Consider the following 144,179-nt stretch of genomic DNA (forward strand, 5'->3'; position numbering starts at 1 on the left):
TTAACGACTCAAAGTAAAAAATGAAAATATTGCATACAAACATCAGTTTACCGACCTGTTCGGATCAAGTTGGAAATTTGGCCAAAAATGCGTCAGTAGTTAGTCTTCTTACACACCCACTACAAACTTCACATTTCCTTAAAGATTTGGCCCCCATTTAAATAACAGCTAAAGTTATTTTACCAATTACAATAAAAAATAACCACGTATTTCCACGTTCACGACAATTCAAATGACGTTTGACGTTTTACTACCAATCATACCAACCTAAAGAAAAGTAAGTATAATACGTCTATGTTAAAAGCAAGTATGGTATGTGCCACCAAAATGCAACAGCAGTCATTTTAATTCGATAAGATTATTTCTATGCCTCAATGTTGGTAACAAGGGCTTTCATAATTTATCAAAGTATGGGGTGTCGATGGGCTGGTTGCTCGTTCGATATGCCGTAAAACTTCAACTACCACTTTCATTGCCAAGTCCCTGTTCAAATAAAATTACCTGTGTTAAAATCCGCATATAAATAAAGATAAACCGGTGACTTAAATTTAAAGACCCATTGAGTGTACTACTGTTTGATCACGTCTATGTACATTTAACTGATAAGAGTGTTGGTTTACCGTACAAAAGCGGTGTATTAGTAGTTCTAGTGTTCAGTGAACATGTCTGATAATGAGTATGATGGTGACGCTACCTGGGTGCCTTATCGGGACCGCCCTGAGTGGAAAGACGTGACGCCGGTGCCTGAAAATGATGGGCCAAGGCCTGTTGTGGTCATTGCTCATTCCGAGAAATGTATGTATCATGATTACACTTCAATTGTAATTACATTCACTACAGAGCTATAAAAATAGTAATCGGTTATGATCTATTTTTATGTTAGTAGGTTACAAGGTGGTACAAAGTGTAACATTTTATTTTTTTATTGATTATGTTTAAATAAATTGCTTTTATAACTGTGTGCAAACTTGCACATTATCCTATTGTGCTTATACATTATTCTGGTACTGGGTTGCTGGGGGGGCTTATTTTATCATACAGTGTGAGTTCTCAAAGAGAACTGAGTGAACATACATACCCCATCATTGCAATTTAGCTCATTTGAATATTTATTGCAATACGTCCTGTTAAACCTTTAGTATAGTTTTATATAAATTATCAATTGATGTTGAATATAATATGTACCTACCTGTGGTATAGATCAGGGGTCTCCAAAACCTGGCCTGCAACACATTTGCCGTCCTGCCAACATCCAAAGCGCCTGACCGCGGGAGCCAGGCTCCAAGGGTTCAGTCCTAACAGCAGCAACCAACTTTGGAGACCCCTGGTATAGATAGTGAATACAAATATTCTACTTTATCTATGCCCTCGTAATGAAGGTCATTCAAATTTTTTATGATCAACCTAGTTACTTTTTTACTGATAACTTTCAGTTGAAGATGTATACGGGTACTTCAGGGCAGTACTGCAGAGCAACGAGAAGTCTGAACGGGCCTTGAAACTGACAAAAGATGCAGTTGAACTTAACCCGGCAAACTACACTGTGTGGCAATACCGGTATTGTATTTTGTTTATAGAAGTTTTATTATTATTATCATGAGACTAATTCTTGAATAAAAATTAACCATATGAATACAACAACCTGCCGGCCTAGCCAAGGTGTCCATCGCTATCGCTTTGACAGCGAAACACTTTGTGGCTCTCTATCACTCTTCCATATTAGTGCAACAGTGATAGGTTGCGTTACGATCGCTACGGAGCGTAAGCGATTGGCGTGTTTGCTTCGAGGCCTGAATCAAACTGCAGCAAAGCTTTTTTGTTGGCCTGTCAGGTAATCCTGGTATAGGTCCTTGCCATTTTGTACATCATCTTTAAGAAAATTCATGTCTACAAGGTAAAACTGTCTTTGTCGCTACAAGGTAAAACCCTAAAAAGGCTGGCCGAGAAGTTTAATAAGAAAAGCGAGCAAGAGACTTAGTTTTGCTTAAATGCATCTCTAGAAGCAATTTTTTATTTGAAGAAAAGGTCTTTAGGAAAGAAGTTGCCTCCATGTGTAAAAGTCTAGTACATATCTAAAGCCTCTGAATGCTTAGATTTTACATTTTAGAATTCATACAAATCACAAACCTATCTTTGTTTCTGCAGCCTACCTTTCTTTCAGTCTTCCTTGGATTTACATGATGTTTAAAAATCTGTTTTTTAATATTTCAGGAGGGACTTGCTGAAAGCTTTGGGGACAGATTTAAGACCCGAGCTAGATTATGTTGAATCAGTTATCACACATTCACCCAAGAATTATCAAGTGAGTATTTTTTAAATAAAATTAAACCCTTTAAGTATTTCTAAGCTTTAACCTTCATGTTATCAAATGATGAGTATTTTACTTCTTAATACTTCATTTAGAATAACAAGTATTTTATTAAGAATGTGAAAAATATCTTTTTTAAGCATTTATTTAAAATTAAAAAATAAACTAATTCAATTGGTAAAGGTATTACTTTTTAGGTACTTTTAGTTAATTAGTTTAATTCTTTTTTCTTTGTCTATACTATTTTGCTTATATTTAAGTTTAGTTTTTAATTAGTTTTATGTTTAGATTATGTAGTGTATTTTTAATTGTATTATTGTTTATGAATAAATATTGGTAAAGTCAACCACTACATCTTATATTACAAAGTCCCCCACCGCGTCTGTCTGTTTCTATGTTAGCGTTATTAAACTTAAAAACTACTAAACGGATTTTCATGCGGTTTTCACCTATCAATAGAGTGATTCTTGAGGGAGGGTTAGGTGTATAATTTGTTAAGCCCCATGCACCATGGACCCGTGCAAAGCTGGGGAGGGTCGCTAGTTTTAACTTTTAAATACCTAAGTCATGGTTTGTTATGTTTTGGAGGCATTCAAATGTATGTTTTGTCAATGTTCTATAAAATGACAACAACAAATATAACTTTCCAGGTGTGGCATCACCGGAAAGTTCTAGTGGAATGGCTGCAAGACCCGTCGCAGGAGCTGGCCCTGACGAGCGACGCCTTAATACAGGACCCCAAGAACTACCACGCCTGGCAACACAGGCAATGGGCTATTAAGACCTTTGGGTATGTTCTGACTAATCAGTCTAATCACCACATCTACCTGCATATATTTTATGCCACTTGCAGTATGTACATAGTACATAGTAAACCTTATTGGAATTAATGTGTAGAGTTTGTTCGGAAAGAGAAGAGTCATGGAACGAGAGTTCTCTTCTCTTTCTGCACATACTCTAGTTTAAGCTTTACCTACAGGTAAAAGTTATCTATCATCTGTGTTGGTGGGTGGTGGACAAAATGTAAAAAAGTTGGATGTTGTAGTTTCTGCACCTTAGTGCCACTTGCACCATTCCACTGGTTAAGCGGTTAAACCATTAACTTGTGTCAAATTGTACTGGTAACCATGGTAACTCCAGGTTAACCGATTAACCCCGGGTTGGTGGAATGGTGCAAGTGGGCCTTAGAGAATTTAGGGGACATGGTCCTGCGTGGTCTTAGAGTAGGATATAGCCAAACGGAGACGCCATGTCTGTAATTTTCGGTGCAAAATAGTCTGCCGATTTTTGCGAGGGAGGGGTACGTCAAATGTATATGTACAGTAAAGGGCCAAAAAGAATGCACATCGAGCTTTAGAAAGAGGCAATCGGCTAATTTCGACTTCGTATAGCGATATCTGTGTCGCACACACCATGACGTTTGTTTTGTCAGTCATGGTTCAAATGCGAGAGAGTGCAGTCGCCTATCTAAGTCAATATATATATAGAGCTGCTAAAACCCCTATAAAATTAAATTTGTACTATGGCATCTATAGGGAAAAAAGGTAAGCCGTTACTCTACCAGTCACGCGAAATTATCCACAATGTTTATAAATATTTTTTATCTGAAGCCAACCAATTTAAAAAACATGAGGATGTTAATGTAAGTAATTATTTAGGTTCAACAGAGATTTGTCATTACAATATTACACTTTTTGTCGATCTTATATATTTATAAAATATATATTTATGAAGATTATTTTTCCCTGACAAGAATATAGCAATAATTAAAAATAGTTACATCGTGTTTTACAGCTCTGTATATTTCATGTGAAATCAAAACAAAACAACAATAAAGTACTTAGTTCTAAATTCAAATTCTGATAAACGACTAACCTAATAATTGATGTACATGGAAATGAGCATTCGTTTGTGTTCGGAAATGCGATGATTGCCGATGTGCATTCTTTTTGGCCCTTTACTGTAACGTAAAAATAGCCATGTCAGATAAACGTCAGTGCATACAATGTGTGTGTATGACTATTGGCCGCCTATTTTCGACAGAGGGGAAAGCCTGTTAATGCCTACTCCGTTTGGTTATATCCTCTAAGTGGGTGGTTATTTATTTGTATCAATAAATTCAAAAAACATTTTTCATGACGTGTATGCAAAATTACTTACGTGTGCAAAATTACAAAGGTCGCCACAAGCAATGTACAAATATTTCACTCACACGCCAATAAAGATGGGTGCAATAAAGCCAAAATAAACTTTAAGTACAGTCAACGGTAAAAATATGGGTGTAGACAACTTACTCAAAAATATGTTCCATAGTTCTTAATTCACTGACATAAGAGTTATGGGACATATTTTTGAAATGATTTGTACACCCATATTTTTACCGTTGACTGTACTTACTTAAAAACAAAAAGGTTGCATTGAGAGTGAATAAGTGGTCTTGGTGCTTTTAGCATGAAAAGGCTTTCTTGGTGTCCAAACTAGTCCAACTAAGTAGTCTTTACTTACTAGTTTTTACTGTTGTAATAAGACACACACAAAATATCGCTTTTAGTCTTCGCTAATCCAGATTCTGACAATTTTCTTCTATAAACTGAAATAAATGTCATATACTAAGAAAAAGTGACCAAGGCCTCCAGTGCCCCAGACTGGAATCGAACCAGCGTCCTCTGCTATCGCGGCAGGTGCCTGAACCACTCTGCCACCGGGCCACAGCGGCATAGGTCAAATTTTTCCAAGTGCACTTCTTACTGAAGGCTTGTGGCGCCCCCTGCCCATCCCTAAGGTAGAACAGTATCTGGGGCACTGGAGGCCTAGGTCACTTTTTCTTAGTATATGACATTTATTTCAGTTTATAATTTATATAGTAGTGTTTCTACTTGATAAAAACAAATTAACCCTTTATAAGGCAGAGGCGATATATCGACCACATACGCTCAATCAGAAATTCAACCATACTGTTTTAATAATAGGGCTCAAAATCGTTTGCATTAATTGAATATTCAACTTGCTTTTAAAATAGATTTTTGAAATGTAGGCTTCTGATAGCTGCAACAAATTCTGCGATAGCACGTCCCTGTCAACGGGCCTTATAAAGGGTTAAAATATTTTCTGAAAATAATTTAATTTGTTCAAATACTTCATAGAATTTTCTTCTATGTTGAAAAAGTCTTATAAAAATGTTCTGCCATTCCAGAATGTACGACCGCGAAATGGACTTCGTAGACAATCTAATCACCCAAGACGTACGCAACAACTCGGCCTGGAACCAGCGATACTTTATCATGAACAACCACCTCGGCTGGTCTGACATGAACGTGCAAAAAGAAATATGCTACACTATGGAAAAAATAAAATTTGTCAAAAATAACGAGAGCGCTTGGAACTATTTAAGAGGTCTATTGCTACACGATAAAAGGGGACTTAATGGAAATTGCGTAGTGACTGGGTTCTGCGAGGAATTGTATAAAAATAAGTGCCGTTCGCCGTTCCTTCTCGCTTTTATTCTAGATATTTGTGACGAGGCTATTAAGAAGGACGAAATAGGTTGCTTACATAATCCTACTAGAGGTGTAGCACTGTGCGAAGATCTGGCGACGAAGTATGATAAAATTAGAAGCAAATATTGGAACTATATGTCTGAGAAATTTAGGAAAGCCAAGGATGAGTTAGCTGCCAAAAATGAAGATGGCGATAAAGTTGAGCGAACAATTTAATTTACTTTACAAAACATGATTTATGTGAAATATCCTTCAGAACCATATTGATATGATGGAGGTACAAAAATATTTACCAAGTTTCTCTAGCTGACAATTGTAGGAACTGAACCCTGTACCTCAGTTTACCAAACCTAACTCGCACCCTTTCAACCACCGGAAAGAAAGTGAAAATCGAATTTATTATTTGCTTAATTTAATTTGTTTTACAATGAAGTACTTATTATAATTTGATAGAGCATTCTAAATACCACGCTGTCCATTTCTACATTTATACCATCTGTAAAAAATACTTAAAATTGATAAAAGCAAAGTGCTAACTAAAAAGAATTTAATTTTAAATGTGTCACGGTATAATCGTTTTCTATATATCATCCGTGAGATATACATTTGTATTTTCCCTTTTTTGTCATCTTATTTTTCATATACTCTATCTATGTTCAATAAAATGAAATATAAATAAGCTTTTAATGTACATGGCATTTTAACATTTTGATTGCAGCAAAAACAATGTGTTAAAACTGCCGATCATGTAGTTAGTTTGAATTTTGATCTTACAAGCGGAACCAATAGTCATTTTAAGAATATAAAAACACACTTGTAGTTATTTATTAGTTTTATTACACGGTTGGTTTAGGATCTAAGCATCTCGGCAGCAGGTCTGTGTATCGTTCGAGCAAATATGTCGGTCCACATCCAGCAATCCGAGGTAACGGTGCACGTCGGCGCGAAGGGCGCGGGTAACCACCTAAAAAAATGAAAATTATATAGAGATCGACCTTATTAACACTATAGCTTGTCTGGCAAACAATTTCGCCAATAGAAAAAACAGCGAAATTAAACCGAGCTTTGCTCGGAAAACATAAAAAACTTAAATAAAGCACGTTTTCCCAGAGATAAGAGCTACATCAATTTTCGTCCCCGAAAACTCCCATAGGTATAGCAAATTTCATCGAAATCGTTGGAGCCGTTACCGAGATCCCCGAAATATATATATAAATAAATAAACAAGAATTGCTTGTTTAAAGTTATTAGATAGATATATAAGGGACCCTTTGCGCTTACATTTTCTGCCGCCTTTTTCTACTGACTATAGTTTCTCCGGCATTTTTTTCTCTCGTACTCTGCATACTAAACTAACTATTAGAGGCAAATAGGTTGTTAGACGAAAAAATACGACAATGGTTTTTGATCAGGAGGCATAGTCGGAAACTTAAGTATGATACTAAATAATTGACTTGGTGCTCCATAATTATGTTTGTTTCTATAAATTTACTAGTTTAATTTAGAAGATACTATATATGTAGGTAGTATTAGATACTATATTAGTACATTCTAGCCACCCTGTCTCTGTAAAAACTCTTCCATTTGTATTTTGAATAGTTATATTGACAAATCAAAATTGAATTATTATTTTTGATCTATGGGCGGATCGCGGACACTATCCCCTAGTCGAAAATATGTAATACCTTGCAAAAGCAGTCCTTATCACATTTTAGCAATTTCATTATGCTCTCTGTGCGCTCAGGGTCTGGTATTGGCTCGGGCTCCAAACAGCAGTCCGGTAATGGAATTGGCTCAGGCTTCAAACGGGAGTCCGATAATGGTATTGGCTGAGGCTTCAAACACCAGTCCGGTAATGGAATTGGCTCAGGCTTCAAACGGGAGTCCGGTAATGGAATTGGCTGAGGCTTCAAACAACAGTCCGGTAATGGAATTGGCTGAGGCTTTAAACGGGAGTCCGGTAATGGAATTGGCTGAGGCTTCAAACAGCAGTCCGGTAATGGAATTGGCTGAGGCTTTAAACGGCAGTCGGGATTGCTTTTAGCGGTTCGCACTCTCGGTGCAGTGCTACAGGTGCATTTAGGCCTCGTTCCGTGATCGCAGACATAGGAACTCGGACCGAATTCTTGTGTTGAAGTCAAAACGATTGGACAGTTTGGACATTCGCAGCCTCGGCAGTCGCAGGAAGGCTGAAATTACAATTAAAGATCAGCGAGTGCAAACGAAAGTGAATGGACGCGCGAAATCACCTCTTCACACAAACGTTTGACACAATTCAATGGAGTTAGAACAACCACAGCTGACCCCTTAGAGGATATAACCAACGGAGACGCCATGTCTATAATTTTCAGTACAAAATAGTCTGCCGTTTTTTGCGGGGGAGGGGCACATCAAATGTATAGGTACGTCATGTCAGATAAACGTCAGTCCATACATTTGGTTGACATGTAGTTGGCCATTGGCCGCCTATTTTCGACAGAGGGGAACGCCTGTTAATGACCACTCCGTTTGGTTATATTTTCTAAGGTTGACCCTATGCGGTTTTTTCGAGTTTGCAATTAAGATTCAGAATAATTTAAAAACTTGTACTTATGGATTTTTTTTCGCTCCAATTTCTGTAATATCTAATCATAATAATAAAAGTCCAACGACCATAGCTAAAAGTAAATAAACACCTAAAGGTTATTTTATTTCCATAAAATCATATATCAATATCCAGAGAGGAAAATGGAGACTACGGTTCTATGGAGAAACGGTCGCCGGTCGTCCCCTTTACTGTTAAGGCTCGTGTGCTCTTATAACCCGGCAACCTTCAAATCAAGAGTGAACAGGCACCTTCTGGGCGAGCTCGCTCCATCGTAGGCCACGTCTACGCCTCGGCTAGTCTGTGGCCATGAGTAAACCCATGCATAATAAAAAAAAAAAAAAAACGTGGGTATTTTTATAGGTATACCATACGATCGGCCGCCGACATATAGATAAATTCGAGTAAGAAGGTATTCGGCTACAATTAGACTATCATAGAAATAGGTATGTGGCCTTCAAAATTGCCATAGATAGGTACGCGAACCACCTTCCGTGTCGTCTTATGGCTCCTCTACACGATGGGCCAACGCCAGCCATTCCAAGCCAAGCAAGGCCAGCAGCCATGCGGTAGAATGAGATAGCAATATCACTTGTTCCGTCTAACGCAGTGGTCGGCAACCTTTTAGCAGCCAAGGGCGGCAAGGGCCACATAGCAGTTAACGAAGTGGACGCGGGCCGCACTTTGTAAATATTTATGACTTTATCAGACATTGTCATTTGTCAATATTACATACAAAATAGCCGGGGAGGCTCGCGGGCCGCAAGTGAGAGGTTGGCGGTCCGCATGCGGCCCGCGGGCCCCTGGTTGCCGACCGCTGCTCTAACGCATAAATGCGTCCCTTGGAGTGGCCGGCGTTGGCCCATCGTGTAGAGGAGCCGTTGGCTTAGGTACCTATTAGGTAGGTATTTTTCAAGTTTGCCGCTTTTTTTTTATTGGTGGTCTACCTAGACTTATTATAGTTATTACGTAATGTTTATTGGTGGCCTAGGTTCTGACAACGCTGACTTTTCCCAAACTTAGCAGCATGAATGCATGCATATTCCTAAGAGAAAAGCTTCGTAGGTAGCGTGGACCGATTTTACCATTAGCTATTTAAATCTTACCTGACATGGTGTGCTGTGTTTTGACATTATAGGTTTGTTGTGCTGTTTTTACATATGTAGTTAGTTTATTGCAATAGCTATATGCCTCTGCGTTAGTTGGTCACATCGTACCTGAACAAATTACCTTGATATATCTATAGGTACATGACGAGGATTTGAATTGATTGGTTTTTATTTACTGTTTACACGACTTGCTGAACGCTATATTAACATATGAATGTGACATTCAGTCAGAGAGAATAATTTAGTCTTGAGTGTTTTGGTCATGGAGTATATATAGAGATACCATAGTTTTGGTGTGCATCCAAAATGTATATTTTTTTCTATAGGTATTACTTATAGGTTTAGGTTATGGGGTCCAGGTACTATGTCAACCAAATTCTAACTGTTGTCAGGCTTTAAATACGCCTACGTGTTTGGGGCAGAGTACCTAAAGTATCTCAGTAACTCTATGGTAAAGTATGTGTGGACGTCCCATAAAATAATGACGTTTGTTAGACATTCCATCTTTATCTGACTAATTATGGACTAAATAAATTTAACAGAATAATTACAAAAAGTATTAAAATTACCTAGATCCCACAGTGAATTTCGTCTAAGTCAATTCGCTGCAGAAATGCAGAGCATAAGAAAATTGCAGAAACCTGTGCCCCATCAACCTCGGCAATGCTGTAAGACTGACTCAATTGGAGAGTCGACTGAACTTCGACTACTCAAGTACCAGCTGGCCCACTTGGATTGTAAATGCGGAACTTGTGCAATACGTGGTCAGGTATGCAATCAACTCAACAAACATCCAAGCAACGTCACGGCAGCTCAAACTGATCAAACACAGCAGTGTAATACCAGTAAACTTATTCAAGTCAGTCCTCGGAATGCTTCAACTCAAACACAAACTCAGTCGTCACAGAGCGGCGTGATTATACCGTTCGAAGACAATAAAGCATGTCCAACATGCCTATACGCATTCAGTCTTCTTTGCAATGGTGCTGCCAAAATTTATAAAGACGAGGAATCCGAAACCGTAAAAGTTTTTTTCGGTTGTGATAAAGCCACCTCTCGCAACGTTTCCAACGTTGATATATCCACCTCCATGACCAGTAGACTAATTGCGTTATCACAAGATTTAAGCGAATATTCACCATCCACTCGATCGAGTCAAACTTGCTACAGCAGCAGTCGTAGTCGTGTCAGATTTGATCTTGGAGGTGACCCGAAAGAATACTGGCGGCGTTTTCAAGTACATAATGTAGATGTCACGTACATAGAGAATTTTATTAATTCCATTAGGCCTTTGGTGAGTATTTAAATTTTATAGTTAAGGTGAACGTGTATCTCTACATCAGTCAAGGCAATTGGAACAATAGGGTAAATGCACTTATACGGATTACTGCGTTTTATTAACTGCGTACTTAGTAGGCTACACTTTCATCATGAAGATCCAGGTTTATACTCATAATAAAACTGCATGAATTGATCGAATCTTATAACCTCGTATTAGTCGTAACAAAACGTAGGTTACCTATACCTAGCTACAGTTTATAGGTGCATTTTATCCTATAGTTGTCATTTTCTCTACTGATTTTACTATATCAAGTGGTATTAAATAAATAAATCGTAAGTAGATTGTTGCTTGATAACCAGCCATAACTAAGAGCCATAGAATTTTCGGATAAACAATATCTGATTCATAGAATAAATTTTCTAAAGCAGGGTTTTTAGGGAAATACATAATTCAATAACAGCAATACTTTTATTTTTAATAAATAATATATACCTACCTAAATTAGGTATCTTATTATTTAGCAGCATAATGTTTTATGAACCGTGCAGAAGGATCTGACACTTCAACCCACTTGGGCATCCAGTAGTATGGCGTGAAATTATATTGGCCTGGGAATGATTTTTCAAATACATGACGATAATATTTTGACTCCGTTGTAGTAGGCTGGACGCCCTTGTACTGTGTAGGCTCTTCTTTGTACCTTTCTGCTATAATTTCACCTATAGTTGTGAATAGAGACTTCTTCACCGACGCCACACCGTCTGAAAATGCCTCTTTATGTCTCCACAATATTGAGTCTGGTAGCAAATCGCTTTTCGCCAAACTTTTCCGTAACATATACTTTTCTACTCCATCTTGTGGCTGACGCAATTTCGCCTCCGTGCCTAGGTAATGATGTGTAAATTCAATATCTAAGAACGGTACCCTTAGTTCTAAGCTGAACGCGCTTGTTGTGCGGTCTGCCCTCAATCCGTCGTATAAGTAGATATCTGATAGCAATCGCAAGCTTTCTTCATGCCCTGCCTCTGCAGAAGGTGCGTCTCTGAAATATATGTAGCCCTGAGCTACCTCGTCGGCGCCTTCCCCACTAAACACTACCGTAGTGTCAGTTTTCTCCTTTATATACTTTGACAAAAGATACATAGGAATACTCGCGCGGATCGTGGTAATGTCAAATGTTTCAAGATGATAGATCACGTTGTCTAAGGCTTCTCGTACGTCATTCTCATCAAATTGGACTTCATGGTGCTCTGTGCCTAAATGGTCAGCTACGATTCGAGCCGCAGCTAAATCTGGGGAATCTCCCATTCCTATCGCAAACGTTTGTATTTTGTATGGCAGTTTGACCTCCTTCGCGAGTTTAACCACCAAAGCGGTGACTAGCGAAGAATCCAGTCCACCACTCAGGAAGCACCCGATTCGACGATCCGACATTAATCTCTTGCGGCAGGCGGCTTCTAGTAAATGTGCCGTTTTCTCGTAAATATTCATTTTTCCCAGAACACTTTCTGGAACATACGGTTTATAATTTAGAGACATTCCCGGTTTGAAAAATTGCTCCGTATGATCCAATTTTACCTTACCGCCTTCAAGCATACTCCAAATTTGGAAATGGCCGGGCAGAAACGGTTCTAATGTCGCTGTCTCACTGGCAGATTCTTTGATTCCGACTAAGCCTTTAGCTTCTGAGCAGATGCCCATAGTGCCGCTCTCTGGGTCATGGAAGCGGAACATCGGGCGGACACCGTACGGGTCTCTGGCTAAGTAAATTTTCCTTTTCTCGCCATCAACGAGACAGAAGACGAATTCGGCGTCAAGCCTCCTTACGGCCTCAGCGATGCCGAAGTTGTGGTACAAGTGGATGATGGCCTCGACGTCGCAGTTGGTCTCGTAGGGGAAATCGTGTTCGGTTTGGAGGAGTTTGCAGTTAAAGATTTCGCCGTTGCAGATGAGGGTGGTTCGGGGGTAGCGATGGAGTTTCATGGGCTGCATGCCGTGTAGGCCGTCGACGATGGCGATGCGACTGAAGCCCAGCAGCGCGCCGGGCTCGCGCGCGTCTTGCTCGACGCGCCACGCGTCTGGCCCGCGGTGAGTTATCGCGGCGAAGCACTTAATGCATTTTAGGTTCACCCCGTCCTTTGCTCCGAATATCGCCCAAATTCCGCACATGTTTGTGACCTGAAATCAATAAACGATGTAGGTAAGTACTTACTTAATGTCATATAATTAAATACCTGCTAACCCCCTTATGCATAAAACTTGACGGGACCGATTTAGTTAAATTATATTTTATCCCTTTCTTACAAATACATAAGTCAAAGTGACACAGATAAAGACAAACGATTATTAATTACTTGGTTAATTGAGGTTTGAAGCGCGTTTATGAATATGGGGGTTAGAAGTTTCTTAGAATGCTCTTAGATAAAAATAGTTCTAAATAACGAAAGTGTAAACAAGTACTTAAGGGCTGCTGCCCTTAGCTCCTTTATCAGAGTTATTTGGGGGTTAAGAGGGTCGCAATAAGGTCGTCTACAAGTGAATGAATAAAAGGGCCGGGCTACCAAGTAATTTAGAAAGATGAAAGGCATTTTCATGAAAGTAAAAAAAATAATGTAATGTGCTCTTCGAAATTATAGATACCTTTACCCTATGATTTGCGATCATTATTTGGTTAGATAGTATTTAATAAATATATTTGAAGGAAAGTTAAAACCACTAATTAAACATCAATTAACAGAAAACTGTTAGCTTCAATACGGCACCAATATTTCAATACACATAAATGAGAATAATCACTTTGATTTAATAGATTTCAGTAGTATTGATTCTAGTTAGGTATATTACTTAATTTAAAACACTTACTTGTATAGTAAAATTCGAGGTTTTTACAGTAAAATTTTATGTTAAAACAGAGCGGCCACCGGCTTTGGCACGTCAACGAAGACTAGACGTGGACACTTGTTTTCCCGCTAGCAATTTTATTACACTGATGGAATGAAATCTTCTTATTGACTAATCGACTTTTAGTTTGATCCTTTTCATAACCCAGTGGAAGAAAAGAGACAATATTATAGTGACATAGTTGCGTTTTATCCGGGCGGAGTTGTTGCACCACGTGTTAATATTAAAAATAGACTGGTGTTCTGAACCGTAAATGCGTAGAAATAAAATAGGATTTTGTGTTTATGCAGAGTTCAGTTGACAGACACTGTGTCGGATCTGTTGTAAGAAATCAATCCTTCAGAAATACGAAGATTGTGGTTAGTTTTATTTCATGAGAGACAAACATAAGTCGCGCCGTGAAAGAAAGAGTTGGGTTATTATTTGAGGTGTATTTGATTTGGCTGGGTTATACTATTCTGCCATCCATGCGGCGTGTTGCATCATCGTGATGTGTTGTATTGACTGCGCATGTGTGTGATATAAATGGCGGGACCAATCTCCATGGTCGGTTTCAATTTAACACTATGGATTTATGGACAGAGATGTGACTTATTTGAAATACTTGTATTTAAAATTCAAATACAAAATGCAAAATACCTATTTTGTATTTAAATACCTTTTGAAGAAAACTATTTTGTATTTTATTTGAAATAGTTTTTGGGACCTATTTTCTATTTTCAAAATACAAAATACTTTATAGTAGGTAGGTAATTAATGTAGGTAGGAGTTACAATCTCTTTTGATGTTACAATCCTGGCAACTCTCATTCTTTTAACATGGAACTGTTGAATCTGTTTAGTAACGTCGCACATGACCACAAGCGTAGCGAGTGGTTAAAAAAGTGGAAACTTGAGTGTTGCGAGGGTTTCAAGGCACGAGAGGAGAACAAACTTTTCTGCCCTGGTGAAACACAAACGAGACGTTTTCATCACACTAACAAGAGGCATTATACATCTCTGTTTATGGAGTATATTTTATTTTTTACCGTCTATCTAACTAGGTATGTACATACGTACAGGTACATTATGTAGGTAGCCACCTATACCAATTTACATAAAATAATGTGTTTAGTTTTAGTGTCGTGGTACCTATTATTATATTCAATATAATATCTAATTCTAGTCCTAGTCTTGAAAACAAATTTACCTGCAGGGGGGTCAGTTATCTCGGCAGCTTACTGCTTACTGTATATATATTATATACCTATTTGAATGTATTAACCAAGGCAAATCCAGCAGAAAACACTGACGTTGGCAGGTATACCTACCTATTTATGGAGATTTAAGTTAATTGTAAATTAACGGACCGAATAGCGAACTTTAGATAGTTTATGTATAGGGACTGTAGGCCAATTCAGTTATAACAATTTGATAATGTTTTTGGTCTTATTTTGATACGATGGTCTTATCACGAGGCATCTCACGCGCACAAATAAGTGCGAGCGAGATGCTTTTGACACGACTCCTGTGGCCTATTTTATAAAGCTACAAGTCAGAAAGAGACTTCCGCTTGTAAATTGTAACTTGTAGCTTTATAGAATAGGCCACTGATAGTCTTTATTATTGTCCTGATATTAACGAATTCAATCAAAGCATCAAATATCTGGGAGACCGTGCTATGCTCGGAAAGTCGGAAAACATAATATCTTTTTTTTGGTTTGTTCAATAGTAAAAATATAGTTTAACCCATTTACACTTTTTTCTGGAAACTCCTACTTAATACTTATAGGGTACATCGCCAATTACTAGCCACCCCCCAATTACTGGCCACTTAATTTGATTTCTATTTATAGGTGAACAAAGTTCATTTTAGTATATAAGGTACGAAAATCCAATTATTAGCCAGTTTTCAATTACTGGCCACCTATTCCAAAAATGAATTCTATTTACAGATAAATAAAACTCATTTTCAGTATAAGGAAAATGGCCAGTAACTGAAATTTATCCACAACCCACTCGTTCAATAACTGGCCGCCTCTTACAAAAATGAGTTCTATTCACCTATACACAGAATTCATTTTAGTATAGGTGGCCAGTAATTGAAAACTGGCTAATAATTGGCGATGTACCCTACGACGAAAGCCATATCAAATTGTTCTAAACCGGTTCAGCGTGAAGATGTAACTGACAAACAGACAGCTTATGGCTCCTCTACACGATGGGCCAACGCCGGCCACTCCAAGGGACGCAGTCATGCGGTAGAATGAGATAGCAATATCACTTGCTCCCTCTAACGCATAAATGCGCGCCTTGGAGTGGTCGGCGTTGGCCCATCGTGTAGAGGAGCCATAAGAAATAAAAGTAGGTAGGTATATAATAGTACATTACTACAGAGGCCGGGACGAAAGGGGTTGCCGGTCGAAGACATATAGACGGCCGAGCGAAGCGAGGCCGAATAGGTTTGAGGCGGGCAACCCCATTTCCCGCCGAGGTATGTATAGTGCTTTTCTCAAACATGCAATGAAATAAATAAAATAAAAAATCCACGTAACCCAAGTTTTATTTATAGACAAAACTATAAGTAAACTACACCCAAAATATAATTAACACGTGCCTATATCTTTATCACGCGTATGTTTTACACGAGTCGTGTATTTTTATTTTCATGTATCTTTGAATTTTTCGCCTTGTATCCGTCTGACTGTCGTTTTCGTCACATAAGTTTAAATAGTCTTTCATGTTGATATCACGTTTCACATTCACATACATCGTTGCTTTATGCATGGAGTAAATAAGTATAATTTCCACAGTGTTGACGATTTTGTAGTTACTTTCATTTCTTTAAAATATGCCACAAAACTGTTATACTAATAAACTGTAAGCCATTTTTCCTAGTTTCTCAAATAATAAAATTGCCTGCTTGACGTCAGAGGCAGCAAGTTATTTAAAATCAATTCTGTTTACGCTGCCAATTCCAATTAACTCCTACGATTACAATTAATATTAATTTCATTATTTCATCGGAACTCATATTAAAGTAAAAACATCAACAACGCACCATAAATCCAATTAAACAGAAATACAGAATGAACATTTTTCAACTTTGCCCATAGACTTATAATATATACTTTGCCTACATAACAATTAAAAAAAATAACTACGCGTGTTTGAGTAGACCTTTTTCCGCTAACGTTTAGATGAAATATTTTAAATGTTTTTATTTGTATAATTAAATTTATAATTTAAAATTATAGAATTTGGTTAATAATGTATTATTTATTATGTTCATGTTGATTTTATACAAATAAAACTACAAATTATAGCAAACATTGTTTTTTGTTTTTTTTTTATAGGCGTAGTGGCAGTGTGTCATTACGAACCATAAAGCAAATACTGCCTCTAGTTTTTTTTAATGGCTGAATGCCACGATGCTGTGTCACAAATATCTTTGATATGGAAATTAAAAAAGAGGACTTTGCCGGCCTAGGCCTGCAAGATTTGTATGAAATTCCATTAACGACCTCTTGCCCTAGCCGCACATGAAACGTCATATTTCGTAGCCTATTATAAGGCACATAACATCAATATTTCATTGCATGTTTGAGAAATAGTACATTACTACAGAGGCCGGGACGAAAGGGGTTGCCGGCCGAAGATATATAGACGGCCGAGCGAAGCGAGGCCGAATAGGTCTGAGGCGGGCAACCCCATTTCCCGCCGAGGTATGTATAGTGCTTTTCTCAACCATGCAATGAAATAAATAAAACAAAAAATCCACGAAACAGGTTTTATTTATAGAAAAAACTAAAAGTAAACGACACCCAAAATATAACTAACACGTACCTATACCTTTTTACTACCCTATATTTTCATGTATCTTTGATTTTTTCGCCTTGTATCCGCCTGACGTCATTTTCGTCACATAAGTTTACAATAGTCTTTCATGTTGATATCATGTTTCACATACATCATTGCTTTATGCATCGAGTAAATAAGTATAATTTTCACAGTGTTCACAATTTTGTAGTTACTTTCATTTCTTTAAAATATGCCACAAAACTGTTCCCAATAAACAGCAAGCCATTTTTCTTAGTTTCTCAAATAATAAAATTGCCATAAGCAACCGTATACATACTTCGTCTTTGACTTGACGGCAGAGGCAGCAAGTTATTTAAAATCAATTCTGCTTACGCTGCCAATTCCAACTCCTACGATTACAATTAATATTAATTTCATTATTTCGTCGGAACACATATTAAAGTAAAAAAATCAACAACTCACCTCAACGCACCATAAATCCAATAAAACAGAAATACAGAATGAAAATTATTCAACTTTGCCTCCATAAAAATTTAAAAAAAAATAACTACGCGTGTTGGGGTAGACCGTTTTACCGCTGACATTTAGATGAAATATTTTAAATGTTTTTGTTTGTGTAGTTAAATTTATAATTTAAAATTATAGAATTTGGTTAATAATGTATTGTTTATTATGTTCATGTTAATTTTATACAAATAAAACAGCAAATAAAATTATAGCAAACATTGTTTTTTTTTTATAGGCGTAGTGGCAGAGTGTCATTACGAACCATAAAGCAAATACTGCCTCTAGTTTTTGTTTAATGGATGAATGCCACGATGCTGTGTCACAGATATCTGTGAAATGAAAATTAAAAAATAGGACTTTGCCGGCCTAGGCCTGCATGATTTGTTATGAAATTCCATTAACGACCTCTTGTCCTAGCCGAACCTGAAACGTCATACTTCGCAGCCTATTTTATTATAAGGAACATAACATCAATATTTCATTGCATGTTGAGAGAAATTTTTTAAATGTTAAGTGTATCCCTAGAGAAAAATGGGGACTATACTACTTACGTAGGTCTGTACGAGTGAAGCGATCGTCCTTTTAAGCTATAAATAAAGTGCGAGACCTTTCATACGGAAATAAGAGGAAGATTGAGTCAAAAATGCTGGCAGCATTTTCTCGCTATAGTTTAATACGAGAAGCGATTCAGCGCAGTGAAGTGATGGACTTATCAAGGATATTTATTGACAGTGACATCGTCTGTTCCCGCAGCAATGCTGCTGCAGTTGCAACCAGAATGTAACCTTAATTTCAATTAAAACGAAATTTAGTCGAGTTTTATTAAATTCGAATTAATTTTGTCGTTATGGAATGTAGCCTGTAGCGTTTGCAAATATATGAGCGGAAATGATATTTCCAAGAACCCTGAATTTACCTATTCGGTTTTATTAAATTTTTTAACCGCATATTTATTGGCCTCCCCATTATTAAGGGCTCTACTAATAAATAAACAACGGGTTGCACTCCGGGAGTGGCGGCAGAAGTGAAAACTCAATGACGCACTACGTTATTTCGTCGCATTACTTGAAACCCCTAAGCACATCACTGTTAGTACTCGAGTTATATTAGTACCAGTTAGAGGGAAACTCACTAGATGGCATTTAAATCAATAGGTAAAGAAAAATTAATTGTAACAGTTTTTCGATCAGGGGGCCGATTTTTGAAATTCGACCGGTCGATTTCGTGTATTTCGTTCAAAAATATCTCCACTACTAGGCATTTAAATTCTACTCATAGAATTGAAAACGAATGCTCAATACAACTAGATTCCCAATTTCTATCGCTCGTATTTCAAAAATTAGCATTTTGCCGTTTTCCACCGATTTTCGAGTGATGAATTCGAATGATCGAAATTCAAAAATTGGCCCCCTGGTCACGTGTCCGTCGTACGTCTTACGGTCACGCCTGTTACGAGTTTAACATTTTTACCCCATCACAAAAAGGGCACAGCGCCGCTAAAGAAGTTTTCACTTCAAAAATTAAAAATCCTTCCTTAGTAGGTACTTAGTACACTTTACGTCTTCGCCTTCTATCGGTCTGATTCTAATTTTAATAAAAGTCAAAAATTAAATCTCGATACGATATGGATCGAATCTGTCACTTTTGACACGACAGATCCGTCCAATCCATACTAATTATTGTGCCAAGATCAAATTTTTGACGTTTATTAAAAGCAGAACCTGAGCGGCTACCGCAAAAACCGAAATTCGCAATTTGCGGGGATCTTTCTCTTTTACTCCAACGAAGGCGTAATTAGAGTGACAGAGAAAAATCCCCGCAATTTGCGAACTTCGATTTTCGCGGTTATAGCCCAGCTTCACTTGATTGCACTAGAATTGCGTTTGGTGGTAAGCGCCTTGCCGCGGCTATCTTTACCCATCACCCAAATACTTTAACACGGATTACTCGAAAAATGGAATAGGCAATCAAAAAGGGCTATAATAAAGAATTTAAGTACAAAAATAAATTCAAAAATTCCGACGAAGTTCCTGCCCTTTTCCGATAAATCCAACAAAATGGAATGAAAAAATTTCAACTTTGCCTCCATAACGTTTAAAAAATACCTACGCGTGTTTGAGTAGACATTTTTTACCCCTAACATTTAGATTAAATATTTTAAATATTTAATTATTTGTGTAGTTAAACGTGTATAAAGGAAAAAAAAAGGAATAAAGGAATGTCTCCTTTAAATAAAATGAGCCAACTTAAGGATTTAGGGTAGTTTCCCTCCAGGGCCCGACTTATTTTTCCACACTTTATATTTAATAAATGTGCAAAATATAGCAAACGTTGTTTAATTGTAATGTCATTACGAACCATAATAGCCGATACTGCCTGTGCCTATAGTTTTTTTTTAAATGGCTGAATGCCATGATACTGTGTCACTTCGTAAATATCTGTGAAATGGAAATTAATAAAAAGCACTTTGCCGGCCTAGGTCAGCAACTTTGTATGAAATTTCATTAAATACCTACCTCTAGTCTAGCCGCGCCTGAAACGTGATTCTTTGAAACCTATTATAAGGAACATAAGATCAATAATTTTGATTGCATGTTGGAGAAAACTAACATAATATAGATATCCGCAAAGTAACGCCTGATTCTATTAATTATTTGAAATATTATCCAATTTGTCTTTCTGTTCTAACAATACATTTTATGGCAGTTGCACTAAATCTCGCAAATAGATTACACGTTTAGTTACAAGCTTAGAATTGATAGGAAAATCCAATCCAATTTCGATTACATAATTATTTATCGAAAGTCACTCTCGCTTGTACACAATTCTGAAAGCTGAACTCTATGACATTACTTTTTTAAGTTGATTTTACTATAAACTGGTTGGACAATGTACGAAGTTTGGAAAGAGCGCTGGCCAATGCGACGGAGGTCTTTGTTTTAGACCACAAAAGCGTGGACCAGTATGCAAATTGGTACATCCGTTAGGGAGATAATGTTCAGCGCATGGTTGTTATTAAGATTGCTTACCGAGCGAAAGTCAACAGTTGCAATATTTCAACTTTAGTAATCTATCAAATCACAATATTGACTATTACTCACAGTTACATTTCGCTCGTACTGTGCCAAGGGTGCTTAAGTAGATACTGGCCCGACCAAAATGCCCTGCATATAGTTTGTCGACAAAAAAACATAGTTTTGTTAAAAAAAATACTTATATTATATATTAGTTTTCGTAATAAATAGAAGTAGCTACTAATTCTTGCGATTAAGCAGCCAATCAGACGTTACGCTCATTAAAATTAAGTAAGAATACCTACCTACTGGGAATCTCGAAATATCATAAGGTCAAGGTGCATAGATAGCTTCGAATTGGGTAATTTTGGAAGTGACTATATTATAATATCATTAATATCTAATAAACCAGAAGAACTTCATACAATAGTACCTAGTCATTTGTTATTTTCAAAATTATCCCGTTTTCGAGGTTACCTCATTTCACCTTATTACTTGGACTGAGCGCACTATTGCCACACTAAAAAAATACTCGATTCATTGCTAACTAGAGCTAGACCAAAAACAGTCTGTAGCGATTTTGATAGCCCACGCAGTGCAGTGCAAGTGTTATTTATACGTCATAATTTCATAGACGTTTGACGTTTAAAATAACACTTGCATTGCGTGGGCTATCATAATCGCTGCAGACTTTTCTTGGTCTAACTCTACAGAATACATTGAATTCAGTCGATTGACCAAATACCGCAATATACATAGGTAGGTACTCGTAATTATGTACCTAACGAAAATCGCATGCAAGTTCTTGATCCATCAAAATGGGACTTAAGAATTCGACTTGCCAGTGCTATGTAAGCTATTGGAATACTCTGGCATGTAGTAAATCACGGTAAACGTGTCTGTTTTAATATCTAAACCAGGGTGCCTAATTGAATGTTAATTAAATTTAGAACAGCGCAGATTAGGAAACTGTGGAACATGTAATTCATAAGTTGAGCTAAAGTAAGTAGGTTAAGCGTAGTGCGCTTGCGCTTGAATGTAACAGCGCTTGGTGTTACGGACTTTTGTGACTATACAGGGTGTAATCGTTAAGTGTAGCCAGGCTATAATTCCGTAAATATAACAGGTATCAGAAAACTTCAAATTGATATCGAAAGTGCGTTACCCAATGAGTAAAATTACATTAATAACTTTTTTAAATAAAAGCAGAAATATCCCAAACATTAACTTCTAACCCTCCCATACATTTAGTACGACGACTCACCCCTCAAAGAACGTCGGTGTCGTAAGAGACAAAACTGCATGAGATTCATCATTATTTGCGATAGTAAACTGTAATAAAACAATAAAACTACCGTTTATGAAATAATAAATCGCCCTAGGCACGAGGTAAAAACCTGCGCGCTGCGCGACGACCATATCTTTTGTCGCAAGTTTCGCGCGACGATATATTTTATTTCCTTCTAATTTCCTGGCATTACGCCTCCTCTTAAGAGCTAAAGTCAGACCGAGAAAAGTCTGCAGCGATTTTGATAGTCCACGCAGTGCAAGTGTTTTTTTGACGACCGGTCTGACCTAGTGGGTAGTGACCCTGCCTGCGAAGCCGATGGTCCTGGGTTCGAATCCCAGTAAGGGCATTTATTTGTATGATGATACAGATATTTGTTCCTGAGTCATGGGTGTTTTCTATGTATTTGTATTTGTATATTATATATAGAGAGTACCCACAACACAAGCCTTCTTGAGCTTACTGTGGGACTTAGGGTTCCCCTAGATATGTCGACGCGGAATCGGCAAAATACGATAGGAAAAAGCTTTATGTCCGCGCAATAAGAGCGAAAAAGTCGTCGTTTGGCTCGGCTCGCGACGGCCGACGACGCCGGACGCGTCGACCGGTTTTTCGCTCTTATTGCGCGGACATAAAGCTTTTTCCTATCGGCTTTTGCCGAATGCGCGTCGATATATTTGGGGAGACCCTTAGTCAATCTGTGTAAGAATGTCCTATAATATTTATTTATTATTATTATCTAACTCTATTTTCATATCTTCGCTTCCTTTTACTTGCTGTTTGACTTTTTTATACGATATGACCCTCACTTTTTCTTCCGTTTATTACTACCTCTCTTGAGGATCCCCTCCAAAATACTTTTAAAAAAGTGGTCGTATCAAATGTCTGATCTACCTGTTGCTCTATACCTAGAATTAATTAAATAAACAATATTTAGGACGTTTAAAATAACTTACCTTTCAAAACACTAGGGGGTGCAGTCAAGAGGGGTCCCTTCATTAAGCATTTATTGGTTCTGGGAAAATAATTACCGTTTCTTCCATTATTAGATCAAACCAAATGATTCGTTCCAATGAATTATTGTTCGAATAAGCGCTGGTGGCCTAGGTTCAAACCCCGGCTCGTACAAATGAGTTTTTCGGAACTTATGTACGAAATATCATTTGATATTTACCAGTCGCTTTTCGGTGAAGGAAAACATCGTGAGGAAACCGGACTAATCCCAAAAAGGCCTAGTTTACCTTCTGGGTTGGAAGGTCAGATGGCAGTCGCTTTCGTAAAAACTAGTGCCTACGTCAAATCATGGGATTAGTTGTCAAGCGGACCCTCTCATGAGCCGTGGCGAAATGCCGGGATAACGCGAGGAAGAAAGAAGGAATTATTGTACGAACGAAGAGGGCTCTTAGAGAAGTTGGTCGCGCTTATTTTTGTATTGCGCTTCGAGCCCAGGCGTATCAAACCAAGATTGTTAAAGTTCTGATTGGCTCCCAATTAGAACTATAAGAGCGTTTTCACATTATCGGATGCAGGATCCTACATCCGCGTAGTCAGCCGGCCTAGCCAAGGTGACAATCGCTATCGCTTCGACAACGAAACGCTTTGTGTTTCTCTATCACTCTTTCATAGTGCGACAGTGACAGTTGTGTTTCGATCGCTACGAAGTGTAAGCGATTGGCATGTTGGCTACGCGGCCTGGTCGCGCTCGCGGGGGCGCTCTTTAGCGGTCACGCACTCTATAATAAACAGGTCCGACAACTGACGGGGGGCTCCGACATGCCAGAATTTATCAGAAGCACCTTTCCGATATCGGATGTCGGAAGGCGCCTATGACAAAAACAGCTGCAGGAGAGTGCCATCGGCATTAAGTCCGCAGATCGAAATTGATTATAATGTTGACCGTTTGTGAATTATTTGCTGAACAAGAGTTGTAGCTCGATTTTTATTTATTGCCAGCAAAGTTTTTGTATGCTGTCCAAATGATATAATAGCAATGTTTTTTGCAGATCACTTTTAAAAACGGCTTATCACTTAATTACTTTCCAATAATGAATACGTTTTGTGGGGCATAAACGGTCGTATCTGTTACTTTAACTTACATAGAAGTTTGATTGTTTCACAGCTTCATGGGACTGTAAACTGACTGTTTTCAACTCGATACCGCCACGCATTCCCGAGATAAAGAGTATTGACAGACAGACAGCTAAGACGGACGGACGGACAACAAAGTGATCCTATAAGGGTTCCGTTTTTTCCTTTTGAGATATATATACCTACCTCAAAAAATAATAATGGGAAAATACAAAAAGGGTACGTTAATAGGGTGTCATTTTTCCTTATAATAAAATTAATAAATATCTAATTATGAGGGCACAAATTAACCCTTTATCCCTAGACCCTATAAATGTTATTAAATGTTATTACTTATTATGACCATGTTATTAAATTACTTATATCATGTTGTGCCAATGATTTCGACATGCACCGATAGTTATCAATTATACCTACCAGATTGGGATTAATGCTCCACACATACATCATCATCATCATCATCTCCTCCTAGCCGTTTTCGGCTACAGCGACTGCTATGCTACAGCTGAGAGCGTCGCTGGTGCGCTCTCAGGTGACTGACGTAGCCAATCCTTGCAGCAAATGTGCGGCCACATTCGCTGCATGTCAGCACCCCTCCGACGTAATTGTACGTGATGGCCACAGGTGGTCTGGCCTTTAGCTCGTCACGCTTAACGTCGAGCTCTGTGCGTCGCCTGGCTTCAAACTCACGCACCTGCGCCTGCACAATATGCCTCCACTGTGGACGGTCACCAGCTAGTGTCTCCCATGTTGATGGGTCTATATGAGCTCTCTTCATATGCCGCTTCAACACATCTTTGAACCGCAGAAACTCTCCGCCTTGCTTTCGCTTACACATACATACCTACATATAATAGCGACTGTGAATTCGGAGAATACACTTTAGGTACATATATCTATTGGTTTCATAGATATTGGTTTCCTTTTAATACGCAAGCTTTGAGTGCTCACTCCATACATAAATAGAAACCCATTTATTATGAATTTCAAGCGAGCTTTGCGAAAAATAATTTCTAATAAGGCTTTAGCGTCATATTATGTTATGTAGGTATATTACATTTTAATTGAGTTTCAAACTTATTAATCATACCTCATACTTTCCATACTATCTTTATTTATTTTTCTTCTTAAGTTAGGTTAATTATAATATGGATATAAAAGTAAAATATAAAAACACTTACAAACAATAAAAAGAAAATTATAAACACATTATAAAAAACCTAACCTAGGGTGCCGCCGGCAGCGGGGCAGGGCCCAAGCTGCCGGTGGTCAGGGCCGCAGAGTGAGGAATCGACGTACTATACGCGCCGTGTCCAAAATTACCGCCTTCTGCATCTGACCCTTGATCCAACCACCTAGCGAGAGTCTCTCTAGGTGTTGGTCGAGACTCTTCGCTATGAGACCGTTTGCTGACACGACTATAGGAACAATGATCGTCGAGTCAACATCCCACATGGCGGTTATCTCGTGAGCTAAGTCTAGGTACTTGCTGGACTTGTCCTTCTCGGCCTTCACGAGATTCTCATCATGGGGGATGGTGACGTCGACGAGCACAGCCCGGCGCTGCGATCGATCTATCAGCACGATGTCAGGCTTATTGGCTACAATAGTCCTGTCAGTGATGATAGATCGATCCCAATAGAGCGTGGCACGACCATTTTCGAGAACTGGCGCAGGTGAGTACTTGTAGTACGGCACTTCACGGTCCACAAGGCCGTATAGGAGGGCAAGTTGCTGGTGAATAATTCTGGCTACGAGATTATGTCTGTGCAAGTACTCGCCGTTAGCAAGATGAGAACAACCGGAGATAATATGCCTGAGTGACTCTCCGGGACGGCGGCATGCCCGACAAATGTCGACCGTACCGTCCTTCAGGATATATCTCCGGTAGTTATTCGTCATGATAACTTCGTCCGCAATTGCACAGGCAAAACCCTCGGTTTCTCCGAAGAGGTCCCCGAATCGCCATACTATTATTATTATGACGTAAGGAATCTCATGAAATGCATGTAGAGATGCTTACTTATATCTTAACTATATATGCTCTCAGTTCAATGAGATTTGTTCAAAGCACAAAACGTTACGACACAAAATTTCATATGCCTTTTTTAAAAATATTGGCAACTTAAGCTCCAAAATCCAATGGTGCGAATTAAGGTAGGGACAAACTGAGCCCACGTACGCAACGTATGCAATACATTATGAAATCTGGATCTGAAATTTGTATGCTTAGAATACTTGTCCTGCGTGGCGTTGCGTGCCAAGTACGAGTAAGTTTTATGTTTCTAAAGCCGACCACAGTCCGCCGGACGATATTGGCCGGTCAGTTGTTCGGAACTGTCAAATTTTTGTTCTAACTGACAGGCCGATATCGTCCGGCGACCTGTTAGTCAGTGGTCGGCTTAAGCGTACAAATTTCAGGGCCTAGATTTCGTAATGAATTGCATACGTTATCCGTACGTGGGCTCAGTTTGTTCCTGCCTTTAAGATGAATGCCACTGAACCCCACCTTTATAATATATTATGATTAATATGTCATCAATTTGAGTGAAGCGTAATCGATCAAATTCAAATCTTATAACCGCGTCGTTGTCAGGCCGAGGGCCTACTTGGTTAAGTTGTTGCCAAGAGACATTCGCTTAGAGCTATAACATGATAAGTCTGCAACGATTTTGATCACGCAGTGCAAATGATATGTAAACATCATTATTTCATAAAAGTTTGACGGTTTTTAACATCGTTGCAGACTTACCTTGGTCTAAATAATTCTATCGACGAACGACAATCAAAAAGTTAAAAATCGGCCAAGTGCGAGTCGGACTCGCGCACGAAGGTTTCCGTACCATTACGCAAAAACGGCATAAACCTAATCACCTTTGTTGTATGGGAGCCTAAATGTCTATTATATGTTTTTTAGAAGGTACTTGTTGATATTTAACGGCAACAAAAATACATACTTAATCTGTAAAAAAATCCTCTGTGATAGCTATAGGGTTCATGATTCATGAGTTACAGCCTGGTGACAGACAGATAGACGGACGGACAGCGGAGTCATAGTAATAGGTTCCCATTTTTACCCTTTGTGTACGGAACCCTAAAAATGTATGACTGAAAAGCTCCCTGACAACACGTGGTCCTACCACAGACTCTACCTAAGAGTCTGTGCGGAAAGGGAAGGCCCCATACATTCCAAGACTACTCTTTCCGCACAGACTCTAGTACAGTCGCCATCAGATATATCGGAGCAGCCAAGGTGTTCACAAATATCTGAACACGCCTCTATTGTCAGGGCGTTAGAGTGCGCGTTCAGATATTGTGAACACCTTGCGCTCTCCGATATATCTGATGGCGACTATACCTACGGTTATGTAATACAGGGTGGCCGATTTAGATCGGTCAGTATCGGAAAATCTGAAACTATAAAACATACGACGATCTCTTCTTAGGAACCATGTCATCGATTTTAGTAACAAAAAAACTGCATTCTTATATCTTATAGTTTCAGATTTTTCCATACCGGCCGATCTAAATGGACCACCCTGTATATTCTGTATTTCTGTGGTAAGGGTACTAACAGTGAAATAAATAACTAGCTATGTACACTTGTTACGAACTACGGCCAAATTGCGGGGTTCTGGCATGCAGAGAACGGCCCAAAGTTTGCTTACTCGTTACAACTTTATATTAAAAAACTTATCACATTCACTAAATCAGTGCTTATCAACTTATGTAGGTACAGTCACCTGCAATAATATATTACACAACGAAAGCCGCAAAAATATCTGACACGATGTTATTAAATTTGTAGAGCCATAAGAGCGTGTCATATATTTTTGTGGCCTTCGAAGAGTAACATATTATTGCAGGTGACTGTACTTATATTATTTTCATGGCTAGCCTAGGTAGACCTGCGTTGCCAACTATAGGTACCTACTTAACAGGGTGTCCCTTATTTTGCTATTTCAAAAATTAACAACGCAACCTCGGTCTTACCCTCTTTTTATTTATACACCAAAGCACATTTTTTGCATCTGAAATTCTCATAAAAGAAAACCGGGCAAGTGCGAGTCGGACTCGCGCACGAAGGGTTCCGTACCATAATGCAAAAAACGGCAAAAAAAACGGTCACCCATCCAAGTACTGACTCCGCCCGACGTTGCTTAACTTTGGTCAAAAATCACGTTTGTTGTATGGGAGCCCCACTTAAATCTTTATTTTATTCTGTTTTTAGTATTTGTTGTTATAGCGGCAACAGAAATACATCATCTGTGAAAATTTCAACTGTCTAGCTATCACGGTTCGTGAGATACAGCCTGGTGACAGACGGACGGACGGACGGACGGACGGACAGCGAGGTCTTAGTAATAGGGTCCCGTTTTACCCTTTGGGTACGGAACCCTAAAAAAATACCACGACGAAACTCTTTCAGACAGTAAGTTGATACTTTTTTAATGGTTCTCTATTCGCATCGATATTTGTTTGTGAAATAATGTTTATACAGCATTACCATAGGGTAAGTCCACAATTACTGGCCACCGGCTAATAACTGGCAACCCTAAAATCCTATAAACAGAATTAATTTTAGTACAGTAGTAGTATTTTTGAAACCTTATATATACATAAATGAATTCTGTTTATAGGGGAAATGAATTCATTTTTAGTTTAGGGTGGCCACTTGGCGAGTTACTAACAGGTGACGTTATCTATTGACGAATTACCCTATGAGGTTAATAAGAAAAACAATTGGGGTATTTTAATACTTTGTAATGGGACAATCGCATGAAAGTCGGCACAGTTTTGTTACACGAATGACCTGTAATTATTTTCAGTGTTTTGGGTAATAGAAACCTACGGCCCAATTCGAACTTTAAGATACGTTCAGTTAATAGATCTAGAAAAGGTATTAATTAGATATATCAGTGTCAAATGTGACGTTTCTTCAAACAAAAACATCACTTTTGACACTGACACAGATGTGTCAATCCATAACGTTTCACAGTGTTTTATGAAAGCCAAAAAAGTGACATCCCCATTTTATTGCAAATTACTGTAGTTTAGATCATTATAAATGCGAGACTAAAACTCCCACGTTTCTAATTTGTGTAGTTTTTGAGAAATATTTTTTTTTAAATCGGGTTTAAAATACCCGGGTATTACGAAAAAAAATTATATGCTGCAAATTATTTAACAAACTGTTCTGTTGCCCTAAGTGTTTAATAAACCCTTCAAAGACGTACGTTTAGAGGTAATCACGGCCTCTATAAGTACATTTGATACAAAGATATTAATTATTTATTGATTTTAGTTTTTATTTTTTTTCTTCCATTTTCCGCCGTAGTCGCCAGCGATATTTGCATGGCAGCTTTATTATTATGTCTTCTATCTACCCTATTTTTTACAAGACATAATTCCGTGGAACATTCAAGTAATCGCCTAAACACTTTATATCCGGGTTACCCGGCCTCTAGGGTTGACACTTTGGTATTTTTAATTTTAAACATAGTTTTGTCGGGGATATCTATTGTTCTTGGTTTTTATGTGGTAATATGGAAAAAAAGTGTTGCCAGTGCTTCGAAGACTGATTTAGTAAGGTACATTACAAAAAAATCGAATGTAGGTCACCTTATTGAAGAGCGCAAAAAAAGGATACAAGATGAAATCCGACAAAAAATTGGTGTTTTAGTCGATGTCGTACGACCAAATAGTGGCACTACTAATGACGGCAATACTGCTAGGACAGTTTTGTCCGACAAACACCGCGGAACTTTTGCAAACATACTTGGAATAGAGAAGTGGCTTCTGGACGATCTCCACACAATTTTGGTTGCATTATCAAGTGGTCTTCCAATAGACTCAGAGAAGTTCGGTAATTTCTGAAAAGAACTGGCCGAAAAATATGTTCAGAGCTATAAATGGTGTCCTATGACAGTGACCATACATAAACTTCTGGCCCATGGAGCTGCAATTATACGAAACTCTTCTGTTCCAGTAGGAATGCTCTCCGAGCAAGCAGCAGAGTCTCGTAATAAATATTGGCGTCACGATAGAGAACATCATACTCGCAAATCGCATCGTATAAAAACAATGTTTGATTTGTTTCATAGAGCGTTAGTCTCATCAGACCCAATAATATCGGGGCATCGTATTTCGCAACGACAAAAAAATATTAAAAAGCGACCCCTACCATCTGCCGCAATAGAATTGTTAAAAGCACCACAGGATGCATCTATACCACCATCTGATGAAGACACAACACATGACGACAGCTTTTATGAGCTTCAAAATGGGGCAGAGAGCTTGGAAGTAGAAGAAGACATACAGTAACTTGTTTTAAACATTTTTTGCTGTTGATTTTTTTTTTTGTAATTCATGTTTTAAAACAATATATTTGCGAAAGTTTATTATAAACACTATCAAACAGCATTTTGTTGTATTTCGCATCATAATAGATACTTAGCGTAGCATAACAGACACTATTAGCAGTTTAAAAAAAATATTGTGTAACTGGTTTTAACCGATTATCGGTAAATTTTTACGATAACCAATCGAATATCCAGCGTTGAAAATTTACGTTAGTGCATTCCTGTATAGGTACTGAGTTAATTTTATATCCGAGGAAATCCGGATATTGGGTAGTGGCAGCCCTGAACGAAAATTTTAATTCACTGTAGATTAAATGTTCCACGGAATTATGTCTTGTAAAAAATAGGGTAGATAGAAGACATAATAATAAAGCTGCCATGCAAATATCGCTGGCGACTACGGCGGAAAATGGAAGAAAAAAAATAAAAACTAAAATCAATAAATAATTAATATCTTTGTATCAAATGTACTTATAGAGGCCGTGATTACCTCTAAACGTACGTCTTTGAAGGGTTTATTAAACACTTAGGGCAACAGAACAGTTTGTTAAATAATTTGCAGCATATAATTTTTTTTCGTAATATCCGGGTATTTTAAACCCGATTTTCAAAAAAATATTTCTCAAAAACTACACAAATTAGAAACGTGGGAGTTTTAGTCTCGCATTTATAATGATCTAAACTACAGTAATTTGCAATAAAATGGGGATGTCACTTTTTTGGCTTTCATAAAACACTGTGCGTTTCTAGATCTATTAACTGACGTATCTTAAAATTCGAATCGGGCCGCTATTCAGCCTATATTATGTACGTCCCACTGCTGTGTGCACAGGCCTCCTCTCATGCGCGAGAGGGCTTGGGCTGTAGTCCCCACGCTAGGTAGCCCAATTTAGAGGGTGATTAATTCCTGATAATCGTTAAACAAGGGACACCCTTATGTACGGACAAGAACAAACGAAATGTCCGCGCGAATGACATAGATAATTTATATAATAATCTTATTGTTGCGTCTAATAAAAGGCCTGAAACCTGTATTTTGTTTCATAGAAAATAGAATAGGTAGTTGGAGAGAGACACATCACACACAAAAGATTAAACGCCTTTACTAGATCTCAAAATTGATTTTTAACGGGGCAACAATAGACGTTTTCGATAAGAAACACATAGAAGCAATCGTATTCTGAAGATTAATGGTGTTTTTTTCAGAGTTGGGGAAATATGGCGTAAGATTTGGCACAATACAATGGAAGGGCTCAAATTTCTTCTTATTATATGATTGATGGAGTAGGTACAATGAGAAGTTTAGTAGCATCTTGTTGACTGGCTGTGTATTGTCAGTATTTGAGAGGGCGCGAGTTGAGTCTTGGCAGCATAAGTTGACATCGAAAAAATGAGTAAAAAAATATGATGAACAGTAAGTAAATGAAGAGTTCTCAGTCCAAGCCCACGATAGATATATAAATAGGAGTGTTAGGACACAGTTAATTATCACTTTGCTAATTTGGAGTACAAACTGCAACATTCCTAACTGTACATCGGTGGACCACCCCACGGTGGACCTTACAAAAGGCATAATAAACGGCGCGATTCGGGAAATGAATTAGAGATGCAATAGATATGAAATAGTAAAGATATGTGACGTTCCACAAAAGGTACCATTGGCCCAACTGAATATTGGATCGGCGTAGGCACTGGTCCCACCGCGAGCTAGTAAGCTATGAGCTATCGGCTATAAACACGAACAAAAGATAAGCACTCCCGTGTAAATAAAAGAGACACGGCGATATTTATAGTTACTCGCCCAGCGGTGAGCTGTTTCGTGTTTATAGCCGATAGCTCATAGCTTACTAGCTCGCGGTGGGACCAGTGCCTTAATAATAGCGTAAGCGCCAGCTGCCATAAGGTACCTTTTTCCGTGGAACGTCACATATCTTTACTATTCCATATCTAGTGAATCTCTAATTCATTTCCCGAATCGCGTCGTAAGGTCCACCGATGTACTGTTAACAGTGCGGGCGATAGTACCTAGCTTAATTGGGGAAATATCTTCCCCTTACAGGCTCGGCCACGACATCGAGCCACTTGCGACGGCGGGAGCGATAACCATAGGTTGGAGCGTGACACAGCGATCGGACCTTTTGCTCCAACCTATGGTTCTCGCCTTCGAGCAACACGGAAGGGAGGCGGCATTCGCACTATTTCCCCTCTGCCGAGGTACAAGATTAGCGCGTCAATCTAATCTAGCGCGGGTAATAAAACTAGTTGCACTTGGATTTTTCACTAGACCGAGTCCAGACGCGCGCGTGAACACTGCTGCACAAAAATGCCTATTTGCTCGGTTTTTTGTTATAAAAAGAGGTCGGGGACATCAAATTTACAAAAAGAAAGTGTTACATTTCACATGTAATATTTTTTTTTACATATCATACGTTAAATGACATTTAAATACAATTATTATATTATAGTCTCAAGTAATTGTTGGATTTATCGATTTTGCTCGCTCAGTACAAATTGCGGATCGGTCGAGCGACAAATCCGACTTCTCATCTCTCAGAATACAATGACATACTTCAACGAAAATGTGTTAGTGTGCGTGTTGTGACACTAGTCACTCGTCCGTACACAAAAAGAGATCGAGGTTTGCAAGATTTGTCTTTGACGTGTGTCATTTTCTATGTATTTGTGTCGTCATTACAGATTGGATTTTGTATGTAAGTGTGTGAGAAATGCGACTGTGTGCACCTTTCCCCCCGCGAAAAATGGCAGAAAGATTTGTACGGCGAGATATTGCTTGGGCCCCTCCCTTCCGACGTGTCGGAAGCCGGTGTTGCTCGAAGGTTCTCGCTCCCGCCGTCGCAAGTCGCTCGATGTCGTGGCCGAGCCGTACAGAAACCGTGTTATAGCCCCAAAATCCATCGGAAAACTCATCGGACATTTAATATTGGAAGGGGAGCTCAAGAGGGGATTTCTGTAGCTACTCGAACGTGTTTTGCGAGTTGTGTGTTCGTGATCTTTGAGTTAACAGCATATACCTAGTAGTTATTACATAGATGAGCTATACGCGTGCCTCCATGAGGGACAAAACATACGCAAAGCGACAATATTAAAAACACGTTTTAACATTCCTGACAACATACCAAAAACAATCTACGTAATTCAGTCGGGTTATTTGTTGCCCACCATAAACCATACTATTTTTTTTGTGGGGAACAAACAAAAAATGTGACTCTGACAAGGACAAGCAATAATACCGCTTTTTCTGCTACTCCTCCTAAATTTCCATAAGTGCATTTCGTTCGGTCGTTTGGCCCCTCCCCCGTGTCATCTCTATACCATTATACCTCTATGGTTAACAGCCCATCAACGTGCACACTAGCGCCACTGCTAAATAACCGTGATTATTTAAATTTAACGAAATATATTGACAAAATGAGGCCGCTACGTACTATTACGTTCATTTGTCACCATAAACTTATAAGTTATGACGGAGTTATGAGGGAACATACATACAAAATAAAAATAAACAAAGTTTTGTACGGAACACTAAAAATACGGTCGAATTGATAATTTTTGAAATCACAAATTTTTTTTAAACAGTTTACACGAGTGATCAACTTTTTCGGCAAGTAACTGGAATGCCAGTCCTGAGCCTTTCATATTCTGTTACCAAGATAGACTAGGAATCCTCTAGACGGAGTTTAGAGCAATTATTTCATGAAACCGATGCTGCCAAAAATACGGAAGTGTGGGGGACGAGGTGAGCGAGGTACCGTGCCGTGATTGGTGCGTTCGAAGACACGGACGTCACTCAAAGACACTTTCGACTCGAAAATGGAGTAAAACTACCGTATGCATGGCAGAGGGGGTAGGCTACTATGCTCAGTCTGGAGGATGTCTTGTCTGTGGTTACCAAGAAGTTTCCACATTATGCCAAGTCGACCTTAGTCAACAGTCATTTGAAAAAAAAAGATTTGAGCAAATGTTTTTCCGCCCCCGGAAAAATTTAATGAATCAAAGTAAACATTAGTACGTTATGGCACACGTAGTTGTTAAGGCTCCTCTTCAGGTTGGGCCTACGCCAACGCCAACGAGGGACGCAGCCATGCGGTAGAATGAGATAGCAATATCACTTGCTCCCTCTAACGCATAAATGCGTCCCCCGTTGGCGTTGGCGTTGGCCCAACGTGAAGAGGAGCCTTTAGAGTAATGAGTTCAAAAATAGACGAATACATTAATAATGATCGATTTATGTAGGTACCTACATCGTGGTAGCTTATCGTTTTAACAAATATTTTGCGTCATTTATTTAATCAAAAGTGTAATTTTTAGGGTACGGAACCCAGGATAAAAACGAGGCCCTATTACTAAGACTTCATTGTCCGTCCGTCTGTCTGTCCGTCTTATCTGTCACCAGACTGTATCTCATGAAGCGTGAAAGCTACACAGTTGAAATTTTCAGTTAATGTAGGTATTTCGGTTGCCGCTATATCTAATAACAAATACTAAAAAGTTTGGAGCCGTCGGTGAGCGAGTCTGACTCGCACTTGGCTAGTTTTTTTTGTTCTAAATACTTCTTATTGGTAAAGAAACAATAAGAAGTAGGTAGAGTTAGACCGTCTGCAACGATTTTGATAAAACGCACGCAGAGCAAGTGTTATTTATACATCTTAAATCGTGGCAGACTTATCTTGGTCTAACTCTAGTCCTTGCCGACAATCGACTAAGTGATATTTACTGAATACATCACACGAAAATTATTCCAGGAAATGATTTTTAATTTCCGCATTCATTTCATTTCATTTCATTTATTTATTGCATTCCATGGTATTTACAGATGGTATTTTAAATTGAATTGTACAACATGGACCCTGAATAGGGTATGGCAAGTTAACCTTAATAGCTAAATACTTAAAGTTACCTTACAAAACATATTACACGTATTGCTTAATTAGTTAGTTTCATCATAGTAAATAATAATTATGGAATCTATTTAACACTAATAATAATCAATACGAATTTAAATGCTATACTTGTTTATATAATGCAATGATGTCAAATATTAATAATCAAATTTAAGCTGTCGTGAATCATACTAACACTAAGCGATACAATAACTAATTATGTCAATTCATTTAGAATAATAATAGTGTCAATTTATTTATAATAATAATTATGTCAATTCATTTATAAAATAATAATTCATTTATAGTATAAACAACATTATTTGCGGTATTTGACACATTATGACTGACGTATATAGAGATGTAACTAACGCAAATCGATTGTCACAGCAAGCGATTACGATTGGATGGCACGTAGACTGAGGTATCGAATTGTAACGTATAATGAATTTTTATAGAGATTTAAATAAAGCTAGAATTAGGATTGTTCATTTTTTTTAGACCCCCATTTTTATTTTATTTTCTGAAAATATAGGTTAATTTAAGATACCAATTTGAATGATTTAGTAATTCGTGGCTCGGTTGAATATTTATAATTTATTAAAAATATGAGATACGACTTCTCGTAAATTACATGTCGTCGGCTGATTAGGATAATGCACAAGCAACAACAAGCATTAAAAAAATAGTTGTCATTGTCAATTGATTGTAATGTCACCTGTCGACAATGTCAGTGTCACGAGTTTCTATAAATAACAATCGTCTGGAATGGAAAACTCGTTTATTTTGAATCATTAATTTCAAAATACCTACGCTATAAATTTGAGAAAGCTGATTCCAGAAATCTGCCTAAGTTATATAATATAACTTAGTTTTATTGGAGTATGTATCCATATAGCATCCAACTCCAACCATAACTTGGCTGAAATCAAGGGAGCAAAAATACAAATGTAAGTTACCTACATCATATATATTTTAACTGATTCGATTTGTAAGAAGATTGGATTCATAAAATCGTTACAAGCGTCCATTGCTAAAGGTAGCTTAGCACCCAGTGGGTGCTTTCTGCCGGCTTGTCACCATTGTTAGGATATTGTACTACATACTTATACTACTATATTAGGAACATGCCAATTTTGCTAATTATATCCTATTATTTCAGGTCATCGTGATTCCTATTTAGATACAGCTGTGAGATATGTAACTGCACTTGGGCCCAGAACAAAGTTGAGCATTTTGTATTGAAACGAACGTCATATTAATTATTAATCGTCGTAATACTTTACGACCGTAAATAATGCCTGGGAACACAGTAAATAACAAACCATACACTTCTCTTCTGGATGGTCAACAAGAAGCCATCATTGTCAGATGCTCGTGCAGAACATGATAAACATACATTTAATGTAAAGTTACTATTTTTTTTGGAAACATATATAACATATTTCCCAAATTAATAAAAAAGTAGGTAAACAAAAACATGTTTTATTATTCACAACTCTTTATTAAGTCTTGTCCACCATGATATCAGCAGCTTGAACTGCAACATGTACCTGGAAATTAGAAATTATATCTTTTTAAAGCAGTTTCAGGCTGAATTTTGAGTATGGCTATGTATTCTTGTATATTCCTTCTTTCTAGTAGGCACCATCTCTGTTTAACGGTTTGCCTTTAGATACTCTGGCTACATTACCACAGAAAATAAATAGATACCACGACCCTACCAATAAAGTGAGCTTTTAAATACTTAATTGTAGTAAATTAATATTAATTTTATACTTACATCAACGTGATTCTCACAGCAATACTGTGTGTAACACGTGAAGTAGGTAGGTATTCCAAGTTTAATTCACGGCACCATCTTTCACGTCGTAGGTCTTCGTGGATTCGAACTATTATTTTTGTGAATCATTCCCACACATAGGAACAAGGTTTTTGATATATTATTAAGCAATGAAATCTACTGTTTAGGTATTAATTATAAATCAAATTGTAACAAACAAGCGCAGCGGTTTAACTGAAAAATTTTGTTATGACAATCGATGACAATGATAACTTTGACAATACGTGAGTGACGGATTTATTTACTATGGTTCGATAACTTTTATTATGCAATGACTTTACATTCAGCCCAGGAGAAGGTCAAACTAAGGTCATAAGGATATTTGTTGAAATATCTTCAATCCTCAATTATTATATCGCAGCAAATGTCGGAAACTGTTTAAAAACCTTATATCTCGAAATGGTTTTCGAAATAGAACATTTGAAAAAAAATGAACAATCCTAATTATATGGTTTTCCCGCAAGCTAAATGCATTTAATACACCGACCGAGTAGGTCGCACCCACTGTCAAAATTGAAATTAACTGGGGATCTATTTTAAAGTTTATTTATAGACGGTCAAGCAAATCTTGTCAGTAGAAAAAGGCGCGAAATTCAAATTTTCTATGAGACGATATCCCTTCGCGCCTACATTTTTCAAATTTGCCGCCTTTTTCTACTGACAAGATCTGCTTGACCAACTTTATGTTATTTCTGTGTCAAATTTGTTGTCTGTTAAGTGACGATAAATATATCCATATTTACAGTTAATTATCCACAATTTCCTTATTTTTATTAAAAGAATAATGAAAAATTCATATCGATTTATTTAGACGACCACCGATTCATGACGGTGGTGTCCGGCCAACCCTAAAATTAAAAAAAAAAGACGTAGAACGTCAACGTTCGCAGTGCAGTTGTTTTCCTTTGTGATTTCGATGTGCAAGACATTTTACGTAGTATTGCTGTTGTGAGTGACAGACGTCAAATACCGCAAATAATGTTGTTTACACTATAATCATTCCATTACATTGAGACAAAGTTATCGGTTTCAGTAAAATTAATTCTCAGTCATTATCACTATTGTCAGATGCCATAAATTCCTGATAAGAATAAAATGATTTATCAATTAACCACGTTTTCAGTTTATTTCGAAACATATTATAAGTTTCAACGTCTTTAATCTATAAGAATTAGGGATTTTATTATATATTTTTATCGACTGGTAATGGGGCCCGTTTTTATACATAGTTAATTTAGGTTCAGGGAGAACTAGTTGTCTATTTCGACGCGCGCTTTTAACATACTGGAATTCTCGGTTGAATATCCCGCAAACAGTCGTAGATAATTGCAATATTTGAACCTTAGCCAACTGCCAGTCGCAGTATTGCAGTTCTATTGTAGGTACTGTTTCTTCACAAAGCTCAGGAACCACTTGAGGAGAGACTCCTATTGCGCATAATTTGAACAGATTTCAAGCTCTAGTTATATTGGATATGGATTTCATAATGTTTTGCGAATGGAGGTAATAAATCTTAATATACACAGCATTGTTATTGTTAACTTTGCAAAACAGGGGTCTGAGTGTGACCGAAATTCTAGACTATTCCTACAGCGAAGGGGAATCCAAAGCTAAGGTGAACTATTGTAACTGTGACCTTGCGAACTGGCCTTGAGATTCGTAAGGTAAGGTGGGGTAGACTATCACTGGGGTAAGACAAATCAAGCCACCCAAAAAATTATAGGGAACTGGTTATAAATTAATGCGCAATTTAATAATAAAAGTATTTTCGATCTAAATTTCTACCAGAGTCGGACCAAGAAAAGTCTGCAGCGGATTTGATAGCCCACGCAGTGCAAGTGTTATTTATATGTCATAATTTCATAGAAGTTTGACGTTTAAAATAACACTTGCACTGCGGGAGCTATCAAATCCGCTGCAGACTTTTCTTTGTATGACTCTAACACCTTTTGGCTGTTTGATAATATTGTCAATGCCATTAAAACTTACTAAGACAATAGAGAATATAGAGATTAATTTATTGGTCAACCAACTAATAATCTGAAATACTTAGGTGTATAAAACTACTTTATAATAAAATTAATGCCTAAAATTGAAAACTAAACTAACCTAAAGTAAAATACGTCTAAATAAGGACCCCGCGGCATTGTGCCAAAGATGCTGGCAACATTCCTTCGCTGAATGGCAATGCTAATGCGCTGCGAGAGAAAGCTGCTAGCTCTCTGGTCGCCGGTAAAATCGACGAGCTTTTTGCATAGTTCTTTGCAGAGATTTGGTCCCTATTATTGCTTCGATTGCAAAGACTAACAGTCCCCAAACTGGACATTGATGTAGACAATTGGGTCAGAATTTAAATAATTATGGATCAATCTCATCTACTGGCCTCATGTACAAAATTAAATCACCAATTTTAGATTCATGATGACAATCGAGCTCTTGAAATAAACAACTTGCCCCCAAACCTGCATTATAACATCGAAATTGGTCAATTTCGCATCCGCACCTCCTGATTTGATCGTAACTTCCGGTTTCCGTATGGAATAACAGGTGTGAACGGGACGTCGCTCTACACTGGCATAGCGCTGTCTCGCTTGCAAATGTAATTCCTTACGGAAAATTCAGTGCATCTGCGGCCAGGCTTATGGCTCCTCTACACGATGGGCCAGGGCTCCAAGGGACACATCAGCCATGCGGTAGAATGAGATAGCAATATCACTTGCTCCCTCTAACGCCTACATGCGTCCCTTGGAGTGGCCGCGGTTGGCCCATCGTGTAGAGGAGCCCTTAAGGCTTGGCCACATACAGAGCGCGACGCAGCGCCGCGTCCGCGCCGCGTCCACGCCGCGCGACCGCGGCACATGCTAACAGGTTACCGACGTCAAACAGACTGCGTCCCGCCGGTATCACGCCCCGCTTCTGTCGCGCCCCGCGCCGCGCGGCCCCTTGCGTCCGCGCGGCGCGTGCGCAGCGCTGCGCCGAGCGAACGCGGCGGCCCGCCGCGTCGCGCAAGGTCACATCAGTAGGATCGGACGTTAGGCAGCGAGCGGTGCGCCGCGTTCCCGCGCGGCCGCGCCGCTTTCCCGCGCGGCCGCGCCGCGTTCACGCGCGCCTTGAGGGCGTGTTGAGAGCGTGAGGCCGGCGCGATCGGCGCGCGCCCTGTTTGACCAGGCTTCGCGTCGGCATCACGCGGCGCGGACGCGGCGCTGCGTCGCGCTCTGTGTGTGGCCAAGCCTTTACAATCCAGTTGACTCGCTTGTGCACGTCTCGGATTCATGAATAACAAACTCTAATGTATCTAATTACAAGAAGCTCGCAATAATATCCCAAAAATAAGCGGGAATGGGTCAAGTTCGTGAGATATTTATTACATTGTTACGGGATATACAGTAAAGCTATTGTTTATTGACGGCTAAAGCTTTCAGCTTTACTTACTTTTGTTGATAAGTAACTAATAATATGGTGCTTCTTTAAAAAGGATAAATGTATAATTACGTCGGTGAAAATCTACGCGACTGTAAATTCGGTAAAAGTTGTTCCCAGAAAAAGTTTTATGTATTATCAATCACAGCGAGCGCGCGAGTGTGTGCGCATTTACGGGCGATGTCACTGTCAATCTTCATAAAATAAAGATAGTATAAGTAAGTATAGTCTGTCAAGGCAATTCCGTCAGTAGAAAAAGCGGACCCCAGGCTCCCATGAGCCGTGGCAAAATGCCGGGATAACGCGAGGATGAAGAAGAAGAAAAAAGCGGCAAATTTATAAAATATAGGCGCGAAGGTTATCGACACAGAAAATTCGAATATCACGCCTTTTTCTACTGACAAAGTTGTTTGACAGACTATACTTACTTATGCGATGCTAATATTGCATCGCAATGTATCGAAGAAATTGAAAGTTACTGCAAAGATGCTGCAATCGCAATCTGAATGAATACCAGAGACAAAAGAGATCCTTTGTCTACTCGGTGAAATATGTCCTAAATGTGTTAGGAAGATATATATAATGAAACCATTTCCATTTGGCAGCTGCACAAGTTCGCTGCGATTCAGTTGCGGCTTGCGGGCGGATGCGGGACGTATCTTTAACGTTGGAAGTTTGCTGAACAATTGGTGCAAGGAAACCAATTTCTACTAGCTTTAGCTCGTAACAAGGCGAGTAGGTGGCAAACTAATCTTTTGAGAGTAAGCATGAAGGCAAATGCGATCTGCCTGACATTTTTCATTGTAATATAGGTATTTATGCCGGTTTAGGCCTCTCAAAGCAATTTTTACTGTTATTAATGATAGCCCGTTCGTTCTAGATTAGAGACCGCCCAGTTATTATTCAAACAGTGAAATATTTTATTGGTACCTAATTACATTCTGTTATCACAATATTTGTGAAGAAAAACGGCGTGTAACCATACCCAAATTACCTATGTAAAAAAAATAAAGAGCATAATTTTATTGTTTTGCATTACACCCAAAACAAGTTTCATTTGTTTGCAGTTAGCAAATACCCAATAAGTTCTTAATCCAATAATTGTTCCAATAAATTATCCATCGATTCCATCGACGGCAATTGGTGGTTGGGTCATAATCCGATATTGGTTCGAATTTGTCATTTTGTCGAAATAGTTAAGGATGCAACATTCAAAGGTATGGTTAAAGGATTAAGGGCCACTGCAGACAATCTGAATGTATGGACCATAGGTTCCATAATAGGGGTCATCCATTAATTACATCACACGTTTAGGGAGAGGGAGGGGGTCAAGAAAATGTGACATATTGTGACATGGGGGAGGGGGGAGACACAAACTTTGTGACGTCACTTTAACTTCATCAGTAACCGAAAATGTATTTAAATTATTTTATTCGCTGTACATTTAAATAACAAGTTTTTAAAACGATAATCGTTTAATTTTATTTCCTAAGCAGTTTTGGGTTATAAAATTACTAATATTTATATCGTCAAAAATATTTTGATAAAATATTAATAATACTTAGGTACTTACTTAATTCGATTTGGCGATTTCGTAGAAAAAATGTGACGTCACACTAGGGGGGAGGGGTTTGCCAAATGTGACCAAGTGTGACAAGGAGGGGGGAGGGGTCAAAAAACCTAGAAATTCGTGTGACGTAATTAATGGATGACCCCCATATAATTAATAAACTGACAAACCACAAAAAGGCGACAAATTAGAGGGTCTGTCAGAAATATATTCAAAACCATTTAGAGTCGGACCAAAAAAACTCTGCAGCGGATTTGATAGCCCATGCAGTGCAAGTGTCATTTATACGTCATAATTTCATAGAAGTTTGACGTTTAAAATAACACTTTCACTGCGTGGGCTATCAAATCCGCTGCAGACTATTCTTGGTCTGACTCTAGACATAAGTAACCGTGGTGTCCCCAAGGCCCCTACGCTTTCTGTTCTCTTTGACGGCGCAGCAACTAGTATAATTTCTCTCTCCTCGCTATTTTAAAAATGCCATTTGTCAAAAAAGGACAACCATACTGTTGACAAGGTGAACTTCAAATCAAGTGTTGCCTTTTTTGATGCATCCAGGCTGTGTATATGTGCTCTTTTAGGGATGTGAAAAGTCGATTTTAATCATGTTACATATCGATAAACGCTACACAGCGGAACGAAATAGCTATTAATTGAAGCTTCAATATCTTTGTTAAACATGTACATAATTGAAATGCGAATGAATAATAAATATATTAGAATATAATAAAATATTTCAATTATTGCGGAACACATATCTTAGTAAGTATTTATGTATTTTAATTAAATATCTGAACTTTCCCTTGGTTCCCTGCTGGGGCGTGACGATAAAATTGTGATCTGATAACCACAATAAATAATAAAAGCGTGTTTGTTCATTTTAGATATCGTCAAACCTTTGAAGTAAAATTAAAATTGTAAGAAATGTCGATAGTTTATCGATATGATTTTATCGACATGGCTACAGCAAGGTGGTGTTAAATTGTTAATCGTACACTAAATAATTTTTAAGAAAAAAAAAACCGACTTCTATGGGGCCCGGTGAAATATTATGGTAGATGGTGCACTATGTAGAAAAGGAGGTAAAACGAGTACTTTCTAGTAGCATTTCGTTTCCGTAAGGGTCGTAGTTCTAGCCTAACCTAACCCACTTCTCTGATAGCAGTTCGGTTCTGTGAGGATCGCAGTTCGAACCTAATCAAACCCACTTTTCTAGTAGCATTTCGTTTCTGTAAGACTCGCAGTTCTAACCAAACCTAACCCACTTTTGTTCGGTTCTGTGAGGATCGCAGTTCAAACCTAACCTAACCCACTTAACGGCGCATGCGGTGCGGTGTACGGGAGTTTGAGCGGGAGGGGTTTGGCATCATCATACCCACATTTTATGGTAGGTAATAATAGTGCAGGTTTATTTAGTTTAGGTATCATAGTGGTTTTCCGGGTCAAGGTCCGGGTCTCTGAGTCAGAGTCCGGGTCCAAGTCCCGGTCCGAGTCCGGGTCCGAGTCCGGGTCCGAGTCCGGGTCCGAGTCCGGGTCCGAGTCCGGGTCCGAGTCCGGATCCGAGTCCGGGTCCGAGTCCGGGTCCGAGTCCGAGTCCGGGTCCGAACCGGATCCGGGTATGAGTCCGGGTCCCAGTCCAAGTCAAAACCGAAATTCGAAATCACCAAACATGTACTATGCGTCGTTGAAGAGTTCTGTTCTGATCATCATCAGCAGTTCCACTTCATCAAATGCGACAGTTTTTAATGTAAATGCTTGATTTTATGATGAAAATACAAAAAATTCTATACGTATGCCTTTAAGATTTGAGGAGTTCCCTCGATTCCTTATGGATCCCAACATGTGGCTTAAAAACTAAACTTGCTTAACAAACATAACGAAGAGGACAAATCGCCAAACGTGAACTATGCGTCGTTGAAGAGTTCCGTTCTGATCATCATCAGCAGTTCCACTTCATCAAATGCGACAGTTTTTAATGAAAATGCTTGATTTTCTGATGAAAATACAAAAATCTCTATACGCATGCCTTTAAAATTTGAGGAGTTCCCTCGATTTCTCATGGATCCCATCATCAGAACTCGAGCTTGACAGAAATGTGGCTTAAAAACTAAACTTGCTTAACAAACATAACGAAGAGGACAAATCGCCAAACGTGAACTATGCGTCGTTGAAGAGTTCCGTTCTGATCATCATCAGCAGTTCCACTTCATCAAATGTGAGAGTTTTTAATGAAAATGCTTGATTTTCTGATGTAAATACAAAAATCTCTATACGCATGCCTTTAAGATTTGAAGAGTTCCCTCGATTCCTCATGGATCCCATCATCAGAACTCGAGCTCGACAAAAATGTGGCTTAAAAACTTAACTTGCTTAACAAACATAACGAAGAGGACAAATCGCCAAACGTGAACTATGCGTCATTGAAGAGTTCCGTTCTGATCATCATCAGCAGTTCCACTTCATCATATGTCACTTTTTTGGATGTATATGCTTGATTTGTTGATAAAAACCCAAAAATCACTATATGTATGCCTTTAAGATTTGAGGAGTTCCCTCGATTCCTCATGGATCCCATCATCAGAACTGGGTTTTGACAAAAACGGGACCAATCTGTATGCATATACATTCAATCAAAAAAAGAATTTTCAAAATCGGTCCAGTAATGACGGAGATATGGAGTAACAAACATAAAAAATAAAAAAAATAAAAAACATACAACCGAATTGATAACCTCCTCCTTTGGGATTTGGAAGTCGGTTAACAAAAGTGGCAACAGTGACAGCTCGCTGAGACACCGTCTCTATATATTATAAGTTGGGTGTCACTTAAGCATGACTCGCACTAGACCGGTCGGGCCCGTGCCGAAGCGTCCGACATGCGACATGTCATTGTCTATGACGACTGATCTGTGATCATGTGCTTCTTTGCCTAGATAGGTAACGAAGCACTGGAAGCTCCGGCCCGGCCCCGGCCCGGTCAAGCGTGAGGCAACCTTTACACGCAAGACTGATACAAAATCACCCAAATAAGATACCTACTCTGGGAAGCCAGCTCTGTCAGTGGTAAAAACCTTGGAGGATATAACCAACGGAGACGCCATGTCTAAAATTTTCGGTACAAAATAGTCTGCCGTTTTTTGCGGGGGAGGGGCGCATCAAATGTATAGGTACGTCATGTCAGATAAACGTCAGTCCATACATATGGTTGACATGAGGTTGACCATTGGCCGCCTATTTTCGACAGAGGGGAACGCCTGTTAATGGCGGCTCCATTGTTAATTACTCCGAGGTAAAAACAGCTAATTTTGAAAAATGTAGGCGCGAAGGATTTGAAAATTGCGCCTTTTCCACTGAAAACATTAGCTTGTCAGACTATAGTTACCTATTTCATTCACCGGGCCATCCTGTCCGTCCAAACCGGTTAACAGATCAGTAATAGGAATTTATTAAAATTGTTTCAACAGTTAAAAAGAGTTCCACGGAAGTTTGTATGGGGAACCAATAACCGATCTAGATTAAATTTGGTAGGTATGGAGATAGGTGGAGGTAGGAGGTAGGAGAATGATATAAAATATTTTTTTACCTTGAAATTAACCCGCAAAGGGTGTAAAAAGGGAGTTGGAAGTTTGTAAAATAATTTGTTTAAAAACCTTTATATATATAACCTATATGCCAAAAAATCCATTTTATGCCAAAAATGCCTCATATCATTTTGGAATAGAGCTCATACTCTTCAAACTGCTGGGTCGATTTCCATCAAACATAGCTAAAACCACCGCGCACCGCAAGGAAACTCGTTTTCACTCATTTGGCTGTATGGCTGTATGTAATTATCCTTTGCTTGAATCTTCGAGATATTAAAAATATAAATGACCATAAATATTAAGGTAAGAGCGAGATAAAGAGATGAACGACCTTAGTGTTCTCGCTCTACCTTAGAACTTGCAGGACTAATATGCAGGAGCGTGTGAATGTGACTTAAGAGATTAAAAAAATATATATATAAAAGTTGGCGGGAAACAAAAAAAAAAAAACATCAAAAAACATGGTACATTTTGTTTATAAAAGTGCATTCGTGTCCTTTTTTCATTAATTCAGTGATCCGTTTGTTCAGAGCACAGCAAATAAAACAATAGGTATTTTTAAAATGTTGTCACCCGAGGATCAGCAAGTACAAATATGCCTACTGAAATCCAATTTAGAGGAAATTGAAAGTAGCTTGGTTGTTCAGGTAAGGATAATGCGATTCTATTTAGTGTAGTTTCGTTCGAGCTTGTTACCTACATAACTATATTTGGGTGCATCATTGAACTGTTATTCTTAACGTCCTTTTTATAATGTGTTTATATATTATTTATACGAGTATGTGTTTTTATATTTTATTTTTACATGCATATTGTAAAAAACCTAAACTGTGAGCTTAAATGAATAAAGGAGAAAGAATAAAGCTCAAATTAATTAATTAATAACTTACACATGAGTGCATACAAATTAAGAAAATGCGTATTCTTTGTAAGCGCTTTGTAAACTTTTGATTACCAATAAAATTACCCTTATCATATATTAAAAAGGTGTTTTATACTAAAAAATACATTAAATACACATACATTTATAAAGGGACAAGGAAGGCAAGTAGGTATTCTATACTCTTCAGGCCAGCTAGCATAAGTTGCGTTCTCCCGCGCGACTCCATACATCAAGCGCGAACTAATCGTAACGTAACTCTAGTCTATAATGTTAGCGAAACTTGAAAGCTAGGTAACCCCGCATATTAATCACATAAACTGGGTCACTCAACACTCAACAGTGTTTAAAGAACCATTTGAATGTTTAAATTAAATTAGAGTGACGGCACCAATCATGGACATGTTAAGCGCACTAAATTAGAATTTCGTTTAAAAATGGGATGTTTTTTGACGATACAAAAATGGTGATTTTTTTTTCGGCACTTAAATACATGAGGAACATTTAAACAAAACCAAAAATTCTGTATGTTTAATATATAATTAATAAAAAATATATAAATTGAAATTTACGAAATCACCATTGATGGACATCAAAAATTCAGTAATGGACACCCAGTCATGGACATGGACCCAATTATGAACATCCATTAATGGACACTTTTATATTGAACACATAAATGAAACAAATGATGTCACAAATCAACTTTTATTAATACTATTTGAACTTTCATTTAGATTTCTAAGTTATACTATAAGAAATTTAGTCCGGTTGCCGGCTGCATGAAACAAACCTGATCAAAAAATAGAATATACCTACCCTGTAGAGGTACCTGACATTTAGTAGCTTCCAACGCACTTGTTCGGCCTAGGCTTAACCTGGCAGATTTTGTACAAATGGCAAAAACGTTGGACAAAAATTCATCAAAAAAAACCTCATCGAAAAATAGAATGAAACTTGTATCGTAGGATACCTGACTTTGGGGACAGTAAAAAAAAAGTGGTCGGCCTCACCTTAGCCTGGCAGTTTTTCCAGTCCGACCAGATTTATTGGACCACATGACAGCTACAATTTACTTCATCGAAAAATAGAATTGTTGACGTATGTCTTGGTCGGCCTCACCTCACCTTAACCTGGCAGCTTTTGCATTCCGACCAAATTTATAAAAAAAAACATGAAAAAAGACCTATCGAAAAATCGTATGAAACTTGTATGGTACGATAGCTGCCTTTGAGGACAGTAAAAAAAAATGGTCGGCCAAATCCTGTATTGGCCGGCCGATTGGCGATTGGGTCGATCAAATTTGTGGTACCACGTGAGAGCTACAATTTACCTCATCAAAAAATAGAATGAAACAAACTGATTATAATAGCTAAAATAAACCTGTTAACGTATGGCTTGGTCGGCCTCACCTTAGCCTGGCAATTTTTGCTGTCAGGCTACGAGTTTTTGCAGTTCAACCAAATTTGTGGTACCACGTGACAGCTACAATTTACCTTGTCGAAAAATAGGATGAAAAAAAACGGATTATAATAGCTAAAATAAACCTGTTGACGTGTGGCTTGGTCGGTCTCACCTTAGCCTGGCAGTTTTTGCAGTCTGACCAAAGTTGTGGTACCACGTGTCAGCTACTATGCCTACAATTTACCTCATCGAAAAATAGAATGAAACAAACAGATTATAATAGCTAAAATAAACCTATTGACGTGTCTTGGTCGGCCTCACCATAACCAGTCAGTTTTTGCAGTCCGACCACAGTTATAAAAAAATCATCAAAAAAATCTTATCGAAAAATCGTATGAAACTTGTATGGTACGATAGCTACCTTTGCGGACAGTAAAGTGGTCGGCCAAATCCTGTATTGGCAGGATCCTGTGTCCGACCAATTTTGTGGTACCACGTGAGAGCTACAATTTACTTCATCAAAAAATTTAATGAAACAAACTGATTATAATAGCTAAAATAAACTTGTTGACGTATGGCTTGGTCGGCCTCACCGTAACCTGGCAGTTTTTGCAGTCCAACCAAATTTGTGGTACCACGTGACAGCTATTATTTGCCTCATAGAAAAATAGGATGAATAAAAAACGGATTATAATAGCAAAATAAACCTGTTGACGTATGGCTTGGTCGGCCACGCCTTAGCCTGGCAGTTTTTGCAGTCCGACCACATTTATTCATCCATCTAAGACAAAACAAAGCGCCCAATTATGGACAACTAAAAATACCCAGTTATGGACATCGTACATTATTGGAAAATAAAGAGCAATCACAAAATCAACCCAACTAAAATGTTTAGTGCAATAAATTAAATAATTTAACACAATAAACTAAAAAAGTAATAAAAACCTTAAGCTTGGACACTTTTCCATTACTGAATTTCATAAAATATCGAATCCAGTAATGAACAAACCCCACAAAAAACTTATTGCTGTGATTGGACATATTCAACTTAGCTCAATTTACTTGCAATATAGTATTATTCTGTAAAACAACATCAAATCTCATTACAACATAACACAAGATAACACCATGCACAAATATGTACTCACCTCCTTAACGATTTCAACAACAATAACGGATTTTTATGACCACCGCCCGCAACGAGATTTCACTTCGCAGCCATCTTAGAACAAAACGGCTGATTTTGGTGACGTGTGTCAAAATGACAGCTCAAACGTCTATTGGTTATGCTTTAGTGTTGCCAGTTGAAAAATGTTAGGACAGTTGCTTAATAAATTCAATCAACGTAAGAAATGTCCATAATTGGTGCCGTGTCCATTACTGGTGCCGTCACCCTAGTGATGTGAAGTGGATCGCTGGAGACGTTAGTATCTACGAGGGGAAGAAGTAATTTAACGTTTTAGAAATATAGTTTATCAAAGGACTGTCTTATTTCAATCATAGACAGAGAATCATACTATCTTTGTCTTACACTAGTACTAGCACCTAAAAAAAAGGATGGGTATAGTTTTCCTGGTTCTTAATACTGACTGACAAATTGGTTTGACTAACTATAGGTTCTTCGGCAGTTAATGGCACCGGTTTCATGCCAAATGAATATAACACTTGAGACCAAGAGCAATGCGCCTTTTACAGTCATGAAACAGAACAGCGACGTCACGATAAAAAGGGTTCTAATAGTTGGTGTGGCACTTTACAGCACGTCCACGGATGATTTTATTATTTCTTTTGCGGTACATATTCATGAAAAGAAATGAACTTTTACGTACTTATGTTTTTAAAAAATGTACTCGCACGGTTTTGGCATAGCGACATCCAGGTCGTGGTCGTGCTGTGTAGATACTGCACACTATATTATGGTTAATTTAATGGTCAAATGAATACAAAACAATTGTACTCAAAATTAGGTATCATTATGGCATAAGGTTGGTAAGTTGACTGAGAATGCCATATACCTACCTACGTTTCTTTTTAGAGGGGATACTTATGCTTTACGCATTCCTCTCAGCGCGGGGACGGGCCGGGATGGTTATGTGGGATGTGGGAGTCCCTGTTGTGGGCTAATGAGGCCCCAGGTTTACTCACTAAAACCCCTCTGTTGCCGTTTCGCTGTGCTATACGGCGAGGTCCCAGGAACGCCGAAATACTCTTCCGCAACCTCGCCAGATATACCTACCTACCAGTGGCGGCGCGTCCATAAAAGCCGATTCCCACCGGCTTGCCTGTTATTGGACGTTTGAGCAGAGTTTTAAAGGAAATATGTAAGCCAAATTAGCCCCGGCTTGCCTATGGATATGTTTGACGCGCCGCCACTGCTACCTACCTAACGTAACCTATTGTAACGTCCTACATTCTATGTAGGTAGGTAAGGCAACGAATGCCCAAAAAAGTTATAGAGGGAAATGCTTGGAACAATTTTCTTAGTTCGTAACTTTGTTTGGACTAGTTAGGAGGTGAACATATCATTGATATGATATCAAAAGTCGCCGGCCGTAGCTCTTGAGCCGGGCTAAGACGCAAAGTTTCCAAGATATAAGTGAATAACCGAAACCCCTCTCTTCCCGCCGGTCAAGGGCTATGGCCGGGGACTTTTGATATCTTCACTTAGGTACTTATTAACTAATCTAAACAAAATTACGGAGTAAAACATTGCGTTTCCTTGGTCTTTGTCGGCATACGTTCTGCTTAATACAAAATTAATGTAGTGAAAAAACGAACTCTCATCGTCTTCTTTAATATCCTCACCGGAACTTACAAAAACACAGGAGTGTTCACATAATCGTAACATAGGTATACTTTGACATTCACATTTTATTTCGTAACAAAACAGCGCTTATCTGCTTTAGACTCTCCCCTGTTCGTGTTGCATCTTCATTAAATACATTTAATTACAAACACATACACAAAGGAACAGGATTAGTCATCTTCTCAGCGAATTAAATAACTAAACATAGAATTTAAAATACATGGAAGCTCTATCCTAACATCACTCGTACCTCCCTATATATGTATATGTAGGTACAAAAGGGAATACGGCTTTGAGCGATAGCTTGGTTTCTAGTAACTCGTGATTATTCATGCTTTTCTGAGAATTCTAGGAAGTCGATATTTCATATATTTTTAGGGTTCCGTACCCAAAGGGTAAAACCGGGACCCTATTACTAAGACTTCGCTGTCCGTCCGTCCGTCCGTCCGTCCGTCCGTCCGTCCGTCCGTCCGTCTGTCCGTCTGTCTGTCACCAGGCTGTATCTCACGAACCGTGATAGCTAGACAGTTGAAATTTTCACAGATGATGTATTTCTGTTGCCGCTATAACAACAAATACTAAAAACAGAATAAAATAAAGATTTAAGTGGGGCTCCCATACAGCAAACGTGATTTTTGACCAAAGTTAAGCAACGTCGGGCGTGGTCAGTACTTGGATGGGTGACCGTTTTCTTTTTGCATTTTTTTCCGTTTTTTTTTTTGCTTTATGCTACGGAACCCTTCGTGCGCGAGTCCGACTCGCACTTGCCCGGTTTTTTATACATATTAAGAGCTATTTTATCATAAACCGTAGCTATACATAAAATTTTACTGTAAAACTCTATGACGCCACTTTCCACGCCGGGAAACTTAGTCCTTAAATTTTAATAAATTAAATTCCCACCGGCTTGTCTGTTTTTGGACGTTTGAGCAGAGTTGTACCTACAGGAAATATGTAAGTACCTAAGCCAAATTAGCCCCGGCTTGCCTATGGATATGTTTGACGCACCGCCATTGGTCTATACAAAAGTTTGCACAATCGCGCAAGTTTTTCGGCAGAGGGGTAAGCTCTTAAAGGCGACTCCAGTTATAATTTTAAATGCGTTAGACCTTAGAGGTTTAAAGTAACGTGAGATTAAATCAATGTGTTATTCCCACAGCGCGCAGCTCTGCCCGAGCTGGACGAAGAAAATGAGAAGCAGTATAGAGAGACGATGGTGGCGCTGAGAGTGTCGCGCGCGCAGAACGAGCAGATAGAGCGGCTCAAACAGGAAAATGGTGAGTCATATTAAAATAAAATAAAAATAGCCTTTAATCCTGAAGTTTCGTAACATTAATACTCTATCTACTTAAAAAAATATATCTTATCACTATACAATTATATATTACTATTGACTATTTTCTAGTTTCCATCGACAACTTCAGCTTGTCCTCCGACATACTCTTGGTTTCCTGCCAGTCCACTCCGCCTATCCTTTTAATATCATCTGACCATCGAAGAGTAGGCCTTCCTCTCTTCCTTTTGTGCCCCCTTGGGTACCACTCTATAAGGTCTTTTGTCCACTTATCTATCCCTTCTCTGATGATGTGGCCAGTCCACCGCCACTTCTGTTGCTTGACCTTTTTGACCACTCTCCCACACTTTGATCTGGCTCTAATTATGGTGATAGGTGAGTCATATTACTCATACAATATTCGTGGCTCGAATGGTTCGTCGAGGTACTTCGCCTTCAGTCGTATTGCGAACGAGTACTATTCGGATGTAAATGTAAATGTATTCGGATTCAGGATACACCACCATTGCTGCCGACTGCATGACTGTCGCAAATGTCATGATGTTTCTGCCGGATTTTAGACATATGCGACAATACTACAATCGGCTCGAATGTCACTCTGCAGTACTGTCAGTCAAATGAAATATAAACGTCAAATGTAATACTGCCGCCCCTGCCCCAAATGTCAAAATATATATTACATATTGCTGCTCGAAATTTTGACACGTGCTGCAGTCAGCAGTAATGACAGGCTGCAATACTGCTGCAGTAATACTAGTGTAGTCTGAATCCGAACGGTACTTACCTATAATCCTACGAACTATTCCTAGATAAGTATCACAATTAAATAGAATCAAGCGGCCATTACCTACGCTTGTTTCTATGCGTAGGTATTACGCCGTATTATAGGGAAATAGGTTTAAACTCATGTATAAAGTTTTAGCGTGCTTAAAACTATAATTAATTAATAATAAGTTTGACCATACATCCCTAACGAAGTATAATTTAATTAGTAAGGGTAGCAATGAGTGGGTGTGGAGTAAGGACTCTATTCCATACCTACTTTTATTTATCTATATATGATCAATGGACATCATCATCATTGGCCACAACATCTTGACAGATGATTGTTGCAGCGACAGTTTATTCAGAAGAGGTCTGTGCGCCGTCGGAGATCGGAGGTGCGGCACACCTTTTCCTATGGCTGTAAAGTCCAATCGCAGCACGACGCATCCTGCCACAAGGATCGCAGGTGAAACGCGCATCAGTTGATGGTTCCTGTGAAGCCCGAAGCCTTTTCTGCTTTAAATCATCGAGCCAGAGCGAATAATTAAATCATTGACCATATATTATACAGAATGGGCTAGCTACCCATCACTGTTTCCTTTGCGCTATGCCATGGATGTTCGAAGATCAGCATAAAATGGCTGTAAGTGTTTATATTCATGCACTGAAACTCTTCTTCCTTGCGTTATCCCGGCATTTTGCCACGGCTCATGGGAGCCTGGGGTCCGCTTGGCAACTAATTCCATGATTTGACGTAGGCTCTAGTTTTTACGAAATCGACTGCCATCTGACCATCCAACCCAGAGGCCAGGGGAAACTAGGCCTATATGGGGCCGGTTTCCTCACGATGTTTTCCTTCATCGAAAAGCAACTGGTAAATATCAAATGATAATTGATAAGTTCTGAAAAACTCTTTGGTACGAGCCGGTTTGAACCCGCGACCTCTGGATTGAACATTTTTCTTAATACTCAATGTTCACTTCGCAGTGTGGGTGACAACCGCTTCCTAGCTGGCGCACATCTAAGTACTTAATTCAATTCAATTTGTAAAGGAAGGAAGGGAGGAAAAGTTTACGAAGCGATATTTCTCATATTTCTTCGTTGTAATTCTAAACCACTCGCCGGGACACGCGCGTGATAAATACCAAGTCTCCCTAGGGCAGCAATTATTTATAACACTTGTAAGAGGAATTTTGTAGAGATGAGACTTCTGCCATATTTTTAGATAATTGATTATTGAGTCCCACTGTAAACATTGAGTGCTTTAATAGATTTTTAAAAGCTTCATTACGAGTATAAATGATTCGATTAATCGACAGTGAACCGAAATCATAATTATTTAATTTTATAGATTAATTTTAAGACTGAGTCGATTAACAATACCAATAATTGCTTTTTATATAAAAACAATCGATTATTTTGCCTAAGTGAGAGCGCTGGTGGCCTAGCGGTAAGAGCGTGCGACTTGCAATCCGGAGGTCGCGGGTTCAAACCCCGGCTCGTACCAATGAGTTTTTCGGAACTTATGTACGAAATATCATTTGATATTTACCAGTCGCTTTTCGGTGAAGGAAAACATCGTAAGGAAACCTGCATACATCTGCGAAGAAATTCAAAGGTGTATGTGAAGTCCTCAATCCGCATTGGGCTAGCGTGGGGACTATAGCCCAAGCCCTCTCGCGCTCGAGAGGAGGCCTGTGCCCAGCAGTGGGACGTATAAGGCTGAGATGATGATGATGATGATTTTGCCTAAAATTTTACCGGACGCATCTCGGCATCTCACATATTATTCAGATGGCTTGTAATATAAACAATTAGGCCAATTCGAGTTTTAGTTATTCGATCTGTTTCGGATATATTATGATACAAATCTATCAGTGTCAAAAGTGAAAAGTTTAAGTTGTAGTTTTTGGTTGGAATACCTAGTGTGATTTTTGACCATTGACACTGACTGAGTGATCAGTATTATATTAGAACTAATCGAATAACTAAAACTAAACCTCGAATTGGCCTATTTTATCAGGTGTTGCCGCATTATCTCGAAATTAGCTCGTACCTAAACGTGATAGCATCGCGTGGTATCCTCATGATGTTGCCTCGTAATCTGCTAGCTAACTCAGTAAACAAGTTATGACCTTTTTTAACCGACTTCCAAATCCCAAAGGAGGAGGTTATCAATTCGGTTGTATGTTTTTTTTTTATTTTTTTTTATTTTTTTTATATTTTTTTTTTTATGTTTGTTACTCCATATCTCCGTCATTACTGGACCGATTTTGAAAATTATTTTTTTGATTGTATGTATATGCATACAGATTGGTCCCGTTTTTGTCAAAATCCAGTTTTGATGATGGGATCCATGAGGAATCGACGGAACTCCTCAAATCTTAAAGGCATACATATGGTGATTTTTGTGTTTTTATCAACAAATCAAGCATATACATTCAAAAACGTGACATTTGATGAAGTGGAACTGCTGATGATGATCAGAACGGAACTCTTCAACGACGCATAGTTCACCTTTGGCGATTTGTCCTCTTCGTTATGTTTGTTAAGCAAGTTAAGTTTTTAAGCCACAATTTTATCAAGCTTGAGTTCTGATGATGGGATCCATGAGAAATCGAGGGAACTCCTCAAATTTTAAAGGCATGCGTATAGAGATTTTTGTACTTTCATCAGAAAATCAAGCATTTTCATTAAAAACTGTCGCATTTGATGAAGTGGAACTGCTGATGATGATCAGAACGGAACTCTTCAACGACGCATAGTTCACGTTTGGCGATTTGTCCTCTTCGTTATGTTTGTTAAGCAAGTTTAGTTTTTAAGCCACATTTCTGTCAAGCTCGAGTTCTGATGATGGGATCCATAAGGAATCGAGGGAACTCCTCAAATCTTAAAGGCATACGTATAGAATTTTTTGTATTTTCATCATAAAATGAAGCATTTACATTAAAAACTGTCGCATTTGATGAAGTGGAACTGCTGATGATGATCAGAACAGAACTCTTCAACGACGCATAGTACATGTTTGGTGATTTCGAATTTCGATTTTGACTTGGACTGGGACCCGGACTCATACCCGGATCCGGTTCGAACCCGGACTCGGACTCGGACTCGGACCCGGACTCGGACCCGGACTCGGACCCGGACTCGGACCCGGACTCGGACTCGGACCCGGACTTGGACCGGGACTCGGACCCGGACTCTGATTCAAAGACCCGGACCTTGACCCGGAAAACCCCTATGATACCTAAACTAAATAAACCGCTATGATTACCTACCATAAAATGTAGGTATAAAGTATGATGATGCCAAACCCCTCCCGCTCAAACCGTACACCGCACCGCATGCGCCGTAAAGTGGGTTAGGTTAGGTTTGAACTGCGATCCTCACAGAACCGAACAAAAGTGGGTTAGGTTTGGTTAGAACTGCGAGCCTTACAGAAACGAAATGCTACTAGAAAAATGGGTTTGATTAGGCTCGAACTGCGATCCTCACAGAACCGAACTGCTATTAGAGAAGTGGGTTAGGTTAGGCTAGAACTACGACCCTTACGGACACGAAATGCTACTAGAAAGTACTGTTTTTACCTCCTTTTCTACATAGTGCACCATCTACCATAATCTTTCACCGGGCCCCATAGAAGTCGGTTTTTTTTTCTTAAAAATTATTATTATCGATAATATTTCTTATGATAAATTGTCGTGTAGAAATACTCCAAAATGAACTACCAAGTTACTCAAGACTTAGGTAATGGCACAGAATAAATAATAGTACCAGTTACAGAAGACTCACTCTCTAACAAAACGCGTCTGTTACGATCAGGACAGATATAGCCGCTAGGTGGCGGCAGCGCCACGCGCGGCTTATGGCTAGCCACCAAAATTGGTGTGGAACGGATGTACTTGTAGCTACCTGTTGCAAAGCGACGAAATCGCGGAGTGAGCCACGCCCGGTAATGGTTTAATTTGAGCATCGATACAGACTCGTAGATTCATCCTCCTACACTGAACTCTCTTTGTTTCCTTTCAGCTTCATTAGCAGCTTCATCGGCTTCAAACGATAGACAGTAAACTTTAAAGCAGCCCGCGGTAATTGAAATGTCAGTCCGGGTAACGTTTGAAATGAAAACTGGTTACTGACAGATCAGATGTTTTCAAAGTTACACAGTTAGCATGTCAGAACTTTTGTTGGTTTAAAAACCTTGTCTCTTGCATAATAACAAAAGTGTCCATTTTCTTGGCGCATTATATACTAAGTGCACAAGACCGCTGACATTCGAGTCTTGGTACAATTCACGGAGCTTGCTGGTCACAGTTGGACCAGTTTAAAATTCTTACTGAATCCGAATTAATTAGGTAGGGTAGGGTATATACTCGTATAGGGTTTGCATTTTTCATTAGATAATTATTGCTATAAACATGACATTTAATTTGACACTTTCACACTTTGTCACGTCGAAGTCAGCGCATAGAGGGCATAGTGGAACTCTAATGCTCGTGTCATCTGTAATAATGAAACAACGTTATTCAACGGTTCCTATGTAAAGAAGCCACTGAATTGCGAGCTTTGTTATATTGGTGAATAGCGAGGTATAGCACCAGACAGGGGCAGTTTCCCGCTGCCGTCTCTTATGTCAGCTGTAGGTATGTAACGTGACTGCAGACAATTCTTTTGTGTTCCATTTTACTTTAACTTGAACATAGAAAAGTATTTTCACCACACCAGCTCGGAAAGAATTACTTTGTACTTCAAAAACGAATAGCAAAGTTGCATTTTATCCACATGTGAGGCAAAGTAATCAAATGCAAATTTTGAGTTGTTTTCTTATGTTTGCTGGTAGAATTGACTTTTAAATGATGATTTTGGATGATAAATATTTAATAACATTCATTTGGATTTGATTTGGTTTGATTTTGTTTGATATTTTACATATAATATTTGCTTCGGGTTGGTGTGGTGAAAAATTTTGTGTTTCACTCGGGGGCAAATTTTGTTTAAACCTCGTGCTTTGAAACCCTCGCAACGCTCAAGATTCCATTTTTCGAACCACTCGCTACGCTCGTGGTTCAATTTTGGAATCTTTCGCTTGCTCGGGTATCAATATTAGCACGAGCGGTTAAACAACAACTTTGCCCCCTTGTAAAACAAATAACTGTTATAGTTTTCAGTCTGTTGAAAGCTGGATTACGATGTTTTTTTAACTAATAGGTAGATAGAGATACCTATACGACTCGTGTATATTCACGTATCTACTTTGCTTAGCTTATCTTTAAATTATACATTGCGATTACGAAAGCATTGCTGCGTATCATTGCCAGAACCACAATCTTAGGCTCCTTGTTGACAATAATTGTTGCCGCAATTATGACGTTCGTTTCGTTAGCTATCTAATGGCCTCTCTGTTACTCTTGCATATTCGACCAATAAAGGGGCAGAGAGCTGAGTTTCGATTTTCGCGTTTCCCGGTAGGGCTTTTGTAAACAAACCGCCTTGTTGTATCAATGTCATAATTTATTGTCTGTGAAAACTTGTCAAAGTACAATTTAAGGCACAGTATGTATGAGTTACTCCATGGTTTACGATGGGTGTTAATGCTGCTCTCTTGCGGCAGATCATTGCAGTAATTTTCCTATTCGCCTATTTTCCGATACTGCGGCGGGTCGTCGCTGTACCAATACCAATAACTGCCGAAGTCGCAATCGGAATGCAATCTGAAATATATGTGCCATTATCCCTATAAAAAGCTGACTACAACGCGTATAGCATGTACCAAATGAGACTCAGGGAACATTTATATTTTTATTGGCCCATAACACGTTCCAAGAGCGAAGTTTATAAGTCTCTTGGAAAATAATACTCTTCACTCAGATTACGAGTATTTACTTTATTTTTAATGAAATTATTCTTGATTCCCATTATCTCACTTCACGCTTAAATGGAGCGAGCGATTTTCTTTTATGGAGTGGTTTTAATTAAGTATGAAATTTATAGAGGCATGAAAAAGGAGACACGTTTTCAAGGATTTTCTTTTCCTGGGCAATATACACGTGCATATGTATACGTGTTTCGAAATAAAGGAAAACTTTACTGCCACGGGCGAGCTCACGGGGGGAAATATGAGCTTATACCGACCCGTCGGCTGCGAATATTTTGATATATTATGTTGGTTCATATTTTAATGAAATTAGTCTTATATTCAAAAATTTTACATGGTTACTTTTGTTCTGTGGTTTATTTGTCACTTCTAAGATTTTAATGTTAAAAGTCTAACTAAGGCTGTTAAAGGAAGGCTTTATAATGTTTTTCTCAAAAATGGACGGCAAAGTCGACTTTGCCGTCTAAAAAATAGATCGCGAAGCGCGTAGTTTATGGTCAGTCAAAAATTAAAAAGTTAAAAACATTGCAGTCTCGATTTTGGGACTGCAATGTTGCATACAAATTCCATTATTTGTCGAGTTCCAAACTTTTTAAAAGTTGAAATGACCATACCAAATGAAGGCACAACGTCCATTAAACAGCCAAACAGATGATTAGTACCGCGACTATTTAGATGTCTCAAATAGGTTGGCGTATTTTTGGCAGAAAAATACACTTCTATTTTTTTATTAAAAAAAGTAAAAAGGCGGGAAGGGCTTTTTTGTCAAAATGTATATGTACGAACGTTGTTTTTGTAAAATATTTCTATGATATTTATATTTCTTGCACCATTTTTGAGAAAAGCACTATATATGACTCGGCTGGAAGGCTACTTGCTGGCTTCGGATTCAATTAAACGGACTCCCAAGGTCGTCCGTTTAAAACGAATCCTCAGCCTGCAAGTAGCTACTTCCGAGCCTCGACAATAATGTACTATTTTACGATGTTCATGTTGTTTATAATGTATACATTTTAATTGTACCTATGCTTATGCTTTTAGAAAACAAATCGTTACCTACCAAGCACAGTCAGCAGCAGAAGTTGCTAAACGGGGGGCCAGGTGTTCACAATGATCTTGACGCGACTTTATTGTTAAGAGAATAAGAGCGTGACAAGGTAATTTTGAACACCATGCCCGCTTAGCAAGTTCTGCTGCTGACTGTACATAGTTACATTGAATGAATAATACCTAGGTAGGTATTACTGACAGGTTCATAAATAAATTTTTGGCATTTTTGGCTAACTATAATGCCCAAAAAATCTTTTACCCACTAACACTAAGTTTTAGAGAGTTGCAAAGAGTTTGCATTCATACATTATTCAAAGGAAACCGAACGTGACCGCTTAAGAAAACTTGGTATTAAAATTCACTTCTGAAGTCCCTTTTGTTGCAAATGAACATACCTACTTATTTATTCGTACAGCTGCGTTCGTGACCCACAAATGGTCTCGCCGGAAGATCAGCGCTGACTTTTGGGTTAGCATTTATGCTGAGGCGGGACCATTTCGTGGAACTATTTATTCATTTTTTGTTTAACTTTTTTTTGTTGTTCTTTACTTGTAGGTATATGATATAGTTTATCACGAATAAATGAGATGATTTATGATTTATAAGTAGGCTAGAGCATACTAAGGATGTACCAAATTAGTAAAACTTACACTTTTTTCTTCTACTACGATCGAAAGAGTTAGTGATTCTGAGTAAAAATCTCGAAATAGGTAACTTAAAATACACAAATTTAAAAAAAAGTGTACAGACATTTAATAAAATGGCCCACATACACTACATGACCACTATAGAACTCCAAAAAATCGAATTTGGAGAAACATAGTTATAATATTCACTTAGATGTTCTATCAAAGAGATTGCTATGTTAGAAATCCATTTGAACAATTTTCCCCTTTCGTAATATTCAAAGCTTCGATTTATCCCGCGCGCGTGACTTAGTTGCCAATATTTGACCTGATTTGAATATAAATTTGTGTTTTAAAGATATAATGAATTTCAAAGTTAAATTATTTACACTTTGAATTTTCTTCCTTAAAGCTCAATACGATACTTTCGTAGGAACTTCATCAGTCCACTTAGTTCACCAAAGTTACGAATGCAGTCTAAATTGCATTTCATCATCATTATTTTATGAAGGTTTATAGCCTGAGTCTGAGCATAGAGGATGAATTTTATATATTATAAACGGTTGGGGCTTAGTTTCCCTGAAGTTAGAGCTACCGCTACATGCATTGAATTATCGCCGATCAGTCGCAAAACCTGTAGGCAACCACTACTGATTTTCCTCCTCCTGATTTTCTAACCCTGATATCTACTTCCATATCCATATCAAACCTCATACGCATGAATAAGTTTGTTTAGGATAAAAAAATCTTTCAGAATATGCAACGTAGGTAAGACTTTTCGTTCTTGGAGGATATAACCAACGGAGACGCCATGTCTAAAATTTTCGGTACTAAATAGTCTGCCGTTTTTTGCGGGGGAGGGGCACATCAAATGTATAGGTACGTCATGTCAGATAAACGTCAGTCCATACATATGGTTGACATGAGGTTGACCATTGGCCGCCTATTTTTGACAGAGGGGAACGCCTGTTAATGGCGGCTCCATTGTTAATTACTCCGAGTTTTCGTTTGATATCCTATTTGACCTAGTAACTATTTTGAGCTTGTGTAGTACTTTTGCCGTTTGTAATTGCAAATCGATAACGTATTTAAGTTATTGTTTCCGGGATATTTAGCAGTCAGAATCGTAGGTACCATATTAATTGTACTTTTGTGGCACGGAACCCTAAAATATGAGTCCCCAAGTGTCTGATAACATCTTTGGCGGGAAAAATATATAAGAAATACCGAGCATTCTGTCAGCAATTGCGATATTCGCTTTTTACCTACTTACCACCAACTCACTGTTGAATAACAAAGCATAAACAGAATAGGTAACTACCTACGGTTTCATGTTATTTATTTTCTATCCTCAAAACGACGTCGTTTGGATCACCATTCTTTACCTTGTATATTCATTATTCCAATTAAATCAAAGTCGTCAAAGCCGTTTTCAAAAACCAATTTTCCCTTTTAGTTTAGGTAATAGTTTAACAGAAAGACTGATATTTAAAATGCGTCATTAGTAAGTTATTTAAAAAAATTTAATACATCTTTAATAATTTACCAAGTAGGTATTATTAAGTAAACTAAATTGACAGCAAGTATTAAATTTTACTGTAATTTTTTACAAATACAAATTATTTATTAGCCACAATACAGTGGCTATGTAGATGGTGACTTAAAATTAGAAGTACAGTGTACCTACCCTACTGACAATTGAGCATGCAAAACTAGGTTCATAATGTCATGCGATCAAATTAAAAAATTAAAATAGCAATTATTAAAACCACATTAAAATAAACTACAAATCATTTAAAGTCAATCAAGCTGGATAAATTGTAACTCTCCCTTTTATGAAATCATGTTGAAGTGGATTTGAAAGTCAAGTGGAATTGCAAGAGATTTTCTGTAGGTAATTATGGCGAAATGTATATTTTTATTTTGTTAAGCTTCTACATGAAAGCTCTGCTTGCTTGCCCAGATGCAGATTGTTTTAATTGGGCTCTTTTGCCCAGTAAAAACACAAATTCTCGTAGAAAATATAGATATAGATAAAATCCGTTGAGTGAAAAATAGGGCTATTTTTATGAATGTAACTCAAAACAAAAACGGCCGTTTTGACTTTGGACGCATAGATTGACGAATCCAGCAACATAAAAACTAGTTTGATGTATTCAAAAAATACTTAATACAAGATACAGTACCTAGCGGCCCCCTTTTTTAAATATCTTTCATTAAATTTAAATAATCACGATTATTTAGCAGTGGCGCTAATAGTGTGCACGTTGATGGGCTCTTAAATAACCTAAAACTTTCTTTCACAGTTCGACTAACAGCGAAACGTACGCAGCTGAAACACCAGTGCGAGGGGCTGGCAGAGGCCCTGCAGGCGGCACGAGAGAGCCGAGCCCGGCTGATCGACTTAATCAGCGAAGAAGAACGCGCCGATGAGAGTAACATGTAACGTAGCTCATGTTTTTACGCAGCTATGACACCGGTCTGAAGGATTTGGTGCGGGAGTGAGAGGAAGGCGGCGCAGGAGGAGAGTAGGTAACATGTAAACGTATCTCATGTTTAGACGTAGATCATGAGCAGACACCAATGCGTGGGGCTGGCAGAGGACCTCCAGGCGGCACCAGAGAGCCGATCCCGGTCTATTGACTTCATCAGCGACGAAGAACGCACCGATGAGAGTAACATGTAAAGTAGCTCATGTTTTAACGCAGCTATGACACCGGTCTGAAGGATTTGGTGCGGGAGTGGGAGGAAGGCGGCGCAGGAGGAGAGTAGGTAACATGTAAACGTATCTCATGTTTAGACGTAGATCAAGACCAGACACCAGTGCATGGGGCTGGCAGAGGACCTCCAGGCGGCACCAAGAGCCGAGCCCGGCTAATCGACTTAATCAGCGACGAAGAACGCGCCGATGAGAGTAACATGTAACGTAGCTCATGTTTTATGCATCTATGACACCGGTCTGGAGGATTTGGTGCGGCAGAGCGAGGAAGAAGGCGCAGAGGAGAGTGGGTAGCTTATAACGTATCTTATGTTTAGACGTAGATCAATATCACACGGCAGTGCGTGGGGCTGGAAGAAGCTCTTCAAGTGGCGCGTGATAGCAGGATCCGGCTAATTAGGGATGAACAAGGTGCCGACGAGAGTATTATGTAAGTAATGCATCCTATGTTCCATGTTAAACGCAATACTCTGTATAGAAATGTTCCTGTTTTACCATGCGATGCTGTACCTACTCGTACTCAGCACAGTAAACGGTATCAACTGGCGCCCAGTGCTTAACTAAAAACAACCTCTTAAATAATGAGTTAATGACACAAATGAAAGGTGACATAGAAATGGCAATATAATTTCAATTGCATTTTGGATTTGACGCGAGTAACGCCACTAATGGCGTCAACAAAAGTGGCGTTTTGTAAAAATAATACGACACGATCGAATAGTATGCCACGCGTTCATGTTTACAGCCAAAAATGAAAATTCCGGAATGGCGTCATCGCGTTGCTACTCAGAAATCGAGGTTTTGTTCACGACCTTTTCCTTCTCCAAAACTTAACCAATCGTAACGAAATTTTGGGACCGGAATGAGAAATAAATTATCTGTGTCTGACCGTTTTGATAAGCCTTTATTGTTGACGATTTTGTATGCTAGGCATCTGTTTACGGCCCATTTATTTGGCCGTTTTTAGCGCTGTTTGAACTTGAAAAACTAAAATATGCAAATAAGTAAAATGTAACAGACACAGGTAGTGGTAATAATATATTGAACTCATATAAAAAAAATAGACATCTAGGGCCAAAATCTAGTAAGGAAAATGTCAAGAACGTTTGTATGGAAACCGGGCAAGTGCGAGTTGGACTCGCGCACGAAGCGCGAACCATTAAGCAAAAAACGGCAAAAAAACACGTTTGTTGTATGGGAGCCCTATACTTACATATATATCATATCCTGTTTTTAGTATTTCATCTGTGAAAATTTTTACTGCCTAGCTATCACACTTCATGAAATACAGCCTGGTGACAGACAGATATACGGACGGACAGACGGACAGCGGAGTCTTAAGTAATGGGGTCCCGTTTTTACCCGGTGGGTACGGAACCCTAAAAAAATATCCACGAATGTATCATGTATCCTCTTAATAAAATAATTATGTATTAGAAATATTATCTACGTCGACATCAACAACATTATCGACTGTATACAAACATACATACATACATACATACGGGTCAAACTGAGAACCTCCTTTTTTTGAAGGCGGTTAAAAAAGGTACTTAGGCGGCGTAATAGAATAGCCGATGATGAGCGACATTCTGTGCCGGACTCACTATTGTAAACTTACGCGGCCCGTGCCCTGCTTATCAAATGCTTGTAATTTGTAATACAAATGGAAGTCCCTTTTTAACAGCTTTTGTTAGAAAGGAACTTCCACTTGTATTACAAGTAACAAGCTTTTGATAAACAGGGGCACTGATGTGACAGTACCTATGTATAGATGGTCAAGCAAATCTTGTCAGTAGAAAAAGGCACGAAATTAAAATTTTCTATGAGACGATATCCCTTCGCGCCTACATTTTTCAAGTCTGCCGCCTTTTTCTACTGACGAGATCTGTTTGACCAACTATATACGGGTTGATCCGAATTAAATCCAGGTACAATATTATGACCAGAATTACTCAGTACTAACTATGAACAATCGACCTGACGATGGGTACCTACGCACAGACTATCTAACTCCTACGTCAGTAGGTACTATATCCCCTCAACTGTGGGAGCGCCTTTCAGGCGGTCATAAAATTGGCGGTTTATCTGTGGCTCAACCTGCCAGGTTCGCATAATTCGCGCCTAGACTTAAGGTAAAATATCAGTGAAACATATGTTTAACTCGCTCTGACATATTTAATCGTGGAGTGAATGAAGCAAGACAGCTAGCAAGCGAACATTTGAATGTTCAACGGTTGAAAAAGTCGTTAACTTTCGTCAGTCAAAAACAGCCACTGTGACGAGTAGGATGTTACGTGTTTTTATAGTAAAATTGTGGATTTTTATGGTGAAACCGTTAAAAAGCTGAGGAAATATCAGTAAACTTTTGTTAATATTATGTTTGGGTGTGTTTTTAGAATAATATAAGTGCTAAAGGTGTGAAGAAATGACATGCCAAGTCATAGCCGAAATTTTCTTACTCGGTTTCTTATTATTTGTGTAAGTTTTACTATGTCTCAAAACAATCATAATATGTGGTAGTTAATATAGATTATATTAAATACAATGAAATTAGTTTAAAATCTGTTTAAAGTGAATAATAGCTATCAAACTAAATAACGGTCGGCACATAACCTCTCGGGCTGTCGCAACAGACTGGACGAGCACCTGACAGGCTGTCGCCACAGACGGCGCTGTCATGTTACTAACGCACGTTTGCATAGCATGGACATTCCACTTACTAACTAATTCTACGATACTTCTTTTTCCACATAGGCTATAATAACAGCTCAGCGCATCTGTAATGAGTGAGAGCAAGGGCTGGACATTTAATTTGTAAGATTATAGTTTGGTCCATGAAGTCTTTCTTTATACTGAGATTGACGAGTATAAAAAATTTAATATAAATTAATTATGCAAGGCTTTTAATATGGGTACTAGGCGACAGTGATGATGATAATGATGATGATGATAATAATAATGATGGTGGTGGGGTTTGCTACTAAGATTTTAGGTGTTACTCTTCACACATTCTGAAATATCCCTTTATTGCTCTTACGGTCTAGGTATGTCCATATTAATCAAACCATATAGATGTGATTTGGTCTATATTTGTCTTGTTTTCAGATCAAGTTTTTAGATGTTTTTTGTTTAATAAGAACAAGTGCGATTATTTATTATTAAATATTGTTTCATTAATACCCAGAGAAACGGAATTTCTTTGGATTAAGGCTGCTGGTTGCTGTGATTTTTCAACATTTTGTGGGCTATCAATGGTGCATGAATAAATAAAAGCATTTTTTAAACATTTCTTACCATATAACTACTGCACCTGCATTACTATTACTTTGGCCACAGATAGTTTACAACTTAAATTTCTTATTTATGTATAAAATTATTACATAGGGTGTGGTAGGACTCCACAATGCATGTAATTAGAAACTTATTTACGTGCGCCATTTTAGGGCAGACATAATTTCAATAAAGTTTTCAAATGGTAAATATCACGTATTTAATTGATAAGCCTGACATTTTATGTTTTTTTGATGTGTATGATTACATTATGTACATAATTAGAGTAACAGATACGCCTAAAAACTGTTTATTTTTTTATTACAATAGAAAATGAAAGATACATTTCGGTACCTATAATTTGAATTCGACTGTACAGTTATTTTATGTTAGTTTAATGGTCGTAATTTTAAGTAGCAGTTAGATAATTAAATAAAGGGCAGAAAAAATACAAACTATAGACTGTATCATTGTAAAAAACGGAATAAATCGCAATTTTCCACTTGCACGTGGACCTAGAAACCCTGTCTGTGGAGCAGACCCCTTAGGCTGCCACAGATGAGGGGGAGCGGCCATATTCATCTCCCACAGCTGAGGGGATATAGGTCTACCACTTATCACAGATTTTAGGCGTTTGGTAAAGAAGTAACGCGGTGGTTTTATAATGGTTGGTAGCTGACAGGGACTGAAACTAGGTTATAGAGTTAGTGCGTAAAGATAAGAGTCATAGAATGTGCTATACTTAATTGTTTGTATACTGTGCAGGTTGCACACGGCATGTCAACATTTTATAGCATCGCGTTTCGACCGTGTTTCTATTCCGGGTTCCACTGCATAAAGTATTTCCATAAATGTTTGTACTTTGTATAGGATTATTATCGTTATCATTATATACTCCAAGCGGCGTAGCACGGTCGCGTTTTTATCGCTTGTCACCATGCCTGTCACGTTCTAACAAGTATGTTAGTGCGAAAGGGACGCGCATAGTGATAGTCGATAAAAATGGAACCGTGCTGCGCCCGCAAGAGTATGCGTATGATTTCCATAAATGTATATCTTTTACAGACGCGCCTACGAAGACTCGTTGGGAAATAAGGCAGAGCGATTTAGGCAGACTCGGAGTTTCTACGTAAGTGCTTATGAAGTCCCAAGTACCCATACATTTACATAAGTCCCAAGTACTCATACATATGAGTACCTTGGTGATATCTATATCTATTTAACACGGTATAAATATACATAATAGGTAAGCCACATCCAAATCATTCGCAGTTTTCATGATGAACGTAAGAAAAAGAGATGCTTATGTCTTGATATACATATAGAATATCGGCCAATCAATTAGATCTAAAAATGTTTTTGTTTTGAGGAATGAGTATTTTCCCAGCAAGGTTGTTGTGGATCAGACACTGGTGAAAAGAAAAATTCGGATTCTAGCACAAAGTGGCGGCAATTATTTACAATCTTTGACTACGAACTCATATTAAGGTATCTTTCGGATCCTCAGATGCCAACTTTTATCACGATTAGAGCAAATTTTCCGTCGGACGTATCGTTTTTGAACTACTTACAAGCAAAAAACTAGAAAAGGCAACATTTTTTCCACAATTCCTGGAATGGAGCAAACTCGGTTTGAACTAATTTAGAACTAAATGAAAGTATTAAGATGATTTCTAGCTTTCTTAAAATTAATTCCTGGGAAAAATCTAATTAGATGGGCCTAAAACTGTTACTGTTGTTGCAGATATCTTTAATTAAGACAAAAGGGGACGATCTCCTAGAAACTAGTTTTTAATTTTCATACAAACGTATTCTACATGAAATTGTGTAAAAGTATTTTCAATAATGTCAATATCCAGGAAGGGAAATGAGGATTACGTTTGTATGGAGGATCGATACTCCCCTATCATCCTCTTAAAAGCAAATTGTCGAGATTTATATAAGTACCTACGTGTATTTGGATGGATTTGGCGCGTTGTTTCATACTCCACTAACTCTACTATTGAGCTGACTGTACAACTAGCAAATATTTTCCTAATCGATTTCGTGTCGCTTTCATTGTTTAACTGAACATTCGGCAATGATACATCGATATCGCGGCAACAATTATTTGACAGTCATCATCATTTCAGCCTATATACGTCCCACTGCTGAGCACAGGCCTCCTCTCATGCGCGAGAGGGCTTAGGCTATAGTGCCCACGCTAGCCCAATGCGGATTGGGGACTTCACATACACCTTTGAATTTCTTCGCAGATGTATGCAGGTTTCCTCACGATGTTTTCCTTCACCGAAAAGCTAGTGGTAAATATCAAATGATATTTCGTACATAAGTTCCGAAAAACTCATTGGTACGAGCCAGGATTTGAACCCGCGACCTCCGGATTGAAAGTCAGACGTCATATCCACTAGGCCACCACTGCTTCCTCTGCTCTGCTTGACAGTAGTGAAAGATAAATAACATGACAAATAAATAATAACAGAAGTGACATTCCTATCGAGTAACGTTTATCATTGGGTTCAAAATGTAAATATGTTTACATGATTCCCAATTTGATACACGTGTGGTGTGTTAATAACCTACATTAATAATAGCTACTTTGAACAAAGAATGTAATGATTATACGAGTATTAAATACATATTGAGAGGAAATTCTCTTTCCACTTTCCTTGTTCCTAAATAAATAGGTATTTATAATAAGGATGTTTGTCATGTTATTTTTATTTTTTTAAGTGCCAGACACATCTCATCCAATTTTAACTACCTACGTATTCCTGCCGGTAGTACCTAGGTACAAGTAAAAATTGTTACAAAATCGTAATTATGCACGTAGACGAGTTGGTATAATTACCTAGGTAGATACTAGAGATGCACCGGAGATCCGGTTACTATTTGGTATCCGGCCTATCCGGCCATTTTAAAGTTTTTAAACGTCAAACTTCTATGAAATTATGACGTATACATAACACTTACACTGCGTGGGCTATCAAATCCGCTGCAGACTTTTATTGGTGCGACTATATCACGTGTCACTAACGAGTTTTGTTTCTGTCCAACTGTTTGTATCTTTGGAACCGGATAATTTAATTGTTGTTGTTGTCCTAAGGCCGGCAGGGGTGCATAGGATAGAATCTGTATATTGCACTTCACGCCACGCACGTAGATAAGAATATCTTCAGCAATTCTATTGCTCGTAGCTAGCTGGCTTTCGAGGGTCGCCCGGAGTTACGGCTGCGCGCGTTTTTGCTCTTGCAATGAATTCAATCAAATTAATTTATTTAATGTCGTCGACTAGGACGAGGATCAGATGACGCGGGAATTCGAAGAGGTTAATAAAACGAACTTCGAGCTCGAGAGCGAAGCGACACGGCGTCAACAAATTGTTGGCGAGTTGCAGAAGAAACTTGAAACTATGAAACCGGAGGTTCCTGATAACTTGCCTGTCGTCATGTAAGTTTAAAGCCTAACTTGGGGCCCACAGATTAGAGATTTTGATAGCCCACGCAGTGCAAGTGTTATTTATACGTCATAATTTTGTACGTTTAAAATGACACTTGCACTGCGTGGGCTATTAGAGTCAGTCCATGAAAAGTCTGCAGCGGATTTGATAGCCCACGCAGTGCACGTGTTATTTTAAACGCCAAACTTCTATGAAATTATGACGCATAAATGACACTTGCACTTCGTGGGCTATCAAAATCGCTACAGACTTTTCTTGGTCCGACTCAAAAATCGCTGTAGACTTTTCTCGGTCTGACATTACCAGTTTGCTGGACGATATCAGCCTGTCAGTTAAACGCAAAAAGTGACAGCTCCGAACAACTGACAGGCTGATATCGTCTGGCGAACTGGTAATCTGTGCGTTCCTTTAAAATACAAAAAACTGGTAAATATTATTGAAAATTGGTCTATGAACTAAAACAAACTGTGAGTTACACATACATATGCTCGCTAATACTAACAAAACCTATTAAAGTGTGTTTGTCTCTTGAGGAAATCCTACAGACTCCGCTACCTCCCCCTCCATTATAAAGCGCTTATGAAAACACATAATGTGTATTCAAAATATAAAGACACTGATGTCCTTGTAGAATACCAAGCAGATAAACTGCTATACTTATTTATATTTCTTACTTATTTGATTATACCGAGGTTTACCTATAGGTACCGAAAGTGTTTTATAAGTCCTAAGTCTAAGTGTAAGGCCTGAGTGGACGCTCGAGTTGAGCGTGCAGCGGGGCGGGGCGTGCGGCGTGCATGTTAAGTAGCTAACACACTATCGCACCGCACCAAGGTCATTGTGGGACACACCCATAAGTAAGAGGGAGAAAGAGATATCGCTTTCTCCCTTTTACTTATGGGTGCGTCCCACAATGACCTTGGTGCGGTGCGGTAGTGTGTTAGCTACTTTAAACAAATGCAAACGTATAGGAGCGGCCTTATGCCGGCTACATACGTAACGATAAATCGTTGCGATAAAACCTGCGCAGTTTTTTCTGCCGTGTGTATGACAAACCGTTGTCGATTATCGTAACGATTTGTCATACACATGGCAGAAAAAACTGCTTAGTTCGGACTGCACAGTTTTATCGCTACGATTTATCGTTACGTGTGTAGCCGGGGTTAGTGCACGCTGCTTAAATCACTTGGCGCTAGTAGTATATGCAGCCGTAATGCTCAGCCAAGGTATGGTCGGACCGGATCGATACAGCGATTGTGAGCACGATGCTTGTTTTATGTATGTTTGCGTATGCGATGTATTAAATAATCTTAGTTGTAAATAGTCGTTATGTTGTAACTTCTTGCTGTGTAACTTTTTTCTTATTTAACTATTTGTTTACTGTATGTTATTTCTATGTCTTTTTTCTTCTTGTATGGTAGTTCTAGTTACCTCCCGTGATTCTTCTCACTTGATGGTCTCATCGGAAGATCAGCGCTGGAAATCGCCAGCAACATGCTGAGATGGGGCCATTTCGTGGCACTTTAAACTTATTTTGTGTTTTCTTGTATATAATGTATTGTATCGATTGTTTGTGCTTACGAATAAATCAATTCTATTCTATTCTATTCTACTTGTGAGCCCGACGCAACGCTGCATGCCCCGCCGAACGCTCCGCTTCGAGCGTCCACTCAGGCCTTACGCTACGTCTTACGTAGGCGAACAACGCGCGAAAGCGGCGCGGCGCGGCGCGGTGCGGCGCGGTGCAGCTAAATCAATCTTTTGATGCCCATAGAAGTGTCCTACGTAAGCGATCTCGTTGCGAACGCGGCGCGGCGCGATTTGCACGCGAATGTCGGGCGGCGCGGCGGCGGCGCGGCGAGACGCGGCACGGAAACAACAAACCGTTGTTGCGTATGGAAGTGTCCTAGGTGAGCGATTTTAACGCGATGGCGAAGCGGCGCGGCGGCGGCGCGGCGCGGCGCGGTTCTGGCGCGATCAATCCATTTGATTTTTAGACGCGAGTATGACGCGGCTAGAGGCGTGACGTATATAGAATTTACGGCTTTGATTTGATTAGTCAACTCCCGTTTGATTTCTTTATAGGTTTTTCCTGTATTCTATAGGCACAAAACTAAAAAATATTCAAATTCGCGGAAATTGGCATAAAAGACTTAACTCCAGTAGCGTCTATGGCACTTACGACTATTCTGAGTTCGCTGTAATTATTTTAATTTTTTTAAGCTAATTGCGAAGTCTACAGCTCACAGAAAAGAGCAACTACTTTTGTTTTTAACCGCCTTAAAAAAAGGAGGTACTCAGTTTGACCTGAATGTATGTATGTATGTTTGTTCGTGTTTTTGATGCGGGTTTCAGTGGGATTTAGAGTGGGAGAGGGAGTGGGAGTGCGAGTGCGAGTGGGTGGGAGTGGGAGTGCGTCCCTATATTACGTGCGTGCAGCAAGATCAACCGATCGTCATAATGAAACAAAAATAAATAAAACGAAATAAAAAAGTAAAAAAATAAATAAATCAATTTAAATAAACAAACATAAAAGCAAAATAACTTAATATATTTCTTTAAAAAAACCGGTTAGGGGTCATCCATTAATTACGTCACACGAATTTCTAGGTTTTTTGACCCCTCCCCCCCTCCTTGTCACACTTGGTCACATTTGGTCACATTTGGCAAACCCCTCCCCCCTAGTGTGACGTCACTTTTTTTCTACGAAATCGCCAAATCGAATTAAGTAAGTACCTAAGTATTATTAATATTTTATCAAAATATTTTTGACGATAAATATTAGTAATTTTATAACCCAAAATTGCTTAGGAAAGAAAAATAAACGAATAAAAACGACTTTCGTTTTAAAAACTTATTTAAATGTACAGCGAATAAAATAATTTAAATAAATTTTCGGTTACTCATGAAGTTAAAGTGACGTCACAAAGTTTGTGTCTCCCCCCTCCCCCATGTCACAACATGTCACATTTTCTTGAACCCCTCCCTCCCCCTAAACGTGTGATGTAATTAATGGATGACCCCTTAAGTGCGAGTCAGACTCGCGTTTCTAGGATTCCGTACATAATTCCGACTCACGCTTGACTTACATTTTTAATACGTTTTCCTGACATCTATAGGTAAAGAACTATTTTGTATATTTTTTTTCAAAATTTTAGACCTACATAGTAGTTTTGGAGATAAAGAGGGGGAATGGTCATTATTTGGCTATTTTCTTAAATAACTTCGAACCTATGTATTTTAAAATTATAAAAACCGGGCAAGTGCGAGTCGGACTCGCGCACGAAGGGTTCCGTACCATAATGCAAAAAAAAAGCAAAAAAAAGCGGTCACCCATCCAAGAACTGACCACTCCCGACGTTGCTTAACTTTGGTCAAAAATCACGTTTGTTGTATGGGAGCCCCATTTAAATCTTTATTTAATTCTGTTTTTAGTATTTGTTGTTATAGCGGCAACAGAAATACATCATCTGTGAAAATTTCAACTGTCTAGCTATCACGGTTCATGAGATACAGCCTGGTGACAGACAGACGGACAGACGGACGGACGGACGGACAGCGAAGTCTTAGTAATAGGGTCCCGTTTTACCCTTTGGGTACGGAACCCTAAAAACATGTCTATCTTTAGGTTACTAATGTACATATGTATACCAAATTTCAACTTAATTGGTCCAGTAGTTTCCGAAAAAATAGGCTGTGACAGACGGACAGACAGACAGACGCACGAGTGATCCTATAAGGGTTCCGTTTTTCCTTTTGAGGTACTTTCAAAAACCCAACCCGCTGAAAAGCACAAAATATTTTTTTCTCAAAAATGGACGGCAAAGTCGACTATGCCGTCTAAAAAATAGGTCGCGAAGCGCGGAGTTTATGGTCAGTCAAAATTTAAAAAGTTAAAAACATTGCAGTCTCGATTTTGGGACTGCAATGTTGCATACAAATTCCATTATTTGTCGAGTTCCAAACTTTTTAAAAGTTCAAATGGCCATATCAAATGAAGGCACAGGCCCATTAAACAGCCAAACAGATGATTAGTACCGCGACTATTTAGTTGTCTCAAATAGGTTGGCGTATTTTCGGCAGAAAAATACACTTCTATTTTTTTATTAAAAAAATAAAAAGGCGGCAAGGGCTTTTCTCTGTGAAAATATATACGTAAGAACGTTGCTTTTGTAAAATGTTTCTATGATATTTATGTTTCTTGCACCATTTTTGAGAAAAGCACTATATATGACTCGGCTGGAAGGCTACTTGCTGGCTTCGGATTCAATTAAACGGACTCCCAAGGTCGTCCGTTTAAAACGAATCCTCAGCCTGCAAGTAGCTACTTCCGAGCCTCGACAATAATGTACTATTTATATACCCAGATCCCACCCCTATCCTTTTCCAGTCCCTATCCCGTCGTAAAGCCAATTTCTGCCAAAACGTAATTAATACCTAATAATAAGCAAATTAATAACCACCGGGGTAGTTAATTGTGTACTTAGTTTTTGAAGGCGGTGCCAAATCAAAATGCCAGTAAACCAAAATTTCAGACAACGAAGAACGCTGCACTTACTTGCATTAAAAGACATAGTTTACTCATAATTTAAATACGAATTTTCTAATAAACCGTGTCTGTGTGCGGCCAAGGCGGTCGGGAGTGTCTCCCTAGCCGGACAAGGCCGCCGCGCCGCGCCGCTTCGCTGTGTGAGTAGGACACACCTATACGTATCAACGTTTTGTTTCTTCCTCACCGCGCCGCGCCGCGCCGCTTCGCTGTGTGAGTAGGACACACCTATACGTATCAACTTTTGTTTCTTCCTCGCCTCGCCGCGCCGCGCCGCGCCGCTTCGCTGTGTGAGTAGGACACACCTATACGTATCAACGTTTTGTTTCTTCCTCGCCGCGCCGCGCCGCACCGCGCCGCGTTCGCGCGTTGTTCGCCTACGTAAGACGCTGCGTTACACTAGTTAATTGATCTTTGTTATCACTTAATGTAACTTCAATTAGCTGTCACTAAAAGCTGGTTCTCTTGCGAAAAGAAGAAAATTGCGTTGTAGGACAAAGGACAGGACAGGGTCGTTCTCGCTTGTTTATTATCATTTAAAATAAGAATTGTAAGTAGCCTGTAAAAACATAATCAATTGCTCTTCAGAAGTTTTTATTGCTTTTATACGGTACATCGGTATATTTTTGTTTCTAAATGAAACAATTTACCTTTGTTATTTTGATCCAGTGGACCGTCAAGTAGAAGATAATAGGTTGGGTAAGTTGGTTGACAGTGGACAGGTAGTGCACAGTAATTTAATTCTGCAAAACACAAGCAAATTCTGAGAAAACACAAGATATTTCTATATTCGCACAAAAGATACCCTAGGCACAGAATAAGTAATAGTATTATCATACAGGACGGCCACGCACCGCCCCGCCGCGACTCGAATTTACAGGCATTGGAAAATGGAGTGATCCGGTGTCAACCATCTTACTCTATACATTTTTATTTTCACGTGTACGAGTGCCGAGTACCTATCTGTTATGTTCGTGAATATCATAATCACCTGGAAAATATTCGTTTAATTTTAACATTATTTTTTTATTCATATTAGGTAGTATGTGTTATAACTTATTACGTACCTACATAAAGGTAGTCACAATAATTGAAAAGAAATAGGTACTCTTTGAGACAAATTATAAAGTAAACGTGTTCTAACTACGCTTTGGTATTTGCCTATATTTATTTAGAGGAGGTATAAGTACTTTCTTACAACCAAATCAAATTTTATGGATCGTTAATTCGGTTATTGTGTTTCACTTCGGCAAACCAGACGGTCCAGCATAACGGCCTGGCCACGACATTGGTCTAAGGCGATCGGCGGGGCGGCGGGCGGGGCGAAAAACGCGAGCGACCGCCAGGCATGCCACGTACTTTCAGTAGCGGCGGCAGCGACTAGGAGCGGCTGGGACGTAGACGTATTTAAAATCATGGTTTTTTTTTTCACAAGTGCCTAGAATATATTTCATTGTTTGTCAATGGGTGCATGGGCTAAATACAGGACGACAAATTTATTTACATCTAGTTTAGTATTTTTTTAATTGTATATATAAAGCACCCAAAAAAACGAGTACTTACACAAGAATAAGTGTGGAGACGTCACAACATACTTAAATACGCGAAAGTACATTTAAAATTTCAATAATAAACCCTTCCGTCTCCATGTCGCTCGAAAAAAAAACAAAATGTTTTGTTCCGTATCGCCCCGCTCGATCCGTCGCGCCGCCTAGGCCGGTCGCGCCGCTCTAAAGTCGTGGCATCGCCTGCGCTGCCCGATAAGCCCGCTCCACACTCGTGCGCGAATCGCGGCGCGAAGCCGCGAACGCGAGTCTGGAGTCGATTTCGCATATCAGCGAACTAGACTCCACACTCGCGTTCGCGGCTTCGCCCGCGATTCACGCGCATAGTCTGGAGGGCGCTATACAAGTGTTCGAGTCGCGCCCCTCCCCGCTCGCCGCCGCCGCCGGTCGCCCGGTGCACGCCGCGCGCGTTGCCGCTCAGCGACAAGGCTCGTGGCATGCATTATGCGTCGCCGGGTTATTGTTTTTGCGACTTACCGCCGGTCGCCGCCGCCGATCGCCTTAGACCAATGTCGTGGCCAGGCCGTGAGTTGCGTTCTCGCGCGCGACTCCATACGTCAAGCGCGAAGTGCACGTATGGACTCGCGCGCGAGAACGCATCTTATGCTAGACCGCCAGGGTAGGTAATACAATAGGTACCTACCTAGTAATAAAAAGGAGTAGGTACAATTTTCCCGGAATTTCCATACTAAACTTTAGATGCGTAGAGGGTTTTTGAGATAATAAAATTTTGTCATATCCATTCTTACAGGGGAAAAATGGAGCTAGATGAGAAATTGAAATTGCTCATGAAAAGAAGTGAAGATCTTCGACTGAAAGTGAATGGTCTGAAGAAAAAGGAGTCTTGTCTTAATATTTAATCGTAATATTTTCAGCTCGGAGCCTGTGCAGGCTGTGCCTATTAATTGTTACAAAGCTTCTTTAATTATCTATAACCATTTCATAAATAATAAATTGAACATGCTAATAGACTTTTATTTTCATTAATAAGTGACCTAAATAATTGTCAAACGCTTCTTTATGTATAACCAAGTTCGTGAACACTGGATGACACTGGCATATCAATAACTCCAGACTGCGGCCAAACTCGGCTCCGCTCGGCTCAGCATTGCTCCTAGCAATTATTAGGGTTGACACAACTTGACGTCCCTTTGCGTGCATGACCACAGATAAGATAATGGCTTGAATTTTGACAACCCTAAATAGCCGAAAGGGATAGTACCATGTATTAGAAAGGGACAGCATGATTCGACCCTGAACCGCTGTCAAACCTCGGTGTAGTAGGTACTATTATTCATTTTGTGATAACACTTAGATTCCTTTCGATGTGAGGTGGATGTGAGCGATGGTGGTTTGATGGGACGAACAGCTTAAAAATGGTTTACCGATAAACAAACTACAAAATTAGTAATGGCTCCTCTACAAGATGGGCCAACACCGGCCACTCCAAGGGACGCATTTATGCGTTAGAGGGAGATAGTGATATTGCTATCTCCTTCTACCGCACGGCTGCGTGCCTTGGAGTGGCCGGCGTTGGCCCATCGTGTAGAGGAGCCATACAATAGCGCCTCTGTGGGAATTAACCTTTGCACACTCCTTTTGCACTCCCGATGCCTCAATAACGTCGGCTACATTTAAATTTTCAACTAGAATGCAGATATTATTCAAGCAAGCTGGCACGTGCTACTTCAATTTACTTGGGAATACTATTATTAAGCGTTCTAAGTAAAACACTGTTTTACATAATATTATTTTAGGACGTGGGAACTTTGTTCTTGTTGCTTCCAGTCTAAGTGATCAATTAAATCACTGATGTGTGCGTACTGCGTGCGTATTTATAATTTCACTTAAATCTTATCTAATCTAAAATGATTAAAACACAAGGGGAGTCTTGACCAGAAGAAAAATATGGTAAGCTAGGTCAGTGGTTCCCAAAGTTAACTGGGCTCCGATCCGACCCACCTGACAAAAACTGACAAAATCGAGACCCACCTCTTGGCCGTCCTAAATAGGGAGCATGAAATAGCAATCGGTCGGCATGTCGTCTTACGTTTCAGGGCCCACTTAAAATTTCGCTCGCGACCCACCAGTGGGTCGCACCCCATAGTTTGGGAAATGCTGAGCTGGGTATATGGCGGGGATGACAAATAGATTTACAGGAATTGTTTTGTTATGTATACAGGATGTTCCGAGACTGGGACATCAAGGGAAAGTACCTTAAATATCGTAGATAGGATATTTTGCTGAAAGAAGACATTATTTTAATTTAAAAAACAATTTAAACTGCATTCTTAAATTTTTAAATAATTACATGGTTGAACCGGGAATCGAACCCGGTACACGAGAAAAAAATTACCCTGTTAGCTTTATCATACCGATCGAAAGGCTTCATTATAAGGATTATGTTTTGCTAAATAATATAGTGTCAGAAATAAAAGGAAGACCACGAATTTTAGCATAGCATGAATTTTCCGTGGAACGTCACATATCTTCACTATTTTATATCTAGTGAATCTCTAATTCATTTCTCGAATCGTGGCGCCAGCCGCCTTAAGGTACCTTTTTCAGTGGAACGTCACATATCTTTACTATTTTATATCTAGTGAGTCTCTAATTCATTTCCCGAATCGAGCCGTCGGCCTCTCTTTACGTTGTGAGTATCCGTGCATATAACGTATGTATGTGTGGTATCCAAGATGATCGTGCTTATTTTACTGTATTTAAAAGCCCCTTTACTTATTAATTCGTTTCGTACGTGATTGTAATAAATACCGCCTTTATCTGCTGCCTGTCTAATGAACGTCATACTCGTACGAGTATCTTATTACTGCCGTTTCACGCGCAACTCATATAACTTTAAAACATGAGGACATGATTGTGTATAAAGTTTTAATGATTCAAATGCTGTTAACGTTGACATCATCGTAACTAATTTTTATTTTATTAATGTAAATGTAGGAAATATGGTCACAGAATAGGGGCTTTAATTTTTTTTGTATGCATAATTGAATAGTTTTAATTTCAACGCACTACCAAATTATTCTATACTATATTGGTCACACGACGGCATGTAAGCTACGTTACATGACATACGCGTGAGTTAAAGGAGTTGTGCTTGACGCCATCGGCAAGACAATGAAGGTAAATTAGTTTATTAAATTTGAAAAAAAATCTTTTAGTATGTATATTATATAATATGTAGTTTTAGACACGATTAAAACTGATTATCCGTAACTCATGAAAGTTAACGGAGTTGCGCGTGACACGGCAGATTAGGAAAATTGTAGGCATTCATCTCTAGCATTTCAAAAGAAATATTTTCACAAAACCACAGCAATTTACTGTTAATTTTCTTCATACAAGGATTAGGTGGGCAGACGAAAGTGCCGACGAACTTCTTAATTCCTTTCATCGTTCGTGTTACGCGTATTTTCACAAGATATCCAATATACCTAGGTAGTTGCTTAATATTTGTAGACAAAAAACTACTGAACAAAGGCGTAAGTAAGGAGGTATAGGTATTTGGTAACCTGAGATTAGTATTGTAGTAAAAAGTTCAAATAATTTCAGTGAAAACTAGTCTAGTTTAGTTAGGAATTGATTTTTCAATAATTTTTGGAAAAAATCAATTTAATTTAAACCAAATATATTTTCCGAATCCCGAATATACTTATTTCCCGAATCGCGCCGATGTTTGATTCGCTGAATCGATACATTTTACTTAGCTACAATAACATTGTCAATAAGGTACCGACTTCTGCCTGAAGGGTGTCGTGTTTCGGAGTTTTCGGGGCAAACTGCCGAATCTGACTCAAGACCAGACGATTCACACAGCCACGCCATTTTGTCGCCAAAATAGTGTTTAGTTTAAATTTTATAAAAATGTATACATATAGGTACATTTTTACATACCTATGTTAGTTTGTAAGGTATATATCTGTGGGCCTTTGTTGCCTCGTAGTTAATATAATAACTCAACGATTTTTGATTTTGATCTGATTTACCTAAGAGTGTATGCCTTTCTCACTTTAAAGAGATACTTTTGAGACTTTGAATGAGAGAAAATATAGTTTGTGAATTTCTCAGGTGCGAATGGTGAGAATTTTGATTGTTGGGCAGACCGCAGAGGTAGTATTGGTAGATTCTAAAGCAAACTGCACCGATTGGGTAAGTGACGTGGTCAACAATCATTATCGTAGAAAATAAATAAATAGATTCATTATGACATGGTCTTAAGAACAAAATTGGTTGACTGTAGGTACGCTATAAAATTGTGCTTCTAAATAAACGTTTTCCGTAATATATGGACCAGTTTCATTAATTGTCAGCGGAATTAATGAACTCTTAACAATATAATACCTATAAGTCTCCGAGAAACCTTCATTGTCACAATTTGTGGAGAGAATGTGATTAAAAACAATTGAACGACTCGACGCAGCTCCGCCAATGAAGTTTTACGAGTAGACGCTTTGGTTCCAAAAACAACGACTTGTATAAGTTAAACTAATACCTTTGTTACCCTCTATCAATAATACATTTAATGGTTTGTTATTGCATAAAAAACATATGTAAATAACCACCAGGAAAACGAGGATTCTCTATCTATCTATCTATTTTCAAAGTCGCTAATAAAACGGTAAATCATTTATTTGGTACAATTCCACTAGGTAGGAATATACAAATGTACCTAGATTTTGTGTTTTTTGCTATAGAAATTTGCAGTTTATTTAGCATTAATAAGAACTTCGCTGAATGCCTGTAGTTCCAATAATTGACCATGCTCATTATGTAATTCCATTATCATGAACAATTACGAGTAAGGATCCTGATAAAAACTGCAGGCTTACTTCTGTGGAGTTCTTACTAATTCTAAAGTAACGAAGTGTACATATACCTATAACAAAAACTGGATATATGTGTTGTACATAGTTTTAGTTCAATAATCAAGTTGACATCGGATTTAAGTATGATTTGCTAGTACGTAGGTATCATACTTAAATCAAACAAAATTTGAACATATTATATTTATCCAAATAAACTTTGTCTAAGTTTTTTATTTTATCTGAACTATTTAATATTCAAATTCTTCTGAACAATTTAATATTCAAATTTAAAACCCGAATAGACTTTATTTACAAACTTGATAAATACAAGATTATGTGTTACAAAAAGAGGCTTTATTGCATAGATATAAACTATGGATGAGCGCATGCATACGAATTGCCTGTTGCGAGCTTCATGTCAGCAAAAAAGCGCCATCTGTTACACACTGCGTACAACTACGTGAGCTCGACTCTCGCGATAACTTTGTACGGGCGTACAAGGCTTGTTAAGTTTATTCGCGGTTTATATCAGAGGAGCGTCGAATAAGTTTATGGTTAATCAAAACGATATTTATTGTATTAAAATGGGCGAACTTATCCTTCTAAGTTTCCGTTCTTCTACGTTATTTCGTGATGTCATTATCGTCTCAGGCGGCAATGCAATATTTTAAACATTCGCGCCGTGCGGTGTGCCGCCCTGTGTAAAGGCTCCTCTTCACGTTGGGCCAACGCCAACGCCAACGAGAGACGCATTTATGCGTTAGAAGGAGCAAGTGATATTGCTATCTCATTCTACCGCATGGCTGCGTCCCTCTTTGGCGTTGGCGTTGGCCCAACGTGAAGAGGAGCCTTAAGCCGGCTCTGTCAAGGTCGACAAGTTGGCCGAGCTACAGCAGTACAGTTCGATAAGTACCTCCCGAGCTTTCGCGGGTAAAATGCGGCGAACAACTATTTCTGTCAGTTTCTTGTTTGCAAAACAGGTAGAGTAAAAAAGAAGGAATCTATACAGCAATACAAACTAACTAACTATTTTGGCTCAGTGATCCAAAGAGAATCTTGGCCTCCGAAACGAGAGCGTGCCACCTGTCCACAAACATGATGCAAAAATATAAGTAGGTAATGGAAAGTAATAAATACAGCGATGTGAATTAATCGGTGTTTGAAAATGCGCGCTTTGTTCCTAGCGCTCACCTGTTAAATTTTTTTGAGTTTTACCTACAGTTAATTAAAAACTTATACCTGACAAGAATTAATATACTAGGTACCTAAGTCAACGAATAAAACAATAACAAATACTTGATCTTGTTATTTTGAATGTTTTTAATAATTATGTAAAAGAAACGGGAACAAACTCTGTAAGTCAGACAATAGGTACTTTAATTTCGGTAATTATATCCGGTAGGTAATCAACTAATCATATTTAAGTAAATTTACCTATACAAATCACGCATTATGCATTTCTACTTCATAATAACTTCCAAAGAGAAATGACGTCCTTACAAGGTTAATGCATTAGCGCTATGACGTACGAGCGAACATCAGTTGCGCGTGAGAATGAAATAAAATTATCGTTTAAAATTGGTTTTAAGCAATAAATAAACCTAATTGGAAATTACTTACCGATGATATGAGGTCCCATTTTTTTTCTTATACTTCCTATAATGGTTTTTGCACCCTTTTACAACGCAATAAGGCATTTTTGTGTTATGCTGCGTGACAACTTTCTACTGCGCAATTCGCCACACGACTGAGCGCCGGGGTGTGATAAATGCAAATATCACACCCATGTAGCGGCCCCCTTTTTAGTGCTCGTTAGCCGCGTCCTTACGAAGTAATATATATGTCCATGCTTTATTGAATTTACACCATTTGTCGCTAAAAATAAAAGGTAGGTAGAATAATTTATGAATGGTGATTAATCGGCTTCCACCTTCATTTGTTACTTTGTCGACAAAATTAATATTTGGAGACATTCATTTAAATAAAATTGTAGACGTGACCATCTTCAATCAAAAGATATGGTATAAGAGGTCCAGCGTGGGACTGGATCGCTAGCTACCTTAGAAGTCGTCACCAGTGTGTTGAAATCACCGGCATCGACGGTAATGACAAAATAGCTTATAAATCGCACTACAAACCTAACACAACTGGCGTGCCGCAGGGCAGTATCCTGGGCCCTTTGCTATTTTTACTCTATATTAATGATCTCCCAAATGTAGTAAGCCATGATACTATCCTCTTTGCGGATGACACAACGCTGCTCATTAAAAATGATGACGATACGCCATTTGATGATAAAATCAATCAAGCTTTAGTAAATGTAATAGACTGGCTAGAAAACAATAATTTAAAAATTAACATAAATAAAACAAAAATGATACAATTTCAGACTTACCGAAGTAAACATATTGATTTAGAAATTAACTACAATGATTCAAAAATTGAAGAAGTACATTCTCCATCTTTCCTTGGAATAAACATTGACCACTTCTGTAATTGGAAGAGCCACATTGATAGCCTACGCACTAAATTGGATCGATTTGTTTATGTACTCTATCGTATTCGCAATGTGGTTTCGGAAGCAGCCGCTCTTTCAGCATATCACGGGTATGTGTCATCCCTATTGAGATATGGATTGATAATATGGGGAAACTCAGTCGATGCTGACATCATATTTAAGACACAAAAAAAATGTGTGAGGTCTCTATCTGGGGCTTGGCAATTAGATCACTGCAGACCGTTATTTAGGCACAATAAAATCTTGACATTACCTGCGATGTACATCTTTGAAATATGTACATTTGTCAAAAAGTACCCCACATGTTTTAAAACTATCACCATGAGGTCTCAAAGAGGTACACATCGATGTAATCTGTGCATACCTAGGACAAACCTTTCACTAAGCAGAAAAAACGTGCATTACATGGCAATACAATTATTTAACACTTTTACTGACGATTTTAAGGCCCTTCCAATTAAATTATTCAAAAAGCACTTGTTTGATCATTTGATGGAGAGTTGTTATTATTCAATTGATGAGTTTTTGACATTATGTAAATTATAAGCTATATTGTTGATGTGTCCATTGATTATGTTTTATAATGATTGTATATTTTTATATAAGACAAATTGTAATCTTAAATGATATTGGCAATCTATGATTTTATTATTAATTATTATTAATTGTATTTTTATTATTTTTCAATGTGTCATTTTAATGGGAGTCTAATATTAGATAGTAATTTAAGAATATTTGTACGCCATGTATTATGGTAAATTAAGGATTGGAAACAATTATTATGTAACATCGATTTATACCCTTTTTTACACAAATAAACTATTCTATTCTATTCTATTCTATTCTATTCTATTCTATTCTATTCTAAAATAAGTTATATCTTCTTATAAATAGACTTTCAATAAATCACGTTCCTTAGCAAATATTTCTTATACAATGCTTTAAATTATAATTTTGCTCAGAAATTGTGCTTGTGTTTCGCTTTCTGTGCAAGTATTTCTAGTTGATTGGTACCTTAAAACAGACGTTTCGCTAAAATTCATAAATTCTGATTAATGATTTTCAAGCAAGTTGGTAATTATTAATATTAAGTACCTACTTTAATCATTGAAACTTCCAATCACTGTTTTGTATTGTTTAAGATGAAGGAATTTTTAAGGTTCGGATCATTTAAGTATTTTTATTATTATTTTATTTTAAGGTTTTTTATAATGTGTTTGTATGTAATTTTTATTGTTTTTTATGCGCTTTTGTATTTTACTTTTACATTCATGTTATAATCAACCTAACTTAAGAAGAAAAATAAATAAGTATTATTACTATTATTCCCTTCATATTACCAAGCGTTGCTGAAAAAAGTTACAGCACATAAATAGTTCTATAGTCGCACCAAACAAAGTCTGCAGCGGACTTGATAGCCCACGCAGCGTAAGTGTTATGTAAATGTCATAATTTCATAGAAGTTTGACGTTTAAAATGACTCTTGCACTGCGTGGGCTATCAAAATCGCTGCAGACTTTTTACGGTCTGACTATACCTCAGCAGCTCAAACGAGCACAGTATGTTGCTGTAAAACAGTGAGTAGAGTCTGACCAGTGAGTCGTGTCACAAGCTATTTTAACAAGCTTTTATTAGGTCGACCTGTATGTAACTAACTATGTAATGGAATCTAAGGTAACTAATTTACCCATCTTCCAAGGATCGTAGCGTCATGAAAATTGGCAGCTGTACCTATGTAGTTCTGATGACAATACAATAAAATGGTACTGTCGAACAGATCTGATGATGGAGACAGGAGGTGGCCATAGGAACTCTCGACCTGTATGTAACTAAGTAATGGAATCTAAGGTAACTAATTTGACCATCTTCCAAGGATCGTAGCGTCATGAAAATTGGCAGCTATATGTAGTTCTGATGACAATATAATAATATGGTACTATCGAACTGATCTGATGATGGAGACAGGAGGTGGTCATAAGAACTTTATGATGAAACAACGCAACCTAATTGTGTTAGGGGTTTTTAAAATTGTTTCGATGAGTATTAGTTGTCTGTCGTAAGAAAAGTACAGTCAGCGATAAAAGCTTGTAGGTACCAAAAATGATTTTTTGCCAAAAACTTATTTTAATTATTTATATGGCAACTTTTTTTTCTATCAAATAAGCTGTCATATAATTTCATAATAATTTAATTGCCAGGTGCGGGTTATATTGAAATTCCCGCGTTTTTTTGTGCCACTTTTCGCTGGTCAGACTCTAAAACCATATTTTGCCGCATGCATTTAGGTCGTTACATTATTAAGAACAGTTATTTACCCTTAAACTAATAACGCATAGACAGATAGTCCCCATACGGTGAACCTGCCAAAAGTGAAGCCGAAACACGATGGATGTGTGCGTGCGACGCTCGTGTTTTACGCTCAGCAAACACACACATATATACAAAATATGTTGCCAGTATTCATTTACATCTCTCAAAGTAGAGGATTTTTAACAACATCCACACTTGGTTATTAATAATTAGGAAGTGTGTAGATTCGATTTTGTAGCAAAGCTTTTTGTTTATTTTGGGATTTATTGCATTTCTGTACTTTGTGAAATAAGGTTTAAATAAATAGCTGATAAGTTTTTACTATTTTATTTTTATTCAACAAAATAAAAGTGCATAAAATAATAAGAATACATTTAAATATGACAGAGCATATTCGACTGTGTTTAGTCGGTTTCCAATGATTCCATATTGCGTCATTCCGATTTAGTCTAATTTTTTTCCTTCCATCTCGCAGACAGCAGATCAGTCAGAAAACTGAAACGAATATTACACATAATAAAAATAAGAAAAAAACTAAGTACCTAAATAATTAACTTAATTATAATTTTCTACAATTATACAATGAAATTCAATTGAGCGTATTTATTTTAGAATGTAGACGTCATGTCCCATTTGGAGGAAAAAATATTCACTACACTGGCAACATTTAGAAGAAATGGCAGCTGACGAAAATTTGGATTTTTGTATTTACGATTATGTAAAAATATCACTTTAAACTCGGTACTTACGCGTGAAATGTAATATCGGTCGGTTTGTTTTTATTATATGATGTGTTGTGACACCCATTCACTGTACAAACAACCATCTTTCCTGTAGTTTTTGATTTTTAAACGGGAGGTGTACACACACCGATTTGACTTTGAGTACTGCGACGGCCGTTCGAAACTTCGAATACGACGATACGAGTGTGACGAGACGTCGCACTTGAAATGGCTTCACTGGGGGTGTACGGACTAGGGATCTATGCCTTATAAATCTATGTATTTACCTTATTTCACGCGTCGTCCATAGTGCGGGGTCTAACACAAAATCGAAATAGAATTACCTTTCACTGCGTTCAAAAACAACCGGAGTTTTATAAGTTTATAACCAACTGCATCAATATTTAACGATGTGATTAACGTTACGGCGTAGACAGCTGTTATCTCATCCAAAATGGCCAAACTTCGAATAGGTTTAATATTGCAGACAGTTGGGAATAACTGGTACTAACCCTAAGAGAATTTATACTTACTCAGGATTTAGTAGTAAATGTAGTATATATATATATAATATAGCCTAAAAGCCGATTTAATTGTAATTGTCTGCTCTAATGTGATATGAACGAGAATTTTCATTGCCTACCTACGTACTAGTTTCATTTTGCCTGGGCGTTGTAAGACTTGTAAGTGCCTGGAATCAAAAATATAAGTATCAAGCTTCATGGATGGAGTGTACTCTTTATGCTTTAATAGCAGCTTAGTAGCGAAGAAACGCTTAATTAGGTACCAAAGTGGTAGGCAAACGTTTCTTCGCTATTAAGGTCTTGATTTCTTTTATACATGAACATTTCTAGAAGATGGCCGATGGGGTCGAAAAGTGCTCGAGTGGAGACCACGGACTAGCAAACGCAGCGTAGGACGTCCACCCACAAGATGGACGGACGACCTTGTTAAAGCCGCCGGAAGACGCTGGATGCGGGTGGCTTCCAACCGGTACGAATGGAGGTCCAAGGGGGAGGCCTATGTTCAGCAGTGGACGTCTTATGGCTGAGATGATGATGATGATTTCTAGAGACTAAGCTGAAAGTATAGTGTTATCTAAGTGTTCTGCAATCGAATTATTATAACTGTAAAGCTGGATTAAAAAGTAAAACAATATTATTAAAATGAAATATTTGTCATATCAGTGAAAACTCTGCAAAGTAAAGCCGACCACTGACTAACAGGCCGCCGGACGATATCGGCCTGTCAGTTAGAACAAAAATTTGACAGTTTCGAACAACTCACAGGCCGATATCGTCCGGCGGACTGTTAGTCAGTGGTCGGCTTTATTAATATTTTTTCTCCAATATGCTCGGAAATGTTCACCTTAAGCCCCCTCCAGACTATGTGCGTGAATCGCGGCGCGACGTCGCGGAGCGAACATATCGCGAAGTTGACGTATGACTCCACACTCGCACACTTCACGGCGATTTCGCAGTTTGGTTTGCGGCAATATGGCGGAAAAGCATCAGCTGATCGAGTTTAACTGTTAGTTATCTATGGCATCATACGTGATTTAGCTGTTTTTCCATTTTGTTTTATTGTAAAACCGTAAAATATAGCTGCTTAATATAATATAATCATGATAGAATTAGTATTTATCTTGCCACAGAGGAGCCAAAATATCGTGTAATGTGGAGTCTTGCAAGTTCGCGCTTCGCGTCTCCTTTGACGCGGGCCGAAATACCGACAAAAAACGGAGAACAAGGCGCGAAGGCGTGAACAATCTGCGAAATCGACGCCACACTTGCGTTCGCGGCTTCGCGCGCATAGTCTGGAGGGGGCTTTACTGTAGCAAAAATAGTACGGGAAGTTCTTCGTTAATGTCAAACTCTAACTAAAAAACATCAAACTATCGCTGTCCTGTTCTAGCGGACGGGAAGTAAAAAAACACTACAGTAATAACTTATTACTGTAGTGTTTTTTACTTTTTAATAATAAAAAACGCAAACAGCCAATTATTATTGCCGCGAGCCGCTTCTACACGACCCGACCAGCTATCATTTCACGTGTATGATCGTGCGAATACTGCTTAATAAAATCAAAGATTATTTTTATATTTTTTTTAAATCTCATCCGTGTTCATAAAGCTTACATAGTTTGTCAAAGGACTTTCTCATTTCAAACATAGGCAAAGAGAATCATACTATCTTTGTCTTACACTAGTACTAGCACCCAAAAGAAAAGGATGGATGTAGTTTTCCTGGTTCTTACTGACTGAAAAGTTGGTTTGACAAACTATATTGCGCAATTATATTGAATGAACGAATATTGAATGGTACTGAATGGCAGAATAAGTTTGTGCCTTTAACTTTTTAAAATTAATTAAAGAGGGAAATTGTTTTTGACATTTTGGATGTGAAGGTTTGATTTGAGTGATGCTTGATGCTTAAATAATAATTATTTTAGCTTATTTCCTCGCATGTTTGGAGAAAAGCACTATATATGCCTCGGCAGGAATAGCAATTCGTGGATTCGTCTTCTTTGTCGGACTCCGCTTCGCGTCGTCCGACAAAATCGAAACTCATCCACGAATTGCCCTTTCCCGGCCTCTGCAATAATGTACTATAAATTGACACATGTCATGTCATTTAATAGGATCTACTTGCTAGGGTTGAAACATACAGTTTTTGAATATTATGAATAAGTATTGGAATATTATGAAGGAATAACTGACTATCAGCTAAATGGATACTTGCCTTTAAGGTTCATTTAGACGGCGTGCGAAATCGATCAATCTGTCAATCAATTTAATTCAAGAACATTTTCAAGCGAATCGTCCCACTTTCCCATAGTACTTAGGAAAACTTGCAAAACTATTATGATTTCGAAACGCTTTACATTTCAACTGTGTTATTTTATTAGAATGACTGAGTCTAAATTTTCCGGACTGCAATAGAAAAGGCTATAAAAATAATTTATAGGCTACGTAGCAATTTTTTCAACCGTTTTTGAGATACATTGGTTTTTGTTAAACATTAGTAAATGTTTAACAAAAACCAATATTAACCAAGTATTAACGTAATTAATAAGTGAAAAATAAATTACCTACGTAGCCTAATAAATTCCGTATTTGCATCCATCGTTCTGTTCCACCCGATCTATTACAACCTGATCCTACCTTATATATTTTAAAATTGTTGTTGTTTGAATAAACTGAAAACATACGTAATTAGTAACGAGATTAGAATAAAATCTTGTTGTTGATTACACGGTGATAAAAAAAAAACTACACTACAGACCAAGACGAAGATTACACTTGAGACTACACTTCAACCTAACTGGTAGAGCGTGTAATCCTATTAACTGCGCGAAGGGCGCGAAGTAGAATTTTTGACAATCCATTACAGTTTGACGTGATATTAGAGTCCGTTAACTAACTTTGCACCGAAAAAAAAATTCAACAGAAGAAAGTGAGCAAATGTCATTATAAACATCGACACGCCATATTTGGGCGTTTTATTTTAATAAATATTGAAAACCGGATTGTCACAGATCCATGTGTTTTTGGGTTCTTTCAAAGAATCACTATCTTAATTCAATCCTGATGATAAAAAAATGTCCCTTAAATATGTATGAAAATTGGACATTCCACTACGTCACGCGCACAAGTGAATAAAATTTCCCACCAACACGTGACTCAGCTTTTCAATATTTACCTACTTTAGAAAACGCCCATTTTCCTTGCCGCACTTATTACATAATTGCAAATCGTTGCTTATCATGAACAGTGGTATAACTAAAAATGAAATGCTATTGCATTTAATATTCTATCTTTTATGGTAAGATTTAAAGTCGAATGGCATTTAATTTTGTTTTGTGTCACTATTCATGATTAGCGTCGAAATGCCATGCAGCGATAGCTTGGTCCGACTCTATACGTATGACCGTCGTATCACTTAGCTATAGGTAAGGGCAGTCGCCATCAGATATATGGGCGCGCCCAAGATGTTCACAAATATCCGAACAAAGCCTCCACTAACTAACAAGACACCAAAGTGTATTTTCAGATATATTTGAGCACCTTGGCCACTCTGATATATCTGATGGAGACTGTATAAACCTACTTGGTGAGGAGTCATTAATAGGTACATATTCACACTAAACAGGTAATATGTATTTTATTTGAAGTTTGTTAATTAAATAATAATATTTTCGGTTTAAATAAATAAACCTAATACTTATAGATTATACAATATTTATAGATAAAAACACCAAAATTAAATTGCACATGCAAATATTGCACATGTGTAATAGGTACATATTAAGAAGTACCTATAGAGTATAGATGTACGAGTATGATGGTTTTGCGCTTTTTATACCCAATAAGCTCCATTTAAAGGACAATCCCATTACAAGTATATATATAAATAAACTGGGTGGGCTTTCATAAAATTAAATTCCATGTTATAAGTCGCCTTCTAAAGTACACCAAAAGACTTACGTGCTAAATATACAAAATGAAAAGACGGAAAAAATATCACAATATAAATTGGTTTTTCTCCTCGAGTTTTTGAAGAAAATGTTTTCACGCCAATGAGTTGGAAAGGTGTCCTGAAATTTAAAACAGTCCATTCATCTGCCAGATATAAAACAGTCTGATGCTGTTACGATGCGAAATGAACATCTCCTATCGAATTCTTTTGTGACAGTCACGCGTGCCTTACTTTATGAGTGATCGTGATCGCTGGAAAAATTGCTCCGTAGCCTATAAATTATTTTTATAGCCTTTTCTATTGCAGTCGGGAAATCTCGACGCAGTCATTCTAATAAAATAACGCAGTTGAAATGTAAAGCGTTAAGATATCATAATAGTTTTGCAAGTTATCCTATAAGTACTATGGATTGACAGATTGATCGATTTCGCACGCCGTCGAAATGAACCTTAAGGCTCCTCTTCACGTTGGGCCAACGCCAACGCCAACGAGGGACGCAGCCATGCGGTAGAATGAGATAGCAATACCACTTGCTCCCTCTAACGCATAAATGCGTCCCTCGTTGGCGTTGGCGTTGGCCCAACGTGGAGAGGAGCCTTTAAAGGTAAGTAAGTATCCATTTAGGTGATAATAAGTTAATCCTCTAAATTAGGTGCTGCACAAAAAACGGACCCTAAGGCCGTGCTTCGTAATATTCCAATACTTATTGCAAAACTTCTTATTTTTTTGTACCTACTTTATACACTTTCCATTTAACTTGAAATTAAAATTACATGTAATCGATTTTACGGGCTCAATTTATCAGAGTACCTACCCTGCCTCTCCTAACTCAGTAGTTCCGGCCGCGTAGCCAAGATGCCAATCGCTTACGCTCCGTAGCGATCGAAACGCAACTGTCACTGTCTCACTAATATGGAAGAGTAATAGAGAGACGTAAAGCTTTTCGTTGTCGAAGCGATAGCGATTGTAACCTTGGCTAGACCGGCAGTACCTGCACTCAGAAGTCTTATTACACTGTCCTTCGTTGGATTAGTGGTCCCTTGAAATATGGCAGTGTACAGTCGCCATCAGATATATCGGAGCGGCCAAGGTGTTCACAATATCTGAACACACACTCTAACCCCTTGACAATAGAGGCGTGTTCAGATATTAGTGAGCACCTTGACCGCTCCGATATATCTGATGACGACTGTACAATTGTACATTCTCTTTTAACGATCGTTGCTGGTTCAGCATCGCAACTTTCCACTTATAATTTTACCAATTGGACAGAACCATTTCAACTTTAAATGATTGTCTAAAGTATCTGTGTAATTTGGACCCTCGTTTAATAAGTTGAAACCCGGTTCGAGTATTTACAGTTAATTTAGGAATATTCGGAACCTTGGGAAAGTACCGGTAATTGTACAGGCTGCATCAAATTTGTCTGTAATAGTTAACTGAAAATTAAAAGAGAAATTAACACTCTTTTCACCACACCAGCTCGGAAAGAATTACTTTGCACTTCAAAAACGAATAGCAAAGTTGCATTTTATCCACATGTGAGGCAAAGTAATCAAATGCAAATTTTGAGTTGTTTTCTTATGTTTGATGGTAGAATTGACTTTTAAATGATGATTTTGGATGATAAATATTTAATAACATTCATTTGGAATTGATTTTGTTTGATATTTTACATTTAATATTTGCTTCGGGTTGGTGTGGTGAAAAATGTTGTGTTTCACTCGGGGGCAAAGATAGGTAAAATAGTATGGACTACGGAGATAAGAATTCCATATTTAGAATGACGCTGACGGTTTTATGTTAAGTTATTGTAATACATTTGACGTTATAGTGTGTGTAGCATGTAATACCTACTTCTGTAAATTAAGCAACAACCGTGTAATACCTACTTATGTAAATTAAGTACACGACATTTTCTTTAAAAGGAGATGTTAGATATAAATATTTTGTTCTTATTACTTGCTATGAAACTTTCATCGTTAAAACATTTCAAAGGGCGTCCTAAGGACCTCGTTATTTAAGGATTTAAAGGCAAAGCTCACACACCAACTCAGAACTTCCTCATTGCCGAAATGTCGAAGGAAAATTCTTGAACTACACTCATATTATTTACGGACACAACGCGTAGCGTCTCCGTTTCATCTTAGGTAAAAATGCTTTTGTATAGTTGGGCTGTTTTCTATAATATTGCGTTTATAAAAAAAGGCTTCCAGATGTCCATTTAACAACTTTGCCACTTGGCACTTAGTTCAGCATTATTATTGATTAGGCTGTAGGTACTTTTCGTAAGTCTTGACTCTTGTTTACCTACATTGATTTTGACCTTTTCTATAATTAAGCTCTCACTGAAAGCTCACTGCCACAAGAAACGCACTAGAAAATGTGTACAGAGTTGACCCGGGTGGTTGTGCTACAGACTGCCAAAGGAGTCCTATAATACGAGTATTTATAGTAAGTATCATACTTATTATATATAGTAAAATTGTCCTATAATATTTATAGTAAGTATTTATTTATTTATGATTTCCCGTCAACGGTAAGCTATGATGATGGAATAGATAACGTTGTTGTAAAACTTACTTACGTCTTTGCCTTCTAAACGTTTATGAATTATGGACGATCGTTCGTAAAGACAGGTCCACTACTATGGCAATATTCAACCTACTCAGCATTGTGACAGAAAACATGGACAAAAGAGCACCAGTCTGTAGTATTTTCATGGATATGACCCAGGCCTTTGACTTTGTCGACCATAGCCTCCTTCTGAGGAAATTACATAACTATGGAATAAGAGGCAATATTCTTCAATTGGGTAGGTAAAGTTTTTTGAAGATAGGAAAATTATATTTTTTTCCGATAGTATTTATTATAGCGATCACGGAAATGCAGCTCTTTTATTTTTATTTCATTTTATTGATTAAATATAATTTTTTAAATGATCGATATGACGTTTGTGAGATGGAATGGCAGATCCAAGTAATTCCTTTGCACGTAGTAAATGGGACGAGATAGAAAAAAAAACGATGTCAACTGTCAGTGTCACTTAGATCTCATTCCCGAAAAATAACGGACAAGCCTCATGTTACCTTGCGAATTGCTATTAATGTTATCATTGAGATTTTCGACGACCTCAGCACGACCCACGGACTTCTGATTCCCCACGACATCTGCGCGTATTTGGACAAAGATTGAATTTACTTTCGATAACTTGGCACTGCATAATAAAATTATTGGACAACGTTTTCTTCCCCACCCCTACACGACGGCCCCTACGCTGACCCTTGGACAGAGTTTTGCAAGAAAAATAAGCGAGTTCATACGAGATTGCGAGCAGATTCTACAAATTTGAAATTATTATCATAACAGTGATAAGCACAATGCCGTTGAATTAGAGGAGCAATGGCCGTACAGGAGTACGTATCCGTGAAATACATAGGTACATAAAACTTTCTTCACTTGTGTTTTGATTTTTATTATTAAATTGCCATGAGCTGTTAAGTTCGTAAACAAGAAATCGGTCTAATTTTTTCTAACAATTTCAACCATCTGTTAGTTTTGTGTGGTTATCCTCATTTTATGAATGTTGTTCTTATTTTCAGGTGGATGTAAACATTCATTGGCGGTATTATACTGATGGCTAATTGAGCCATGACATACTTCCTTGCAGTGTTATTCGGCTAAGCCTCGAGCATCCTGTGAATCTGAAGGATATAATTATTTCCATAAAAAAGAGCAATCGAATTAGGACCAAGATATCCCGAGAATCTAAAGACATTTTATAAAAAATGCAATAAAATGAAAATGGGAGACTCTCTTATTTTAACAATGTTACAAGATCATGACAATGTTATGGTCTATACTTATTAAAATTTTAAAACTCTGAAGGATATAATTATTTCCATAAAAAAGAGCAATCGAATTAGGACCAAGATATCCCGAGAATCTAAAGACATTTTATAAAAAATGCAATAAAATTAAAATGGGAGACTCTCTTATTTTAACAATGTTACAAGATCATGACAATGTTATGGTCTATACTTATTAAAATTTTAAAACCAACATGTCTTTATCTTTGACTTGAACATTTACAAATGATTTGGGTTAAGTTTTATGAAATGCAACTTATGCTAAAAATCTATTATTATTATATGTCAAATTATCGTGAACTCGATGTTGCTTAAGGCGTATCCAGATTATTCAATTTTTCGCCAATCTGATTAAATTGCCCGATCGAATCGGGACGTACGGACGCAAACGCCAATTTGGCTCGCCGAATTTAACCGCCGATAATGACCGATAAAATGAGGTGCGGACACAAGAACACCAATTTGTGAGGCTAGTATTTTCGTTATGGGGCATTTTTTCAATTTAAATGGCTCTAATATCACCATAAATCTAAAATTGGAGATTGACGCCAATTTCATTTCTGATCAAATCGACCGATTTGATCAGTCCCGTCTGGATACCGCTTTAGCACCGCGAAAGGGCGCTGCGCGGTGCGCGCGGATTGACGCATGCGCGTACCGTATGCTTAGTATCTATGGTAATATAATTTTAAAAAATATGCAGATAAAAGGCGGCAAAGTTTATTCGTTGTGCAATACTCAATAAGTTACCGCTTGTTATTTTAATACTCGTAATAAACAAAATGAGTTCAAGTGACGAAAACGACCTGGAATAGACGGCACACCGCCTCATTTGAAAGCAGAAGCAAACTTAATCATGAATAACTAGCTTCCTGCTAAGTCCAGGGACAAATACAACAGGACTTACGACATGCTCATGCTGTGGAAGGACACAACAAGGACAGCCAAAACGCAAGAAACACCTACTCTGAAAGTGGTTTTTAGCGTATTTCTGTGACCAAGTGAAAACTGGCTTTTTGCCATCTACATTTAATATAAACTAAGAATATGCGTTGTTTTTTTAATTGTATTCGCGTCACTTTACCCCTATTAAATACGCTTTACTACATTGAATTTGTTTTATTTCCTCACATAATTTGAGAATAGTGCTTACTATGTATACCTCAATGGAAGCAAAAATATAGTATTTTTGCGAGTTGATACACTTGCTACTTGTGTATAGTGGCAAATGTATTAAACCCGCAATCAACACTAATCAATATGTAAACAGGCCCCAACGTGAAGCACATTTACCCTACAGACATACTTATCCATATTGACCATATTTGAACCTCTCAACTCTCTTCAAGGGCACGCCACACAGCGTGATTCTATATACTGTTGTAATGTTAATGCTTAAGGATAATAATTTGTGGATTTATAAAATAAAACGAAACGAAATTTACTGGATTTATATTATAATATTTTGGATTTATATTATAAGTTTTCTAAAGTACAGTCGCCATCAGATATATTGGTGCAGCTAGGATGCTCATAAATATCTGAACACGCCTCTATTATCAGGGCGTGCGTGTTCAGATATTGTGAACACCTTGCCGAGCCCATATATAATAGCCAATAACGACCTAGTTATAAGACTATTACAATCTTAATCATTATGTATGTATAATACAACAATCACGTTTATATAGTCCTCACAAACGTATAAGTTACCATTTTGGCCAATATATCTTCAAAGCTTGGCACCGAATCGCTGTTAAAGACTTTGGTGTGCTCAAATACGCTGAATTTGGAAAGTAACGTCTGTACTGTCTTGTAGACGGTACGACGCACTTTGAGTTCATCTCTGTAATATTCTATTTCCATTCGAACGTTTCCGGGATCGTCTCCATCTATTGTGTTGATACTGAGATCCAAAATGACTCGAGTAGCAGTCCAAGAGTCGTGGTGAAGGCGTTAATGAAAATGTTCTCCAAGAAGCAGTGCCAAGTAGTCGAAAGCAATCGTTATCATTATCAAAATATCCGTGTTGAGCGTGCTAGGGACGTTAAAAATACTTATTCTAGAAATCACACCGACATCCAATTACAAGAAAACACAAATGTTACGTCCGACCATTATTTTCAAATTATTTGCAAGTTATTTTCCAAGAATGACACTGACAGTTGACATCGATTTTTTTTCTATCTCGTCCCATTTACTACGGCAAAGGAATTAATTACTCGAATCTGCCATTTCACCTCACAAACGTCATATCGATCATTTAAAAAATTATATTTAATCAATAAAATAATATAAAAATAAAAGAGCTGCATTTCCGTGATCGCTATAATGAATACTATCGGGAAAAAATATAATTTGCCTATCTTCAAAAAACTTTACCTACCCAATTGTTACAATCTTATTTGACCAATAGAAATCAATATGTAGAAATAACTAGGTTGGATCCAAAAACAAGAAAAGAGACTGTATTCCTTTCGGAGAGCCGTATTATTAAATATGGAGTACCACAAGGGTCTGTGCTCGGCCCTTTGTTATTTATTATATATATCAACGATCTACCGAGAATAGTAGATAATCCAATGACTCTGTTTGCCGATGACAGTACAGTAATAATAGAATGCAAAGACAGAATGACATATGAAGCCGACATCAATTTAGCAGTAAGTAATATTATCGACTGGTTAAAAAGTAACAATCTTAAAGTAAACCTGACTAAAACAAAGGTAATACATTTTAGTCAACGTAAAGCCAATATACAAGACATTAGTATTTCATATGAAGGTTGTAAATTAGATGAAGCAGAAACTGTAAATTTCTTGGGCGTGCATATTGACAAATGTCTAAACTGGAAAAATCATGTTGAAGCCACTTGCTCAAAACTAGCAAAATCAGCATATGCACTTAGCCAGTTGAGACATATAGTAAATATAGAAATAGTATTATCATCATGCGTTGGTAGCGTCAGTTTTGAGATATGGGGTAATCTTTTGGGGTAATAGTACCGACCGAGAACACGTTTTAAAATCTCAAAAAAGATGTATTAGAGCAATGTTTGGTCTGAAACCACTAGACAGTAGTAGGCCATACTTTACAAAATATAAAATATTGACATTTCCTTCTATTTACATATATGAAGTAGCTTTATTTGTTAGGAATAACCCTGACCTATTTCAGAGGCAAAATTCAGTGTGTGCCTCACTAAGAGCACGGGATAATAATAGAATTCATAATCAAATTGCTAATACTGCCCTGCTGAGAAAAAGTATACTTGGTATAGCACCTAAAATCTTTAATAAGATACCCATGGAAATAAGGAACAGTAATATTAATTTGTTTAAGCGTCATTTAACGAAATTATTATTGGAAAAATGTTATTATAATGTTAATGATTTTATTCATGATGTTAGTTTTTAAGTCAATGTAGTAGTAGTAATTATTGTTATATTTGTATTTTATTTTTAAGGAATGTCCACAGGTTAGACTGTGATATTAATTATTGTACATATATTATAGATAGGTATACTATATTTTGTACGCCGCGAGGCAAAGCATGAAGGACAACTTTGTACAGTAACATCTCTATTTTACTTTACTCATGTTTGACAAATAAATTATCTTTATCTTTATCTTTATCTTTGGACATTCTCCTTATTAAACTCTTGTTTTGACGTATTTGGGTAAAAATAAGCCGTCACTCCAGTTAATAACTCGTTTCAATTTTGCTGAGGTTACGCTGCCGATTGAGCTGGCAGGCCAAATGTTTGACTGGCGGAAAGGTTTCATCTTTTAATATCGCTCTTATTATGTTGACTAAAAGCAACGGACTTAAAACAAGTTTCTGTCTAAAGCTGTGGAAATAGGGATGACAACATGTGTTCTACGTATTTTATAACATTATCTTTGTTTTTATATGGATGTTATTGTTTGGCAGCTTTTATGCAAAAATTGATACGAATTTCGTTAGGTGGGGTTTAGATTGAAATAAAATGACCACTAATTCCTCTTAAGACACACTGCAACTCTCTTTATTTTATATTTGACTCTGCGGCTACTCGTAAAGCCTGTTAAGCAATGTTTTAACATTTTCAACGCCCAAGAGTTTAGCCATAAGAAACATTCGTATCGCTTACTCAAATATTATCTTTCCATTCATACCGAAGTAATCCTATTTACAAACTTTTTCATTTTAACTTAACTTTTATTTAATGTGAATGGATCAAACTTTATGATGATTTCATTCAAAGCTTATTTAAGTAAGTATGTGTTTATTACTTTATGTAGGTACCGTTAAATGTTAGAAAAGGAGCGTGTAAAGGCCCCAGTACACAATGGGCCATTGCCGGCCACTACAAGAGAAGCAGCCATGCGGTAGAATGAGATAGCAATATCACTTGCTCCCTCTAACGCATAAATGCGTCCCTTGGAATGGCCGGCGATGGCCCATTGTGTACTGGGGCCTTAAGACTCAGGGGGTATGGGGTCGAAAAGTGCTCGAGTGGAGACCACGGACTAGCAAGCGCAGCGTAGGACGTCCACCCACAAGGCGGACAGACGACCTTGTTAAGGTCGCCGGAAGACGCTGGATGCGGGTCACTACCAACCGGCACGTATGAAGGTCCAAGGGGGAGGCCTATGTTCAGCAGTGGACGTCTTATGGCTGAGATGATGATGATGATGATGAAGACTCAGGGTGTATGAGCTGAGCGATGTTGGATAAAGCTGATGAAAAGAATGTATTTCATCCAGAACACAGACACAGGATACAATCTTGAAATACACGGCTCGATTCGGGAAATGAATTAGAGACTCACTAGATATGAAATAGTAAAGATATGTGACGTTCCACTGCAAAAGGTACCTTATGGCGGCTGACGCCGCGATTTGGGAAATGAATTTGATATTCACTAGATATAAAATAGTGAAGATATGTGACGTTCCACAGAAAAAGGTACCTTATGGCGGCCGGCGGTTACGTCGCATAGCGCCGCAATAATATTGGAGCGGCGTTAATGATAGCGTAAGCGCCATCCGCCATAAGGTACCTTTACCCGTCGGATGTCACATATCTTTACTATATCGTTTCTAGTTAACCTCTAATTCATTTCCCGAATCGCGCCGATTGCCTGTGCTTGATGCAGTATAGCAGTATGCAGTATATAGGTACAGAGATATAGTATTGGTCTTATACGTATCAGCACGTACGTATGATGTATGAAATGGGTATGAAAGACACCGTGCGTGTGCTACGGTAGTCGAAAACAGAAGGAAGTCAAGAATGATACAAAAGCCATCTAGTCTAGGCGTCTGCGTTGGTACTGTTAGGTTGGTAGAGATTATACGCGCGGCCAATACGGCGGGGTGGCTTCTTAAGGCTCCTCTTCACGTTGGGCCAACGCCAACGCCAACGAGGGACGTACCCATGCGGTAGAATGAGATAGCAATATCACTTGCTCCCTCTAACGCATAAATGCGTCCCTCGTTGGCGTTGGGGTTGGCCCAACGTGAAGAGGAGCCTTTATCTGTAGGAAGCTAGGCCCAGAGGGGCTACCGCGAAAACCGAAATTCGCAAATTGCGGGGATTTTTCTCTGTCACTCTAATTACGCCGTCATTGGAGTAAAAGAGAAAGATCCCCGCAATTTGCGAACTTCGATTTTCGCGGTTATAGCCCTGGTTCGTCGTGCGAATCAAAATTGGCACAGATAAAGCAACAAATAGGGAAACTAACAGACATGAATATAATCAGAAATGAGATAAATAACGAAATGAGATAAAAATGCGGCGCTGGCAGTGGCACAGTGGCGCCACAATGTTACTGCCCCCTTTTTATTACTGTACGTACAGTACCTATACTTAATTATGTAGTAAAGTGGCCTTTTTGAAAATAACTGGGGCTATTCAGATTTTAATAATTTAGTTCAAACAGCTACACTCCTAACTGTACATCGGCCGTACAAAGCCATGTGGCCGGACGTTTCCGCTTCCTTAGCCCCTGACCCCTGACCGACGATCGTCATGCGCGAACTGTTACTTGTATAGTTTAGTTTTAGGCATGTGTCGTTCACAAGTGAGTGATTTAAATGAACTGTATCATTTGACTGAACTCACTCTTCAACTCATTGCAAATTCAACTCGCTCATTTCGCTTAGTAACTCATCTATCTTAGTGTTGTTCCTTGCTCACTCTTTCCCACTCATGATTCGAATGAGCCGGCTAGCGAGACGAGCGAGAGAGCGAGTGAGACGATGCGAATAGGTTTTGGAGCGGTTCGGAAGAATTCGGAGAGTGTCGGGAAAACATGGCAGGATCGTAACACGTAATTCGCCATCTTGGTCACTCTTATGTCATCTGAGTGATTGACATCTCTCTCTACTCACTCGTGAACAATATTATATATATAAGTATGTATATCGTCGCCTAGCACCCATAGTACAAGCTTTGCTTAGTTTGGGGCTAGGTTGATCTGTGTAAGATGTCCACCAATATTTATTTATTTATTTATATAGCTTACAGATTCACTGAGCGAAATGAGTGATACATATCACCGCGAGCGAAAGATATGAATCAATCTTTTCAACTCAGTGGAGCGTTTTACGCATCTCTATTTAGTTTATCAGAAAGTTCTCTATGTATATTGGTACCTACCCATAAACGTCGCGTAGTGGCTGTAGTTTAACTTAGGGCTTACTGCCCGATTCGAACTTTAAGATAAATATCTAGAAACGATATGTATTAGATGTGTCAGTGTCATAAGTGACGTTTTTGTTTGAAGAAACGTCCATCCATATCGTTTCTAGATCTATTAATTGACGTATCTTAAAGTTCGAATTGAGCCGTTAGGTTGGGACAAATTGTATCGGGGTAAGATTGCCATTACAATATTAACATAATAATGTCTTTTTTAGGGTTCCGTACCCAAAGGGTAAAACGGGACCCTATTACTAAGACTTCGCTGTCCGTCCGTCCGTCCGTCTGTCACCAGGCTGTATCTCACGAACCGTGATAGCTAGACAGTTGAAATTTTCACAGATGATGTATTTCTGTTGCCGCTATAACAACAAATACTAAAAACAGAATAAAATAAAGATTTAAATGGGGCTCCCATACAACAAACGTGATTTTTGACCAAAGTTAAGCAACGTCGGGAGGGGTCAGTACTTGGATGGGTGACCGTTTTTTTTTTGCTATTTTTTTGTTTTTTTTTTTGCATTATGGTACGGAACCCTTCGTGCGCGAGTCCGACTCGCACTTGCCCGGTTTTTTTATATTTGCGGCAGCAGTACAGTCAGCGGCAATCAGCGGCGCTTTACCCTTTGGGTACGGAACCCTAAAAAAGACATTATTATGTTAATATTGTAATGGCAATCTTACCCCGATACAATTTGTCCCAACCTAACGGCTCAATTCGAACTTTAAGATACGTCAATTAATAGATCTAGAAACGATATGGATGGACGTTTCTTCAAACAAAGACGTCACTTATGACACTGACACATCTAATACATATCGTTTCTAGATATTTATCTTAAAGTTCGAATCGGGCAGTAAGCCCTAAGTTAAACTACAGCCACTACGCGACGTTTATGGGTAGGTACCAATATACATAGAGAACTTTCTGATAAACTAAATAGAGATGCGTAAAACGCTCCACTGAGTTGAAAAGATTGATTCATATCTTTCGCTCGCGGTGATATGTATCACTCATTTCGCTCAGTGAATCTGTAAGCTATATAAATAAATAAATAAATAAATATTGGTGGACATCTTACACAGATCAACCTAGCCCCAAACTAAGCAAAGCTTGTACTATGGGTGCTAGGCGACGATATACATACTTATATATATAATATTGTTCACGAGTGAGTAGAGAGAGATGTCAATCACTCAGATGACATAAGAGTGACCAAGATGGCGAATTACGTGTTACGATCCTGCCATGTTTTCCCGACACTCTCCGAATTCTTCCGAACCGCTCCAAAACCTATTCGCATCGTCTCACTCGCTCTCTTGCTCGTCTCGCTAGCCGGCTCATTCGAATCATGAGTGGGAAAGAGCGAGCAAGGAACAACACTAAGATAGATGAGTTACTAAGCGAAATGAGCGAGTTGAATTTGCAATGAGTCGAAGAGTGAGTTCAGTCAAATGATACAGTTCATTTAAATCACTCACTTGTGAACGACACATGCCTAAAACTAAACTATACAAGTAACAGTTCGCGCATGACGATCGTCGGTCAGGGGTCAGGGGCTAAGGAAGCGGAAACGTCCGGCCACATGGCTTTGGGCAAATAGGGGCATGCAAGCGTGGTTTTAAGTATGTATTTATATATTCGATAAAAGTTATTGACTGATGACCGGACACGTGGAACGTGGCAGATACTTCCGCATGCCTAGCCGATCACTTTGGATTGGACACGCTGCCAATAATCAGTCATCAGTTTAAATAGTACGCACTCAGATATCCCTGGCTGTTACGGATAATTATCCGGTTCATTGGAGCGAGCACCAACCCTAATGTACTGCAGTAATGCCGTATTGCAGTCGACAGCATTTCTGCATTAGTATTGCCCCTCGACATTTTTGCCGACTGCATTGCTATCACCAGGCGTGGCTCACTCCGCGATTTCATCGCTTTGCTACATGTAGCTAAAAGGACATCAGTTCGACCCCAATTTTGGGGTTTGCCATAAGCCTCGCGTGGCGCTGTCGCCACCTAGCGGCCATATCTGTGCTGATCGTGACAGACGCGTTTTGTTAGAGAGTGAGTCTTCTGTACCTAATACTATTATTTATTCTGTGCTATCACACCACAAATGTCAAATTCGTAGTTGCCCGAACTAATGACCCTTGCGTCAGCAATACAGTCGGCAGCGGTTGTCTTGCTTAATGCAGCAGTAATTCTGGTGTAGTTTGAATCCGAACCTTTAGAAGGTAGGTATCTAATATAATTTAAGTAATAAGGTACAAGTTAGGGTAGGTAGTCTAATGATTTCTGATCCATTTTTAGCTCTTCCCAACCAACAGTAATATATATTATGTAGTTGTTAATATGAGCCGCACTCAGTTTTATTACCTAGTTAGACCAAGAAAAGACTGCAACGATTTGATAGGATAAGCAGTGCAAGTGTTATTTATACGCATTATGTCATAGAAGTTTGACGTTTAAAATAACACCTTTACTTTACCTGCTGCGTGTGCTTTCGAAATCGTTGCAGACTCATCTTGGTCTAACTCTACTCTATACGACAAATAAAAAAAAACCTTAAATTTCTCTAACACAATGACAATCTTCTTGTATGTCTTTGCAGATTTACAATTTCTCGTCATGCCTGTATTAAAAAAAAATACGAATTTGTTTTTTTTCCTACAATTGTCACAAGTATTTCGTAGGTACTCAATACTTATTTAGCCTTTTCTTTAATTAATTATTAATCCTGACCTTTCCATGAGTGTGTACTCTTCTTGCTATCTAATACTTACTACTTATTATCAATCTATGATGTATACATATATACCTATACCTACCTACTCAGCACAAAAACGATAACTAAAAAAATTCGTCGTAATTTTGTTTGCTTAGTTTACTCAAACTTTTTAAGCCGAAATTAAATAGCATATAAACGTAAGTACGCAAAAGTATTCAAATATACACCATATTGGACCATATTTTGCGTGAAACCGTTAATGCTTTCGTTTTATCGACTGTAACCGTATTTTATTACTTTACCAGTATCACGTTTTAAATAATTCTAATATTTATACATCACATATCAAAACAACGGAGTATCCTACTCAGAAGGGCAGACAGTTTAATCTAGGGCTCCTGATATCCGTGATACACGCCGATCCGTAGCTACGGGTTCTTAAGCCCGGCGGTACTAAGATCACGAATTTCACGAACACGGCAAGGTACGTACCTCGTACCTGCGTTCGCGTCCGGATTCACGTGACACGCCGTGACACGCCATGATACGTAGCCCGTACCTGCGTGAGCTTCGGGCTCGGTTCCGTTGAATACTTATCGCACGTCTCGTAGGTTCGACACGCCCGGGAGAAAAATAAATAAGGACTAAGTATGTATTATTGAATTGAGTTACCACTTAGTATATTGAATACGGGACGTTCGTCGGACAAACATTTACGTGTGAATTAAACTTAAATTGTATTTTTTACATCGATTTGAATATAATGGTTATATCTAAATAATTTATGGGGTTATTCTGTTTTCTGTATAATCAGCTATTGATTTTAGTCAAAACTAGCGACCTGCCCGTTGCATTGCACTATATTTATATTAAATATAAGGTGTAAAACTCCCTAGTAAGTATCATTATAATTATGAACTTAAGCAACGCTTGTTATTATTAAATCAAGAGAAAACATTTTTTCTGTTAAGTATTAATTAAATGAATGAAACATACTTGTAAAAGCTTGCTACTATCAAAGAATATAACGTAGCCTAAATATAAACAAGGCAATCCTAATTCAAAGAAACAAAAGGGTAAATTTCTGCAAATTTTCGGTAGGTATGATAAAGGTAATACAGGTAAACAAATTCAACAAAAACACGTGTACGGGGCCACGGAAAAAAAAGTACGCAGCTGCAGTTCTTATCAGTTTCGAACTTTCGGCACATTAAAGAGTACTGTGTTTATTTCTAGACTGAAGGTAATAATGACATATTATTGTTAGAGTGTTTTATTGTATGACTAACAAGCTAAGCCAACCTACCGGGTTTTTTTTGTAGATAAGAAGTGCAGTTGTACGTGCAGACAAAGATAATAAGATTTGCGAGCGACTTATTAAAATGAAACAAACAATACACATAAGTAGCTGTGGGCTTTACCTTTTGTTTGTGAAGTTGAAAGAAGTGACAGCGATATTTTGTTTTACAAATTCGTGGTATTTTTTTATTTAATCTGGAGGGGGCAGTTTAGAATTTTGAACTCACATTCATTGTCATTAGTTACTCCTGACATCACAGTTGGTCTTCAAGTTATAATTTAGCCGTGAATTTAAAGTTGTTTTTGTTGATGTTTCGTTATTTTTTGTTTGTTATTGTTAGTGTTACTCTAATAGTGTGTTTAAACTATTAACAATGAAGAGAAGTTGGGTGTGGAGATATGCCACCAGAGTCGGAGATACAGCTTTTTGTACCTTGTGCAATGATCGCACAAATAATGAGTTTTCCTGTCGTGGTGGTACTACAGGATCTATCGGAAGACATTTGACGGCAGTTCACTTGAAAGCTCCTGTCACGACATCCAACGAGTAAGTACAATTTTTCACTATATTAAATAAGATGTAAATGAAAGTATAGAATATTATGAAGAGTAAAGTTTTGGGGACCTTACCGCGGGGGCCTTTTTTAGATTTAATTTAATTTAGTTTAGTATATATTTATTTTTGTACACATTGTTGTTATTTGAAATAAAGAAATTTGAAAAAAAGACCGTACATCATGCAGCATTGAAAGAACAGAGAACATTCACCAAGCTGTAGCAAAATTAATTGCTGTGAATCAGCTACCTTTATCATTCACAGCAAGCGAAGGCTTCCAGCAGTTTATGGCGGTTATCGAACCCGGCTATAAAATAATAAAAGAAGATGCTTTGAAACGAAGACTTAATCTTTTAGCAGATAAACTAACCGACAAAATACGCGAAAAATTGTTAAAAGCCAAGAGCATAGCATGCACTGCAGACCTTTGGTCATCTCGCACCCAGGAGTCGTACTTAACGTGTACAACAAACATTATAGATGATGAGTGGAATTGTGAATCAATGACATTAAGTACACAGGAGATGGAAGAAAGGCATACGGCAGTAAATATTGCCAAAGAAATAAACGAAATCACCGATAAATGGGGAATATCGTCGAGCCTCTCAGCAGTAGTGACAGATAACGCCACAAATATAGTCAACGCTGTTTCATCATCAAGTGTGTTAGAAAAAAACAATTTGACCTGCGCTGCTCACAGTATTCAACTAGCTGTTAACAAATCTTTTCTCATGGAAAACGTGGCAAATGTATGCAGCAAGGCAAGTAAAATTGTTGGACATTTTCGTCATTCCAATGTAGCAACCAAAGAATTAGAAACGATGCAAGAACAACTAGAGATGAAGCAGCTTAATCTAATTCAAAGCTGCAAAACGAGATGGAATTCAACATATGAGATGCTTGACCGTCTACTGGTAAATAGGATACCTGTAATGAACGTGTTAAATGATCGCACAAAAACACTACCAAGTACCGCACATCGTCTAGAAATGTTCGAAGCAGAATGGTTTTTAATTGACAAATTGGTGAAAATCCTAAAACCGCTTCAACCCAGCAAACATTTTAAGTATTTTTTCCTAGGCTCGAAGAAGATTTTACCAATTTAAGTAAAAATTACGTCCTAAGTCACCAATTATTTTACGTATTGTACACTTTTACTTCCAAGTCAAAATATAGGGACAATAAAAAGTAAATTTCACTTCATAAATACACCATGAAGTCAGGGCCTTAGGGGTTGAAAATAAGGCGAAATATTAGGTAAAATTAACCTTAAACCCTGACCAATAGGTCAAATGTACTAATAAGGTATTTTAGGTGTATTTGCGACGTAATTATTACTTATACGGGGACTATGAAGTCACGCACTTAATGGTTGAAAATAAGTCGATTTACTAGGTAAAATTAACTTCGTACCCTGACCAATAGGTCAAATTTACTAATAAGGCCTTTTAGGTGTATATGCGACGTAATTACTTCTTATACGGAGACCATGAAGTCAGGGACTTAATGGTTGAAAATCAGTCGAAATATTAGGTAAAATTAACTTCTAACCCTGACCAATAGGTCAAATGTACTAATAAGACATTTTAGGTGTATATGCGACGTAATTATTTCTTATACGGGGACCATGAAGTCAGGGACTTAATGGTTGAAAATAAGTCAAAAAATTAGGTAAAACTAACTGCAAAGTCTGACCAATAGGTCAAATGTACTAATAAGACATTTTAGGTATATTTGCGACGTAATTATTTCTTATACGGAGACCTTTAGGTCGTCGATTTTATGTCGATTTAACTACTAGTTTTAGGTAAATGTTACTTAAAATAAATACCAAATTGCGACCATATAGTTAAAATCACTTGTAAAGTACTATCAATACCATAAGGTTGTGCCGCCATTTTCTTTCATTATAACGGGATGCTAAATATGAAATTGCGTAAGTTTTAAGTTGTTATATCTTGAATGGTGCCATCGCACGGTACTTCATTGTGCTAATATTCAAAATAAAACAATATTTTTGATCGAGTCAATGCACTCACACACACAAATATTCAATTACAACACTCAATTACAAGCAAATATATGCATTTTGATTGTATAAAATGTTGAAAACTTAAATATTTCAAAAGCCCATCGATAGTTTTGTATGTAAACCTAACATACTGCACGAAAAAATTTTCTGTGCACTAGATTTCATCGTTCTTCATCTGCGTAATCGGCCTAAATTATTTTACATGACTTAGTGGCCGCCATTATCATTGCACAACTTGAAGTTCTTTCTTGTTAGACATTTTGTTTCTGAGTGAAAAGAATATATAAGCGTAATGTTTGTCTCTTTTTCTCTTCATCGCGTCTCATCTAAATATTGCCTCGCAGAGTAATTATATGGATTAAAATATGTCACCATCACGTCTAAAGGTGGTAAAGATTACCAAATTAGTACATTTCAACTACGCGGCACGTCGTGGCGACGTCGAATCCACGTCGGAAACATGACCTATAGTTGACCTAATGGTTGTAATCACTAATTTACCGTCAATAAATACGTCGCCGGCACGTGCGTTTTTTCCCCATTTATGTCGACTCGACGTGCCGACGACGTCGATTCGACGTGCCTCATTTTGGCCCCCTAAATTGTGCGACCTAAAATAGGTGCCTTTTTCGGAATATTGACCAAAAATGTTTGCTGGGAAGTGGCTACAAATTTACTTTGCTCAGATGCACACTCACCGGTATCAATGGTGCGACCACTGCTTCAAACCATAATAAAAAATCATTTAAATGACGACGACACTGATTCCGAAACCGCTAAAGGTGTCAAATTAATAATTAAAACAGAACTAGAAGAGCGGTTTAAATTAATCTGGAATCAAGACTGCGAAGTTAATGCTCGGCAAATTGCATCTCTGCTCGACCCACGATACAAAGATTTGTGTGATGAACATATTGACGCTAGGCAGCTTATAAGAAATAAAGTCATGGCCAAATTACAGAACAGTGTACCTATTGAAGACAGAGAACAGTCTACGGAAGCTGATGAAAATTCCACTAAAAGTGCATTAGAGTACATTTATAACACAAAAAGTTACTCTAATATGCATCCTTTAGAGCAATTTAATACATATTTAGCAGAACCACAGATTCGATTTGACATGGACCCATTTCAGTGGTGGAAATTGCGAGCAGCAAGATACCCAGCGGTTGCAGACATTGCAAAAAACTATTTATGTATACCAGCTACCTCCGCAAGTTCGGAAAGAACTTTTTCAACAGCGGGTAACATCGTTACAGCAAAACGTAGCTGTCTTCTTCCCAAAAACGTTTCTTTATTGGTATTTTTGTATCAAAACAAAAAAATGCTAGATTAATAATATACCTAGATATTTATTGTTTTTATTATTGTTGTGTAATTATTTTAATAGCGATAAGAGGGTGTTTAATTTAGAAACATATTAATATGTAATTATTTATTTGTATCTTGTTCTAAATTTTCACCGATCTGATTTTAATTTTTTTTTATTTAAATTTACCGAACTTTGTGAAGTTTCACAGAGTAGGTATTGAAAGCTGATTTGTAACCAAGAAATCGAAGTTTTAATTAGACATGTAAAATAATTATATTTAGCTTAAGTTAACGTTATTAATTAGGTTTTAAATTCATCTATTAAAATTGTCCTGTCAATCAATCAATATTTCATCAATGCACCAAATTTTTCAAAAAGTTTTAGTTAAGTATTTAAGAAAATTTACCTGTCTGGTTATACGTTTTATTTTATTAGTCTTAGATGTCTATATTTATTTAGACATTAATGTGATATTATCCAGTTTATTTTTTAAATATTAATGTGTTATTTTTTACTGACATTTTTATAACTGTAATTATTTCTAAATTAAGAAATTGTATACTTACTTCATGTTGATTTATGGATAAATAAGTGTTCAGAACGTTGTTGTGTGGTTTTGTTGATTTATAAATTATAATATATCTATTTTAAAGTTGAGCAAATTATTTTAATAAACCTTTTGTACCCCATACAGTGTTGTTGTATTATTTTAGTAACCCTTTTATTAAAGTAGCTATTCATTGTAATTAATGCTTGGTTCTTTTAATTTATTACTGATTAATATTTAAAAGGCCGTACTATTGGAAATAAATTTTATTTCAAAAGTAATGAAACGGAATTAGAGCTATGAATAAAAAACTCACGATACATTTTTATTCGTAGCTCTTGGAGACCGCATCGTATCTATCTTCACTCAACGTCGCGGGCGGACCGAACCGGCGTGTTCTTAAGATACGTGAAGCCGTGATCACGCCTACACGGATCTACACGGATTCACGTACCCTAATTTCACGTAACTGAATGTCACGTGCGGAACGGACCAGAAAACCGTTGCCGTGATTCACGAAACCGGGCGCACGGCTACGGGTTCACGAATCACGGACACGACCGCGAGCCCTAGTTTAATCACTTAAACCCGCTCAAACGAAATGACAGGCAACGAGTCAGCGATAGCGATTGTCACTACGCAACCTCACTATACAACGGTAACATATGTGCTATACATACAATCATAACTATATGACATTACATATTTAGATATAATTTTGATGTCACAATTATTAACGTCGCGCGTCGCTCCAATATTATTGCGTCGCTATGCGACGTAAGCGCCAGCCGCCATAAGGTACCTTTACCCACAAACGAGACCAATTATATTATAACAAAAACAGAGAGAATAAAGTGCCACGAAATGGCCACAACTCAGCAAGTTTCTATAAATCTATACATACATAATATATTTAAACATGTCGAAAAATGACAAGTATATGAGTAGGGCATGCAATATCAGTCTCGGGAAAGGTTTCAAATTTCCCGGGATTGGGTCAGGAACAGTTCCGAGAAATCCCGGGAATTCGGGAAATTTCGGGAAAATTAAAAAAGTTAACATTTTGATTGAATTGATTATAACAAAATGATTAATTAATATTTCTATTAGTTTTTAAACTAAATCATACTTAACGGTTTTTATTTCGACTAAAATATACCTATCTATAATGTCATTAGTCAAATTCAGACGTTTTCTAAGATTCAACTAACTAACTAACTAATACGGCTCAGCAACCCAAAAAGGGTTTTGGCCTCCGAAACGAAAGCACGCCACTTTTCCCGATCCTGCGCCGTTTCCTGCCAATTATCGGCTTAAAGCTGACACAGATCTGCTTCCACACTGTCTCCCCAGTGGTACTTGGGCCGACCTACCGGGCGGCCACCAGTCGGTCTTCCCAGGTATGCCCACTTGGTAGCCCGATCCTCTCCCAATCTTAATAGGTGACCGAACCAGCGAAGTCTGTGGGATTTCGTTTCGCCGATGATATTGGGTCCGGCCACCAACTCCTCGATTTCGCCGTTCTCCCGTATCCTCCACGTGCCGTTGTCTCTTTTGATAGGTCCCAGGATCTTACGAAAGGTCTTTCTTTCCGCTACCAGGAGCTGACTTTCCTCTTTTTGTGTTAGTGTTCAGGCCTCGCACCCATACATAAGGATTGGTCGGATAACGGTCTTATATATCCTTAACTTAGTATTTCTGCTGAGAATCCTGGACATCAACACTTTATGGAGGGCTGCGCTGCATCGCATGGCGTTTTAGATGCGAATATTGATCTCCTCCTACCCCCAACATGGAGACTTCCGCGCTGAACTCGTGTATTTTTGTAGAGCTTCATGTATTCAGTTTTTGACCGGTTAATCCTGTGACCTATCCTAGGGGCCTCTCGCTCCAAGACACTGGCTGCCTGTACTACTTCATCGCGGCTTTCCCCTAATAAAGCCAGGTCGTCCGCGTACCCTATCACTTTGTGCTTGCCGCTCAATTCCAGCCTTATGTCCAACGTTAACACTTTTCGGACAACATTTTCAAGGGTTAAGTTGAAGAGCACGAGTGATAAGGTATCTTCCTGCTTTAGACCGGTCATCACCTTGAATTCCTTGGTCAGCTTACCGCCTACCCTGACACGCATCCTACTCTCTTTTGTTGCTGTACTACTAGTTTTCTAGGGAGGTACTCTCCCACTTCTTCTTCGTAATCTCTTTGAGCAAGAAAATCTGGTCCGTCGTGCTGCGGTTTCTGCGGAAACCACATTGGTAATCCCCAAGGATTCTTTCAGAATATGGTTCCAGCCTCTTGAGCAGTACGTTGGACAAAACTTTGTACGCTGTATTGAGTAAAGCGATTCCTCGATAGTTTGAGCATCTCTTTTTCAAGCCTTTTTTGTGGACTGGACAGATGACACTAACGTTCCATTCGTGTGGCTGTTCCTCTAGCTCTCATTTGCTGGTAATATGAGGGTAAATAACTGATCGCATCTAAACTCTGTCACTTAAACTCTTCTTCACTTAAGATCTTAATCGGTTACAAATGTAACCAGTCGAAGAAAACGTACTCATATACCATTGCTCTGTTGAACAAAGTATTGTTTTAGAAAATATATATATATATATGTATATACATACATATATATATATATATATATATATATATATATATTTTTCTATATATATGTATGTACAACATAATTTCGGCTTGTAGCCAATTCTCAATTAGACATAAATCGATATAACATATCAATTATAAATTTCCCGAAATTTCGATATTTTCCCGGGAATTTTGTTTCCAGTTCCGATACTGGCTGAAAGTGCCCGTTCCCGGGAATTCTCGAGAAAAATCAGTCTCGGGAATTCCCGGGAGCATGCCCTATATATGAGTCAACATTACTTCGGGGACAGCCGTGGCGGTAAATACGGTTACGATTTCTGAGAGGGTATATTCTTTGCCTGTCAAAAACATTTTTACGCAAAAAATATTCACTGGATTTTATTTAAAGTGATTTCTTTACTCAAACATGCTTGAATTAAATCCAGGCAATTTAGTCTAAAATAATAAACCAAGTGCGAAATTGTAATTGGTTTAGGTAATTAACGAAACATGAAATTTTGTAATATTTTTCAAGCTTCCAATGTTTGTAATAAAAACATCATAAACACAGAAATATTGGGTAAAGAAGTAATCACGTCATTTAACGTGATTACTTCTTTACCTAATATTTCTGTGTTTTTTGTTCGCATCTCGTTTTACTTTCATTTTTAGGGTTCCGTACCCAAAGGGTAAAACGGGACCCTATTACTAAGACTTCGTTGTCCGTCCGTCCGTCCGTCCGTCCGTCCGTCTGTCACCAGGCTGTATCTCACGAACCGTGATAGCTAGACAGTTGAAATTTTCACAGATGATGTATTTCTGTTGCCGCTATAACAACAAATACTAAAAACAGAATAAAATAAAGATTTAAATGGGGCTCCCATACAACAAACGTGATTTTTGACCAAAGTTAAGCAACGTCGGGAGGGGTCAGTACTTGGATGGGTGACAGTTTTCTTTTTGCTTTTTTTTGTTTTTTTTTTGCATTATGGTACGGAACCCTTCGTGCGCGAGTCCGACTCGCACTTGCCCGGTTTTTAGATCATTTAATAACCGTTGTCGCCTTTAAGAGCTTACCTCTCTGCCGGAAACGTTGCACAATGCAAACTTTTGTATGGACTAACGTTTATCTGACGTGGATATATTTGTACGTTACATAAAAATCATGTACCTACAAATAGCCATACCGGATGTGGCCTGTGATACGAGCAAAAATTTAACTGTACTAGGCTGTACTCCTCATACTGACTAACATTTGTTCAGCAACTTTTAAAAATAACTTGTGGGTTAATTTTTAATACCCTTTACAGTTTATTCTAAGACGCAACGTATTGCGAATTTTGGTTATGTTTAAGGCATAACAAAGCAACGTCAATCACAAATGATATGGCATGACGATGGCGTCCATTGAAGATAATATTTATTTTGTATGAAAAATAGGAAGTCTAAATACTTCATAATTTTTAAAAGTTGTTGAACAAAAGTGTCGTCGTTTGAGGAGTACAATCTATGTTTTAATTATTTGCTCGTGTTACAGGCCACACCCGGTATAATTGGCGTGCTCTTCCCCCGCAAAAATCGGCAGACTATTTTGTAGGTACAGTAAAATATCAGCCAAGGTGTCTCCTGTTACTAAATGCTCTAAGCTTTTTGGAATTCATTATTAATAATCGTTAGCTTTAGCATTAGCACAAGAAGCCGCCATCTGGTATTCGGTATGGAAGAAAAACGGTAGATAAAAATCAAGGAATATGCAGCTTGATTTCATCACAGATTCATATTAGATGCGTCAGTAGGTGTCATATGCAAGGTTTAAGATGATGTTAAACCTTAATTCACAAATTGTTCACAAAATAGTTTCTCTAATCTGTAAACATAACTAGTAAACGTAACTAAGAAGAATAAGAAGTAAGAATAAGAATTAGGGATGAGTCACGTTAGATTGGGCCGTGTCCGGGCCGGAGCTTCTGAAGCTTACTTTTTATGACATGACAGGCGATCACGCGATGTTTTCCACAGAAAACGATGCGCCGGAAGCTCCGTCTCGGCCACGGCCCGGTCTAACGTTTGTCATCCTTAATTCGTAAAAGAAGGTAACATTTAGTATTTCCTAGCATTCGTTCCAGAGGAACTAGCGTCAGCACTGTCAGCAGTCTTCGCCAGTAAACGTGGCTATTACAGAAATTCCATATTTCCATAAAATTATCTCTACTTTCAGGTGATTTTTGAATGGAATATCGGATTCATTCCTAGTCACTTTCAATTCAAAGGATGAATAAATTTAAAATTTTATAGTACCTACCTACCGCCGAAATGTACTTAGAAATCATTGGTTTATTCGAAACTCTGGTTTTTTAATATTTCATATTGGACTTACATGGAAAAAATGTTTTGTGCGGTTGCGCTATAAGTATCATGTTTCCTAGAAAGCAAGTTAAGCATGACTCACATTAGACCGGGCCGTGTCCGGGCCGGAGCTTCCGGAGCTTACTTTTCTATGACATGACAGGCGATCACGTGATGCTTTCCATAGAAAACGATGCTCCGGAAGCTCCGGTCCGGACACGGCCCGGTCTAACGTGAGTCATCCTTTAATGTTTAGGTACTAGTATCACCAGCACCACCCACACCGTTAACTGTACATCGGTGGACCTTATGCCTTTTGTAATAAGGTCCACCGATGTACAGTTAGGAGTGTAGCTGTTTGAACTAAATTATTAAAATCTGAATAACCCCAGTTATTTTCAAAAAGGCCACTTTACTACATAATTAAGTATAGGTACTGTACGTACAGTAATAAAAAGGGGCAGTAACATTGTGGCGCCACTGTGCCACTGCCAGCGCCGCATTTTTATCTCATTTCGTTATTTATCTCATTTCTGATTATATTCATGTCTGTTAGTTTCCCTATTTGCTTTATCTGTGCCAATTTTGATTCGCACGACGAACCAGGGCTATAACCGCGAAAATCGAAGTTCGCAAATTGCGGGGATCTTTCTCTTTTACTCCAATGACGGCGTAATTAGAGTGACAGAGAAAAATCCCCGCAATTTGCGAATTTCGGTTTTCGCGGTAGCCCCTCTGGGCCTAGCTTCCTACAGATAAAGGCTCCTCTTCACGTTGGGCCAACCCCAACGCCAACGAGGGACGCATTTATGTGTTAGAGGGAGCAAGTGATATTGCTATCTCATTCTACCGCATGGGTGCGTCCCTCGTTGGCGTTGGCGTTGGCCCAACGTGAAGAGGAGCCTTAAGAAGCCACCCCGCCGTATTGGCCGCGCGTATTAATCTCTACCAACCTAACAGTACCAACGCAGACGCCTAGACTAGATGGCTTTTGTATCATTCTTGACTTCCTTCTGTTTTCGACTACCGAAGCACACGCACGGTGTCTTTCATACCCATTTCATACCTCATACGTGTTGATACGTATAAGACCAATACTATATCTCTGTACCTATATACTGCATACTGCTATACTGCATCAAGCACAGGCAATCGGCGCGATTCGGGAAATGAATTAGAGATTAACTAGAAACGATATAGTAAATATATGTGACATCCCACGGGTAAAGGTACCTTATGGCGGATGGCGCTTACGCTATCATTAACGCCGCTCCAATATTATTGCGGCGCTATGCGACGTAACCGCCGGCCGCCATAAGGTACCTTTTTCTGTGGAACGTCACATATCTTCACTATTTCATATCTAGTGAATATCAAATTCATTTCCCAAATCGCGGCGCCAGCCCCCATAAGGTACCTTTTGCAGTGGAACGTCACATATCTTTACTATTTCATATCTAGTGAGTCTCTAATTCATTTCCCGAATCGAGCCGTGTATTTCGAGATTGTATCCTGTGTCTGTGTTCTGGATGAAATACATTCTTTTCATCAGCTTTATCCAACATCGCTCAGCTCATACACCCTGAGTCATCATCATCATCATCTCAGCCATAAGACGTCCACTGCTGAACATAGGCCTCCCCCTTGGACCTTCATACGTGCCGGTTGGAAGTGAGCATCCAGCGTCTTCCGGCGACCTTAACAAGCTCGTCTGTCCGCCTTGTGGGTGGACGTCCTACGCTGCGCTTGCTAGTCCGTGGTCTCCACTCGAGCACTTTTCGACCCCATACCCCCTGAGTCTTAAGGCCCCAGTACACAATGGGCCATCGCCGGCCATTCCAAGGGACGCATTTATGCGTTAGAGGGAGCAAGTGATATTGCTATCTCATTCTACCGCATGGCTGCTTCTCTTGTAGTGGCCGGCAATGGCCCAATGCTGTTGTATTTTGGATCCGAAGGGTTCCTTAAGAAAACTATCAATATCCAAGGTAAACTGATTAAGGTAAACTTCTTAATCAGTTTACCTTAGATAAGAAGCTAAGATTGTTTTTCTTACAGACTTTTCGTGCCTTATTTCTGTAAGAATTTAAGAAAAAGGAAGTCATATTTTCCGCGCTCATCTATAACGAAGTTGACAGTTTAAGGGGAGTGAAATATTAAAGCATTATTTTTAGATTTTGGCGTAGAGCCATCTTCGTACTTCGTACATAATATTCTGTTTAATAAATTATTATGTTTTGTGTTCGTGAAAGATAAGAAATGTGTATGTGTAATCTAAGTTTTCTTGATAAGGAGTTGATATTAAAAGTGAAGTGGAATTCCGGTGGAGACAGTTTGTATGCCAATTCCAGCAAAAATGGAAGAAGTTGCGGACAGGTCGTAATATGTGACGTTCCATTGCAAAAGGTACCTTATGGCGGCTGGCGCTTACGTCGCATAGCGCCGCAATAATATTGGAGCGACGTTAATAATAGCGTAAGCGCCAACCGCCATAAGGTACCTTTACCCGTGGGACGTCACATAAATAGGTTCATAGATAATTAATCCGCTTGTTAATCGATTTATTGTATACCGACCGATTTATAGGCAAAGTTTGAGATTTCGCCAGACTTGTGTGACGTAGGTACTTAAATATTTATTTACCGTTACCATTTTATTTCCAGTCTACTTCGGTATTACTCCGCCTACTCCGGTTAGTTAAGGGACAAGGGTACCTATAGGTACATTTTTATAACCATTTCCAAGATGTATTCCGATATAAAAGGCATATGGCGGATGGCGCTGGAGCTAATATAAGGCGTTGCATGAACAAGAGATTTCCTTTGGCAGGATTGGTCCTTAGGACCCAGGGATGGATTCAAGAAGTGGAGCCACCGAGATTTTTGATGTAAATTTTTAGGGGGGGGGGGGGCTCTCAACTTGATCTTGATATCTGTATCATTTAAGCTACTAGGTCAAGTTTGGTATCATTTCCGTATAAATCGGGGGTGCCGAATTCATTTCTGATATCATAATGACACCATTCCGAAGTAAAAACACATAAAATATGAAAAAAAAAACTATTTTTTTAATTCCTCTTCACGCTTAAACTGCTGAACCAATTTAGTTAAAATTTGGTACAGAGATAGTTTAAGTCCCAGGGAATAACATAGCATACTTTTAATCTCAATAATCATCCCTTAAGGGTGTGAAAAGGGAGGAGGAAATTTGTATGGGGATTCAATAACCGCTGAACCGATTTATTTAAACTTTATTGCACAAGCACAGGAAAAATGTACAAATGGCGGACTTAATGCCTAAAGGCATTCTCTACCAGTCAACCATTGGGTCAAACAGAGACAAATGTTGGTGCAGGAGATACATAATTTAAATAAAATAATTTAGATAAAATTTGGTATGGAGATAGTTTGAGTGCCGGGGAAGAACATAGGATAGTTTTTATTCCAAAAAAAAAACCTTAAAAATGAAAGGTAAGGTGTAGGATTGTATGGGAAATCAATAAACGCTGAACCGATTTCGATGAAATCTCTGTCTACATCTTTGATTTAGTTGAAAATGATACTAAACTTAGAACCTAAACTTAAAAAAATATTAACCTCAAACGTCGCAGACGCTTAAAACCCCCACCCCCCACCTGCATCAAAAATCTGGGTGGCTCCACTTCTTAAATCCATCCTTGGGTCCTAAGGACCAATCCTGGTAAAGGAAATCTCTTGTTCATGCAACGCCGTGGTTGACCTGTTTTTGCTCTGAGCAAACACAACTAATAGGTAAGTACCAATAATCCGAATAGGTACTCAACCAATTATTTTTCCTAAATTAGCGCAGTACTTTCTGAACACACTATAGATATAATAATATACTTAGGTGACACCTCAGCGAGCTGTCACTGTTGCCACTTTTGTTTAGTGTACGATTAACAATGTGCAAACACCTTGCTGTAGCCATGTCGATAAAGTCATATCGATAAACTATCGACATTTCATGCAATTTTAATTTTACTTCAAAGGTTTAACGATATATAACATGATTAAAATCGACTTTTCACATCCCTAAAAGAGCACACATATACGCTTTTACGCACACATACACAACCTGGTTCTACCAAAAAAGGCAACACTTTGATTTGAAGTCCATCTTGTCAACAGTTTGGTTGTCCTTTTTTGACAAACGGCATTTTTAAAAGAGCGAGGAGAGAGAAATGATACTAGTTGCTGCGCCGTCAAAGAGAACAGAAAACGTTGGGGCCTTGGAACACACTGATTTTCCAATGTTACTTTCAGTTATTACAGGTGGTGGGACTGAATAAACATTATCATAACTATTATACGTTACCCACGCCACTTAGTCTTTGTTCCACATATAAATTATAGTTCCAATTAGACGAAATAATAATTATGGTGAAAAGGGCTTTGTCGAAAAGCAGCTAGCTTTTCAACAAAGACCGGATTCACGAGGACCTTTCGGAAAACTAGTTTCAAATTGCCAAAACGCGGTTTTCATGAAAGCATTTCGGAAAACAAGTTTAATTAGGAAAACCGTGTTTTCACAGTAACACTGCGGTCACATACTTAATTCAGTACACCGTACGCCATAGTAGGTACCTAGTACGTACTTTCTTAGGCTTCAGGCTTTTAGATAAATTGACCGTAGGTAGTAAAGTACAAAGAAGTTAATTAGCTTAAAGAACTCAATAAATTTCTTTTACAGTACATATGGTCCTATTTTTCCGCACTAGTGCGTAAAATAGCACTTTTCGTGCGATGTCAAAAGTTTAAAGGGCCATATGTACTGTAAAACGTTGTACGATACACGTGCGAATAGGTAATTCGCAACTCGTGTCGATTTAAAACACTCCCTTCGGTCGTGTTTTAATTTATCGCCACTCGTTTCGAATTTCCTCTTTTTCGCACAAGTAAATTTACGATACAAGTAAATAACTATTTTATGTTTCGAGTCTACGTAAGCCAACTTAGCAACAGATTATAAAAAAAATGAACATTGTTTCTGTTATACAATAGAAAATATGTTTTATCCTATAAACCAGACCGCAGGTACCTATATAATACTATAAAAACAAAATTTCATGGATAAAATAAATCAACAAAGCTAACCCGAACCGAACTTCTCAGAAGGATTAAACTACGACTCATTAATTTAAGTCAGCTCAAGCTAAAGGTTTTAGGGATTAGAACAACAGTACAACAATAATTATGTATATGTTATAATTATGTGAGGGCAGTTCTGGAAACTTGCCTAGACGAAACATCTTTCAAAATTTGTTTGAAATAAAACTATGATACAGTTCCATGTTAAATGTATGTATATTAAAATGTTTTGATCGCTTTTGAAACATCTTTTAAAATGTCAAACTAGACTAGAGAAAAGTTGTACCTACATGTTGAAATATTCTCCATACATAGATAAAAATCCATTTATAATAATACTCTGTCAAGCAATTTTCGTCAGTAGAAACGAACGGCAAATTTAAAAAATGTAGGTGAATAACGTGTTTGACCGGCTAGTCATAGTCATAGATAGTATTTTATTCATAAACAACACAGGATTGTGTTTGAAAATACATTTTACATGCACACTTAAAACTAAACAAAAACAAGTAAATCAACACTTGAGACTAAACAATATCCAACACTTCATCTACACTCTACAGTATAAAAACACCCTCTCAATAAAAACAGTTTTAATTTGTGTTTAAAGATATTAGTTAAGTTTTAAACGAGATTTGCAAAAACCGGGCAAGTGCGAGTCGGACTCGCGCACGAAGGGTTCCGTACCATAATGCAAAAAAAAACGGTCACCCATCCAAGTACTGACCACTCCCGACGTTGCTTAACTTTGGTCAAAAATCACGTTTGTTGTATGGGAGCCCCATTTAAATCTTTATTTTATTCTGTTTTTAGTATTTGTTGTTATAGCGGCAACAAAAATACATCATCTGTGAAAATTTCAACTGTCTAGCTATCACGGTTCGTGAGATACAGCCTGGTGACAGACGGACGGACGGACAGCGAAGTCTTAGTAATAGGGTCCCGTTTTACCCTTTGGGTACGGAACCCTAAAAACTAATTTATATTAAATTTATTTTTGTTTAGTCAACCTGGATGGTTTCTATGTATTTAAGTATTTGTATATTACATAATTATATCGTTGTCTGGGTACACAAGCCTTCTTCAGCTTACCGTGGGACTTAGTCAATTTGTGTGAGAAAGTCCCTATATATAATATTTATTTATTTAAGCTTCATAAACCATGTACGTATGAGCCCTCTATTTTAGCTTATTTGTAACATCCCCCGGGTAAAGGTACCTTATGACGGCTGGCGCTTACGTCGCATAGCGACACAATAATATTGGAGCGACGTAATAATAGCGTAAGCGCCAACCGCCATAAGGTACCTTTATCTGTGGGACGTCACATTTATTTATGTATCCTATGATTACGACACAGCTCCATGCCTATTTAATGCTTTTATCGCAAATATGAGCTAGTATTTTTAAAAGGCAGGCCTGTATTTTCTACGTAATTAATCAATTAGTCATTTAATTAATTAATCAGAGGCTTCTATATTTTTGTTAAGCCGTTAGAAAGTACCTACATATTTACATACTTTTGATGCGTAGGTAGTCTTATCACTTATCTCCCCCCCCCCCCCCCCCAGGTAGGTAGTCTTATGTTATCCCTTATTTTTGATGCTGACTGAGTACTAAACTAAATGAAATCCAGAAGTTATTTTTAAATAACTATGGCAAAGGTCCCGCACGGTTGGCTAGTGATGTCTTTACTTTTAGCACTTTGCAGATAGTTTCATATTGACAGTCGTTCAATATGATTTTTGATATTCAGCTTTCTGTTATTTGGCGCAATCGGTAGGTTTTGGTCTTACAATCTCAAAGAATTTAATTACCTTTAAAGAGTAAAAGTCTTCTCAAAGAAGTTATATATTTCCTTAAGGCCCTGCCTATGAAGCCGATGGTCCCGGGTTCGAATCCTGGTAAGGGCATTTATTTGTATGATGATATAGATACTTGTTCCTGAGTCATGGTTGTTTTCTATGTATTTAAGTATTTATATATTACATATATCGTTGTCTAAGTACCCTCAACACAAGCCTTCTTGAGCTTACCGTGGGGCTTAGTCAATTTGTGTAAAAATGTCCTATAATATTTATTTATTTATTATTTATTTAAGGCCTGTCTCAAAACCGCTACAAACATCCTTTTCAGAATGGCATATACTCGTATCATGTCACCGGCAGAAACACTTTTGACTAGAGCAATCTAAAATTGAAATTTTAATGCCAATATCTCACAGCAACTTGTCCAAACGTCGCTCACGAGCTCTTACTTTATTCAAATAACTTTTATGCTAAGATTTAAAATTGCCATTGTAGCCAAGCCTTCTTTGTGTAGACATAAAATTGTCATTGTAACAAAGCCTTCTTTGTGTAGATGTTCATGTGAATTAGGTATGTGAATGAACATTCAACTAGGGATAATAATAATTTTTAAGAAAAAAAAACCGACTTCTATGGGGCCCGGTGAAAGATTATGGTAGATGGTGCACTATGTAGAAAAGGAGGTAAAAACAGTATTTTCTAGTAGCATTTCGTGTCCGTAAGGGTCGTAGTTCTAGCCTAACCTAACCCACTTCTCTGATAGCAGTTCGGTTCTGTGAGGATCGCAGTTCGAGCCTAATCAAACCCATTTTTCTAGTAGCATTTCGTTTCTGTAAGGCTCGCAGTTCTAACCAAACCTAACCCACTTTTGTTCGGTTCTGTGAGGATCGCAGTTCAAACCTAACCTAACCCACTTAACGGCGCATGCGGTGCGGTGTACGGGGGTTTGAGCGGGAGGGGTTTGGCATCATCATACTTTATACCTACATTTTATGGTAGGTAATCATAGCGGTTTATTTAGTTTAGGTATCATAGGGGTTTTCCGGGTCAAGGTCCGGGTCTCTGAGTCAGAGTCCGGGTCCGGGTCCGAGTCCGGGTCCGGGTCCGAGTCCGGGTCCGAGTCCGGGTCCGAGTCCGGGTCCGAGTCCGGGTCCGAGTCCGGGTCCGAGTCCGGGTCCGAGTCCGAGTCCGGGTCCGAACCGGATCCGGGTATGAGTCCGGGTCCCAGTCCAAGTCAAAATCGAAATTCGAAATCACCAAACATGTACTATGCGTCGTTGAAGAGTTCTGTTCTGATCATCATCAGCAGTTCCACTTCATCAAATGCGACAGTTTTTAATGTAAATGCTTGATTTTATGATGAAAATACAAAAAAATCTATACGTATGCCTTTAAGATTTGAGGAGTTCCCTCGATTCCTTATGGATCCCATCATCAGAACTCGAGCTTGACAGAAATGTGGCTTAAAAACTAAACTTGCTTAACAAACATAACGAAGAGGACAAATCGCCAAACGTGAACTATGCGTCGTTGAAGAGTTCCGTTCTGATCATCATCAGCAGTTCCACTTCATCAAATGCGACAGTTTTTAATGAAAATGCTTGATTTTCTGATGAAAATACAAAAATCTCTATACGCATGCCTTTCAAATTTGAGGAGTTCCCTCGATTTCTCATGGATCCCATCATCAGAACTCAAGCTTGATAAAATTGTGGCTTAAAAACTTAACTTGCTTAACAAACATAACGAAGAGGACAAATCGCCAAAGGTGAACTATGCGTCGTTGAAGAGTTCCGTTCTGATCATCATCAGCAGTTCCACTTCATCAAATGTCACGTTTTTGAATGTATATGCTTGATTTGTTGATAAAAACACAAAAATCACCATATGTATGCCTTTAAGATTTGAGGAGTTTCGTCGATTCCTCATGGATCCCATCATCAGAACTGGATTTTGACAAAAACGGGACCAATCTGTATGCATATACATACAATCAAAAAAATAATTTTCAAAATCGGTCCAGTAATGACGGAGATATGGAGTAACAACCATAAAAAATAAAATAAAAAATAAAAAAAATAAAAAAAATAAAAATAAAAATAAAAAACATACAACCGAATTGATAACCTCCTCCTTTGGGATTTGGAAGTCGGTTAAAAAGGGATAATAATAAATTTATTTTATTATATTATATCTCTAAGAATTATTTAATCTGAGTTAATCAGATGATGATGATGATATATAAAATTTTGTTTTAAGACCGGGCTCATTGGTCCGGTTAACGAAATTTAATAAGTACATCATATTCGAAAGGTGGCTTCATTTCCTTTGGATTCAACCTGAGTAATTTGCCTTATACCTATTGTGATAGAAATATCAGGATATATTATTCTGTTGGTCCTAAATATACTTGCTTTGTTGAGATAGTATTTATTTTTTTACTTACCAGAGCCTCTGACAGCAGCATTAGCATTGGCTGTCCAGTTATTATGGAGACCTTAGAAAAGACACTACCAGCTACTACTACCTATTTAGTAGGTAGTATGTACTTAACCACATTTTATTTATTTTATTTATTTATTCAATACAATTATGTTTACACGGCATTACAGTAAAAATACCAATGCGCCGAGAAACGCTTACAAAATATTTCATTACAACAAACATTTAACACATATGATGTCTACACTCAAATGAAATTGGCGTGAATTTGCATTTTTTTATTTGCCCAAGTATGTGGAAGCGTCAACGTTAAGGTGGTTCGCCTAGGTTACTCAAAACTTAACTCTCGCTAGATGGCACCACTTTTGCAAAATTTCAGGTTTTATTTTTTTGTGAAATGGTCATGGTATTTGTATACTTAAAAGTATGTTTCGCGCACTCTTTAAATAAATATTGAACTATTCAAATAAACATTGAATACTTCATTGTGCAAAAACCACCTTTTTAATTCGACGGAGTGTTGCCGTCACGCTTTTTCCTAGTATTACTCACACATGCAAACAGTGTTTCCGTGATCCTTGTAGTAGGCAATTTCACACAACGTAAGTATGTTGCAATAGCGTAACGGTATGTTCGTGGAAATACGTGCAAGAGGATTGGGGTTCAAGACTGGTGCGAGTAGGTAATTTCTTTTTGTTTCTCCTTTGTGTTATCTTACCTTTAAACGAGCAATTATTATATATATGTTACTGTAAAAGCCCGAAGTACGGCAAAACCTAGGATTTACCGATGCCGATCGGTAAAAGCCCGAAATGTTAAATCTTACTAGTTTACTTCGGGCTTTTACCAACACCGATATGGTAAATCCTAGGTCTTACTACGGCGACCGGTAAAGTTTGAATCATGCACTGATTCTTGAGATTATTAGATGAAAAGTAGGTAGGTTTGGATCTCCCGGTTCTGCTGAAGGTGAAAGAGAACTCTACTAGCCTGCATCGTGGCTAGGCACCCAGGTTAGGTATAGTTAACTTTAAAACCGAATCTGCAGCTGGCCACTGTATTGGGTAATAGAAACGCGTTCCGTATGTGTTTCGCTTTTCAGATGACCAGGGTACCTAGCCAAGATGCCGATGGTGTACGCTCCGTAGCGAACGAAGCGCAACCGTGTCTGTCGCATTAATATGACAGAGTGATAGAGAAAGGTATTACCCTAACTTTCGCTACGGAGCGAACGACTGGCATCTTGGCTACGCACCCAGATTTAGGTATAGTTAAGATTACCGCCGAATCTGCAACTGGCCACTGTATTGAGTAATAGAATCTGAAGACGCTGAAGAATACGAGATCCGCTGGAATCGACAACATTACTGTTAAGGCGCTTAAAACTATAGCCAATGAAATAGCGGTGCCGTTAGCTCATGTTGTAAATCTGTCATTAGAACAAGGTCATTTTCCTAGCAAGCTCAAGTTAGCAATTATAAAGCCTTTATTCAAAAAAGGGAAAACGACCGATAAAAACAACTATAGACCGGTAGCGCTTTTGCCAGTTATATCAATAGTTTTTGAAAAGGTCATGTACGGAAGGGTTTTAAAATACTTAAATAAAAATCGCATCCTCTGCTCAGAACAAAGTGGTTTCCGTTAAGGGAAATCAACTACACATGCTGCATTTAATTTAGTTTGCAATGTACTTGATTCATTAGAAGCAAACGACATGGTTGTAGGCTTATTCTTGGATTTAAGTAAAGCTTTCGATTTCGTAAATCATTCAATTATACTTAAAAAAATAGAAAAATATGGCATAAGGGGCCCGCATTCAGATGGCTACATAGCTATTTATCAGACCGTCACCAAATAACTAGGGTTCAATATACATCATCGACCGATAATTCTAAGTTAACTGTCGACTCTGCTTCACGTATGAACCACAGTGGGGTACCGCAGGGCAGCATATTAGGGCCACTCCTATTCTTGCTCTATATAAACGATCTTCCTACCTGTATTAAACACCGCTGCCTTTTGTTTGCAGATGATACAACGATAGTTATTAGAGGTAAAAACGACAATGACCTGAAAGAGAATATAAATGCTACTCTGACTGATGTAGGAGATTGGTTAAATCGGAATGGTCTATGTATGAATGCTTCAAAAACTAAACTAGTTCGATTTGCTACAAGAAATAGTAAAATGATGCCATTAAATATAAAAATGGGTACGGAGCAAATCGAAGAAGTAGCACATACAATTTTCCTAGGCATTGATATAGACCAGTATTTAAATTGGAAACAACAAATAGACGTAGTTTCTACTAAAATTAATAAATTTATTTATGCCATAAAAAAATTGAAGCGAATGACTTCAGACAAAACTGCGCTACTCGTTTATCATAGCTATGTTGCTTCTGCACTTCGTTATGGAATAGTATTATGGGGTAATGGCACAAATGTGAAACAAGCTTTCATAGCACAAAAAAAATGCGTTAGGGCTATAGCGGGGGTCAAGTGGTCAGAGTCATGCAGGCCGTTGTTTAAACAGTATGGAATCCTGACAGTTCCGAGCTTATACATCTTAGAGATATGTAAATTCGTTAAACGCAATTTAGAACTGTTTGATCAGAAATGTAACATTGGAAAGCGCACAGTCACACATAAAGCTTTAGTAGTCCCAAAATGTAAATTAGAAGTGAGTAAGAAAAATTGCTACTATATGGCTGTTCGTATTTACAATGCACTTCCTATGTCATGGACAGAGTTGCCAAGCAACAAATTCTTCTCCAAGTTAAGATCCTTTCTCCTAACTGAATGTTTTTACAATATCAATGATTTTTTTCTCAAGATAGAACAATTCTAACGCTTGACATGTGACTGATACCTATTTAATGAATATTGACCTTAATAACAATGTAAATTATAATAATATTGAATTGACATAGTAATGAATAATATAGCTAGTAGGTAATAAACAATAATGTTGCTTTATAATATTATGATCGTAGGGTTGAATAGTTTTTTTTTATATGTATTTTGTACCTTAGACATTTTTTTTTGTTTAATCTTAAGGTTATTTGAATTGTACTATATGTATTTTAGGAATAAGGACATTGTATACCGTAAACTGGTTGATTGTGACACTCTCTAATCAAATAATATTGTAACATCTGTATATTGACATTGCATAATCTGACAATAAATGATTACTTACTTACTTACTTACTAGAAACGCGTTCCGTATGTGTTTCGCTTTCCAGATGACCAGGGTGCCTAGCCAAGGTGCCAATGGTTTACGCTCCGTAGCGACCGAAGCGCAGCCGTGTCTGTCGCATTAATATGGCAGAGTGATAGAGAGAGGTATTACCCTAACGTTCGCTACGAAGCGAACGACTGGCATCTTGGCTAGGCACACAGATTTAAACGCTTTTTAAAAATCAAAAACTATTACTTATGAAAGCAGAAGAATATAAATGATCGTATTTGATTTATAATTGTTACATATTTGCCGTAACTTATTTTTAAAATATGTTTTTCAATTAAAAGACACGTCAAGATTGTTTACCTTATTTCTAATGCTAAAAAAAACAAACTATAAGTAATAATAATTGTGTTTTTCATTCATAGACAAAATCCATTATTTTTAACCACAGGAAATTTTATACATTTCTTTTTTATTGCAGTGAGGATGTCCTGATTGTAAAAATAAGAGAGATTAGGTAGAGTATAATTTCTAATTTTCGTTGTCAAAAATAAACGAATACGTGTAGCCCATACTTAATCAATCGATTTATGATAATAAGAAAAATTAAATAAAAATAAAAAAACAATACGAAATTTAGATGTAACAAAAATACAAAAAGTTATGTTCCAGCATACAATGACTGGGGATCGAACCGGGAATCTTCCATTTGTAAGCAAAAAAGCGACTGTTTGCATAACACGCCATGATAGTTCTTAGCTAAGCTGACGAACTTCGGGTACTTATTCCCGCTTAGGTCAATTAAGTACCTGTCAAACGTCAATGTCAACAAAATTGCACTAAACATGACGGCACTCCAAATTCGCGCCGTGGTCAGCCCGGCAACGTCGGAAATGGTATGGCAACGTCGCAAATGTATCTGTACACGACATTTGTGACACACACATACGTAAAATTGATGAAAATTTAACTATGATTTTTGCATGATTTTTGTATGAAACATTGTTTTCCTGTTAATTTCGCGCAAACGAATATTCGAAGGAAGATAAATGCGGAAATATTTATGTACTAATAGTGTGTAGTTACTTAATGAGCTTTGATTGAATTTTGTATGAAAATCGAACCACCTTAACGTAGGTTGCTGCAACCCTTTGTGAAATAGGTTTATTTATTTTAAACGGCAATCTCATAAGTATCTCATCTCACATGGGAGCCACGTGCCTGCACAGATGTTTCAATCTCGCAAAAATTCGTGAGAAGCTTTTGTAATTTATGGATTGCCTTTCCTCCTATAGAAATATACAATACACACACACAACACATACTGCACTTCTCAATCACAAAACACAAACACTTTATCCCGACTAGAACAAATACACACCCGGAAAGAAAATATTAAAATAATCAGCCAAGAGCATAGTTATGAATGTGATCCCTGTCAGAGCTTGCCATACGGTGCCGGAAGCCAACCGGTGCTTGCATGGGTGCGCGATATATAATTTGCTATCAACCACAATCAATGGAGTTTCGGAAACAGTGTAACGGTGTAACGCTTTGATAAATAATTTGATTTGGATGCACTACATCTTCATATGTGGCTAAAATACTATGAGTCGAATAATTAATTAGGTAGATTTGACGGTTTTTAGCATGAGTTGCATATTCCTCTACGCCTCTGAGACATGGGTATGGAAGCCACGTGTGAGGGCAAAAATAGACGCATTCGAGATGAGGTGCTGGCGCAAAATGTTGGGCATATCCTGGACGCAACGCCGCACCAACGCGTCTATTCTCGAAGAGCTACATATTACCACCCGGCTTTCAACTACATGCTTCCAGAGAATGTTGACTTTCTTTGGCCATGTGGCCCGCCAAGACCCGTCCAGCTTTGAAAAGCTCGTTCTGGTTGGGTGCGTCGAAGGGAGAAGGAGTAGAGGCAGGGCTCCAACTCGGTGGTCTGATGCCATACGCGACGCTACGGGCGTCGACATCCAGGGGTCAATACAGCTGGCCCAAGACAGGGGGGTTTGGAGAGCGGTGGTGAAGAACTGCACTCCTGATGGTCACGACCCTCAGCCTTGAGGAACCGACTAAGAAGAAGCATGAGTTGCGTTCTCGCGGACGACTCCATACTTATACATATACATAACTATACATACATACTTAACTATACATCTAGCGCGACTTCATGTGTGGATTCGCACGCGAGAACGCAACTCGCGGCTCGGCTACGACATTGCGCGACTTGCGTCGGCGGCGGCAGCAACCATAGGTTGGAGCGAGACACACCGATTGGGCCTTTCTTTCCCACCTACGGTTGCCGCCGGCGCCGCCGCTGTCGCCAATCGTGCGATGTCGTGGCCAACACCTGGCGTTAAGCGATCGATTAGAGATTGGTCTACACCAAGAAAAGTCTGCAGCGATTTTGATAGCCCACGCAGTGCAAGTGTCATTTTGAACGTCAAACTTCTATGAAATTCTGACGTATAAATAACACTTGCACTGCGTGGGCTATCAAAATCGCTGCAGACTTTACTTGGTCTGACTTTAAGTACATTTTAAACGGGATCTAAACTTAATTAGTGTTCTTCGTTGATTTTAAATTTAACGGCCCCATATTACTAAATGAGAATGATAAAATGTCCAAGTTGCCCATTAAATTATAAAGAGTACCTACCCACTTACCTAATCCGAGTTTTATCACTCTTCGAATTCAACAAATGGTGCCAATTAACTAACTTCAAATAAAAAGTTTGGTCCTAACTGGCCAGCGAGAGGCAACATAATACAATTATAATTAATCTTTAAATGAAAATAAAGCAGAGACTAAGTATATTTTCTTAGATAAAACTTTACTAGAGTTCGGCCAAGACAAGACTGCAAAGATTTTGATAGCACAAGCACTGCAAGTACCTATTATTTACCTATTGATAATACTTATACAATATCATTCAACTTCAAGGGAAAATTCGTAATAAGTGTAACTCATGTAGGTACCTAACCAAAATTTGTTCAATTGTGATTTTTTCGCAAATGTATTAAAAAAACCGGGCAAGTGCGAGTCGGACTCGCGCACGAAGGGTTCCGTACCATAATGCAAAAAAAAAAACAAAAAAAAGCAAAAATAAAAACGGTCACCCATCCAAGTACTGACCACTCCCGACGTTGCTTAACTTTGGTCAAAAATCACGTTTGTTGTATGGGAGCCCCACTTAAATCTTTATTTTATTCTGTTTTTAGTATTTGTTGTTATAGCGGCAACAGAAATACATCATCTGTGAAAATTTCAACTGTCTAGCTATCACGGTTCGTGAGATACATCCAGGTGACAGACAGACGGACGGACGGACGGACGGACGGACAGCGAAGTCTTAGTAATATTTAGGGTCCCGTTTTACCCTTTGGGTACGGAACCCTAAAAACGTTGTATTGTAAACAATGTACGTGTGAAAGTGTTATTATTTACTTTTTCCGTGTCTTCCGTGACATCTCGGGGCTCGTAAATAATATCACACTTTCCACATTTGCATTGTAACGTAGGTATTGTAGGTACTATTGCGGAACACCACGCTATTACACAAAAAAATCGTAATACTATGCGAAGAGCAATTACATATGATTTGTAAAGCGAAACATCTGGGTATAGTTAATTATTCCTTTTAGTAAGAAATTAAAGTTTTGGAATGAATGAATGAATTTTTATTTGCAAGAGAAATGGTAAATACAGATTTTAATACAATTAGGATTGTTCATTTTTTTTCAAATGTTCTATTTCGAAAACCATTTCGAGATATAAGGTTTTTAAACAGTTTCCGACATTTGCTGCGATATAATAATTGAGGATTGAAGATATTTCAACAAATATCCTTATGACTTTAGTTTGACCTTCTCCTGCGGGCGCAGCACGGTTACATTTTTATCGACTATCACTATGCGCGTCCCTTTCGCACTTACATACTTGTTAGAACGTGACAGGCATGGCGACAAGGGATAAAAACGCGACCGTGCTACGCCGCCTGGGCTGAATGTAAAGTCATTGCATAATAAAAGTTATCGAACCATAGTAAATAAATCCGTCACTCACGTAGGTATTGTCAAAGTTATCATTGTCATCGATTGTCATAACAAAAATTTTCAGTTAAACCGCTGCGCTTGTTTGTTACAATTTGATTTATAATTAATACCTAAACAGTAGACTTCATTGCTTAATAATATATCAAAAACCTTGTTCCTATGTGTGGGAATGATTCACAAAAATAATAGTTCGAATCCACGAAGACTTACGACGTGAAAGATGGTGCCGTGAATTAAAGTTGGAATACCTACCTACTTCACGTGTTACACACAGTATTGCTGTGAGAATCACGTCGATGTAAGTATAAAATTAATATTAATTTACTACAATTAAGTATTTAAAAGCTCACTTTATTGCAGGGTCGTGGTATCTATTTATTTTCTGTGGTAATGTAGCCAGAGTATCTAAAAGGCAAACCGTTAAACAGAGATGGTGCCTACTAGAAAGAAGGAATATATAAGAATACATAGCCATACTCAAAATTCAGCCTGAAACTGCTTTAAAAAGATATAATTTCTAATTTCCAGGTACATGTTGCAGTTCAAGCTGCTGATATCATGGTGGACAAGACTTAATAAAGAGTTGTGAATAATAAAACATGTTTTTGTTTACCTACTTTTTTATTAATTTGGGAAATATGTTATATATGTTTCCAAAAAAATAGTAACTACATTAAATGTATGTTTATCATGTTCTGCACGAGCATCTGACAATGATGGCTTCTTGTTGACCATCCAGAAGAGAAGTGTATGGTTTGTTATTTACTCTGTTCCCAGGCATTATTTACGGTCGTAAAGTATTACGACGATTAATAATTAATTTGACGTTCGTTTCAATACAAAATGCTCAACTTTGTTCTGGGCCCAAGTGCAGTTACATATCTCACAGCTGTATCTAAATAGGAATCACGATGACCTGAAATAATAGGATATAATTAGCAAAATTGGCATGTTCTTAATATAGTAGTATAAGTATTATGTAGTACAATATCCAAACAATGGTGACAAGCCGGTAGAAAGCACCCACTGGGTGCTAAGCTACCTTTAGCAATGGACGCTTGTAACGATTTTATGAATCCAATCTTCTTACAAATCGAATCAGTTAAAATATATATGATGTAGGTAACTTACATTTGTATTTTTGCTCCCTTGATTTCAGCCAAGTTATGGTTGGAGTTGGATGCTATATGGATACATACTCCAATAAAACTAAGTTATATTATATAACTTAGGCAGATTTCTGGAATCAGCTTTCTCAAATTTATAGCGTAGGTATTTTGAAATTAATGATTCAAAATAAACGAGTTTTCCATTCCAGACGATTGTTATTTATAGAAACACGTGACACTGACATTGTCGACAGGTGACATTACAATCAATTGACAATGACAACTATTTTTTTAATGCTTGTTGTTGCTTGTGCATTATCCTAATCAGCCGACGACATGTAATTTACGAGAAGTCGTATCTCATATTTTCAATAAATTATAAATATTCAACCGAGCCACGAATTACTAAATCATTCAAATTGGTATCTTAAATTAACCTATATTTTCAGAAAATAAAATAAAAATGGGGGTCTAAAAAAAATGAACAATCCCAATTGCCAATAAGTAGAGGTGCGCTCATATCTCGCCAACAATCTGAATCTCAATCTGCCCGCTCCGCGATGGTACAATGCCATGAATGTCCGTTAGGCTTTGGTATTTAGCTGATACTTTTAGCTGTCGCCCCATTACGCTTGCATCAATCCAACATGCATAAGAATCCAAAACGTGGAGCAAAAAATCGTTTTATGTAATAATAAATACTCTCCACTTCCGCAGCGGTTAATTGAGCAATCATGAAGAGGACACTTAGATAACATGTTTTGGCAGCATATATTAACCTTTTGATTCTTTAAATCGTACCAAAGTCAGCGAAATAGTCTCAAATTAAGCTCGATAGACTTGTCCGAAATATATTTGCTAGACGATATTTAATAAAGCATCATAAAGTCCTTAGGGACTTTTTTATTCTTTATAGGGGATATAAGAATAAAAAGAAATTAAAACCATCTTATATAAGATAATCATTAATTAGTAATTCAGCCTATATACCTCTCACTGCTGGGAACAGGCCTCCTCTCATATCATGCGCGAGAGTAATACAAAATACTACTTGGAACACGACGTAGGAATTGTAGGAAGCATTTACTAACTGCCGTATTCGAACTTCAAGATATTCACAAGAGACGACACGAACTAGATCCATTCTAGATACGTTATAGTTTAGATATCAACTAGTTCTATTTGCAGCGCAATTCGGGCAGCCAATGTCACTTTTACGTTAAATAGAGTAAGATATCTATTAGATGTGAATTGGATCTCTAAGTCATATCCTGTGGAAATCGTAGATACTCTTGATATCTCCAGAATCGCGCATATGTCAATTTTGACAGGTTAGATCTTAAACATATCGTTATCGTATCTTGGTGTTGTCTAAAAGATATCTAATAGATGTCTATTTCAAAATCCGAATCTGGCCCTAAGACTTTCTCTAAAGTAATGAGCTTCCCTTGGTTTAGTTTTTACCCTTTGTCACCCACTTAACAATAACTAGGTAAAGTATTCTACGTTGAATACCTTGCTGGATTCAAAAGAAATTCTTTGGTTGCGTTCTCGATATTTTTATAAATTTACAGAGGACAATAAAAAAAAGTTAGTAGGTATTTGAAATATTTTATTTTTCTTTTAGATACTTAGCTTAATACATTTTTTCAGATTTAAGAGATCCGTTAGGTTCACTTAATGGCCTGATTACAGTTATAATTACCTAATTACTGTTTATCTTAATCTATTTGTAAGTACCTATTAGTGATAAATAAGATGATCCTGAAGGTGCTTTGGGTTAATGGAAAAGTACCTATTTTATCACGAAAATCTCTTTTGAATTAAAACGATAAGACGGAAATGGAATGTTGTATTTTTAAATTTAAATAATTATACACTTAAAATAATTCTAATTCATAATTCTGGTTTTATTTTATTTTCTGAAAATAATTTATTTTTGTTGTAATACTTCTAATAGCATTTGTATTCGTAAATATTAAATTATCTTAATTATTCTCGTAGTTATAAAACTAACGAACAATATTAAATTAAAAGTAACAACTTTTTTAGGTATAACATATTTTATTATTAATAATAAAAAAATCATTAACACGACCTATGAACTAAACATTTAAAAACTAAATTAAAATAAAACTACTTAAAAATTAAACCAATACTTACGAGTATAATATTATACCGGGTGTGGCCTGTAATATGAGCAATAAATTAAACTGTGGGCTGTACTCCTCATACTGACCAACATTTGTTCAGCGACTTTTAAAAATAACTTGTGGTTTGATTTTTAATACACTTTAATGTTTATTCTAAGACGCAATGTATTGTGAATTCTGTTATGTTTAAGGCGTGACAAGCAACGTCAATCACAATGATATGGCGTGGCGATATCGTCCATTGAAGATACTATTTATTTTGTATGAAAAATAGGGAGTCTAAATACTTCATAATTTTTAAAAGTTGTGGAACAAAAGTGTCACCGTTTGAGGAGTACAATCTATGTTTTAATTATTTGCTCGTGTTACAGGCCACACCCGATATAAAAACTTGCGTCCGAAGTTAAAATTTAACGGCCGTTTTTGTTTTGAGTTCTCAAATCGACGGATCCATCAACATAAAAACTAGTCTGATGTATTCAAAAGGTACTTAAATACAAAATACAGTACGAGGCGGCCCTCTTTTTTAAATACCTTTCTTTAAATTGAAATGATCACGATTATTTTGCAGTGGCGCTAGTGTGCACATGGATGGGCTCTTAAAAAGAGGTTAGCATCCTGGACCGAGCCAACTAGACCGTTTAGAAGTGTGAGGGCTCTCGACGTGGGTGGTTCTAAGTGCCGTATTCGAACTTCAAGATATTCACAAGAGACGACACCTACTATTAGATCCATTCTAGATACGTTATAGTTTAGATATCAACTAGTTCTCTTTTGCAGCACAATTCGGGCAACCAATGTCACTTTTACGTTAGATAGAGTAAGATATCTATTAGATGTGAATTGGATCTCTAAGTCATATCCTGTGGAAATCGTTCAAGAGTATCTCCAGAATCGCGCAAATGTCATATTTGACAGGTAAGATCTTAAACATCTTAAATCGTTATCGTATCTTGGTGATGTCTAAAAGATATCTAATAAATGTCTAACTATTTCAAAATCCGAATCGGGCCCATAGTCGTTGGGGGCCCATAGCAGTATACTCGAGAGCACACAAGGATTATCCACTTTACCCCGGAAAAGAAAGATATGTATAATGGATCGCGAGAAGTATTTTCCTCGGGAACTCCAACGTTTCCAATCCGACCATACCTGCCACGAACAACGAGGGATAGCGGCCATATCCATAGGTAATTAGGTATACTTGTTGATATTATAAATGTTGATATTATAAATGCGAAAGTGTGTCTGTCAGCCTGTCTGTCTGTTACCTCTTCACGCTTAAACCGCTGAACGGATTCAGTTTAACCCATTCATGGCCACGAACCGCCGAGCGTACACAATACGCCAGGCCACCATACAAATCGTTTTTAGCTAAAACGCATGACTCAGCTTATGGGTCTCGAGCCTGGCGCGAACGGTAAATAAATCGCCGCTTATGAAGCCGGCCAGTTGGACAGCATTATGCAACATTTTTACTTACCACCGATTTTCTGTGCCTATCAAAAAAGAAACTAATTATTGCAGTTTGTAGGAGTGAATATTTTTACTTTCTACAAGCGTTTAATGTCTGACCAAGCTAAGTTGGTAGCAAATTTTATAGCCCAGCCTGTTTAAATTTTCACAGATGATGTATTTCTGTTGCCGCTATAACAACAAATACTAAAATCGGAATAAAATAAATATTTAAGTGGGGCTCCCATACAACAAACGTGATTTTTAACCGAAGTTAAGCAACGTCGGGCGGGGTCAGTACTTGGATGGGTGACCGTTTTTATAGATAATGGTACGGAACCCTTCGTGTGCGAGTTCGACTCGCCAATTTTTTATATCAATTCTACATAAGTACTACGATTAAATACATTTTACTCACATTATAATCGGACTTATAAAAAATAACAAAATTCTTTTATCTAAGTGAGCAAGTGAGATAACAAATGATTAAAGGAAAACAAATGTTTCTTACCGGTCGGTAAAATTGCATCCACACCGAAATCGTTGTTGTTTATGTCTTCCATCATTGCTGTCAAATCAGGGTGCATAGCCGTGTCATTCAACAAAGGTGAGTTCAGGGTTCCAGAATTCGTAGCAAGGTCATTCGGATGAAGCAGGTTCGGGGTCCAGTTCATAGCACAGTCGGTCAGGTTAGGCGGGTTCAAATTCCGGTAATCCATAGCCATGGTCACAAAATACGAAATCACTAAACAGCACAGGAGGAGTATAAAGTCGCCAACGAATAAATCGTGACTAAATAATATTTTCCATGTTACTCAAAAATACATCTCTAATAGGGGGGATGGGATGAATCACATCTTGAACTCTTGTGACAAATACCACATGAAAGATAATACCGCCGCCGCCGCTCGGATGCATTCCTTGTTTATTGTCCAAGTGTGTCCGATAAGCTTACACCTGGTCGGTCATTGTCTTTGTTTTGGTAAACGCCATTATATTAGTAACAATAGAGAACTTAAAATGTATTATAGTACTTACTTTCTAATCTGCCGTAGAAACCACGATGTTTGAAAAAACTTGTAAATATTTGTCACAAACTATTTGTTATACAATACATATTAGTTAGTGGTGACTGTTTCAACCGCCTTGTTCTATATTGAAACGAAAAAAAAATAACTTTAACATCATTGTTAGTAGGTAATTGCCTAAGATACAATACAACGATCACCAAATATTATGACATAAAAGTACAGTGGGAAAAAATCCTCGTTGCCTTACCCCTCATACAAAACAAAATATTATTATACTACGGCTTGGTTCCTACAAATTGTTGCTTACCATCATCCAAACAGTAATCAGTTGTAAAATGGTACAATATCAAACAGCTTCAACATGAAATAAGCTTTAAAACCAGCCAATAAAGTTTATTTTAGCCTGCTACGGAAACATTAGCAGTTTTTACAAGTAGCGCCAGGCCACGGTGACCCATACCTTGAGCCCTGTCAATAACTTCTGAAATATATATATTTTTTGTATTTTTCAATATAGATTTTTCTGTTTGCTTGCATCGCATTATGTATCTAGAATTTCAGTATATTTACTATATTGCACTGATAGTAAACCAAACTTGAATATTCGAGACCCTGTTTTCATTAAAAAAAACGTGTTTATAATTTTTATCCTAATATGCCTTATAGAAATGATTGTTAACTTATATGTTACTTACGTTATTACATCAAATTACGTTTCGTTTAAGTTTAAATCAGAATTTATTCAGGACTCACATGTGAGTCACTGGCCCTGCGGAACTGTTTGAGCATGACCCATACGCTGAGTCGCTGGCCCTGAATGGGTTAAATTAGGCATAGAGATAGTTTAAGTTCCGGGGAAGTACATAGGATAGTTTTTATGTCAGAAGTCATCCCTAAAGAGGGTGAAAAGGGGGGTGGAAATAAGAAAATTAATGAAGTGCCTGTTAATTGGTGTAAACAATTAAGCATACAATGCTCGAATTGCTATTAGATTTTATCCAGGCGTTGTACTTACTCTAGCTGCTGGTATTAATTCCACGCAGACGAAGTCGCGGGCAAAAGCTGGTAGCCATATAGGTACCGAGCGAATTATTTTTTGGACCCTCTTAATCATATCCCTGTACTTTTGGTCATCCGGATCCCATACAATACAATGCAGTACAATTATAGCCGGCTGCGGACAAAAGCATTGTACAAGAATAAAGTAATCCTGGCGTCTCGGGACTGGGAAGCGGTCCGCATAATAAAACCTAGGTTTTTATTAGCCTTTTTACACACGTCAACAATGTGATCATGGAAAATCAGCCCTTTAACAATATATATCAATCATACAAAAAGATAATTTCAGAACAAAGACATGCGTTATGAAATCACATTTAGCACTGTGCAATTTTACATTAGGTAGGTGTTATGTTTCAAAAAAGAAATATTTTGCATCAGAGTGTTCCATTAATAACATTTAATTATACATTTTTTAACAGTGTTTAAGGAATGACATACCATCCTGTATTTTACTTATTATGAGTCGTTGAAGCTTGAAATAAATGTTTTTTTTATTATTTGTTTTCCTCAGTCGGTGCTAAGTATTTAGGTAGGTAGGTACATATAAACATTCAACACTGACTTAGCTGCTAAGGGTTTTAAACTCTACAAAACCATGAATTTCATCATCATCGTTTTTTTTATCCTATATCTTATTTTTACATTTTCATCTTAATTACATACTTAAATTCTGATTTTAAATTTGAAAATATTGGGAATATTCCTAATAGTGTTGGAAATTTACTTAACCAGTAAGCCAATGTTGATTTTTTGCACTTCGTATGCTTTAATGTAAATTATATTATGTTTACAATTACCGATTCTTGGGAATATAACCGGGAACGTTACTGGGAAAATACCCACCTCGGAAAATTTCCCGGTAACGGCATATCACTAATTGGAATACCTACAGAGTACAGATATATTTTTTTAAGAAATCTTTCTAGACTACCTATGTACAATATGTACATCCTTGGCCAAAAGTAATGAGCACACTGTTTTATTGTAATAAAAAAATATTAATTCTCAATTTCAAAGATAGAAATAGCCAATTAAAATTTCGTGATATCTACGAAAAGTGCATGGATGCTGTTTGTCTTTTTGGCCAAGAGTGTATTTTGTGAGACTTTATCTTTGGTAAGTTTGGAAAGTACACTTACACTATGATTCGTAACCTATATCTTCATCTCCACTTCCTTTTGCAAATAAACCTTCACATTTGTTTATAGGTAAGCTCAACTCTGATATATACAATTTCAATTTACTTAGCTTACTTTACTAAACTTATTAATAACATCACATCAATTCATTAATCTTAAACCTTAAAACCTCTTACCTAACTTTTCACCGATTTCATCTCAACTTCCTTTAATGTTTAGTTCAGAGCAGCACTAAAATTTTAAGTGACTGGGCCGTTCATCTTTTTTATCGAAAACTAACTATTTAAGCAATAAGTTTATTCTAATAAGGGCAACATTAAAACAATAAGTTTATTCTAATAAGGGGTCAAATCAAAACCATAAATTATGATTGTTAAATTTTTTTAAACATGGACGACGATGTACCATCACGCTCCGTGATTATTTATAGATAGGATAGATAAGCCATTTATTCGCTTACCACAATACACACATGTTGACAAAACAATACCAAAATAAAATATCGACCAAGAGCATGTCAAGCCATGCTCAGAGTAGGGTTCCGTAGTAAGCCTTACCATTCTGTCAAAATAGGCCAAACGGGGGCTATTAGTAAGTATCATGTACATTACAAGCATGCAGTATGCATATAAAGGATGCAGTATGCAGCGCTTTGTACATCTTTTTACTAAGAAGATTTTTTGCAATAACTCAATAATGACTAGACCGATCTCAATCGCTATAATTTTAATTGAAAGTACATCTGTGTATACTGTCAGGCGTGGCTCACTCCGCGATTTTGTCGCTTTGCTATAGGTAGCCAAAAGTACATCCTTTCCACCCCAATTTTGGGGAAAGCCATAAGCCGCGCGTGGCGCTGTCGCCACCTAGCGGCCATATCTGTGCTGATCGTAACAGACACGTTTTGTTAGAGAGTGAGTCTTCTGTACCTAGTACTATTATTTATTCTGTGGTACTGTTCCTGTGTGTGTACTGGACTGTACTGTCTGTGTGTGCTGTGTGTGTGTTTTTTTTCTTTTGTTTCAAGATTGTTTGGACCCATGGTTCAAAAGTGAGGGAGGGGTAATAGTATTTATTTTAATACCGTTCTATCGCAATGCATGATTTATGTATCCATGCCAAATTGCAGCTTTCTAGCACTAACGATCACGGAGCAAAGCTTCGGATAGACAGACAGACATGGCGAAAATATAAGGCTTTCTATGTGACTACGAAACCCTAAAAAAGAACAACAAGCATCAATAAGAGGTAGGTTTGCTGTGTGCATTGCAGCAAAACAAAAATGATGCTACTATTATAGTATCATCGATTCCTCATGTTATAGCGATTAGAATTTAAGTATACAAAAATTATGGTTCTCTGTAAATACGGTTTACAGACGATAATTTTGCGTAATAACGTCATAAGAAAACATTGATGAAAAATTGCCGTAACATTACCATGGAGATCCGTCCACAACGTTACCATGGAGAATTGTCCAAAACGTGCCACTTTTTCGTGCATGCTACCGGTGTTTATCGATTTATAAGACGTTATCACGTCAAAACTATACCATCCATAAAAAAAAAATTAAGCAAAAATGTGTGCTCAATTTTCGGCGTATTCAACCTTTACGTAGAAGCGCACCATTTGTAGTTGGTCCATTGTAATTACACGATGTAAAAATGATCGTCTTCTTCTTCAACAGATTTTTAAAACCGTCATAATTTTAAATTCATAAATGTCAATCGTTCAAAAAAAAAGAACGTCGGCTTGTCGATAAAAAAGAAAATGGTCCTAACTAAATAGCTTAAACTGGGCTTAGAGCCTCTGCGGATATAGTAAAATCGTTGACAGCGCGGTCAGCAAAGGTGTGATGACCGCAGCAGGCGGCGCCATGCTGCAGTAGGCGTGCGGTTGACTGCAGGTGGCCACGTCTTGCGCGAGCACCCAGGCGAGCCGCTTCAGCAGGTTGCCGGCGTTCGCGGAGCACAGGCGGCCCACTTGCGTCACGCACGCCATGAAGTCGTCTCGCGCGCTGAAATTATGACGTGTTACCAGAACAATACGGATGATGATTGATGACACATAGACTTATATCGAGTTAATTCTTCTTTGCCAGAGCGAGGAATTTCGATGCAATTTAATTATAATGTACAATTGTACATAGGTACGTACACTAGTTTAGTTAGTTTTAAGACGATAATGGGCGATGGCTTCTCCATACAAACGTAATTTTCAATTTCCTCCTTAATTCTTGAATTTATTGAAAATATTTTTACACGATTCATTGTAACTATATTCACCAAAGCTATGCTATCGTTAGATTTATTTGGAGTTTTTGGTTATCCTAAGAGTTACGAGCGAAAAACTAATTCCATGCATTTTTTAAGTCTGTATCTTAAGGTAATTAAATAATAGTAAAGAAACAATTTGTACATTCTCGGGTAGTTATAACATTTATTGGTTAACCAACCAAATACAAAACCGCCCGGATCTGTCACTGTACGGCCTGACTTTAACCTACGTTATTAAATTTGATCATGTAATGTTTTCATTTACCCTCAAATGGCTCCTTAAGCCAGATTTTGTTTACTTTTATTTAAATACCTAAAGATACTGAATACTTATACTGTTAGGTATAATAATTAAAAATGAATAAAAACCAAACGAAGGAGCAAAGCTGTGGTTAATTAATTATCAAAATTGCGTAAAATTATTAGAGCAAAAATTAGACATACAGATTTTTCTAGCACGAACGAGGCAACGCTAGTGACTTCCTTCCGATAGCTATTTAGTTTATTGATGCCTAGCTTATAAGTAGTAGTAGTAGTAGTAGTAAACTCTTTATTGTACAAAAAGACATATTAAAAATAACATACAATTAGCAAGAAGTACAAAGGCGAACTTATCCCTTTGAGGGATCTCTTCCAGTTAACCTTTGAGTAGATGAGAGGAGAGAGTGAAAAGAGGGTGACAAATGCAGCAAAATGTACAACAAGGTACCAGAAAGATAAAGGATATAAATACATACAAAATTTATAGGATAAACATACATATATTACACAAAGAGGAATGGGGAAAATACACTAAAAATTGGAAAGAATTAGAACGATATAAAGCAACTATACAATAGAAATATAGACAAATTAATCAGTCAAATCAGATAACCATAGCTTCTTTAACCTCTCCTTGAACGACGCAACCGATTGTGCCCGCCTGAGCGACACAGGCAGCTCATTCCACAGCTAAGCACAGATAAGTTTCATAAACAAAGGCTACATTTGGAAATAAATGAACCAGAATCGAAAGTAAGAAGTCACTAGCATTGCTACGTTCGTGCTAGAAATGTATCTATATCTAGCAATAATGTTCATTAACGGGGAAACTTACGTTTGTATGGAGATCGGTCACGTGACTTCGTCCCCTTTTTTCCAACACTGACGTTGTAAAATGCCTAGACTAGTTGACTAGTCAAGTTGAAGTAATGTGTCTAAATATTTTATGGAGAATTTCGTTCTTGAGATCTTTTCGTTTTCGTTAAGTGAAATTGACTTTCTAGATATAGGTGTTGACAGTTAAAGTAACATGAAAACAAAGCTGCAATTGTATATATGAAATATAACATATAATTATAATTTTTGATTTTAGGGAAAATTTTCTATCGGTTATCAAGTCGGTTCGCAAGTCACCTACATTTTTACCAGTAATTAATAACTAATACCAAATATTGTGTCTTGGTCTTGACAAGCTCACGTCGGGCCTACGGCCGGAAGTACATTGTTAATTAAATTTTCTATCAGCCTGTGTTGTTTATAAAATAAAGCATTATGAAAAGTTTGTTTAGATGCCTACCTTTTTGACGCTCATTCGTCAAAGTTTAAAAGCCGCCAAAGCGAGCCTTGGGAGTCTTGGGACTCATTTATCAAACGGTGTTATTCTAATAATATCTAACCAACAGGGATCAATTTCTGTAAAGATATTAAGCTAATATTAATCTACAAATTGTAATTCTCAGTTAGACCAACTCGGGAAATACACCAAAAGACTATTTTGAAGTAAAGTTTTGTTAAGCAATGTCGGGCTTCGGTTACGATTGCATAAAGCACGTTGCACGACAGGTAGCTTAGAGTTGGACCTGATATCGTCGGGTGACAAGCAAAACTCACTAAGTACATACTATCAAAAAATTAAAGTAACAATACACTTTATTACACCTGTAACACGGTTTATTGTCCAATAATTTCAATGATGTTAGTTAATAGTGACTTTTGCTTGTCACCCGACGATATTTTCTAAATATTCGGTTAGTCGTTTTCAGTTTAGTATGAATTTAAAGTACACGAGAGACTGTGTCAATTAGGAAGTAGTTATGCTATGTGGGTTTGTTTGTGTTTTTTTTTAATTCCGTACGTTTTTTTTTCTTTCTTGTACGTTATTTTGTGTTAACGAATTGGAACAAAAACATTCTTGCTCTGTGATAT

The 144,179-nt window shown here is 37.9% G+C and overlaps 3 protein-coding genes across 3 annotated transcripts; 2 read left to right on the forward strand and 1 right to left on the reverse strand.

The window, feature by feature from the left end:
• Positions 1-430: 430 nt before the first annotated feature.
• Positions 431-6,030, forward strand: LOC134667964 (protein farnesyltransferase/geranylgeranyltransferase type-1 subunit alpha). Its single transcript, XM_063525401.1, has 5 exons — positions 431-795; positions 1,434-1,557; positions 2,212-2,302; positions 2,959-3,098; positions 5,502-6,030. The coding sequence occupies exons 1-5, from the start codon at positions 663-665 to the stop codon at positions 6,019-6,021; spliced, it is 1,008 nt and encodes a 335-aa protein (XP_063381471.1). The 5' UTR covers positions 431-662; the 3' UTR covers positions 6,022-6,030.
• Positions 6,031-11,229: 5,199 nt separating this feature from the next.
• On the reverse strand, positions 11,230-13,821 carry LOC134667921 (asparagine synthetase [glutamine-hydrolyzing]). Its single transcript, XM_063525340.1, has 2 exons — positions 13,643-13,821; positions 11,230-12,958 (listed from the first exon to the last, which is right to left on the reverse strand). Exon 2 carries the CDS (start codon positions 12,947-12,949, stop codon positions 11,294-11,296), a length of 1,656 nt encoding a protein of 551 aa, XP_063381410.1. The 5' UTR covers positions 12,950-12,958; positions 13,643-13,821; the 3' UTR covers positions 11,230-11,293.
• Positions 13,822-46,620: 32,799 nt separating this feature from the next.
• On the forward strand, positions 46,621-77,189 carry LOC134668290 (uncharacterized). Its single transcript, XM_063525772.1, has 6 exons — positions 46,621-46,704; positions 52,307-52,424; positions 63,064-63,199; positions 67,815-67,878; positions 70,045-70,199; positions 77,075-77,189. Exons 1-6 carry the CDS (start codon positions 46,621-46,623, stop codon positions 77,181-77,183), a joined length of 666 nt encoding a protein of 221 aa, XP_063381842.1. The 3' UTR covers positions 77,184-77,189.
• Positions 77,190-144,179: the final 66,990 nt, after the last annotated feature.

This window comes from Cydia fagiglandana, chromosome 10 (assembly GCF_963556715.1).
Source record: "Cydia fagiglandana chromosome 10, ilCydFagi1.1, whole genome shotgun sequence".
NCBI lineage: Eukaryota > Metazoa > Arthropoda > Insecta > Lepidoptera > Tortricidae > Cydia > Cydia fagiglandana.

Bases quoted from the DNA above. Each gene is read 5' to 3' on its own strand.
- LOC134667964 (XM_063525401.1), top strand. From the start codon at position 663: ATGTCTGATAATGAGTATGATGGTGACGCTACCTGGGTGCCTTATCGG. The intron at 1,558-2,211 runs GTATTGTATTTT...TTAATATTTCAG, and splicing joins TACACTGTGTGGCAATACCG to GAGGGACTTGCTGAAAGCTT. The intron at 3,099-5,501 runs GTATGTTCTGAC...CTGCCATTCCAG, and splicing joins TGGGCTATTAAGACCTTTGG to AATGTACGACCGCGAAATGG.
- LOC134667921 (XM_063525340.1), bottom strand. From the start codon at position 12,949: ATGTGCGGAATTTGGGCGATATTCGGAGCAAAGGACGGGGTGAACCTA.
- LOC134668290 (XM_063525772.1), top strand. From the start codon at position 46,621: ATGTTGTCACCCGAGGATCAGCAAGTACAAATATGCCTACTGAAATCC. The intron at 63,200-67,814 runs GTAACGTAGCTC...TATCTTTTACAG, and splicing joins CGCGCCGATGAGAGTAACAT to ACGCGCCTACGAAGACTCGT. The intron at 67,879-70,044 runs GTAAGTGCTTAT...GTCGTCGACTAG, and splicing joins GGCAGACTCGGAGTTTCTAC to GACGAGGATCAGATGACGCG.